The sequence below is a fragment of the Pararge aegeria genome, chromosome 5, assembly GCF_905163445.1.
Source record: "Pararge aegeria chromosome 5, ilParAegt1.1, whole genome shotgun sequence".
Lineage (NCBI taxonomy): Eukaryota > Metazoa > Arthropoda > Insecta > Lepidoptera > Nymphalidae > Pararge > Pararge aegeria.
In genome coordinates, this window is record NC_053184.1 from 13,964,234 (window position 1) to 14,108,412 (window position 144,179).

Genomic DNA, 144,179 nt, shown 5'->3' on the forward strand with positions numbered 1-144,179 from the left:
AAAAATCGCTGGTTAAAAAAAAAAAAGTTTTGTCGCGTGCCTTCAAAACAACCATTATTCACAGCCTATCATAATAATTATGTGCCATATGGCTGCAATTTAAGGCATGGGTTCTAAAGATAGGCCATTTTAGTTCCTTATAGAACGTTTCAGTCGTTTTTTTTAAGTAAATTATAAAAAAATGCTGTTTTATTTCACGTAATTGATAAATTTAACAATTGGAACGTGTTTACAATGTGTGTTAATTAAAAATTCCTACGCTGCACGTACCTATCGATTACCTACTAGCTACGGCCCTTTCACCAGAGGCAGTCGTTCATAACGGTACACCTGATATTAACAGACAAACACTGCCTATAAGTTACTGCCTACTTCGTATTTCTATCAATCTCATACAACGGTCAATCAACCAAACTCCTAATACTTGAACTAACATGATGTTTAGATTTTGCATAGTAGAAAATAAAATGTTGCTTGAATTTTTCTTATTTTAATTCTTATGATAAATTTGCTTCATAATATATACCTATATAGCATACTTTAAAAAAACTTATGTATACTTAAAAACATTCACGGAATCCCACTTTCGTGAAATTTAAATAAAGAATTGTAACATTTAAAAAAATAACAATAACGTGATTTAAAGTTATATCTATAACGCACTTTTTGTTCACTGTGTTTTATATTAAAAAAAATAATGACAGTATTTAAAAGAGGAACGCGGATTAATTATGAAAATATTAAAACTCTTTTGAATCAACATCCAAAACGTACAGAATTGTACTTTACACGTGGAACTTGAATGGACGAAAATCGATGGGAAATAGAGGGAAGCTATAGCTATACGGGAATTTTAGTTACGGGAGGAGGGTTCGCGTGTCTGGCTTCCACTGCACAAAGGACCCCATAGGCTTGTAGCTATAGATCCGTAGCAACAAACAACGAGAATCAACCGCGAGTTGGCTCCGAGCTTTGGTCTTGAACGCGCGCTAGCGCCACGAATTAGAGCGCGCATAAATAAAACAGCGAATTGAAAAATAAATTAAATATAAACGCGGCCATTAGCCGTCCGTCTATGATCTTTTGTTGAAAGTGTGTCAACCATTGACAGGCGGTTTCGAATTAGGAACGTTTTCGTGTAGGCAGTGAGTTCTTGGCTTTACAGCGTTGGATGGACAATGGGACTTTTCTATTAGTGAGTTTCGAGTCGGGAAAATGAAAACGTAAGCATTGTGTTTGATGTTTGTTTATTTTACCTTTTCATAGCTTACTTTCAAAGATGCAATGTTGAGATGCCATGTTTTGAGATGAAATACTTACTTTTTTTATTAATTATTAAATGTGATAAAATCACTGTTAAATAATCATTTATATTTGTTAAATTATTTTTATTAATATACCATTATTAATGTTGTATAGTATAAGACATCATAAAGCGGATCAAATATAAAACTTAAAAAAAAAGATTTTTAAGTGAGCGTAGTTCTTATCTTTGAGCTGAATATTCAAGTCTCAAACAAATAACGAATGCCTCTTGATTTATTAAAAACAATAAAATTAAAGAGAAGCAGAGGATCAGAAACATAAAATAAGAACTGCAACTGTGTTGAAATAAGTACCAAACACGGCTAGGCATCAGCTAGTAGTTCAACTCACCGGACCAGATTGTCTTAGCCAGTCTCTCCTAAATATGACATGCATCTAATGAGAAACTTTCAGAAAACAAATATATCAACCAACAGCTGATAGTCGAGTCTGATTGCAGGATATCACTGAAAAAAAAAAACAGTTATTTTTGTCATAGATCGACCACACACACAATTATTAATAACTATTGTAATAGAAGTCTTGGACCGGGTGTATATCATTTGCCCGATCTGATCACCTTATCCATATCGCTAACGTATATTATGATGGCGTAAAATGTGCAAGAGTGCAGTCCCAATGTGTGGTCTGGATACGCCGTTGTACTATACGCGATACGGCGCTTTCTGCATCGGGTTGGTTTTTCTGAATACCGAAGAAGAGCTGCGGCAGAACTGGACAATTTGACGGCATGGCTCTATAATGAGATACCTACGAAGCTTGAAATGGTTCGAAAAATGATACCGTGATCAGATTGGACCAATCTGGACCCGGTTTTATAAGTTGCGCTAACTTTCTCCACAACGTCCATTTCTGGCCGGTGCACTGCGCAGATCCCAGCAGTCTCCTTAGTTATAAGAAATATACGTTCGCGATCGCAGATACATTTTTGAGTATCGAAACACTATAGTGACACATTAAAATGGAACTTATTTACCTTTAATTTAGCTCAAATTCTTCCACGGTTCTTCAAGCAGTTCTCTGAGCTGAGCTTGCAAGATAAGCAATTCTATAGGAGGTCAATAAGGCTTACTTTGCTTTGACCTTATAGAGTTTTAGTACTCGAAAACGACATCAACATTGTGAGCTTGCAAAACTTATACTAAGGGTGCAGGCTGCTTGAGTCGCTTGTCCAATTGAACCCTCTTATGAGAAACTAGTAAAAGTACTTACGGATATCACTGATGTTGGTCTGTTCCTTTTTATTTAATTTTAGTTCCTCTTTTTTTGAATTAAAATTTGTAGTCTCTGTTAGGTAAAACTCGCAAAACCAGCCCAGGGTTAGAAAATGGGCGTTGTTCCCTTCTGAGCCTCTGAGAATTAGACCGTCATTGGTCCCCGACGAATAACTAAGTCAGAACAACTAAGAGATACACCCCCTTTTTCATATGTGGGAGAAAACCTATGCCCAGTTATGTGACCCTTTCCATTTTCCGACCAAGTTGATGATAATGACATTAAAGATGCAAAATAAGGTTTGATCAACATATAGCTACTAAGTATTAATAAATCTACGAAGTTTTTCACAGCGAAAAAAAGATATAAATAAATAAATATACTACGACAATACACACATCGCCATCTAGTCCCAAAGTAAGCGTAGCTTGTGTTATGGGTACTAAGATAAGCGGCCACGTAGCATTTTAGGTCGTGATTTAGTTTTGCGTTCTGAAATCGAATCCGGTTGTGATACGTACTGAAGCACAACAGTAGCATTTACAGTTTGATATGTTACTACATATATATAAACAGAAGTAAATATGTTTATTTCTGTATCAAGAATCTGCTCATCTGGGGGTCACTGTAACCGCAGACTGATATATAGTTACCTAACATACCATACTTGTAATAGCACCCTACCGCAGGGCAATCGATTTGTGATTATGATGTCAAAGTGAACATTTAATATAATACGCGTGTAAAATATAATATATATAAACATACACAGGCAAGTTACTGTACACAGGACATTACGATTTAATTGGCTATTAAACTTGACAATTTCTTAAATTTTTTACCTAAATACAAGGCTGTTTAGAAAGATCTTGAAGAAGTTTTCAAAAAACCTTATATAAAAACCTTATAGTAAAGAAATATATATTTTTCAAATTTGAATTCATCACTACTGCACTACACGTATATTTCAGTTGTTATGATATAAAGGTAACCTTAAAAAAAGTGTCAACCCTAAGTAACTGTAATGGAATGACGTCACATTTACACGTGTTTAATATTTTCTAGGACCTTATTTTGTTTTTTTCTGATTCCATACGATGATGTTTTGGTTTTCCACGCGTATTCATTTATGAGAACCGTTTAGATGACGATGTCTATAATAGCATTTAACGCTATTATATTAACGCTAAATCATGCAAAATAGTCGTCTTTGAAAGGATGACTAGATGTTGTTAAAAACAATAAATTAGGGCCAATAAACTTTGAAACTTCAAGGTCGGGCAAAGCGGGGTAGAATGAGCATGAAATTGGACCACACGCAGGAGTATAACACCAAAACAATCAAAATAAATAACGTAGCCCGACAAAAGATCTTCTCAATCGATACATGTAGACAAGTTTTAATTGACTCTTGACCGAATTGCCACTTCGCATTTAAATTGCGTATTGTTGTCTCTTACTCAAGGCCTTTGATGCAAGGTTGTTATCATAGATTTCGCCTTTTCATTTTTAATACCCATTTATTTTTAATATATTTTTCCATTACACTATTTAAATAGTCACAAATTAAAAAAAAAACTTTAAATTTTTCTAATATGTAATCTATATTATATTTCATACAGAATCAATCGTAATTATTTTATAATTTTAATACTAAGTACTATTTTTTATTATTTTATTATTATTTTTTATTATTTTAGCAAATTCGTACACACAAGAACATTACATATAATATGTGAAAAACATACCAACCGCATGCTACGAATATTATTTACGAAAATAACTAAATGTCGACAAAATTTTCACATAGCTGCATTTTACACGAAACACTGGAGTTATTTATCGTGCTATCTATAAATTTATAATAAAGTAGAGATTATTAAACATTATGTATTATTGAAACACATGAATGTATTATTAAACAAAATTAATATTGAAAAAATAACTTATTCGGACGTGTGATATCGCAACATCGTTTTGCATGCTTTTAAATTGTCTCAAATCCAAGGTCGCATGTAAGACTTTGACCCGCATTATCCAAAAGTTCCCACCGTTTGTTTTCTTTATTTTTTCTGACATAGTGAGACATGCATTCATTGTTTTATATGTAATCGTTCTACTTCATATGTGACACGCTATGTTGCGCTTGCATGTTCTTAATGATACACGATTATAAATAACTAGCCGTTAAGCGGCATTTAATTGCATGGTGTTTATATTATAGCTACTCGTTTATGGAAGCACATTACCTAATTCCGAATTTTAATAACAATTGCACCTAAACTATAATAACTATTGGGAAACCGACGTTTAAAAATATACACTCGTGTTATTAATCTTCAATATTATTGTAATTTTTCAACTTAATGTAACTTTAAAAACCGCGTTGTTATTTGCCTAGTTGATTTTGTACTATACACGTAAACGTGCTTAACGCTTACGTTTACATAAAAAAATTAAAATCACTATTGCAGAAGGTCCTATCGTCATTGTTCAATATAGCGATATTTAATTTTTATACAATTATATTAAACACATACAATAATGTGTTTTAAATATTAAAGTATTTTTAAATACAAAGATGTTTTTAAATTATACAGGAAGCCAAAAGCAATTATAAGCAGGTTCAGAGATAATCACTACATTAACTGTTTTAAACTTAGGTACATTTCTTACAGTGGGTATTACTGCTACTACTAGCTTCGTGATGTGGTTTCACCGGCGTTTAATTCAAAAATCATAAAATATACCACAAAAACAACAACATATACATAGACATTACATCGCGATTGATGAAGGCCATCATGGCCATCTGGTGGCAGAAGGAGTCTCTTATTTTTTGCGAAAAGAATCAGCCTGGCTGTTCAGCGCAAAAATGCAGCCAGCATTCTTGGCACAATTATACGCGGGCGTGACATTTACAGTAATTAGTTTAGTCACAAGTTTTATTGTAACATTATCAATAAACCTATTCACGCTTTCATATGGCTAAAACTAATATTAATTCCCTTTTCCATTGGAACTTAGAGATAATAAAAACACTTCTATAGAAATGCAAAGTTATGTTAAAATTTTATGTTGATCTACTGGATACTTTCGAGAAAAATGAGCTTCCATTTATGTGTATGCGTCCACACACAAGTGGAACCTAGTTTTTTTATATACACATATTTACTTATATCTATAAGTATGGATATAAAGTATAGATTTACGTTTCCTACCCACCAAGTCATGTTCAAGTGTATGTGGTTAATATGAAAATAATTGCGGATATAACTACCAAGTAGGACGTACGTAACACAACAAACGAGAAACTTGTAAAACCAGTATGCAAGAATTTGTGAATCTAATGCTAAATTATAGCCTGAGTTGACTGTTGACTGGTTTTGCATTTGCAACCAAGGCTAAGGTTCATGGTTTGCTTAATGATGTCAGTAGTCTGTATGTGACATAACAAACACTTTAACGTTTACATTGACTGATTGTTCATTCATTTTAGACGTGTTAAAAGGTTTTTTACAAGTTATCTCTTGATTGCAATTTCAAATGATTGTAAGTGAACATGCAGGCTAAGCTGTTAGAGTTATGATATTTATAGTAAACCCCTTTTCCTGCAGTACGGTATGCACCTCTAATTTTTGCATGCATTAGAAAAAAAAACATCACATCGGTTAAGGAATTCATCGTGAGAACAACTGCATGCCTGAAAGATTTTCATAATGCATGTGAAGTTTACCAAACCTTACTTGGCCAGCCTGGTGGACTACGCCCTAAACATTTCTAATTCTGAAAGGAGTAATGGCATATTAATATATAATTTATGGCATGGGGCTTTTTATCTCTGTTATGCGGGATTAATTTATTCTGGGTAGCAAAAATTGATTCTTACGCTTGATGACAATATTTAAGAGCGCTTGTCTAGAAGATCCGACATTTCATTTGAAGAGTTGAACGAGAGTCCCCCAAGAAGTTGATGGAGGGGCTATAGAGACCGAGGACGACCTAGAGGTCGATGGAGAAGAGAGTGACATGAAGGTTTTAGGATATCAAAGGGAAACTGATTTTGAATTGAAATTTGCTTGACAAAGTCGGTACCCATACTGGGCGGTAAACCTTTTGTAATCATGATGAATAATTTTAGGTTACTAAAGAAGAGAGTTAAAATAATAATAATGTTCAATGTGTAGTATAGTTGAAAGACTAAATTTACTTTTAGCAGCTGACTTTGAAATTTGATTAAGCATTAAAGTTTGTACCTACCTACTAACCTTGGTATTGCAATTTACATTTGAGGTCGATACAATGGCCTCTCTCTCGAGTGACATAACTATTAACCGATACTTGTAAGTTATAAACGCAACGTTACGCCTATTTAGTAATCAAAATATGGTCAATATTTTTATAATGTTTACGAACGTATTCATTGTGAGGAAGCAGGATATCTGCTTTTTACTTATTGGCTTACTAGAGAATGGGTACCTATTTGCAGTTGTACCTTTTTTTTTAAATCTTTATTTAAACAGCTTTGTCGCTAATGCCGCTCTATTAAATATGTTTAATTATACTTAATTCGTTGCTGTATATAAAATAATTAAAATTTTAGATTCTTGTGTCGATACCCTAGCTGCATCACACATCCAGGCTACCTCGTCAATGGTGGGTGCGGCTGCTACCAGTGCCGAGCAGGCCAAGAGGCGTAAATATGAACCTGGATAGCAGCTTCATTTTTGTGCCTTTTAGAGTAAAGACTTTGGGACAGTGGGGTTCGGAGGCACGAGCTGTTTTCAGTGAATTATCGAAAAGGGTTATCGCGGGCAGTTACCTTGGCCAACGAATTAGTTTGGCCATCCAAAGGGGCAATGCTGCCAGCATCTTAGGAACTGTGCCTCGCTGCGGTGGATTCGAAGATGTTTTAGATTTTATTTGGTTTTAGATAGTTTGGATAACACGTTTTCTAAAACAATATTTATACCGCCTTTACATTGAAAGCGGAACGTCTCATAGACTCAGTCCTTACTTTATTGACGAGGTTTTGAGTTCGATTTTAAAATATGATGTTGTTATTTCTGTGCGCATCCTCCATCCTCGGGTTTCGAATACGAAGAGCAGGTTTAGCCGTCGGTCCTGGTTTTTTTCACTGCATTAATAAACGTTAAAGCCCTCCACCACGTATTGGAGCAGACCCCCCCCATGTATTAAACCTTTACTGGAGAGGAAAAGCTTTAAATCCCTCTGTTTGATGATGAAGATGAAATAATTTAGATTTACAATGTATAGAAACGATTGTCTACAATCAATAAAGATGATGTCTTGGTAGAAGATGCCCAGAAGAACACCTCGACTAAACAAGCCAGCCCTGTGATGTTTGGACTTTTTGGATCAGCTGTCAAATATCCAAGGTACCATAAAAAAATCAAAAATTAGTAACGTAATTATGAAACGTCAAGTATGTTTGTAGTGACTCTACCACCGATTCGGAAAGCAGATTCTCAGTCAGATTCTGAGAAGAGACGGCAAGAAACCCAATAGTTGCTCTTTTCAACATAGTAAAAAACAATAGTAGCTACATTTTTAAAATGTTTTTGATTAAATTACTTTTAATAACTCCAAACTACATTTTTGTGAATGAAATAACGACTTACAAGAGCGCTGTGAATAGAAATTGTAGAATATGAAAATTATATAAAGTGGACGCTATATTTTTTACCTCATTAAACGAGAATACAAAATAGCTCGTGAACTTACATAAAAAATGTGCTGAAAAATATTTTTTATAATATTTCAACTGTTGTATTTGTAAAGTAAATATGGCCATTTGGCCTGAATAAAAAGTTCCTATTCATTACCACCGAGGTAAGTAAAAACCACTATTTCAATGGATTCGACAAATAATGTAAATGCTGCTTTAGCCACTTGAAGTACTGAATTCTTTATTGGAATATGAGCTCTATTGCATAAATTTCAGGGGTTTTATTGCTGTAAAGGGATGTGTTTAAATATTATATAATATAATCAGCCCCACGTTTATTGTACGAGAGCGACGTTGGCGTCTCACTGCATATATCGGAGGCGTCTAATTAATCGGGAACGGAATCCGGGGGGTACTTACTTCGGGGAGCGCTTTTTGTTCTTTCTATTTCGACTGCTCGTGTTGATAAATTAGTAAGTAACACGTAGGGGCAGGTCTTTTCGTATTTAATTGGGGATATTTTTATTTACACGCTTATACGCGGAGTGGTGATAACCTAGTGGTTAGGACTTTCGAATTCTTCATATTCGAATCCCAGTTCAAAACAAGAAAAGTAAGTTATTTAATCAATTGCTTCAACGGTGAAGGAAAACGAAACCTGCATACCTGAGAGTTCTCCTTAATGTTCTTAAATGTGTGTTGGAGTCCACAATGGCCAGCGTGGTGGACTACGGCTTTAACCATCTGTCATTGTAGGCGGACACCCATGCCCTATAGTGGGCCGGCAATGGGTTGATATGATGTGATGGTGTGACTGCTAGTGTGTGATTGCTGATGATGATCAAAATATCTCTTGCTTTAACGAATCCTTTTGAAGTAAAGTTTTCCATTCTTGTTTCCAAATAAAAAGATAAATTCGAGAACTGTTGTTTTAAATTAAGAGAAGTGCAACTTGATAACACAGAACGAGACAAGCTTAGTAGTTCTCCAATAATGGGTGCATGCAATATTGAACAGCATGTGTTACCTTCATAAGTAACCCTTTTTATTACTATGTGTATTTAATAAAACGTACGAGAAATGAAAAAATACGACTCTGAAGTAATATAAAAATCGCATAAAATAATAAAGCAAGCGTTGAATCCAAAAACGAATATTTAAAAAAGCTCCCATAAAAACTTCTCTCTCAACTCGCAGTAAAAGTCTTTTAGGTCATCTGTTATGTAATAAAATTTTGAATCCTGCTGCGCTTTTAACGCTTCCAAACTCTTGTAATGAATCCATAGGTATTAATAATAAAGCTGAAGAGTTTGTATTTTTGTATGAACGCACTAATCCCTGGAACTACTAGCAGTAATTGAACAATCTTTTTTTAATTAAGTAGGTCAATTCTTGTGAAAGTTTATAATATGTTTAACGAACCTTACGAGTCGAGCAACAGGCGATGCAACTTAGCCATCAGAACGGTGAAGGATGCACGGAGGACCGATAGACGCTGGGACGTGTAAAGGTACTAGAGTGGCACCCCGCGCAGTGTAGGTATTCTGCGATAAAAGCATTCCCTACCCATAAGTTTTTTATTATTCGTATTTTATGTAAGCGGAAAAACGTGACGGGGTCACTAAAAACACCTAATACCAATGTTGGTAAAATCCTACGTTGGTAAAATTACAAGGTGAGTCAATCAATAATGGAGTCACCTTTAGAAATTCGAAGTGGGTATTGACAAAAACGCGTAGGGCGCTTTGACAAGGGTCGAAAAAAAAAAGGCAGCGGTACTCACTTTAAAAATATTAAGATCAAACTGAAATGCTGCCTTTCATTTCTAACAGAGTAAATAATAATTACAATGAACATTTTTATGTAATCTCCTACACAGCGACAAATCTGTACGATTCAATTATAATCTTACGACCATAATCATTCGATTTCAAGTTATAAGCAGGTACTTTCTAAGCACATGATGATTTATGCGATACTAAATCAAGAATAGCGCAATTCATATATACATAGTGCTACCAACTATGTAGATGTACGTACCAATATCGGGGCTTTCATCTAGCAAATCACAAGTCCGATTGGCGCAGTGGTCAGCGACCCTGCTTTCTGAGTCCAAGGCAGTCTGTTTCAGTGTCTTGGTGTTTATCTTGGTGTTATTATAAGTATTTATGCATATTATTCCTAAAAATATTCATCAGTCATCTAAGTATCCACGACCTACGTTTACTTTAGGGTTAGATGGCGATGTGTGCATTGTCGTAGTATTGATTGAAACAAAAATAGTTTTCCGGTTTATTTGTGTTTTAAAGAAAAAGTTTGATCGAAATCGATTGAGCATAGACTGAGACACATATTGATCCGAAATTCACACGGGAAAGTACCAGCAATAGCTATTTATATTCATAATCTCGATGCAGGCGTTGTAAAGGCGGATAGATCGGCCATTAACACTTAAGAGGATAAGATTAAACACGACCCAAACGCGTGTAATGCTTTATTTTTCATATTCCATGCCATTATTGTTTCATACGATTTTTAATATTTGTTTGCGGAAATAATGTCCTAAGTGACGGGAAAAGCAACGCTTATGTTTTTATATGAGAGAAAAGGCTTAGTTTTGTTTACCGTGTTCGATCCGTGCTCTGTCATCATCATCATTATATCAACTGATAGAAGTCCTCTGCAGGACATAGGTCTTTTGAAGGGAGTTCCAAATTTCACGGTTTTGTTCCGCTTGTATCCAGCAGCTCCCTGCGGCCTGCTTTATGTCCTCGGTCCACCTCGTTGGGGGTCGGTCAACGCTGCGCTTACCAGTGTGGGGCTGCCATTCCAGCACCTTGGGACCCCAACGTCCATCCGTTCTCCGAGATATGTGCCCCGCCCATAGACACTTCAGCTTTGCGACTCGTTAAGCTATGTCGGTAACTCTGGTTCTTCTACGGATCTCCTCATTTCTGATTGATCACGCAAAGATACTCCGAGCATAGCTCTCTCCATCGCCCGCTGAGTGACTGACCCTTCTTATGAGGATCATATTCAGCGACCATGTTTCAGAAGCATAGGTCAGCACTGGCAACACGCCCTGTAGTGCGCCGGTAAAGGGTTGATATGATGATGTGTTTATTATTTAACACTGTAAGTATTATATATAATACTAGCTGTTGCCCGCGACTTCGTCTGCGTTTGATTTTGTTTTTAAAGTATTCAGTATCGCTTAGCGTTAAGTGAGTATTGTAGTATATAGTTTTTTAGTATATATATATATATATAACATGTGACAAATAATTTGCAATAAAATAAAATTGAGACTATAATTTAAGATCTAAGATATCCTATCTCTTAAGTTGTACCAGACTGCTCACGGTGAGCCAATTTTATTTAAAATCGGTTAAGTAGTTTAGGAGTCCATCGCGGACAAACATCGTGACAGGAGATTTATATATATTAAGATTATATATAAGTATTATATTATATTCTGTACCGTTACTTACCGTTTACTTTCTGTACCGATAACATTATTATATATAGTTTTAGTATTATTTATTTTACCATATAGTATTTTATTTTATTTTATATATGTTCTGTTTTTGTAATTTTTGTAATTATTAATATGTATGTATATTCTTAGAGTTTTGCGCACCGCTATAAGGATTCATATGTGAGCCAATTGCTCATAATGGTTGCTTGGAAGAACTCACTATAAGTGATAAGGCCTTATATTTGTTACACAAATTTAATGGTACCTTTGTTGTTTTTGTCTCTTTTATTTATTTTTTTCTTGTGTGCAATAAAGTATTTTTGATTGATTGATTGATGTGTATTCATCATACGTCTAAGCAATCTTCAAGCTATGTTCAGTCTTCGACGACCTCCTGGCGGAGTGGTGAGCGCTGTGGTCTTATGAGTGGGAGGTCTCGGTGTGGATCTGGATGAAATTTATCTGGTCATGTGCGAGGCTCCAGCTGTGGCTAGTTACCACCCTACCGACAAATATGAGCCGCAAAGCGATTTAGTATTCTGGTACGATACAGTGTAGAAATCATATGGAAATGAGTCTCTCATACCTTTGACGGGTTAGCATACTTCCATCTTAGATTGCATCATCATTTAACATAAAGTGAGATTGCAGTCAAGTTCCACTTGAAGTTAAATAAAAAAAATCTACTTTACTGTGAAAACTTCGAATAAGTTGAGAAAAAAGATCGAATAATTCGAATGCTTATTGCTCATGTAAATGTCAGAAACAGTGGTAGATAATATCGGCGCTTCACTCGCTCGTGTTTCATAATGCACATAATGAATTACTTAATGAATTGTTCTTTTATTTGCTCTTCTCAAAAATAGTTATAATAGTTCATATTTATTTTAATTGGAAACCATTCAGGCCGCGATAACCAGAATATGCGGGTTCAAATGCAACCGTTTATCAAACTTAGATACCTACGTGGATAACCACGTTAAAAAAAAATATATTTATATTATTAGTTTTTTAGTTATTATATATTATTAGTTTGCCCACGCATTCGTTCGATGTTGGGAGGGATTTGATGGTTTTCTAGGTTGCCAGTTATTTGTATACCCATAGTGCAGCGATTCGGCAAATATAAGTGTCAAACAATCAAACTATTAAATAACAAAACAAACTTCGCATTAATTTAACTCATAATATTATGATATTGTAATTTGTCTGTCATATCCCCCTAATTGGATTTGTCATGAAGCCATAATAGTCTATGAAATTTGTGATGGAGACCGCGCGATAGGGTGTCAACCTATTAAGCAAAATCAGCTCAATAGGGGCGACGCTACATTTGGAAATATACTTATATAGGTACCTATCTTCATCATATACGTCCACTTCGGGACGTGTGTGATGTATATATAGACGTCCTCTTCGGGACACAGGGTCAGCTGCTTCCAGCGACTCGCTTGATGTTGTCTTCCACCTGCCCCGTAAGTAAGGGCAGGAGACAATTATCTCCCCGGAGATGGATGGATGGATAAAAAATTATTTTCTGCTACAGCTTTATCAACACTCGGAGCATTGGCGTGCAAGTGGAAATAATATCCAAATAATATATGTGTAATTATAAACGGGGGTAAACTTCTAGTCCATGTTCCCGTGCTTTAGAAGAATATAATTAATTAATTTGTCAGGGGATATAATGGGGGGAAATAATTTTTGTTTTGCTAGCCCTGTAGGTTGCCATTCCAGCACCTTGGAACCCCAACCCCAGCTTAGTGACTCTTTGAGCTATATCGGTAGCTCTAGTCCTGCTACGGATCTCCTCATTTCTGATTTCACTTAGATAAACTCCGAGCATCGCTCTCTCCATCGCCCGGTGAGTGGCCCTGAGCCTTCTTGTGAGTCGAGTAGCGTACCAACAAACCATTATTATTACTACATTATTATATAACCCTTGCTTCGCTGTACTCACTTGCATTAGTCATCGATCGTTTTAAATCTCGGCAACTACCGCCATATCGGGCTACAGGTGGCGGCTTTGTTTTTGTTCGGTCGTTGACCTCGGGCGGTTTGCACCCTTGCACTTGCCATTTGCCGAGGGTGTGCGTTGGCCAGAATTTGATTAAGACGCCCTTATATTTTGGTATGAGCTATACGTAGGTATGGTGTAGGTATGCTCTGGACGTTTTTACGTAGCGGCGAACGACTATTTTCATACCCTATTCACCCTATTCATAAATATTTTCGTATATTACCCTTATGTATAGCTGCGGTCAGTGGCGTGCATAGAGGGTATGCACAGGGTATGCAGATCATATGAAATGAAGAAATTCTCCAGTACGAGTTATTAAAAACTTATAGGCATTGTAAGAGTTATAAAAAGCCTACCTTTAAGTATTTATAGGCTAGTACTGGAGATTTTCTTCATTTTATAACATCTGCATACCCTGCGCATACCCTCTAGGCACGCCACTGGCTGCGGTTTCACTCGCGTTAACTATGGGTAGTAAGGAAAAGCCGTCGTGCTGGTTTCGGTTCAAATCTCGCGTCACGCGAACTTTCGCACGATGTGAATTAATGTATGACTAGCTGAATCAAACGTCACAAACTATGTCAATAAAAAAGTTATAAAATCTGTTAAGTAGTGCAAAAGTTTATCGATTACAAAGAAACACATCTTTTTTTTATAATATTAAGATTAGCATACAAGTATAGATATAGACAAGTATCTACAATGTACAACGTACCAGGAGAATTATAGGTTACAAATCGATAGCACAGGCGAAACTACATAGTCTCCAGCACTTACGCAATGTTGCCTGTTTCGGTGAGTGTGCTCAGGAACTTCACAATCTTGTTCCTCCTTCCCCGTTCTACCACAGAACAGCGAGACACCGTGAGCGGTGGCATCCTTATGTGGTTGATATTCCATCAACACGCACGAAACGTTTTTTATCCACGTTTCTGATACGTACCGCTAAGATGTGGAACGCCCTCCCGGCAACTGTGTTTCCCTCCACGTATAATTTGGGCACCTTCAAGGCTAGAGTGAATAGGCATTTTCTAGGCAAGCGTGCTCCAACCTAGACTTCATCATTGCTTTCTAACGGGCATGAATGTCGTCAAGCGCTGGCCTATCGTTAATAAAAAAAAACCTACATACGCCATTATTCTCTGCGGTAGATGGATTCAAAGTTTTGTAAATTGATATATCATCGTAAGAAATGACCGCACTTATGCTTCTTTCAATAACATATGGTTTGTCAATAACGAGACAATCCTAACCACTCAGCTGTAATTTAAGATGATGAGAACATTAAAATATCGTTTGAAACTTGCGCAATATTCTTCTTTGTCTTTGGTTTATTGTTATTTATGCATTTTAAAGAATTCGTTTTAAAGTTAATTCTTTTTCCGCATGTTTCCAAACCCCCCCCCCCTTTTTTTTTTTCAAGAGGTCCAGCAGTGAACTTTTATAGATAACAAAGTTGATACGTTTACACTTTCAAACTGTAAAATATTCGTCCCAATTACGCACAAACAAATGGACAAACTATTACAATGTATCTAATCTTTTTTCGATATTTTATACTAAGTTAGTTTACAATTGATTCTTCCGGAATAAAATGGAGCCTATGTCATAATTTTGGGTATAAGATAGCTGTTTCTGTTCCAAATCTACATTGTTTCAGTCATTGTTCCGAGAAGTAATATGACTACTATAAACTTACATGATTAGAAAGAGTATTTTTAAATTGACTTGACTTGGGCGAATTCAATCTTCCGAAGTTGGTCACTCATCTAGTACAATCGAATATATGCAAAAAAAAAAAAAAACAATCCAAACCAAACAATTAACATAACGGATTATATTCAGTAATTTTATTGATATCCTTTTTTTTATTAACCCCTGTAAATTAAACAAGCCACTTCACCTAACTTAAATTTTGATTAAAACTCTTTAAAAATAAAGTTATATCTATATGCCAATAAAATTAGTAGTAAACTGTCAACAGAGCATCAATATGCGACCCGCCGGCACGCCCTACCGGATATTGCCTATACGTTGTAGCTTGTACGGTCCTAATCACACCTGTACTTCCATACTATACGCTCTATACGTATAAATCGTAATATTTATAAATGATATATCGTATGAATACTTTCTAGCTAGTGTGGCGAACGTTATACAAACTTTTTTTTGATACTGCTCTTAGGCCACTCACTCCCCTATTAATTAGTTATCAGGTGATATAGTAGTAGGTCCGCGGGACGGTTATTTACGAATGAAAACGTTTCTTGTGTGTGAATCTCTTTGTTCTTTTGTTTCCAAACTTTGGCTCAACGTGCACACATCTTGATGAAATTTTGCACAAGGATAGCTTGCATTCTGGAGAAGGTTTACTAGTAGTGAGGCAACATCCAGTTTCAAATAAAAATAAAGACCGTGACTTTATGTGCATTCAGGATCATTTGGTAGGGGAGGTAATTACCCACTAAAACGCCATTTATTAAAAGTATGAGACTGGGACGCTTCAGCCGTGGCTAGCGTGACAAAGTGAACGTGAAGTAATAATATAGGATAACTTTGTGCAATTATTACTCTAATAAAAAATTGTTTCCAGAAAAAGATGTTGAACAAAAGCTTTTATCATGAGTATCCGTCCGCGTTTGTTACGGTTTTTCACATAACGGTTTCGATATGTGAAACCGGATAAAAATAAGTATATTACTCTCAGTCCTTTTAACTAACTATATGCCAAAAATCAAGTTAATAGTTAGGGTAAGCACGTACTAACAAACACATTCGCATTTATAATTTAATTAATAAGGATTCCTTCCATCTTTTCTTTTCAACTAGTCTGGCATACATATATAATTGAAAGCCATATGCTTTAATAGAGATTTGTCTCGTCCAAAAATTTAACCAAACACGTTAGCATGTTATATAATTAACTGTGCATTCACCTTTTTGTTTAAACGGTACGGCACCCCAGCGTAACCCTAACAGCAGCGGTGAGGGGGCGAAGAGAACTTCGTTAGGCTTACATGCAGATATAACTATTAAGTATTTACAAAATTTGCATATCATGTGCACGTCATAATGATACGTAGTAGGTATGCAATTATTTTAAACCGACTTCCAATACGAACAGTTCATCTGTGGGTTGGTTATAAAACTTTTTGTTTTAATATCTTTATTCAAGTCGGCCCATAGGTGGCACTGTTGATGCGTACATTACATAAGAAGTACTCGGTAGTGAGATGTTGGCGATAACCATATTCGTAAACTTAAAACTAAAGCAACGAGTGTTGCAAACGCGTCCTGGTCTAAGAAGAAGCCCACAAAAAACTTAGCGGGGTGGCAATTTCTTTTGTTTATGTATCAATAGAGGGCGAACCTGATGTTAAGTTATTACTGCCACCCATGAAGATCTGCAGCACCAGAGGACGGAAAAAACATTATAAATACTTTAACTCCTCACTATGGGTCCACGGTTTGGTTTGGACCCACGGCGGTTGGGTCTTCTCTCTGTATGAGAAGGGTTCGAAGGCCACCAAACTGGCCAAGTGAGACTTCACACGTCTTCACATGCAGGTTTCCTTACAATGTTTTCCTCAACCTTCAAAGCAAATTTTCTTTATTTGCTTAAATTGGTGCGCGCGGAGGATTGAACTCGGTCCCCCGAAAAGAAAGTCGACGCCTTATTGGGTAGGCTTTTAAAAAAAATAGTAATCAGAAAAGTTAAAAATATCAACCAAATATTACAAGCGGACTAAGTCGCGGTCGAAATATATAAATAAACTTGAAAAAAATAATATATACCCAACTTATAAAGTGTCGCGTTGCCAGGGGCAGGGTATGTTTTATTTGGAGCAGTTTTCTTTTTAGTTAATTAAAGATGTTATCACATACACCCAGACGCATTTCATTATGATTACATGAAGCGGTCGTTGGACTTGCTTCCGGTGACGGATCGACTTATGTTTGTTCCCTTTGAAATACAGATAAAATAAATAAAAAACCGTTTTAGATAGTAAGGGCACATGAGGGCATGAATAAAATCTTTGTACCCGTTCAAATTATGGAGATACTATGATACCGTTTTACCTTTTTAATAAGTAATATAAAATAATTACGCTACCCACGTGTTAGTTTTTGTAAATTAAAATGTGAGTTTATAAATAATACGTTTTTGCAGATTTTTTAAAAGCAGCAGCAAATCATTTTTAAAACTAATGTATTTAACTTCTTTTTTATTCCACTATAAGTGGGCTAGCATGACTGGAATCTGATGGTTCAAAGTGATAGTGAAATCCAGGATGGAATCGATCTGACCTATTAAAGGTATGGCAGTTATATTTAACCCGAAAAAACGATCAAAGACTCACTAAACTTAACCAGAGCAAAGTAAAGAAATTATTAATTTTTAAATTGCTTCTGCCTGGAATTTATCCCAGCACAGAGCTCACCTGAAAAAAAAATTCGTATCCTAATTTTGACACCATATATATAATTTAAACGCTAAATAGTGTAGCTACATCATGCATCATAGTAAATGCTAACAACAAGCTCAGACCTTTTAGGCGCTTACATAATAAATTGACAGCCTGTCCGTATAACTTTGCTCCCCAAAGTGATAGAACAAAAGTACTCATGTTATAGCGCTACTGTTATGACAGCCAGTCACGTAAACTTAACGTGCACGCGCGAGAAACTGTTTGTTTGTATCTGCCGCCATCGGTCAATAGGTTTACACTGGAGGCCCTAAAACATAGATGTGAGGCAGCGAGATAATGCACCGCGATAAAAATGGATTCGTAATGTGTTTCTAGCTCAGATAAACATCTCGCCGTTTCCTGGTAGAAGACGTTTCACGATGGATTTAAATTTACTTACAAATTTTTGTCTCGCCGTCAGTAGAGTTTATTGTTTGACGCTGTTTGTAAAATAATTAAAGCTTTCTAGACACAACATAGTAGAATTTATACTTAAAAAAACTAGAACTTTTTATTATCTAATGTGTATTAATTAAGTACAACTTTAAATTTACAGGTCGCAAAACTTTTTACAATATTTTCCGCCAAGAAGATGAGAAAATTTGAGACCATCAATTTAGTTTAGTGTAGGGATAAATTGTGATGTGCAATAAATATGCACGATTGTATTTAATTAAAAAAAGTGATAATGTTTTAAGTATAAATTCTGCTTACTACTATTCTGGCAAAAAATTACCCACCCATAATTTGTTTTAAAAATGTTATTTAAATTGTTTTAGTAAAACCGAGACCAAATGAGCACAAACCGTATGAATAATGTAAATAGTATTTTTTTTTCATTTTTCTTCTATCCTTTTATACCAGTCTAGTCCACGATTTGGATTAATGTGTAGAGAACCTTTTTTTGGTATGGAACCCCCTAACGTTTTCTACGCGGCATCGTACCGGAACGCAAATCACTTAGCGGCACGTCTTTGTCTCACCGACCCGAGAAAACTCGGAAGTTATAAACCCCGAAGTGGCCCGCACTTTTAAGACCAGAGTGCTCGTCTAAACTGCGCCAGGGGTCGTCAAACGAGGTTTGGTTATTAGCCGAAAAAGACAACAATTTCCACAGCGATGTGCACCTGTTCAGGAGTTTTAATAAGGCAGGTGCGAATGCAGAAACTTCAAACGAAACAAAAACTCGCTTTACTTTTAAACGGTGTGTTGTGTTTCTGCGACTAATTTAGTATTGCTCGGGTGTACATTGCCAATAAAATAAATAGAGTATCTTATCCTTACTAATATGATAAATGCGAAAATGTGTTTGTCCTTACTAACTAAGCATCCAATCGACTTGATTTTTACTATACAGTTAGTTGAAAGGACGGTGAGTAAATTGATATGATATGAAAACACAATAAAAATTTTAAGGATTAAAACCTTAATCTAACTTGTAAGTAAACTTGTAAGATCTCAAAACTGTATGAAGATTATCTTTAAAGATGTCAGTTAATCTTTATAATTAAAGGTGTGATAGCAATAACAACAAAGTTTGATAACCAGAAAATACAAAAAAAAAATTATGACAAAAAATTGTATAATGATTAAAAAAAAATTGTATAGGTAGGTGGCACAATATACATATTTTACTATATAATACGATTCCGTGGATTCCTAAGTTTATCGGTATATCTTGATTCATAAGTGTCGCAGAATTAATGAAGACTTCTACAATAAGTAACCTACAAAGAGTTCCCTGCGATTTTGTCCTGGTACGTCTTCTTAACTTTCAAACAAAATAATTCTCTATAAGTACAAACTTTTCTCCGCTGATCTACACAGGGGCTGACCCATGTTGCATCTCCTGTACGCTCTAATAATTCGTTTTCTCGGTTAATAAAGGGTCAAAGCCTGTTGTTAAATAGCCCTGTTCCCTATTTAGATTGGATTTTTTCGCAAAAAATACTCATTTAGGTTTTAATTTTATTTGCGCGAAACCCTAATTCTCTCTCGAAAGGAAAAGTAACCTATCTCCTTATAACACTAGATATCCGAGTCAGCAGCCGTTTTGATGAATAGCTGGAACAAACAGACCGACAAACCGAGAAGATTTTTTAACCTCATATACAAACTTTCATTAGCATTTAGTCATCTTAAATTTAGTTAGTCCACTGCTGGGTCTAGCCCAGACTCTTCTAACGTGAAGGTATTTTGTTGATCGCAGTTCTTGGTAGTAGTAGCACACAGGATGCTACTGCCCGTTCACCGTTATATTAGTCGCCTCCCGCAGGAAAAGGAGTGGTGATAGCAGTATTCCGATCTGTCGTGGTGAAAAGAGTTTAATGAAAACGGTAAATTTAGTAAAAAGCTTTTATATTGACATTATAAACAGACAATTCAATTTATTTTTATGTATAACTGTTAACCATGTGAGTATGTGAGTACAGATTGGTTTGTGTGACTTGTATTAATTCATTGACGGCTGCGTATAACGTGAGCCATTACGAAACTATGGGACAATCGGACCCCTTACCCCACACACATACCGCCCCCATCTGTTTCCTAAAGCTCATTACATCTTATAACCGATGATGTTAATGTGGACAGACAATCAGAGCATCTTTATTGAGATAGTTTTTTATATTTGGAAGGGAAAATTAAAGGAAAATTGTTTGGGCGATCTGTAAGTGTAACACGTCACGGAAACTTGAAACGCTGAAACATAAAACCTCAATTCTGGTTCAGTAAATATTGATGCTATCTGGCAGGGGTCTGGCGACCTTAGCCGATTCAACTAGAATCTTTAGAAATACTTTTTGTGGTCCTACAGCGATGGTCTCATGAAAATGAACATAATGATATTTTGTTGAAGAAACTAACGCTAGTTTGATGGACAGACATTAAAATGTTAGATTTAGTAGGTACAACTACGTTTAACTTTTTATGTAATTCACATTCTATTGTCTATAATACACCAGATATACATACATATTATCTAATATAGAGTTGTTCACTATCAATTCCCAAGTGGGTTATTTATTTATGAAAATTATGCATATTACATTATCTAAATGAATATTTACCAATCCGTTAAATTGTGCCATTTGCGTTATGATAAGATCGCAATAATTGTAGTTCATTAACTTTAATCTTTTTTTAAATAAAATTCTCCTTGCTTCTGCTGGTTTCCACACTTGATAAGTAGTTAATTGATTGGCTTGAAATTTTTACGTTTTAGTTTTATAAAGGTTTGGGTATAAATAGTATTAGAATAAAAAGTACATTTTGCTTAGAGTCAACGATAACGATAAACGATAATCTTAACATGATTTGTGTCTACTGTCTGCGCTTTAAAGTTACATTATGCATTAGATGATGTAACATAGTAGTAGGTATATCCATGTTTTACTATCGTCTAGACTCAAAAGGCAACGCCTCACGGAAGGAGCCGAAGTCGTCCGAAAGTTTACGTTGTTTTTTTTCTCTGTCTCGCTTGCTCCAACAAAAACAGTAAGCTCAAAGCTCCGAGGCTCCCATAAAGCATAAACACCGTAGTAACACAACCGAGTTTTTACTCGTAGTTCATGTTTGTTATTAAATATCGTGAACATTGTTGCAATTTGTTATGAGTGAAAATATAACGTTCAGAACTATTTCTGTGATGACGTTAAACGTGTGAAATTCGTGTATTTTGTTTCCACGTTTTGTGAATAGGTACAGTTCGTACGGTCTTTGTAGATTTTAAAGGCTTTCGGGACTGTAAAGAGTTTAGTTACGGAGACACAATGTAAGTTTAATTAATAATTATTGAATTATTATTTATACTTAATTATAGCCTTTTTTTAAAACAACTAAGTATAGTAAAACAAATAATAAAAAATGTACGAGCAGATACCATTTTGAAGACGGCTGACATAAGTAAAATTAAAATATATTTCTTAATAACTGCTCGTATATTTTTTATAATTTGTTCTAATTCTATACTTACGACTTTTTGAATTTTTTTTTTTTTTTTGGTATTTTAAGTTAAAAAAAAATCGTTTATTTTGGAACAATTAGTTAACTAAGAAGTTCCCAATTATTCCTTTTAAAGGAACTTCAGTGAATCTAATGGAACCGATTAGGATGTCCAGTATAAATATGTACCTAACTACCTAGCAACAGGATTAGTGAGGGCTTTGTTTTTGCGGCGCTTGCGTAGAAATTGATCCACGTGTCTGGTAACCTAAGAGCTGGCTCTTATGTAGCCTAATAGCTTAGTCTAGAAATAGAAAGAAGCAATGGCGCAAACGTTTTGGGTTACCATTCCCGTCGGTTTTACCGGTCGGTTTGACGGTTTAATCAAAAGCGTGAAAACTAATGTTAGTGAAAATGCGAAGTAGGTTTGCGTAAACCAAAAATAAGATACTTAGGTATATTTGAACCTGTTTTATTAAAAAGTAGAGAGCCCCACAACACACCGCGTCCCATCAGCCGTCCGTTGCCTGACGAGGGTATTTTTGTCAATTGGTAACCTGACTGGCAGTTCCAGAGATTAGCGCGTTCTTACTTTAATTTTCATCCGCTAATTTTAATCTCTTTGGAGTTAGATTTTTTATAAATACGGAAACAAATATCATACCTATTTTATTGTCAATATAAATAACAATAGTCAACGAATTTTACTTGTAAACCGATTTATCAAGTTTTTACTTAACCCGAAAATCGTACCCAGGACCTAGTGATGCACAGATAGAAATAATAACCATAAAATAACTATTGTACCTTCCCCCGGGACAGTTTTAAAGCTTTTTACGATAATATTTATGTTAATTACACAAACTAGGTCACCCCACTTAGTCTCATGGAAGCCGCAGTAGAATGAACATTTCAAACGTGAAATGGCATCTAGGTTCAAAGCTTTCATAGAAGTCTTTGTTGACTCAAAAGAGCTTTTAGATTTTATTTAGATTTGATTTCAACTGAAACAAATCGAGAATATCAAGCTTTATTTGCTGTTAGCAGTAATTTAAAATTTCTTTATGCTTTAGCAACACGTTAGGTAGCAAGTTATAGGTACTTTCAGAAGTTAATAGACTAAAAGTTAATATTTAATAGACATTTTCTGACACCCGCGTAACCTGCGCTTCAATCCTCATCGTTGCTTTCCATTAGGCATATCAGTAAAAAAAAACATTTTCCACACGTTACGCCAAGAACTTGCGATTCGTTGTTTGTAAAACTGACATGTGAGGATGTCCGGTATCGAAGCAAAACGTGTAGATCTTATTTTGACTTTTTGACGCTCCGTGGACTCATTTTCATTTATTTCTTTATTCTTAGCTGTTCGATACACAAGAAACATAACGAAATAATGTTCTTTTTATTTAATTTAGTTCCAAGTTTTACTGTAGATTAGATCGACATTAGTGTAGATATGCTTTTAATTTTTTCTGTGCGATTTATTTAAGTTAGTAAAGATAACTATCTTTACTAACTTAAATAAATCGCACAGAATTTTTTGTCGGATTAACTAATCCGTCATATAAAAATATATATGAAAGATCCCTTACAAATCTATGTGCCTATTTGAAAAGAAATATTTGAGTTTGATTTTGATTAATCCGTCGCGATAAGAATAACATCTTTTTTTCATTGTGAAGAACTTCATAGATTTAATAATAGCATATACGTTTTTACTACAGAGTATCTTTAACTATCTAATATTCAATCAAAGCATTTAGACGATTCAAATCTTATTTGAAGTAGTATCATGTTCGTTGGTATTAAAATGTTTATTGTGGTTGTAATGCAGTCGGAGACACGTGTCACCATAATAGTTTGGATGGCGGCCAACGTTTATCCGGTGATACGGTATTAGCAAGTATAAATCTACTTTTACCGGAAATTCCTACTGCACTCTTTTAACTGACTTTAAAAAAGGAGTATGTTCAATATTGGAATGTATTTACTATTACTAATCTAGCGTTCAGTAACCATGCGGCATCATCATCATCATCATCATCTCAACCAATTGACGTCCACTGCTGGACATAGGTCTTTTGTAGGGAGTTCCACAATGCACGGTCCTGGGCCGCTTGCCTCCAACGGCTCCCAGCTACTCTCCTGATGTCATCTGTCCACCTCGTTTGGGGCCGACCTACGCTGCGTTTACCGGTGCGGGGTCGCCATTCCAGCACCTTAAGACCCCAACGTCCATCGGTTCTCCGAGCTATGTGCCCCGCCCATTGCCACTTCAGCTTCGCAACTCGCTGAGCTATGTCGGTAACTCTAGTTCTTCTACGGATCTCCTCATTTCTGATTTGATCACGTAGAGACACTCCTAACATAGCTCTCTCCATCGCCCGCTGAGTGACTCTGAGCCTTCTTATGAGGCCCATAGTTAGCGACCATGTCTCTGATCCGTAAGTCATCACTGGCAACACGCACTGTTCGAAGACTTTAGTCTTAAGGCACTGAGGGATTTTGGACGAGAAGATGTCACGAAGTTTCCCGAACGCTGCCCATCCGAGTTGGATTCGGCGGTTTACCTCTTTCTCGAAATTGGACCTACCTAACTGGATCGTGTGTCCTAGGTATATATACTCGTCAACAATTTCGAGTGCAGAGCTCCCAACAGTAATTGGGTGGAGCGGAACATGAGCGTTAGACATAATTTTCGTCTTGCTCATGTTCATACGAAGGCCCACCTGTTGAGAAACTCTGCTGAGGTCATTGAGCATCGCATTAAGGTCTTCCAGAGTCTCTGCCATTATGACTACATCGTCGGCAAACCGAAGTTGCGTGATGTACTCGCCGTTAATGTTGATGCCAAGCCCGTTCCAATCCAGAAGCTTAAAAACGTCCTCCAACGCAGCGGTAAACAGCTTCGGGGAGATAACATCTCCCTGTCGCACTCCTCGCTGCAGTTGGATCGGTTTCGTAGTCTGGTCCTGTATACGGACTGACATAGTGGCGTTTTTGTACAAACACTTCAAAACTTCGATGTACCGGTAGTCAATTCGGCATCTCTGCAGTGACCTTAACACAGCCCAGGTTTCCACCGAATCAAAGGCTTTCTCATAGTCCACAAACGCTAAGCAAAGTGGCCGGTTATACTCTTGAGTCTTCTGTATAACCTGCCGCAGCGTATGTATGTGGTCTATGGTACTGAAGCCCTTTCGGAAACCGGCTTGTTCAGGAGGCTGGAAGTCGTCGAACCTATTCGCGAGACGATTCGTAATGACTCTTGAGAACAACTTGTAGACATGGCTCAACAGCGAGATAGGTCTGTAGTTCTTCAGCAAGGTATTATCACCTTTTTTGAAGAACAGAACAACCACGCTCCTGTGCCATGCCTCTGGCGTTGTGACTTGATGAATGACGGAATTGAACAACCGCTGAAGGACTTTAAGTATCGGTTTTCCACCCGCTTTCAGGAGTTCTGCTGTGATTCCGTCATCACCCGGTGCCTTGTTGTTCTTAAGTTGTTTGAGAGCCATACTAATCTCGTAAAGGCTGACGTCCGGGATATCTTCAGTGAAGTGTCGGGTCAATTTGGCTCTAGGGTCTTTAGCCAAACTTTCAACAGGCTTTTGTGTTGAGGTGTATAACTGTCCATAGAATTTCTCAACCTCACTTAGGATCTCTGGTTTAGAAGAAATGAGACTACCATTGTCAGTCTTCAGGCGAGTCAACAGGCTCTGTCCGATAGACAGATCTCTTGCGAACACTTTCGAGCCTTTGTTGCGCTCAATGGCGACTTTAATTTTCTCAGTGTTAAAGTGTCGCAAGTCTTTCGTCTGCAACTTCGAGATCTGTCTATTAATACGCCGATATTCAGACGCATCTTTTGAAGACTCTAGTCTCATTTCTTGTCTCTTCTCCATAAGCCCGAGTGTATGGGCTGAGAACTTTTTGGTTCTATGTTTACGGTGGGTCTTAAAGAACTTGGACCCAAACGTATGGACAGTTTCCACAAGCCTGTTGTTAAGATCGTCCACAGAATCGCAGTCCAGGCAATCAAACCGGTTTTGCAGCTCCAGTTGAAAGCTCTCGGGGTTTTGGATATGAGCACGAGTAGGCCGGAGCGTAGACTTTACCAGTCTGACCCTTTCCAGCTTTACATTTATATTCAATGTGCCTCTTACCATACGGTGATCGCTCCCGGTTTTCACCCTGTTGATCACAGAGACATCATTGAATATATGCCGTTTGGTCGACATGATAAAGTCGATCTCATTTCTCGTCGAACCATCGGGGCTCAGCCAGGTCCATTTCCTGTGCGGCCGCTTTTCGAAGAAGGAGTTCATCATAAAGAGGCCCTCCTTCTCCATAAAGTCGGCCAGCATTTGGCCCCGTTCGTTCCGTTGCCCATATCCAAATTGCCCCACTCTCAGCTCTGCACCGCTTCGCTTGCCCAGCCTCGCGTTGAAATCCCCCATCACAACACTGTAGTAGGTTTTCGAGGCATGTATGGCTTTCGAAATATCCTCATACAATGCCTCTACTTCCTCGTCGGAGTGCGCAGTTGTGGGTGCGTAGACCTGTATAACCTTCAGGGAATACCGTTTGGTTATTCTGAGTACAAGGTACGCTACCCTGCTCGACACGCTTTCGACTCGAACAATGTTGTTGACAAGGGATTTGTGGACGATGAATCCGACACCACCTTGGGACTGTTGTTCGCCCTCCCGGTAGTAGAACAAGTTGCTGGATTTTAGGATTATCGTGTCCTCCCCCTCTCTACGGACTTCAGATAAACCCATGATACTCCAGCGCAACTTGCTCACTGCTTCTTCCAGCTCGACTAACTTCTCATCGGTCCTCAACGTGCGTGCGTTATACGTTGCCAGGTCCAGTCGTCGGGTTTGGCAGCGGAATCTCTTCCGGAGATTCTTGACACCCCTTGCCCCGCCGTTACCATAACCGCTGCCAGAGCCAGGAATAGCGGGGCTGCCGGGGACTAGGGGCTGTGGCTCTCTTTTCTCCATTTACAAAGATTTGCCCGGTAATGACCACGCTGGGCAGGCGGGTTGGTCATCGCAGGGCTAGACTGATCGCACCGGCGTCGCTGCTGCCCGGCACCGGTCTGTGCCATTTATTCAGTCTAGCCAATTTGAAGTAGTTATACCGCCACTTGTCGGTCGCCAGAGCCTCGTCGGTTAGACGGCAGGGTGCACCACGTGCAGGTGAGGTTGGCATTTTGGGAGGCTGACTGGTACTAGCCTCCCCCTTACACCCCCATGCGGCATAGTTCTTCATTATCATCAGCATCATACAAACCCATTAATGGCCGACTACAGGGCACGGGTTTCCTCCCACAATGAGAAGGGGTTAAAGCCGTAGTCCACCACAATGGCCCATTGCGGATAGGTAGACTTCCACACACCTTTATTTATTTATTTAACTCTTTATTTGTACACCACTATGAAGTTAGGAAAATAAAAAAAACAATAGAAATATAAAGACAGAAGTAGAATACAAAAGGCTTGAGAACATTATGTAGAACCCTAGCAGGTTTCATCACGATGTTTTCCTTTACCGTTGAAGCAAGTGATAGTTAAAAAAATGCACGTAACTTAGAAAGATAGAGGTGCGTGCTAGGATTCGAACTCGGCCTCCCGAAAGTGAAGTCGAAGTCCTTAACACTGGGCTATCACCGCGGCATTGTTACGGAACGCTAAATCGCTTGCCGGCACATCTTTGTTGATACGGTGGTAACTAGCTACAGCTGAAGCTTCCCACTAGATCGGCCATTACTTATAATTCAGAATTTATAAATTCCGAAATTACGCCGACCGGGAATCAAACCCGGGACCTCCACTTATAAGACCACTGTACCAGGGAGGCCATACACTACTCACTAAGTGCAGTCACATCAAAATACCAACTAAGTCTTGTAATATAACTAAGAATGTTGCGGTTTAAATGAATCTTACTATTCAATGCCATCAAAATTTGCCGCTCACGTCTTTCAGGAGTTTTATTTTCAAATACTTAACGGTAAAACTTACGACAGTGGTAACAAATATTTAATTGACAATTTGATCTAAAATTTGACTTGAACTCTTCTACTATTATAATTGGCCGAATTAATATCATTTTTTATTTTTTCAGTTTTTTATTCGAATGAGTTTGAATATTATATGTGATAGTACTAAACTGAAATAAAAATAGAATCAAAAAAGATTAGCACACTGTCGTAGGTTGTGTAGGAATGTATTTTAATTATTGTAAAATAACTTGTTATGACCTACAATTCTAGCAATCTATATCTATACAATAATATTATATGGAAGCCCTTGGCAACGTGCGTACTGCGTAGATATTAAAATAATGACGGGCATTATAGAGAAAAGTTGAGGCATGGAGAAAACTCAAGCCATAGTTAAATCAGAGGGGCAATTATGTTGTCTGCCTCGAAACTAGTTAAGTAAGATAGCCAAATCGTAAAAAATGTACTGCATTTTTTCTATTCTGTAGTTACTGACTGCTTCGTTGGTCTAGTGGTTAGCATTTTTGGATACGAAATTCTAGGTCCAAAGTCCCGGTTAGCCCATAAATTGTGAGTACGGAAATTTTCAATATTCTGCCCAAACTAACCAATCGAGCAGCATGGTGGGTCAATGCTCTTATTTACTCTCTCTTATGTGAGAGGAGGTGGTGCCTCGATGATGATGGTTCTGAGACTGACTTATGATGTTTTTTAACAAACTTTTTATTCCTCCATGATCCTGCATACGCGGTGATAGAATAGGGCGAGTTAGAATCCCGGCACGCACCTCTAACTTTTCTAAGTTACTCGTATGTGCGTTATAAGCAATTAAATATAACTTGCTTCAACGGTGAAGAAAAACATCGTGAGGAAACGTACATGCCTGGAGGGCTTTCATAATGTTCTCAAAGGCGTGTGGAGTCCAGTGGGCCAGCGTGGTGGTCTACGGTGTTAACCCTTCTCATTGTGGGAGGACACCCGTGGCCTGTAGTTATAATTTCAATCATAATAGCATATAAACATAATTTTCTCCTTGCGTTGTTGTAAACCGTTGACCTGTTAGTTTCAAGGCTTATCAACTTTAGAAGTCTGAACGTTTCATTAACCTCTCTTCCATGCGTCGAGAATTACGTTTAGCCGTTGTTCTCGAATAGAGATACTAATCGAATATCGCCAACCCGCTTTAGAGCAGTGTTTTGGATCTAATCTCGGTATCCTACACTCTTCTAGGTGAGGAGGAGTCATGTGCCCAGTAATGGGACAGTTAGGCATAGACTTATGAGTTTTTGGAGTAACGAGCAAGTCAATAAGGTTTTTAACGATTTCAAAAATAGAATCCGTAGGTTTCGTGGAAAAGTTACTCGAACGACATGGACTGGAGAATAGTTTTTCTTACATATGATATTTTCCTCATAGGTTAGGTGTAAAGTTGTAGGTTTCACCTCACTCTAGAGAGAAAAATGACAGATGTAAGAAAAACTATTATTCAGTCCGTGTCTTTAGAATAAATTTTCCACACTAGTAGATAAAATGGACTTTGCACGCGGATATTGAATTAAAGCTAGCGAGAGTAAAAATTACAAGATGGACAGACGTTGATGTCGTCTGTCAATCTTTCATCTGTCTGCGCATCGTAGGGAGAAGCTTGACATAAGCGGCACATTCTCGTGTTATGTGGATATGCTTACTAAAGACCTAGGTCCAGCAATATGCTTATTTTAATAGTAATTATTGACTGACCAAGCAGATGGGCCGTCTGATGAGCACCACTTTGCAGGGCATGCAAATAACACATCCTACAAATTGTCGACATGTGTCCATCAAACTGAGGCGAGGGTGTGCCTTTAATGATACCGACAACCACGACCTTTAGAACACAGCATTGCAACAATGCGGTGGTAGTACTACACTGAAAGAGTTCTGTCGAATAATAAAAAAATAATAACGATGAGAGAGAGTTACGGGTCTGCATTTAGCTATTTTATTTATAGAAAAGATTTAGGTTAGCGACTTTCATCTTTTTTGCACCACATCATATGATTTCCTGATATATTCGTACGCAACTAGGTCACCATTACTAGGAAACGAATTGTTTGCAGGCGATCGACATTTTGTTGATTGTTGTTTGTTGACTGTTTACAATTTACCTACCGCACTGTGGCCGACTGTACTCTTTATGCGTTCTTGAAATAGTTGGGGACAGTTTCTACTCGTAATAAGGTGGTACCCAGAACTGGGTCATATAATGTGTTTCTTATAAGTGATATTATCTCCAGTAACTGCCTCGTTTGTCCAATAGAAAGCGTTTTAATAGTTGTGAAGCTTTTTGTGACAGAGCTGGTCCGGGGAAGCTTATTTCTGCTGCTAAGCAGTATTGTTACAATGTTCTGGTCTGTCTGTAAATCTGGTCTGAAGGGCTTGGTTGCTGGTGTCATTACAAGCACATGAGACTTAACAACCACGCCTAAGTCCTCCGTGATGGACACAGGGTAGCACGACGCAGGACATGTTCAACAACCACGCCTCCGTCCTCCGTGATGGACACAGGGTAGCACGACGCAGGACATGTTCATTGCATGCCAGTGTTGCCATGTTCAGTGTTGCTCTGTTTATGGGCGATGTTTTTCAACATACCATCAGGTGGACCATCTGTTTGGTCCTTCAATTATTATTATCGATGAAAATAGCTACATACCACTAAATTACAAGTTCGATGGCCGTTAAGCTTTTTATGTACCTATTGGTTTTCGATCAATTAGTTTTTTAGTACATCTCTGTCGATAGGGTTGTAATTAGCCGTGGCCGTAGCCTCCCACCAGGCACGTCTTTGTCGACAGAGTGTGTTTAGTTTGTGCTGAAACAGATAAATCTACAGACAAACATAGACGGCCATATCATTAAGTTTAGGATGTCAATTTTAGATTACAATGACTAATAAATGATTTTGTTAGGTATCTAATTAGATCCTTTATTGATTAACAGATCCGGTGCCTAATAATAAAGGTAATTATCTCTGTACATATCAACAAGGATTTAAATAAATATCGACATTCGGCAGGATATCTTCGATTACGATTAGTGCACTTAGACAAATCAGCATCCTCGCAAAATTGGGTAACGTATCTGAATCCGGCGTATAGCCTGCGTTTGTGATTGTGCAACGCGGGGCTAAACTACTTTTTTGTAGTAAAGTTGCGCACATCTTTAGTGTCGTGAGGCAACAGTTCAGTGTATCGCTGGCGCTGAAAGGCGCACGGTTGAATAGTGGCCCAGCCCTCACCGCTATTTGCAGAACAATACAGGCTTGAGGTGCGCATGCCAGTGGGAAAGCGCGGGAGGGAAAACGCGCGAACAGTACGACCGTGCCAGTCTAGGCCCGCGAGCGCGATCGGCCGCGCGCAAGCCAGCCAGCCACGCTTGCGCCCTGGCGCTCGACGTACGCCGCGCTCGCCGCGGCGTAACGTTTTCTGAATCGACCGTAGATAACACAGCCACCGTGACTGAATTTCAGTGTCAAAAGGTTGGTGACCCACATAGTGCAACCCAAAATCGACCCAATACATGCGTGTACAAAGTCCCTTTTGTTATCCCCAGAGGACATAAAACTGCCATTTCCGGCGCTCGACAGCCTCAAACGTCAAAGTAATTTTATAGTTGAAACTCTATGAACCATACAAGACACAACCACATACACTTGCAGCATGTGATAATCAAGTGTTAAGGTATTTTAAATAACCACGTAAACTTCTGATAATATTGTAAGCAAATCTTTTTTCTTCCCCCTTTTTTAAGTAGGCGTGCCTGCCACTCAATATTCTAATACAGATCGTAACGAATACGACAATGAAACGAATATGGGATAACAACTCGGCGTGTACGTATCGTTTAGTTGCTATCGTACGCAGCTTTCTGGATGACCCAATTTTGCTTGAAGCTTCCGGTGGTTCTTGTAAACTTACATTTAAACGTATTTGGGCCATACAATTATATCATCGATTTCTCGGTTTTCATTTCTTGTTTTATATTCCAAACATTACAAATCTACATAAAATCGACATTCAGACTTATTAAACGCGATAGGCCGCGACCCAAATGTCAAGTCTTAAACTGAAATTAGACTTGGTACACACGAAATAGTAGAGTAAATAAACTGAGCAAGGGATATGTCACGTACTAAAAATGTAATGGTTGAATGCGAACTACGAATATATGAGATCACCACGTGTATCGGGGCTAAGGAAATATTGTCATCGATGTTTATTTAGATAATGCAGTCAGCTTCTTATATATCTAAAAATACATATTGCTATCTTAGCTTTAACATAAATATTTTATTTCGTATTATGTTTAAAAAAATAATGCGTTTTCGGATATGTACCTTGCACCCTTGCAGCACCCTATTCTATTCAGACGAGGGGACGAAGGTTCGAAATAGGAGTCCATTCCATAAAAATGTATCTAATAAGTGACTAAAAATTTTGTATGTCACTCCTTAACCATATAGGGATTTGTGAACATGGCTTCGATGTTGATATCCTTCGATCTGCGAATTTTTGTTACCCATTAGTCGAAAAAGTCAATACGGTCAATAAAATAAAAGGTAGAATGCATCATCTAAAATGTAAATTGGTTCGTTACCTTTTACTTATATCCATCGTGATATTGTCAAACAAGAAAAAATAGGTAGATATTTGTATTGTAAAATCGCAATTGTTGATTTCAGATGAACATTTACTACTCTTACTTATCATCGATCATCAATTACTCCTGTCGTTAGAGGCCTTTAGTCCAGCAGTGGGGACTGAAGGCTGCTGCCCTTTCGCTATTAAATTCCTTTAGTCTCCTAGTATTTAAGGCAATGGTGGAATAGTGTAAGCCAATCAGATAGCACTGCACTCGTCGCATCAATCTTTTATAATCGACCCCAGAAAGCCACGCACTCATACTCGCTGGTGGGAACTAATTGTATTTAGGAAAAGACTAGGAAATTTCTTACTTAATTGGATATATAAAAAGTTACACACACACACACACACATACACACACACACACAACGAAATAAATATTTTTTAATTTTGATTTTGAGTTTAGAGTATACGCAAATATCGTTTTTAACTGTAGTAGTAGCCAGAATTCAATAGTAGCCGAAAGTTAAAATATTAATAGTGCATATTCTGTACATTATTTTGTACATAATAGGTGCATGCTCGAATGTCCTGGAGAGCCAACTTCAGCAAATAAGATTGTGCGACTTGTATATGACAGTCGTTTCCAATCTTTTGGCCGCTCCGAACTACGTGGACCTTCCTTTAGATCAGCCAAAAAGTTTGTAGACTAGTGTTTTTAAATGTCCTGAATTACGCGTAAGTTTACTTACAGGCGTCTTAAAATAAAATTAAAATCAAAATAAATATATTACGACAGTACAGAGCGTAGCTTGTGTTATGGATACTGAGATAAGTAATGAATATTTTTATGAATAATATAATAAATACTTATAATATAAAGATATACATATGTTCATCACACAAACATTTTCCAGTTGTGGGAATCGAATCCACAGTTTTGGCCTTAAAAAGCAGGGTCGCTCCCTACCTGGCTAATCGACCGAAAAGTTTGAAAACTACTGTACCGAAGTCATAATGCAACTTTTGGCATAAAAAAAGGTATTTATGTTTTTCGGACCGACTTCACGACCTTGAAAACAAAGGCTCTTATAAAAAAGCATGTTCGGCGTCGTTTGGTAAAAAAGCCTTTTGCTTTTCCATTATTGTTTTCGTGCGTAGCTTCACTTATTTAACCAATTAGGTTGGTACCAACTCACTTGTTAACTTAAAAAGGTAATTATTTGTTACGTACGTATTGTTTGTTTCACTTATTTCTAATTCGTGATGTGATTAGGTAAGTTTATTTTTTATTAAACATCAACCTTTCTCCGGTTCAAGGTTCATTAAGTTCTCTACCACTTTAGTTATATCGCTTAAAGTTTTAACTTTACTTGTTTATGAATAGTTAAATTTTTTGTCACCTTCTTATTTATTTAGATATTATTTACCTTCTTATTTCAATCTCCCTATCTTTGAATTTCAGAGATCAAGTAATTAATTTGTAATAGCAAAATAAATTTATTAATTCTAAATGTTAAAAATACAACAATAAACTCAAGGAATTCTAAAACCCACCTAATACTGAGCAATATTTTAGAAATTGCTTCGTTTGAATTTATTACTTAACTGTATTGAAATAGAGTCTTTAATTATCTTAAAATGTGTTAAGTTGGTATTCATTATAGTCACGATGCAAATTGTAGTTTTAACAGCGGTAAGAGTTTAATAATTGCACAAGAGAAGGACTTCTACGCTTAAGGCTGCCAGTCCACCGTAGCGGAGCGAGGCAGCGGAGCCGAGAAACGGAGAAATATTAACAATTAGGATTGCACAAAATCTCCGCTGCTCTTAAGTGAACCAGACACAGTACGCAATTGCGCTCCGCATTAATTCGTTTCTCGGCTCCGCTGCCTCGCTCCGCTCCGGTGGACTATCCTTTTTTACGTTTGCACGAAAATGGCCATTATTTTACTGTTTTAGTCCCTATGGATTGCACAAATAACATGAACTAATGGATTGAACTTAGTGCGACAATATTTTTATTTTATAAATATTACATATTTTAAATTTTTACTTTTCGACTTAAATTATAATTTGAACAATAGGTAGTAGTTAATTGATTGCGCCACTATGCGATGTGAAAATAATGTTTTATTCAAGTTCACCTAGTTCTCACATGTTTATAGTGTCGTTATAACAAAAGAAGATCTGATGTAATTAGGATATACGAAATATTATAAGATGCAACGCCTTTGTAACTTTTTACATATAATTTTGTACAGTAAGCGAAGGCCATAACGCCGAGTCTAATTAGCGTTTCAGCGGCGTTTATGTTTGTGTCCTATGTGCGACCAATCAAAAGCGTCTTTGGTGTGTCGGAAGGCTTCGGCCATGGCTAATTGCCACCCTATCAACTAAGACGCGCATCTAAGCGATAAAGCGTTCCGGTATGATGTCGCGTAGAAACCTATTATGTGTATTTACGCCCTAGCATGTAAGCCATCTGAGGCTGCATTATCACTTGCCACTAGATTGCACTACGCGACGAATCGCTTAGCAGCATTTCTTTGTCGGTAACTAACCGCGGCCGAAGCCTCCCACTGGAACAAACCAGAGTAAATTTAAAAATAATAATTCCTGCATTGCCTCTGCTGGAAATCTAATTTAACTTCCGCTGCGAAAGGGAGGTTGTCGCAATGTTGTCGTATTTATAATATTAGTATGGTTTCTTTATAATAAAACTCACCTAAGACCCTAACCTTGCTATACAGTGGATACCATCAATGTAAGCCTAATTCTTGCGTCAATTAGATTACAACGTAACCTGTGTCTAACGGTAATAAAAACTTTATCAGTATCACGTAGTAGTGCATCTAGATATTTAAATATGCGAATAGTTTTTCTTTTTTACATTTTGTGTAGAAAGCTTTTGTCGAGCTGTGCTAGTACATCAACGAAAACTTCACGCAAAAGCGTGTTTTAGGTTTTAAACAAAAAAAAAATTTAAAATACATAGGTAGGCAGTCGCTTTGATACACCACTTATTGTTGGAAGCCTATACAAAATGCATCTTTCGCTTAAATACGTACTCGTACGTCTCTTTGTTTATTTGTCTTATAACTTTTCCAACGAATATCTAAGATGTTTCACTATTGTTTCGCGTTTAATTATGCGGCTCACATTAAAAGAAAAATGACAACATAAAATAAATAATGCTTTTAAATTTAAAACTTAAATAACTTTTTATATATTATAATACAGTCCTAAATGTCCTTTATCTTATTTAAATTCTATTTTATTATTATGCACAATTTTTTTATTAATTTTTTAAACAAACGTCCATACAAACTGTCGCCGCATTTATAATAATAGTATAGATTATTCTTGTAAATCTTTGTGAAAATACTTCGGATGTTTGAAACCACATGAAGAAGCCTTGCATTTTAAATTAATTTAGATACCGAACAAAGGGCTAAGGTTCCCAGTTAAGTAAGTTTTACTGTGCTATGACCACACCGTCGTATCAACCCATTACCAGCCCTCTACAGGGCACGGGTATCTTCCAACAATAATTAGAAGGGGCTGAGGCCGACATCCACCACGCTAGTACAGTGCGGATTGGTGGACTCCAAACAGCTTTGAAAACATTATGCAGAACTCCGAGGCATGCAGGTTTCCTCACGATTTTTTCCTTCACCGTTGAAGCAAGTAATTAACTTAGAACAGTTAGAGGTGCGTGCTAAGATTGGAACCCCCCGAAAATGAAGTTGAAGTTATACCCACTGGGCTGTCACCGCGTGCTATAACATAATAATAACCTATTGTTGCCTGTTGGCGATCGATGTTCCAAGCGTAACTGAGGATTAGCAAGCGGAAAATTGAGGCGTAAACATATTACGACGCTCTAATGAGCAAAGCTTGGCTTTGGCCCGCATAAAATTGTTGGCTACCAACATCTTATATATATATCTATATATATTTTATTTATATTTATATATTTGTATAATTTTTAAATCTTATTTATTGCACCACCTACCTCTTTTCTATGTTTTTTCCTTTTACGCCATTGGTTGCCTGGAAGAAATCGCTATGTAGCGATAAGGCCACCAAATTGTACTCTCTTGATTGTATTTATATCTTTGTAACTACTTTTTGTTTCTTTGGTGTACAATAAAAGTGTATTCATTCATTCATTCATTCATCTTATATGATTCATATTTAAAAAGTCACTTTTCCTTCAGTAGGAGAAGGGTATTCAGAAGAAAAACAAACATTAAAAAGACTCCAGTACCTAACACTTATATCATTTTCAATTAAAGCCAAATTTTTTAACGCACACGATCAAAAAAATTTTCTGAAATAAATCATAACATTTTTACGTAAAACGGAATTAAAATATCACGAACTCGGCCGTGAAATTAAAGCTACGGGAACATAATGAATACAGAAGTTCTGCAAGCAACAGGCAGTTTTAAGAGCCAGGCATCAAACAAAACTTATAAATTAGAGGCAGATTTACAGTTGCCAAAGTGACTTTGAAATTCGCCTTTAACTGCAGTTTTGCGTGGAGCTCAAATTCAATCGTCGTTAAAAATGTTTGATTTCTGAAGTAGTCTAGACCGGAACGATTTAAGAATTTTCCAGGTTGAAAAGTTAGAATCATCAATCAGTCAAAAAAATTATTGAAAAAAAACTTTTTTGTCTTCATGGATAGTTATATATTAATAGTTAATACCTACAATGACGGACGAAGGCTTTTGTAAGATTGTTTTTATTCTACTAAAAGCATCTTTGACAGCTATCTTTGATTGCAATCTCACCGGGTGGTAGCGGGCTTGCCTACTTAGAATATCGCAGTTTTATGAAATCCACACCCCTAAGAAGTTTCTAGTACGCGACATCGCGATACTAAATACAGTATACGGTGATAGCCCAGTGGGTAGGACGTCTCCTTCCCTTTTGAGTGGCCGAGTTTGAAACCCAGCGCGCACCTCTAACTTTTCTGAGTTATGTGCGTTTTTAGCAATTAACATATCACTTGCTTCAACGGTGAAGGAAAACATCGTGAGGAAACCTGCCCGCCTGAGAGTTCTCCATAATATTCGCAAAAGAGTGTGAGAGATCTGCACTGGGCCAGCGTAGTGGACCACTGGTCATTGTGCGAGGAGACCCGGGCCGGTAATAGGTTGATTTAACCATAACCATTTATGGTGATGATGACACGACATCGTACCGGAACGCTTAATCACTTAGCGGCACGGCTCTAAAGGTGAATAGCCACGGTCGAAGCCTCCCACGATCCAGACCAGATAAGGGATGGATTAAAGAAATCCCAAATTGTCTCCGTACGAACTCGCATCTCCCCGTTATAAGGCCAGCGCCGAAAACTTTTGACAAAACCTCTCAGTCGTCAAAAATTAGAAAATGAAAATACCTTTTTTTCTAAAAAGGTTGCTAAGAGACTAGATTTCTCTTAGTAACCTTTTCTCTTTGCCCGATTGAATAGGTACTAATTATAACGGGGCGTTAAAAGTGGCGTGAACATTTCGAAGGACAGCCATAATGAGCTGTTTAAAAGACACCACATCATCGTCGTTAATGGAAGATAACGTTAATGAAATAAAGTAATAAAAACCGTATTTTTGTTAAATTAAACATAATTCTGTTTCGTTTGAATTTTTTGCGATTCAAGGAGTTAATTATGTAAATTTATATATAACATTCATTTGCTTTATTAGCAGTTATGAAAATTGGTAGACAATGCTTTTGCTAAAATAATAAATTCTGTTGTTTTATTTAACTTTAACTCAGCCTGGAATCAGTTTACTATTTACGTTTACCATACATTTCAAACATGAATCACTGTCATGCATCGTGATTCAGGTATATAATTTATGCACCCAATTTCGTTATGCAATGCATTCAGAAATTCGATAGAGAAGGTTTTAAATTGCGCCATACGTTATTGTTTGGTTAATCATAAAAAGTTCCCAGTAAAAAAAACACACGCTACTTTGCTTTAGTTTACAGTTCATAAATAAAGAGACAAATCAGTTAAATTCTTGCAAATGATATAAAATAACTAAGATGTGCTAAGTGAAATATTAGTGAGATCGTGCAAAAATACTCAACAAGCATCATTTTATCACATATGTGCCCTCTTTTATTTTTCAACTTTTTATTTTTAATTAGTGTTATAGCGTCAATGGAAATACACATTGTGGTTAACTTCAATTCTGTACCTACTACGGTTCATAAGGTACAGACTAAGTGCATAAGGTACTGGCATACCTACAGGTGGGCGGACGGACGGACAAACGGCCGGCAGAGGCTTTTTCTTCTGCCCCATTAGCACCCATTCGTAACCCTAAAAATTACGTTTAATTAAAACAAAATTCATTGTATGTATATCCAGGCAAAATAAAAACGGCTGTTATGATTTTAAATTAATTTTAATGTATAGATGGGAAAAAGAAAACCATTTTATTCAGACAGTGACCACACATCCAAGAAAAAGACAAGCTTTAATATTTTTAGTCGTTTCATATGGTAGACCTTGGATAAAGGAATTTGGTTATAGCACAATCATATTGATGGTGACGGCAATGTACATAAGTCATGATTTCATATGCTACTATCGTAACTTTAAATCGAAGAGATTTGTGAAAGATCAAAATATTTTATTACGACCTCCTTGGCGCAACGGTGACCGCTGTGAATTTAAGAAGGAGGCCCCTAGGTTCGATTACCGGCAAGGGCAATTTGGGAACTAACTTTCTCTGTTCTGGTCTGGTGGGAAGCTTTAGCCGTGGTTAGTTACCACCCTACCGTTAAAGACGTGCCGCTAAGATTTAGTGATAAGAATAATTAAAAAAGAAGATTTCGTGTTCCGGTGCGATGTCACGTAGAAACCGATGAGGATATGACTACCATACTACCTAATAGGTTAGCCCGCTACGATCTTAGACTGCATCATCAGTCACCACCAGGCGAGATTGCAGCCGAGGGCTAATTTGTTGTGGAATAAAAAAAAATTAATCTAGGTCCATCCTAAAATAGCGATGAAATTAAAAATATTTTTACTATCCGCTTTATAAATGAAAGAACTAATTCCTTTGCACACAATTTACCGGAAAATACCAATATTTTAAATAAAGTTCGTGTTTATAATAACCTAGTTATGTATCCGATCTTTGTATCTACGCGGCTGATATTTCCGTCGATTTAAAGTTCGGAAAAGTGTATTTTCTACACAAAGGTTTAACGTTTATAGCAAGCCTTTGATTTTAAATACCAGTTATTAATAAATAACACATCAATAGGCTATTTGTGTAATGTTGAATTTCCAACTATGAAGAGTAGGTAAAGTAAAGATACATATCGGCGTGAACACTTTTCTGCCAAATTCCGTTGACGACTTTTTTGGTATATATTGTATTGTGTCAAATATAAAAGTAATAAATATATCAGAAGTAGAAGATCCCGGTTTACTTCAATTTGATTTATTATTTCTGAATTTTCTCTGGTCTGGTCTGGACTCAGGATGTAGGTATAGGGGCGTCAGCGCACATCAGGTTTACCTAATGGATACCGTAATCGGAGTTATTTTTATAAAAGATGCGTCAAGGTTCAATATTTTAAAAGGTTCAAGGTACAATTCCCACTCTTCTAGGGAGGGAGACCTTAACCCAGTAGTAAGACAGTTGAGAATTTTCGTTTTGTAGTAGGTATCAAAGTGCTTAAGTATATTAATAATATCCTTGGACAAAGTCTCAGACATTTGCTATTTTGCTATTTTTGTTTCAACATTGCATTAAAACTCATAACAAAGTTATATCACCTTCCTGCAGCGCTATTTCCGATATTTTTCCACGCTTCGTATAATTTGTTATATCATGGAATTTTATTGTGCATAGTTGCAGTATATTGAACTCGAATTGGAATACCTGTTGATACTCAGTCATCGGCCGATCAACAAGATATTGAACTGTGGGCGTTTGTGTTTACAATGCGCTATTAATGGCCGTTACTTCACACCTGACCCAATTTCTTTATAGCTCTTTATATTTTTATTGGTTAATACATGAGCCATAAAAAATACGGAAATATTTTAACAACTCTATCAATAACTACAACATCTTTCGATCTATTTTTTGATCGATGAAAAAATATTTTCTCATAAGAACTTTAACAGGTGGTGCGGTTGTTGTGGAACGTAGAAAAAGCTGATCTAAAACTTTTTAACGATGTTTGTTAATTTAATGGGCTTGTGTAAAAAGCTATCAGTAACACTAAGTAGGTCTACCCAAGGCTTTGTCCGAGTGTTCCTACTATTTAAGTGAAAGAACGGCCCCTACTTTTTCTATTATGTTGTTGCATTAAACAATAACGCAATATAGGTCTATCCTATACAAATTGAAAATTATTAACCCGTGACGCAAAAACGACGGGGTCCTAAAAGTTTGACGTGTCTGCGTGTGGCATAGAAGAGACCGAGCGCATCGCCAGGTTTTGATTTTGTTTGTTTTCTTTGGAAGGGGAGTAAGTCGGGAGTGTTCCTAGTAGCTATGTTCGATGAAAATCGGTCTATGATGTCCATTACCACATAATGGCGAGTTCTTTATTTCACACCTCTTTAAATATGGGAATCAAATGAATGGATGTGACTAGTAGAATAATGTACACAGTATTCAAAGTCGAGGGTTTTTGTTAAAATTCAGAACATATATTTCATTGTTTCTGAATAAAAAGAGCATATATGCCCTAGCTCATAATCTATTTATAATAAACTCACTTCACTTAATGATTATGCGAAAATTATTTGTCATAAAAATAACACAACACAGTTTTGCACTGAATGGCCCATAATCTCTGTGCAGAAAACTCACTTCAATTCAAATGATCAAAGGACAAACTATCAAATACACTTCCAATATTAGTAGGCTTAAGGGGACTTGTTACATATTTATCGAACTAAAATGGGTTAGAAAATGGATTCTCTTGTTAATAGTTTTGAAAATACCTATTGCCGAGTTTCTTGAACAAATAGAAAATAAATATAAAGCCTAAAGACCCCGTTAAAACCATTGCAAATACAGGAAGATATATTTAATAAGAAAATCGATATCATCTCAGTTTTATAAAGGCGTAACAATGACTTAAAATTTTGATACATTCAAAACAATTATGCAGGATAAATTTGGCACCGAATGTACTTGATAATAAAAACTAATGGACATAGAAAAAGTAAAAGTGTCAGATACGAAAAAACGAAGGCCACCGCAAATAAGTAAATAGGATTAAGCAATATACTACCCACTAATCGGCTTCGCTCTACGCAGTTGATTTTCGGAAGTAATTTATATGCGTTTTAAGTAATTAAAATATCACTTGCTTCAACGGTGAAGAAAAACATCGTGAGTAAACCCGCAAGCCCAAGAATTCTACATAATGTTCTCAAAGGTGTATTGAGTCCACCAATCCGCACTGGGCCAGCGTGGTGGAATACTTCCTTAACCCCTTCTCATTTTGGGAGGAGACCCAGACCCGTGCCCTATAAATAAATAAATATACTACGACAATACACACATCGCCACCCAAAGTAAGCGTAGCTTGCGTTATGGGTACTAAGATGACTGATGAATAATTTTATGAATAATATTCATAACTAAATAGCAATATACATATAAACACTCAGACAATGAAATACATTCATGCTCATCACACACACATTTTCCATTAGTGAGAATCGAACCCACGGCCTTGGACTCAGCAGGGTCGCTGCAAACTGCGCTCGGCCGTGTAGTTGTGGGCCGGTAACGGGTTGATAAGATTGTCCATTGTACATTGGGGCTTTGTGGCTTATTGTCCGATCGCGTTTGCTAATCAAGCACCTGTTGCGTTTGAACAGCGGTTTCAAGCGTCGAAGCCTACTTCAGAGCTTAGGCCTTGAAAAAGAATGTCAAGATGTCCATAAGTAGTTCGTCTCTGTTCACGAGATACTTTTATACCAAGAGCGCGTCTTAAAGTATTATTTCCTTTCAATACGCTTCCTTTTATGGAGGCTGAACCAAAAAGATTACGACGTGATTTAGCACATAGGGCTTTTATATAAGGCATATTTTACTAGCAGATGCTAGCAACTTTGTCTGCGAATAATTTCCGATATCCAGTGAGTTTAAGAAATTTTCTCGCGTTGTCTACCTATACTCGTCCGTAGAAAGCAAGTTTCTAAACGCAAATCTAAAACTCAAATAAAAATCAAATTACCAAAATTGATAAGACTTTAATCGTCTGGCTTTCTGCCTCTATTTAACTCTATAATAGGGATGAAATCTAACTACCCTCTAGGGTGCTCAACGAGTGTTCTCTCAAAATTTCAAATTTCTACGTTTAGTTATTCGGGTTGTGGGTTGTCATTAAGATATTAACCTTTTATAGTTATAGAGAGAAGATGAACTTCGCAAAAAAATAAAGTTCTCTATCTGTGTCTCATATTTTATCGATCCATTTCCTTGTAACTATTTCAAAAGGAGAATCATAACTGCCTTCTGGTCTTTCGGATATAATGTCATTGGGCTGTCCTTTAAAAAAATAGTGCGGACTTGTAATTTCTCTACTGCTCGTCAATAAAAAAATCGCATTCGATTTCGATAACTTTAAGTAGCATATTTAAAGTCAAAGTCAAATATTTCTTTATTCAAAAAGGCACATAGATGACACATTTGATGCGTATATTACATTTTAAATATGATAAAGAAGTGAGTTGATGGCTATAACTAAATTCATCAACTTAAAACTAAGGTTCCAAACGCGCCCTAGTCTAAGAAGAAGCCCACCACAAACTGATTCTGTTGTTTTTTTTTTCACCATTGTTATTTAAAACTATTTAAGAACCAACCTGGTTAGAGTAATAATTTACACCCAAGCATTTTTATGAACTAGTAGTTTATTGTAAAATTGTATACAATTTCCTTTAAATGAATTACTTATGTTATGTATTTTATGTGTCTGAGGTACGTTCTCAGTGTTTATTGCTTATTTTTCGCTTGAATGCCCAGCAATCTCACATTATTTACTATCGTATTTAGTACCTACTATAGTATCCATATACATACGTTTACCGCTTATGAACCATATCGAATTAGTGAAGATGAACTGGATGTTTGTATTTTTAATGCCTCTCAGATTAATTAACAACTCAATTGAGTTCTTTGTGTTCGGCGTCACTAGATCGAATTTCATTTGCCTTGGCTGCAAATTAGAAACTGTCAGCACAAATGATCATGTTTCGTTTAGATATGTAGGACACCAAAGCCTTTGGACATCGCTCTAACTTCATACAATGTTTAGAGATAGATAATGCTTGCCCAAAAAGTTGAAAAGTTTCTGCTGAGTTTCTTGCCGGCTTCTTCTCGGTAGAATCTGACTTCAGAACCGGTGGTAGAGTCACTACACACAGACAGACTTGACGTTTCAAAAGTGCTTATATTAGGCCTACTTGAAATAAATGAATTTTTAATTTTGAATTTTGAATTTTTTGAATTTTTGAAACATTTGGAAACAGTTAGCTTTGTTTTTGGAGATCTCACCAGGACCACGATCTTCAGTTATGAAGGAACGACCATAGAGAGAGAGCTTTGTGGAGAATAGCAAATGATCATTATCATAACAATCAACCTATTACCGACCCACTATAAGGCACGGATCTCTAAACAGAATGAGAAGGGCTATGGTCGTAGTTCACCACTTTAGGAACAGTATGGAGAACTTTCGGGCTGTCATCACGATGTTCCCTTCACCGTTGAAGCAAGTGATATTTAATTGATTATTTTTAGAAAAATGCACATAATTCTGATCTTGGTCACCACGAAGGCCGCTTTAGCAAATATTTAAATACGAAAACTTGACCAATAATGACTGGCGTCTGCATTTTTTGGTATTCAAACAACATTGGCCCAATAATTGGTTCCAACATGTGGAGCCGTGTTGAGTTTCTGTCACTGTGCAGTCCAGTGGCACATTGCCCTCATTTAACTGAATCGATTGTGTGGCCTACAACTAGTGTGGTAGCAAAAAGCCAGTATGCGGTACCAATATTTCGCAGAAATATTTTTTAATCAATTATTATGTCGATAGTTTCTAGGTATGAGTATAAAATGTCATTTGTTAAAATGTTTTGTTGGTAGCGACTTTTAATGTAAGATATATTATGTCGCTAAACATTGTACAAGTCATTATCATCCATATCCGTATAGTAATAGATGTGATGTGTGTGTTTATGTTTTTTTATTTTTTACTTATGTTCGGCTCAACCACTCTACCGATGTTAAATTTGGCACAGAGCTCGCACCCTCAAAACAGGCAAAGGATACTTTTTAACCCAGGAAAATATCCCGACGTATTCATAATATTAACCTTTGTTTTATAAAACCTAACCGTCACATAATTTCGTTCAGAATTAGATTGTATCCTGGAGACAAACAAAGAATACTTTAAAATCAAAAGCTTAAAAAAAGAAAAAAACGTTCAACGCGGGCGCAGCAACAGGCACAGGCTAATGTTCGATAAAATATCGACCTTATATCTGTTGCTATCTTACTGTCCATACTGGTAAACATATTTGACTACCCCCAGGTCTTAGGTTCGATTCCAGAATCGTTGCACAAATTATAAGGGCGATCCCGGAGTTAGTATTGGTCTTGAATGCCGTCGATTCTGGTAACTGTTATAACATAGGCTTATAATATTTAAAGCTAAATTGCATTGGAGCAACTTGAAGGCAGACACTCCTCGCGGCTCCAAATCCTTATCCTATGAAAGAAGAGGATTTTTTAATATCTAATAATTGACGGAGCAAGCCACCAAGCCGCCAAGTCCACCTTGATGGTCAGCGGAAAACCGAAAAGCACGAAAGTTTCTTTGGAAACGAATTCCAGTGCTCCAATTAAACTGAAATTTCAGAGCCACGAACTCTTGATGACAAATCGGTACAGTATCACGGACGGTCTAATAATAAAGATGAAAAGCTGGCACTAGCTCACAGTAAACAGATTCTCACACCCATAATAATAATTGTATCATTAATAAGTTTCATATTGTAATTGAATGGTTGGTGCAATAAAATTGCCGCAATCCTGCCTGTAATACAGGTTTTTACCTAAATCAGGGACAGTAGATTTAGTCAATAGTCAATAGTCAATAGAAAATTTAAAACATTCTTGTGAATAAATTATTTTTATTTTTGTTTAATCCTCTTACAATAAAGAATATTTCTACTATGGCACACTTTTAGCAGTATTATAAGCCTAGATGTTACGGCTTCCCTTTCGGAGAGACCGTGTTGGCATCACGGTCTCATCCCCTGTAACTTTTTGGAGTTAATGTGAGTTTTTAAGCGATTTTAATTTAAGCAATTCAAATATCACGAGCTTTAGCAGTGAGCGTTTTGAGGGAACCTGCTTGTCCAAGAGTTCTCCATAACGTTCTCAATAGTGTGAAGTCGACCGTTCCGCACTTGGCCAGCGTTGGGTTGATAACGATGAATGAAGAGATACAGTAGTTTAATTTTACTCACTGTAAATGCTTACTAAGCTATTCCTTTACTGCTTAAGCCAGAAAGGCCCGGTTGAAAGGCGTTAGACATATTACGGTGTTATAACTTCACAATGTTTTCATAAAAAAGTACGCAGAAACAACCATAATATTGACTGTGTTATGGTCCTATGTAATATTTAAACAATAATAAAAACACTTTCATACGCACGGTACAAATGCGGTAAATGCAATTTCAAGCCATTAAAATAATTACGTTTGGTTTTACATTACTTTCATATTAAAACTAAAATGTAGGTAGACCCACATAATTTCAGTTTATAAACATTTCTGTAAATTTAACTGTGATACTTTTAATGAGAGTGCTCTCCTAGAAAGGAGTACTCTTTTTCAACTAACTTAAAATAACAGTATAAAGAGGAGGGGGAAGTTGGCGTCTTTGATCCCGAGGTAAATGCCGACATCGTTTAAAAAGTGTAGACAGTGTCATAGTCATTGACAGTGTACATAGGCTAAAAACCTTTTGTCACAAAGCTTTTCGGGGGAAGTACGACCAAGCAGCATTGCTGTCTTCTAGTCTGAAGGACGTAGTTGGTGGTTTCTAGCACGTGAGGCATAACACACACGCCTGAGGTAAATGGACAGAAGGCAGCACTTTGTAGGACTTGTTTCTGGCATGCCTTGCGAAGTGTTGCTTTTTTTTTTAAGGGTCTTCCATTTAGCCCAGGTAAGCCAACTAAGTCTTTTAACGATCACCTAAAAAAACACACAACTTTTCCACAATTGTTCCTACTACACTACTACTACACTACCTTAAATTGCAGCTACTTATTCGAGTAAATTAAAAGTATCGTAAGTAAACTCTCTCTTTACAAATGTACTTTATGGCCAGCAACAAAAACATTAACAGCATTTTGATGCACATATTTTAGACTTGGCAATAAAGTTATCATGAAATTAATGTGCCTTAATACCAGCGACAATTATGCCATGTACGGTAAGAGTGCCACCCACATGCCGGCGGATGGGACTGTCCTAGTATTTCATTTAGTAAGGTTTTGTTCACACCCACAGTCAAAGACATAAGATGTCGTGATAACTACAGTGACAGTGTAACTTGTATAATCTGTATACTTACCAATCGAATCTTAAATTTTTATATAAAATCTTCAGAACACCGTTTATAGAGCTGTGCTTGTCAACGCGATAGAGTTATTAATCTTCAATCCGATGATGGCAGTTCAGATTATTTATTAATTTCTGGAGCTTGTTTTTGCCTAAATATAAACGTAACTAAGCACAAACACACAGCGAATATTTTTTATTAGGGAAAATTGTACAGAATTCAGAAAACAACCTATGTAAAACTGCAAACCACTCGAAAACTAAATTCGACAGAGGATAGGTCGCAACCTAGATATAGTCTTATGCCCATATTCGCTAAACCTAGGAATCGCTTAAATCGAATGCCTAATGATTTAGGCGATGTCTATCGATAAAAAACGTTTCAACAACTCTTATATGAATGATAACTATTGGTGTAAAATTTGATGTATGCCCGGGAATCTTCTTAGATTAGGCGTTACTTATTAATGTCTTGTCTTGTTCGTTATTAGTGAAAACGGGACCGAGACCGATATGGCGGGGTTCGTTTGGATTAGTTTGATTAAGATATATTAAAAAAAAACAAATATATCTTAAACAAGGTTTTTAAAAACCAATCAAAAAGTATTATTTGTTGATCTTCTCACACAAATTAAGTAGTTTAAATAATTGCGTATAAGGTTCAAACTTCTCTTTGGATTTCCAACTGATGGTTATCGTGTTTTCGGAGGCACGCACATAAATGAAGTTACCGAACTCCCGGCTGGCTCTGGCAGGACTATCAGCCAAGAGGCGAATCAGAAAAGAGGAAGTCAAGATTTTAATCAGTGCGCACGTCGCTAAAGCTTCGAATTTGTCACATGTGGATAAATCTTTACGTAAAGCGTTTCACTCAGCAAAAACAGCCGCTGTCCGCTTTTCTGTTCAAAACATTTATACCCTCCTCGGTGGAATTAGAAACGTGTTGTTTTTTAATCAACCTCAATCTTGTTCATGCTTTTGTTGCTTCCCTGTTTCATCAAGAGAAAAATGTAACTGTTTCCCCATGATATATTCCTTTTATTGTTTGTTAGAACCTACCTACTCTTTTTTGCTTACGAAGCTGTGAAATAAAGAGTAATGTCTGCGACTCCTGCGTTTTGTTATATTCACGTTACGAAGGCTACATGAAGTTACATGAATTTTTGTCGTTAGCTTGCTCCGCGTCGCGCAATAAAGCTTATCATTATGATCCCTGAACGGGTTCTAACTTAATCGGACAAATTTTAAAGCGAATTCTCGAGAGTTCCACCTTTTGTATCCCTACTACTATTTCTCTATATTCCTAGGTTTTCATTCAAAAGTGTAGGAGTAGCAGAGCTTTAAGTTCGTGCGGGGAAGTAGGTACTACCGCCATGCTTTTGGTCTTTCTATGTTCCGGTCTTGCCAGTAGACTAACAGGTAACTTGGCGCAGTCCGACCATCGTACCTACTAAGCTAGACTAATCAACTAAGAAGTCAATAAAAAAAAACACAAACTCGTACACTGAAGATCTCTTTCTTTGGAAAGAAATATATAATTACATATTATTAAATCCGATTAAATTATAATTAACAAAAATCGCGCACAGGACTCCTCTCAAAGGACTGAGATACTAAGAGTATAAACCACCATGCTGCTCTAATGCCGCCTAGCGGGCTGTAACTATATTTGCATTCTCTACAAAATTCTAGTTAGTTAAAAATTTATTTTATAATGTTTACATGAAAGCAATTTTATATTCTTCGTTGTATTAACACAAAGGTTAAGCAATGAGTGGGGAGAAAATAGTCTTTTTTTCCATTTGTTATGACAATTATAAACCCATAATAGAATTAGTGCTTAAAAAATTTCTACCATTTTATTGAATTGCTTGAAATAATTTTCAAGTATATAAAAAGTTGAGAGTTGACGACCGATTGTCGCAGTGGCAGCGACCCTGCTTTCTGAGATCCAAGGAAAATGTCTGGGTGGTTTATCAGTATATTATAAGTTTTTATGTATATTATTAATAAAAATATTCATCAGTTATCTTAGTATCCATAACACAAGCTACGCTTACTATGGGGCTAGATAGCGATGTGCGTTTTGTTCTGGGATATTTATTTATTTTATTTTGTATAATTTACTAGCGTTTCGTTAAACTTATTATACCTTCGCGGTAATTACAAGTTACTTTACACTATTCTAGTGTCGCTCAACAGGTTGTCAGCTTATCTAAGCCCGAAATGAGCAGCTATTTGCATTTGTATACCGTTAGGTCATTAACTTAGGTATTTACTTAGCTTAATGATAGTCAAACATCTACTTAGCTACCTACATTGCGAATTTTTGTGAAAGGTAAATATCAAAACGCAAATTAGGTATTTAAGATAGATGTCGATTTTTAGTGTCAGCATTATTAGGTACTCCGTCTGCAGGAATTGGTTATCACGGGATACAAAGTACCATATGTCATTTTTTTTTTAATCATTTTTTGAAGGCCGAAAACTCAGATAGTAGGGTCGCTGGCCGGTGTGTCAATACACACTGGCCAGCGACCCTACTATCTGAGTCCAAGGCCATGGGTTTGATTCCCACAACTGCAAAAATGTTTGTGTGTTGATAATAAATGTTCTTCAGTGCATGGGTGTTTATGTATATTATTCATTAAAATATTCATCAGTCATCTTAGTAGGGGAGGCCGGGGCTGAAAGTTCCGATTTTCAAATAACATGTAATTTTATGATAAAAAAATAAGATTTTAATTTTTAATATTTGATTTTATTAAAAAGTCTTAATCGGTCTCTGTAATAGTGAAGTCATTTCTGCTAGTTTCTCAATATATTTTTTTGTACAGGCATATTTTTGCATAATTTTGGAAAGGAACATTTAACCCCACTTTGGGGCGAGTTGTTCCATGTGTGGGGCAAATTGTTCCACTTGGATAATTTAAATAAAGTAAAAGGATAATATAAGGTTTCTTTGAAATAAAACAATAATTTCTATAGTTACGTTCATTACGTTGTTATGAAATAGTATAAACTTTAAAAAAACAATAAAAAAAAATTACTAGCTACATCTAGATTAACATTTTGAAATGTTGACACTTCCATAACTGAACTTAAAAAAAGATAACAGAATATAACTGGCAATCTTCAGATAAATATTTCTTTTAATTCAACTGTAATAGAGATTCATCAAGTTAAAAACCTTACAAACATAACTGCACTTATTTTAACTACATAACAAAATAGGTAACCTTCTTGCAAACGCTTCAATAATAAATTTAATGGAAAGTGAGATCAAAACTTACAATTATAATAACTAAACAAATAACGTCAAATTATTTATCACCTTGAGGTTATCAAATTATTTTTATTAAGTGAAATAAAATTACAATGAAGACAAGTCATCAGTCTTGTTTTAATCAGTCGTAATCAACTTTGGTAACTTTTATTCTTATTCATCGTTAAATTCTTCATCTGACTCACAGTTGGGACACATATAAGTAATGTTATCAGTTTCATTTATACATTTAACATGTGCCCAATTTTTACACAAGCTACATTCTATCCACTTTTCTCTTGGTAGTGAATTTGAATATGAATCACAACAAATTATGCAGTACCATTCCAGAACCTCATCATCACTATCACTCTCGCTTTCTTGTAATACTCTTCGTTTAGCTTTTTTTGAGCTTTTCCCCTGCCTTTACCTTTTTCTTTATTATTGTTGTTTTCTTTCCCCTTGTTTCTAATTGCTTCGTCTTTCCTTGATTTCTTCTTTACCTGTTCTTCAGCTAATGCATTTTTTCTGGCGTGTCGGTCAAAACAGCTGTCTTTCTAATACGGCGTTTTGTAGCCATCTGCAATCTTGGGGATGCCTTTGGTAAAGGCTTTACAATTTCAGGATTAAACACAGCTGAAGCATTCATCTTTACTGGTGTAAATTGAAGTTCTTGGGCACTATTAATGGTTAAATCGATGTAATGTCATGTGGCAAATTTCCAGTTGTATGACAGCATTGGCAGCTTGACGTAATAACGTTTCGGATATTTTCCCTCTCTCAGTTTTCCGTTTGTAGGTACGTACCATCCTAAAAAAATGAAAAATATACTGTAAAAATGTATAGAAAATTTAAGGATCGATTGGGGTAAGTTGTTCCGGGGAACAACTAGCCCCTTTGGGAGGGAACTTGTAGCCCCAAATTATATTTTTGGATAAAAACTGTCATGCTAGCAACTTAACAAATTCAATTGAAAAAAACATTCAAGCTATAAAATACCTCACAAATGCCACTCTAAAATTGGAAAGATGCACATAAATCGGTCAATAATAAAGAAAAATAGACCAAAAAGTTTAATTACGAAAAAATTTACTCACGTGGTGTTCTAATAGCACAGTGCACACAGCCACTCTTTCGCCGCCGTCGAAGCAACTAAGATGGCCGCCAAAGTGGCGCGCCGCCTGATGCTTCAACGACGCACTTCACGTGTATTGCTATCTCTTTTCTTTACAAAGTTATTACTGTCGGAACAACGTGCCCCGGGAACTTCCAGCCCCGGCCTCCCCTACCCATAACACAAGCTACACTTATTTTGCGGCTAGATGGCGATGTTTGTATTGTCGTAGTATATTTGCTATTTATAGTATATTTACTTCTAACCAAGAAGATGGCGCACTGATGGGTAATGGAAAATCCTCGTCTATAAACAGAGACATTTCGCAGGGTATGCAAGGAAGACATCCCTCCAACTTCCTCCATGAGTCCATCAACCTGAGGTGTAGGCGTTACGTTAAACTTCATTTGCCTATAATTACTCCCGCAACCACGACCTTGAGACCGTAACGCACTCAATCACTTTTTAATTATCTCTATGCAATATTCCTGTCGATTTGCCCAATAGCTGCATAAACCTACAGTGTTAGTACCTACTGTCACTTTCATAAAATCTATCTGGCAGATTAAAAATTACAATAAAATCATCTTACAACTTGAATATTTTCCTCCCTGGTGCAGCGGTAAATGCGGTTTTTTAAGTTGAAGGCCCCGGGTTCGCTTCCGGCAGCGGCAAATTGGTAATTTATAATTTCTGATTTTTCTCTGGTCTGGTTTGGTCGGAGGCATCTGTCGTTCCGGTATGATGTCGTATAGAAACCGATTAAGGAAATGGATTTTACCTAACCTGGGTCTAAAAAACATTGATGTTCATTGCACAAGCATTTTCCAGTTGTGGGAATCGAACGTATAGCCTTCGATTGGCGAAAGCGGGGTCACCACCCACTGCGCCAATCGACCGTCAATATTACATGTTAGTAGAAAAACAAAAACAAAGAAAAGTTTATTTTTATAAAGAAAAGGAAAAACATTTTTACTTAAGTAGTAACCGGTAAATAGCATTTTCGCATATATAACAGATAAGTGTTTTTCGTTTGTGGTTACTGATATTTCATTAATTTTGTAAAACTACTCTCCTTTTTAAGTAATAAACAGTTTTAAGAGCTAGACTCCTGGGAAGTTTTAAGTTAATTTATTCGTTAAGTAACCAGATCGTTACCCAGATTTCGAGAAGGTACTCGAAATCTAGGTTAAAAGTTAAAGCTAGGCCAATTCAGCTAGTAAATTATACAGGCCATTACAGGTTTCAGCTTTTGATTTTTCTGGAATGAAATTTTAGTCCCATCACAGAGTTAGGAAATTGGCAGTGTTAACCTCTCTGCCTCCCGGTTATTATCACTAACTTATGATAATGGTCGTTAAACCCACCAACCCATATTGGAGCAGCGTGGTAGGTCTATGCAATAAAACCTTCTTTCCTATGTTAGAGACGGCTGATAATGTTGAGACAGATACACAAATAAAATTAGCTTCACCACATTGTCGATACGTACTCATTATTATGAGACAATTAGGTAATTAAATTGCTGAATCAGTAACGAATTCATGTAAACTGAAGTCCACAAACATGGTTTAAAGTAGAATCTATATAATAATTAAATTTGACTTTCTTGTCTTGTTGAAGTATAGTCTAGTTGGACACTAAGTTGGGTGCTTGTCTGTTTACCAAAATTTAATAACTTACCAACATTTCATTTATGAAAAATTTCAACCATTTATTACCACCATACATAATAATTGCATTGCAAGATAAGTAAGTATCTTGCAATGCAATTATTAATTAATGTCTGGACTTGAGTGTGTTTATGTGTGGGTGGCGGTATTAGTGTGTGCGAGAACTCAGTGCAACTGCAAATGTTATCTGCAGGGGCAGGTGGTAACTCGTAATAGTGCTTCTGTTTCACAGTAAGCTTTGTTTGGGATCCAGTAATAGTAATAGGGCGACCAGAGCGAAGTGCATCTTTGACATCAAAATTTTCGCATTGAAAACGCTTAAACCAAATTTTTGCTACTCTCATACCCCGCACTAGGTCCATAGACATCGCAATTTTTTTTCGCGGCTTGCGTTGCATTTTTACCTTTTTCGTAGTATAATTTTAAAAGTATCGAATTTCTTCTAATGAAGAATTTCGTACTGTGAAGATGAGTGAATCTAATGATTCACTCATCTTCACAGTACGAAATACAAATAAAAATGACACATTTTCCTAATCTGAATTTGGAATTATCTTCTTTTAATGATACCAAAACCAGCCAGATACAAATAGTATAGCCAAAGAGATTTTACTACAGGTTTATACATACTAGAATGCGAAAAGACTTTTTCCCCAACCTATTAAGACAATCATATTGATTGTTAGTATAAAAATATTCAGCCTAATGTAGCTTCTATCCGACACAAAACATAAAAGTGTCTCTATGTGCGCACTGCCTTATATCATATCGTCGCCTTATTCAGGCGGGTAAGAACCAATGCCACGTTTGTGTGTTTGTATAATCAGGTCTCCATCATAATAATAGCTGTTTTGCCTTGTAAACAAATGCCCTAGAGACTGCACTGTTAACGTTTGAATGGTGAGCATAACTCAGTCGTGCGTTGGAAATCACTTTTTGATGGAATGAAATCGACGTGTTGGTTTCAATTGGAGCTGACGTTTATTTCGAGATACGTTTAACTGATGATCAGTAATGGTTCGCAAAATGATCTCTGTTGATTTAGTATTTATCTAGCTAGTCATATGCGAATAATTTTGATGACCTTTCTGGCACAGTAATATGCTCATCAACTATATGTTCATTTGTTTTAAATTTAAGCTCTGGAGGGAAATAACGGTTATGGAACATACTAAAGCATACTATTTATACAAACTCAGAACTTTTTAATGTGCCTTATTATTTTTTAGTGGTCCCTTGCGACTTCGCGTATAAGTCAACCTTATAAGATAGATGTATGCTACTGTGGATTTTCTTTTAGAACTTTTAAAGGGGAACAATTTTAACAGTTCTTAACATTTTGTTACGAGTACGTACATGATTTTGTCGAAACTTTAATAAACCTATGACATCTGAAATAAATAAGTTTATTAACTATTTCAGTTAGATGTAAGTTTTTCATGTATACATTTAATTATACATTGCTTTGCATATAAAAGCTGATATATGGGTTTATATGACTCTAATAAAAAACTTTATTATTATTTAATCGTTTATGTAGCGGAAGCAATCAATAGGAAAAAACCCCGATTTTAATACATTTTTCTTTGGTGCTTTGCTCCTATTGGTCTTAGCCTAAAGCCTTAAGAATTCTTAAATAAATGGGCTCTCCAACACTAAAATATTTTTTTCAAATAAGACCAGTAGTTTCTGGGTTTAAGTAAACAAACAAAAAAACTCTTCAGCTTTAAATGTTAGTATAAGATTACTTCAGATTTTAAATCGTTTCTATCCAGCAGTGCCGAATATCAGAAGTGCCAAAACTAATGTTGGGTAGGTATGTGAATATTTTTGAAATTGATTATCATCATCTTACATAGGATATAGGTCTTTTGTAGAGAGTTCCAAATTCCATGGTTTTGTGCCGCTTGAATCCAGCGGCTACCTAAACTAAATGATGTTGGAAAAGAGCAATCTGCTGAGTTTCTTGCCGGCTCTTCTCAGTGGAATCTGCCTTCCGAACCGGTGGTAGAGTCACTACAAACAGACTTGACGTTTCATAAGTGCTTATTAATTAGGCCTACTTGAAATAAATGAATTTTGAATTTGAATTTGAATTACCTCCGACGCGCCTAATGTCGTCCGTCCACTTTGTCGGGGGTCGGCCAACGCTGCGTTTACCACTGCGGGGCTGCCATTCCAGCACCTGAAATTGATTAGGTATATTTGAAATTGATATACGAGTATGACTAACTACAAACTTTTACGGCAATCTTTTTCCGTTGTTTGTGACAGTTACATATTTTTGGGTTTCAATTTAGTAAATTACATCCAGTACATGAATGCGAATCCAGTTATTCTGCTAATTCGCAAAAGAGTACTATGGTCTAAGTTTCAAAACATTTTCTCTTATATGAGTTAGGAGGCCTGTATACACTGTGTTGGTGATAATGGTGATACAATAAGAGTATGATGAGATCTTTGAGCTACAGTTTACAGCACAGGTTTATGTATGGTATAAAATATTTTGTGTATGCAAGTGATATCTTACATTTGTTTTCGGTTCGTACCTACAATTTAAATAATAGATCTGTTAAAACTCTACCCATACCTCCTATTATAATCTTGATATTAAAGATCCTGCATTTGACGTGTGGTCTACGGTTGATTAAATGAGGTATTCTTGAGAAATGATATTTTAAACAAATATATTCTTCTTATTCAACTACATTATTACATGTTAGTCCTTGACTGCCATCTTAACTGGTGGTAATTGACGGAACTTGTTACGGGTGTGACGGAAGTTTTTAACGGTAGGGTGGTAACTAGTCAGGGCCAAAGCCTTTCACCAGACCAGATTACAGTAATGATAAAGTTTCAAAATTCCCCTGCCGAGGATGGAATCCGGGACCTCTCACCGCTGCAGTCCTTTTCTTTGGAGAACATAGTTAAGAAGAGTGACTAACTAGGTCAAATGCCTCAGACTGTTATAGATTTTCCTTTGTCTACTGATTGTAATATTATTTCATCTTACTCGAGCGTAGTAGTTGTAAATTGATTGTTTTTTTTAAATCCAAGATGTGCGTTAATAAAGAAATTTAAAAGGTTGAGAAAATTTGTTTTCGCTTGTAAATAAACTTCTCCTCCTGTGGCTCAAAATTAAATAAAAGTCGATGAATCATTCAATAGTTGTGTCTGGTGTTCCAAACAGCAAAAGTTTCCTGTTCCTGGTGACCATAACGGGACACGGTAATCAGTTAGTGCAGAAACGCTGCTTAAATAATAAACAGGGTCTAGTTCAAACAGGTCTCAATTTTAAACACATTAATTGGAACAAATGAAAAATTTATTTCATGATTAATGGCTCCTTACCATTATTACTGTTGGAAATAAAAATTAAAAGGAAATAGTATAACTTCGTTCTCGCTATATAAATATACATTTTAAATAGTTTCTCATAAATTGGGATATTAAATGCGAAAAAAAATATTTTTCTTATTCCTCTGATAGATATGATTACCGTGTTCAAACAAAAAAAACTGAGAGATTTTTTAGGCTAACAACCCACCACTCTCCTAATCAATATAGTGCATTGACAGATCTCATTTAGACTATAACATAGTCGTGTTGTTTTAGTCTGACTAAGGATCAATTACATCGCTGTGTAGTGACGGCAGCTCAGAATACAGTTGCAACCACTTTCTCTTCCCGTGGGTGTCGTACGAGGTGACTAATGGAATATGACGGAGAATAGGTAGCATCGTTCTCTGCAAATACTACCATCTACTACGATCACAAACCCCTGTTCCCAGCGTGGTGATTATGGGTAAACCATGTGATTGTGACTATGGGTGAACGCGAGCGTTCGGAGATGCAATTTGTCCAGCAGTGGCCTGTTACAGGCTATTGGTTGATCGATGATCAATGATAATTGTATTGTCATCAGAACTAAAGGGATATACCCAACTTCAGATCAATCCCCACTAGCTAGTTACAAGGCATTAGCCTGCCTTGTAACTCAACCCAAAACCGTGAAAAACATACAATCTCCACAGCTTTGTTTCTAAAGTATAGTATTATGGATACCTGACTTTGGTTATCTGTGTAAAGCCAGAAGGGGAATAAAAAAAATAAAAAAAGTTATTATGGTTTCCTCATTGCAGGTGCGCGTCCGCGAGTTCTACATCGCGATGCAGCGTTGCCCTTACATCCACGAGATGAAGGAGCGGCTGCTGGGCGCACCAGTCGACGGAGTGGAGCGCGATCAACGCACACAGCCTGAGCCCATCCCCGACCCACAGGTCGGCACTATCGTCAAAGTTGGTATCATGTATAAGTACACTTCACAATTTTCAACACTGTAATAACACAGAAGAGATGCAGTAGTTCGACGCCTTTGATCCCGTGGTAAACGCAGACATCGACTAGCTAGGTTCCTCACATTGTATCGGCGCCTAGAACTGATTCTAAAGCGAGGCCAAACCACGTCTAACCTGCATCCTTAGCGGCGTCCAAGATTGCGCCCAGCGAACGACCATCAAGAAAAAAGTAATGCAGCAAGTCTCTTGAGTAGTTGAATCGGGACCTTGAATGCCGGTAAGGATGCATGTTACCATGGCGGTCTGGCTCTCACTTTACTGTCTTCCGTAGTAAGGTCCTTTCATCCCGCATCTACCCGCACGTACTGCACGATTGCCCATTCAATGGCTAAACGGCTTCGTCGGACCTCTATGACTCTCATTACTCTGTGGAAACAAAAACACGGTGTTAGACAAATAAATATCTTTCATACGGTAACCCACTTAATATGGTAAGCAATCTCCCACTTCGGCATGTTTTCTAATTTTTTCCTAGTTAGAGAAATAGCTGTATTTTCCAGTAATAAAATATATTTTTTATTTAACTTTGTAAATAAATCCCCGATTTTTTTATTTGATATGAACATTCAAACATGGATGCAATCTAACCCCTAGAAACCAGCAATTTGTTTTTATAAAAAAATTGGGTTTGGTTCTAGGATTGTTTAAAAAAAAAATTAAAATGAGTTTTTTTTATGTCGGTAAAATGGTGAACAAAAGAGGAACAAGGTCTGAAAGATAACTAAATTAAGTGTTACACTTGGAATATTGACCCATTTATTTTGCCTATATCACCGTAATCCATATTCATCGCTCCACGTTATATTAATTAATACTAGCATGCGAGGTCGTTCAGAAACATGAGAATTTTCATCTCTGAAGAATAAATAATTTTCAGCAGTACTTAACCCATTTTACACTTCGGTGAGTGGTAGTAGTACTAAGTCACTGAGTTCATGTAAAAATTTTGGCCTAATATTTTAGTGGGAAGACAAATTTATTTCGTTACGTTCAATCTGGTATTTTCAGCTGTTACGTTTTTGTTTTATTGGGCTTGATATATTTTCTTGTCGTAAAATATAATATTTCTGCAGCTTTTAATGCATTGTCGAATTGGTTGAAGCTTTGATTCTGTTGGCATATACATTTTAACCATTGCTGATTTTTGTAGTGTAACTTAAAGCAGCTAGACCATAATAGCTTTGTTTGTCTATTTGGCTCGAGGACGTTCGACGAGATCACGAAGACCTGGGCTGGATTCCCTTGTTGGGCTAAAAGTTGTTAGGTGGGACTGTCAAGAAGTTCACAGTACAAGTAAAGATCTAGTCAGGCTTTGGAGAAGTTAAGCCTTCAATCCTGGTTACAATAACATGTGCCAGTTATTGTTGCAGCCAATATCTAATAATTATGGGTGGGTCGGAATCTTATTCATCTATGAATGAGAATATACATGAGATGGGATGGTACCACGAAAAGCAGCAATAGTTATGCCGGACTCTTATTAGATAAGACCCACCTTCCAAATATGTTTCACCTGCCGTCACCGCGAGCCACGGGAGTGCTTTCGCTTACCGAAGCAATTCCAGCAGCGTACGTTAGAAGCCTTTTTTAGCGTGCGAAAATCCTAATGGATTCCCGACAGGAGGTGCAGAGGACCAACTCTTTACTGATCATCTATACTCACCACCTAACAACACAACCAAAGCACCAGTTTCGCGGACAATCGTAACAAGTCAAGGGCCTGTGTCAAACAGTGGGACTTTATTAGTCTAAGGATGATGATGATGATGTTGATGAAGGTATGAAGTGAACTAGATTATACTAAGTTTGCAATTTGTCCTTCTAGCTGAATTCCGACGGGTACGGGTCCCATACGTCGCCGGCGCGTGCTCCTCTCGTCACGGACGAGTGCGAAGTGCCGGCGGACGAGACGGACGCCCTCACTCCCACCGAAGCAGTGCTGCGGTACCGCGCCTGCTGTCAACCTAACACCAAACCTAAAAATGCCAAGTGAGTTATCCATATATCGGTTTTTTGCTCATGAATAGTTACCAGAAAAATATCTTGGTGTTAAATAAGGAATGTTCATCATTATCCATGCCAACCAACCAATGGACATACACTGCTGGATAATTGAGACAGTTGACTTGGAGGTTTTTCCAAAATTCACAACCCTATAAATTTTGGGTTTTCCATAATTTATAGGGTTGTGAATTTTGGAACCTGTGTTCATTGGTTATTGATATAGATATTGTTGGAGGAGGGGTAGTTTTTCTAATGTCAGACCTTCCGGCCCAATAACTCGGTGGCACTCGCGATTTTGTGCCGCGGGGTTGTTAAGATTTACTATTACATTTGGATAAACAAACGTACGTTTTCTTTTTGACGAAGAGGCACTTGAAAAAGTAGTAGTCGATGCTGATTTTTACCAAGAAAATACATACTATCCCCTCATATCTTCTTTATCTATATTACGCTCATCTTCTAAATACTTAACAGTTAAAATGATAAACCAAGATATTATTATTGGGACTTATTTACTTAATATTTTAAAGTTTATATATAGAGCAGTGGTCAAGCATGTCATAAATTGACCTATTAAGCCATAGGGGACAAATAAAACCAGTACAAAAAAATCTTCAATAGACAATTTAAAAATAAATAAAGGGGAGGAAGTTGTAATCAAAGCACATCCACGTAGAATGGATGGTCAATCGATTTAATGGTTCCTACAGTCCTACATGAAAAGAACACGTGCGATGGGAAAAGGTAATTCTGAAATGTGTTCAATTGTGTAGTAGTAGAGCCCATTTTGCAAAATGTATTTATTAATAGTTGAGGTGTAATCTTGAAATGGATGTCCCATGATAATAGGGGATTGGTTCCAACGTCATAACTAAGGTTGAAGTTTACCTTTGTATACCAAACAATAAAAGCCAGTGTATGGCATAACAGCAGCACAATACAATACGAATTCTACTTCACCAGTTTTTCTGACTGTTTACGACGTTCATTTCAAGTCCCATTCGATCATATGCTCAATAAAAACAAATTTCCGTTCTTCCGCCTAGTTCTATCGACTTCTTTAAAATGATTTATAATGTGTATATTTTGATGATATCAGAATATTAGAATTCGTAACATCAACACACTATTGACGTCAGTATTTCTCATGTTTCATTAATGTTACGTTACGTACTCATACATAGTAATGACAGATGCGAAATGTCTATCACTCAATATTTTTATACTCGGATTATAACTATTCTGATCGGAGTAAATGTTCTTCAATCTCTATTAGATTACATTTTTATCCATGAAGAAGGTCGCCTTCTTGTCGCCGATAAGAAAGATAGGGAGAGAATATATAATAAGAATATATGATAAGCATGATGTAAATATAGAAGACCAGTTAATATGTCCTTCAAAATTATTGTCTACTGTGAACTGTGTGATGAAGCTTAAGAAAAGAATTAAATAATTTGACGGCTGATTGGCGCAGTTTGCACCGACCCTGCTTTCTGAGCCCAAGGCCGTAGGTTCGATTCCCAATAATGGAAAATGTTTGTGTGATGAGCATGAATGTTTTCCAGTGTTTGGGTGTTTATATATATTTTCTAGGGATTTATGTATAGGTATAATTCATAAAAATATTCATCAGGCATCTTAGTACCCATAACACAAGCTACGCTTACTTTAGGGCTGGAAGGCGATGTGTGTATTGTCTTAGTATATTTATTTATTAAAAAAAAAAAAACAAAATGGGATAGCTACGAACTTCAGTGTCTTCACTGTGTGTTTAAAAGCGGTGATAGTCCAGTAGGACTACAGCTTCACTTTTTGGAAGCCGAGTTTAAATCCAAGCACGACCCACTATCTTTGGTAAGTTATGTGCCAAAGTTAAGTCAAAATAAATATCATTTGCTTTAACGGGAACTTGGAAAAAATCGTGAGAAAACCTGCATGCTTGAGAGTTCTTTGTAATATTCTGAAAGGCGACTCAAGCGCAGTAATCCGCACTGGGCTAGAGGTAGACTACGGCCTAAAACCTTCTCATTGTGGGAGGAGATCCGTGCCCTGCAATAGAGTGATATGAAGATGATGATGATGATGATGAAAATGATGATGATGACTGTGTTAAAGACACAGTCATCATCATCATTTTCATCTTAAGAACTAATAACCTACTTAGAAGCCATGACAAGCCTCGATGTTATGAAGAATAAATACGTGATGCCTAATTTTGTTTCACCAGTCTGCATACGGATTTAGTACCAGACACTATAAAGCATTGTAATGATGCATTGTATGCAAGAAACCACAAGGTTACCGGTATTATGTCATTGTTAGGATTAAACCTAATTAAAATGGCTACAACGTTTTAAAAGCAATTACAATTACTACAAGCGTAGGTATTTTTATTGATTAGACGGTGTTTAATTGTTGTCACATTGCTTAGTTACGTGTTAAGTTTTTTTTATTTTTATACTTACCTATATATGACTTAACGCTGCTCGTTCGTAATCGAATCACTTAAGTAACTTGGCTATTTTTATCCTAGTAAGCGGTAGCTAGATTAAGGTTTGTAGCGAAAGAAAAATAACACAGTTACCTGGGAAAATAAAAGATATGGGAAAAACTGAACTGCATATGTTTTCCGTATGAATTCAAGATCAATAATTAAATTATTAAATATTACGAACGGATATGCCTGATATGATATTTTTACTTTTGTTAGTTTTACCCAAAGGTATTGGTATGATTAAACGCGCATATCTCAGGTCTCAATGGATTTCCTTTTCTTCCTCTTCTTGTCCTTACATTACCTGGGGTCCGCACATATCTTTTTTTTTTAATTTACAGCCCTTGACTGCAATCTCACCTGTAAGGGGTACCGCAGTTATACGAAACCTATGCCTCTAATTGGTTTTTACGAGACATCGCCTCTCAGCAGATCAGAAAAGAGAAAATTCAGAAATTATAAATTCCCACAGCCCATCCCGGGGATTGAACCCCGAACTTCTAAGTTAAAACCACAGCGCCAGGGAGGTCGTCAATAATCTTCTTTAAACTCAAAAACAGTCCTTAGTCAGACATACCTGAGTTTTTGATATCCTGTGCGAAAATCATTAAGATGTATCTTAAAATCTTCTCCTTTCTTCCAAAACTAAGAAATTATGCTCTATCTCGTTTACATCTACGTTAAGCATTTTTATTACCTATTTTATCAGTGCTGACCCGCCCAAGTCATAAGTATTACAATCAAGTTTATCAAAGTACCTACGTCAAAAGACCTTTTTGATCTTCCAAGCTCAGCGATTTTATACTTAGTTTGATGGACTTATACTTACTTTAACTTTATGTACAAATGCTATTCACATATTTGACTCGTTGGTTTAGTGGTTATCTTCAAATTCAAATTCAAATTCAAAATTTCTTTATTCATGTACGCCTATCACAGGCACTTATGAAGCGTTCATACATATTTGTTTACATAATTGTAACGGGATGGTGATAACTTCGTTCGCCAACTTAAATCTAAAGCTACGAGGGTTCCAAACGCGCCCTGGTCTAAGAAGAGCCCACAACAAACTTAGCCGGGTAAATTTATTTTTTTGTTATCACCATCTTCGAGTAAATTTAAATTAAGCTATGAAGCTAGAGCAATTCACAACAAGCTTTTTTATCGTTTAATTAATCCTTAATGTTATAATAGGATTTTTCTGTAAGCTTACGTTTTATATAAACTTTGAACTTATAGAGACATCTCAAAGATTTCATTTGGTAATTTGTTATAAAATAATATACAATTGCCCTTGAATGAATTTGCAATTTTGTGTAGCCTAGTAAACTGCACAACGAGTTTATTTTTGCTTCTAATATTTATATTGTTACAGTGCATTTTCTTTTTAAATTTTGATATATTTTTATGAACATAAATTATTTTAACTTCTTTAAATTTATCCCTTAATTATTATTACTGAATGCGATAATTATCTTTATGAAAGCCCACAAAACCGTATCGGGGTAACAAGGAGCGTCTTAATTCTAGATCGCTCGGGAATTACAATGATAATGTAGTCAAACCCTCAGTTTTAAAGTTAACAAATTAGTATGTATAAAAGCTCACAATAGTATTTGAAAAAAAAGCGGTGTCAGTTCTGATTATACTTGTATAAGGGTTAAAGAGAACTCAATAAAATAATGCATAATAGAGAAAATAACAAACAATTACTTATAACTAATCCTTTGACTATTAAACAACCTGCTATGTGCATTGTTTTATACAGCATATAACTTGTTTCGATCTTCGATCACATCAAGTTAAACAGGTTTCACAAGTTGCTGTTTAGAAGACATGTGACGATATTAACGTATCGACTGAAGAAGTGGAGCACCGCTAATTAAACTAATGCCCGCTTGTAACTAAATACCTACGTCATGTTGCACAAGAGTTAACAACTATTTTGTCGGCTTAAAAAACGATTTTGGTTAGCTATGTCTACTTTTCTGGTATCTTCGTCCGTATATGTTGAAACTCAGTTGATGAATGATGGAAAGCGTTAACCTGCGAGAGTTATAAGAATTATATGTACCCCAGAAATTACATATTGTGCAGTTCGCATAATCTAACATGTGTGAAGTTGGCTCTCGGAGAAGTTAGGTAGGTACTACCTAGGGCTTGTGCGAATAGCAAATTTATACATGACATACGAGTACTTCAGTGTTAGGACAACTTAGATCGCGCATACTACTCATACTCTACTTCAATGCTAAAATCTTTTTTAATCATCAGACCACCAATATGTAGTAAATATCAATTACTATACTGGTAAAGGAAAACATCATGGTGAAACCTCTTTGCTTAAGAGTTCTCCATAATGTTCTCGTGGCACTTCCCAAGGCGTGTGAGGTTTACCAATCCGATTTAGTTCGAAATCCGAAAATGGTTCGATAATGATGATGATGGCTGACATATTGTAGACACGAAAAGTAAATTATTTTTATTGACAGCCGGTTGGCGCAGTGGGCAGCGGCCCTGCATTCTGAATCTAAGGCCGTGGATTCGATTCCTACAACTGGAAAAATGTTCGTGAGATGAACATGATGGTTTTTCAGTGTCCTGGGTGTTTATCAGTATATTATAAGTATTTATTTGTATTATATTCATAAAAATATTCATCAACTACCTCAGTACTCATAACACAACCAACGCTTACTTTGGGGCTAGATGGCGATGTTTGTCAATACACACATTGCCATCTAGCCGTAGTATATTTATTTATTATTGTTTGGACCTCAAAGTAGGTATAATGCTTATTTTCTTTTTCCCGTGCCATTTGAGTTTGGAAGCCAATGAACATTGTTCTCCGGGTAGCGACAGTCTGTTAATGGACTGACGGACAAAAGCTCTTACAATTACAGAGATAGGGTACAATTATAACGTTTACTCTGCGAAAGGTTTTGCACAGCATCACTTAATCAAAGTGAAAAGGTTCTCGGGAAAGTATTCGTTAGTTAGTTATTGTTAGGTTAGTTTTACAATATGTTTGTATTTACGAGTCTGCAGAATCCTGGTACATCATCAGGTTCATATTATTGGCTCTTTTCAGCACTCCTTTGCGGCCTTAAACCCGCCTTAAAAAACCGCTCTTTACCTGCATACTGCAAATAAACGTCAAATTGTATAGGTTTTTTAGGATAACGTCTCTATGGCTATTTTGGTATAGTTGTTTGTGTTTCGTCCATTCGTTTGAGTGTACTACACTGATAGGCGTAAAAAGACAGACCAGGCTGTAGCTTTTATAACACTCCTCTTTTTGCGTCGGAGTTAATAAAACCAGTAATCAAAGGAAAAATTACTATCTAGTATTGACCTACCAAGTAATTTATGTGCCCATTTCGAAAAGATACGTGACTTAAGTCATTTCGATGCTGACCGCTGGCTATTTAAAGTGGGTGAGAATTCTAAGTGTGTTGTGCCTGGGATCGAGTTCAGCGACCCGTTACGGTCACTATTCAATCTGAATCGAGCATGCGCGACGCTTTCATCCTTTGAGACGTCCTATTATGTGGCTTTAGTCGTATTATGCTACTAATACTTGGACATTGAACCATGCGCATACATTTTATGAGATATCAAGGGTTGGCACGCCTTTGGCTGTTGATAAAGAACTGAGGGTGTTTCGGGTGTTTTCAACTTGGCCCGGGTCAGTGGGTCGCGCAGCCTCCCGTAGCGACTGGGAGAGACGCGTCTGTATCGACCGCTTGCCGCGAGATTTAGGGCTGACAGTTTTTGGCTTCCGCGTTTATCTGATAAATATTAGAACCTACGCCTCATGTTGATAGACTAATTAGGATTTGTTCCTTGCAACATGCGATTGAGCGACTCACTCCGGCTCGTTTGATGTCGTATTTCCTTACTTTACTTTGTTTTCTTCACTTTGTTTTTTGGTCAGTTGTAGCGTTGTATTCTAGCATTTACCCCCATATCCATCGGTCCATCGAGCTTTATCCTACCTATTACCACTTCAATTAGGCATGTAGATATCGGTAGCTATGGTTGTTTTTGGTCTCTTAAATTATAATATGATGCTAATCATATTAAGCAAATAAAAATAAGTAAAACGTACATATATTCAAAAATTTGGTCATCAAATTAGCAGTTTCATGGAGTGTTAAACTCATGTCATTATACAAAATTATAGTGTCATTTTGCACCACTACCGTTAGGCAATTTAAAAAAGATCGATACAATTTTAAATGACGCAGTCTTTCTTTAAGTATTCGTGCCTTTTAGAATCATACACAATGCACTTTCTACGCATTGTCCAAATGATCCCCTCATGGCCACCCCATGGCTATACAATAAAAATCCCTCTTACTATTAGGAGTGCAATTTACAATATAGGGGCGTCGTTGCCGCCCCTGATTTTGGTGATCTTGTGCGCAGCATCCATTTCTGCGCAACTCCCGGCGCAATCCAGCCGCGGGTACAGATCAAAGCCGCACCTTCGTACTTCCGGAGTCTATTGCATAGAAAACGCTCTCTTAGCAAACCCTTCTTATCCTGTTCCTGATCCCCAACCCACTGCCCTGTGCAATGTCTTCCTTTTTGTAAAGTGCCGCGAGTTTTTGTGAAGTGCCATGGGCAAGGATAAATACCAGCCCACTGATGCTGAAGTGAAGGTGGCCACCGTAGAGCTGGACGTGGTGGATAACATGGCAACGCTGCCAGTTGGTCAACATCGGCAACAAGGCAGTGATATCGCCATCGCCGAAAAGCATAATAACGCTAACAAAGAGATGGAGTTGAAATGCGTTCAACCGAAGCCGTCTAAGAAGTAGGTCTTGTTAATAGAAAGTTTTATTTCTAATCGAAAGTCATTTTCCACTTTAGTAATTATTATCGGTTTTGGTTGATTATTTTTTGCATTACTAATCGTTAATTATTTTTACTTTGTTAAAGCTCAAAAAATCTTTGATAAAAATGATTAAACTTATAATTACACACCTATATAATAATTTAATGATAAGCTAAAGTTCCAGTGTGATTAAAAATGGTAATTAACGTTTCTATGGCGGTTTCTCATCTCGCGCTCTCACCTTCTTTTGTCCATGACCTACTATTATAACTACCGCGAATTTAGTTCTCACAGTGACTATTTTAATGTAAAAAAAATCACCTTTATGTTTCTTTTTTATATGTTGTGTAACAATAAATATTAAAATATTTATTATCTAATAAAAAAAGTTTTCGTTTTCCTAGGTATTTAGTAATAGGTACACCTGAAGTTTTCAGCCATTGTATACCTACTGTACTTTATTTGTTACAGAACTTCGCTGTTCATCATTTCGAGTTTCATCTATGCGAAACTTCTGGTGGTCGTATGCATTGCATACGTTATCAGTGACGTGATCACTCACAACCTACCGCTTTACTACTATGAAGGATTTTTCACATATTTATATGGCATGAGCATACTGTTCTTGCTGTATGTCTTCTGCTTTCTTTTACAAGGTATTTATTTAAAAATATTATCATCGACTTAACATTAAATTTATTAGTTATTTCTATACTAATTTAAATGTATTTCGATATTTCTGTTTCTAGAAAGCGCATGCTGCAACGGAAGTCCACCGAAACCCAAACCTCCACCAAAAGAAAAGAAGCAGAAAAAAGAAAAAGAAAAGAAGACCAAAGACAAAGAAGGCAAAGACGGTAAAGATGGAAAGGATGGAAAGAAAGATGGCAAGAAAGACGGAAAAAACAAAGATAAAGACAAGAAGGAAGATGCCGGAAAAGACAAGACCAAAGAAAACAAAAAGCAAAGTCAATTTCAGGTACGCCATCTTCTTACCAATTGTGGTCAACAGCACATCATCAGCACATCCAATACATTGTTTATAACATTTTTGTCACATCCATTATATTTTCTTAATGTCGTTTTGTGTTGAATAACTAATTTATTTACATTATTATTGTAAAATTACGTGAATTTAGTCAGTTTTGTGACTTATTTTATCAGCACACTATTGCAATTTTTTTATTGGCTTTCCACTGAATCCACGTTTTTGTAAATGCTTTGTTAGGAAGTTACTGGCGCATGACCCCTTTTTGTTTATGCTGCCTACTTTTTGTTTTTTCCATATCATTTGGGCAGGAGGTGTATCCCCGTAAGATGCGTGATAAAGTTCGACAACAACAATTGCAAATGCAAATGGCGCAATATTATGCCTCCGAACAGGTGAGGTATACTTAGAAGAATCCCGCTTTATCATTTGCGTATTTTATCACCACCGACTGCTTTGGATGTGCTGTTGTACTTTAATTGTTTGCAAACTATTTATCCATTGCTTATAATGTACTTGCCAGTTATACTATCTTTGCCGGGAGCCCAACGCTAAACTAAATATCCAGGATCTGTTCGTCCTGTTAAATTTAGTATAGTTATACTGTGTGTACTCACCTCAGGATTGGTGTTCACTTAAAAAAATCTTAAATTGTTTTTAATTTATACGCACGCCATAATAACAATTATTTACTGTTACAAACAAATACATCTAATAATTTAATAGCACTAGAACCATCTGCAGAACCGAATTACGAGACAAGCTGATCACTGAACAAATCTTATTTGTATTTCCCAATGCCTATAAAATATTTTTTTATAAGAATATTAATATATTATTTGAATACATTACCGTTCTGTAGCAACAAGATGTGGTGGAGCTTGAAGCAGGTCCTGTGGCACGACCTATGCGCCGTCGCAAGACTTCCCAGAATGAACATAGTCATGGAAGCTTTTTCCTTCGAATTGGTGCTATTGGTAAAATTGTTTTTCACATAAAAATTATGCTGTAACAATGCATAATAAAACTCGTAATTAATATTATTATTAATTTTATTTACAGCGTTTGGGCTCGGTACTATGATTTATAATGGACTGGAGTTCGGGACTTTCTTTGAGTTGCCACTTGAATCACCGTGCTACCTTATTCTGAAAGGCGTGAATCCAGTTCTACAAATGGTTTTTACCTTCATGCAAATGTATTTTATATTCATGAATTCCCGAGTGAGTAGTTTTTTCTTTCTATAGTAAGCCTTACAGAACAAAACTACTTTGCTACAAGAACTGTTTTAATATTTTGCAGAGATTTATTTAAAATGTTACACTTTCCCTTACATAATGAACATATAAAACTTTTTTGTTATAGTTAAATATCCATCGATTCAAAGTTATCGCTCGTTTTGGATTAATGCATGTAGTTGCTACTAACATTTGCGTGTGGATACGGACACTGGTGCTAGAATCTCTTAAGGAAATTACTGATTATCACGTGAAGAATCCACAAGGTGTTCCCGGAGAAGGTGTTCTTGGCAGTATGTATTTTTTTATTATTATTTTTGATTACATATATATTTTTTGTAATTAATGATACTAATTTCGTGCACAGAAGTTATCCGAAAGCATACCTTAAGGCATTCTGGGAAAGTTTTTGGGTCTGTAGCTACTGTAACAACAACATTAGCTACAACAGCTGCTACATTTGCCAAATCTACTGGAGAGCAGATATTAAATGCTGTAACTTCGACAGCAGTGCCTGCAACTACTCCAACGACCAGTAAGCATTGTTTTTAAGAAGTCCTTTTCGTTGTTAGATTCGAAAAAAATGTCCATACGATACTCATACTTACCCTTCAAATAACTTGCATGTATGTTATTAAAAAAAACCTTGGACTAACTTTTCAGCGACTACTTCCTCATCATATCATAATATCGGTGGTGGTTCCGTTACTAAATCTAAAATAATCGAATCAATAAAAGGTACTATAGGGTATGATACTGGAATACCCTATGGTGGGAATTTGCAAGGTGCATGGCCAAATGATAACCCATTTACAACTACCTCTACAATTTCACCAATTACGGTCGAAGCCGACAAAGCAACAACAACTCAAACAGCTATGTTGGAAGTATTCCAATGGCTGTATTCATCGACTATGAAACCGATTATAAGCACGATGTCCACTTTGGTGGCATCAAACTCTTCTGGATCACTGTCTGACAAAGATGAATGGGGCAATAGTATCGGAACATATCGTGTAGATGAACCACCACATTTAACAGGTTTGTCGACGGTGTATCAACTATCACCTTCACATTTGGTTCCCCGCCGTAGAAATTTTGTTTTGCGTATTCTGTCATTTGTGTTTGTCACCAGTAGGTATAGGTGCACTTTACATAATTTAAACGATTGGATTTTTGTAAGAGCATGTTTGTGTTTTTTTGTTTGCACAAAATTGTTTTAATATATTTAAATTTTTGATAAATAGTAATATTAATATAGAAATGCTTAGTCAATATATAGTAGTTATAAATATGGCTCATTTGTATTTACAGTTAACAACTCAACAGAAATTTTTGAATCCTATGATGCTCTGAATCCTGCTGCACTGATTGCAAATATCGATAACACTACTGTCTGTGGAAGAAATCCGATAATGGGCACAATCGTTTCCGATTCGGCTCCTTATCTCTATCCGTTTATAATTGAATATTCACTGATTGGAGCTGCTGTAATATACGTCATGTGGAAGCACATTGGAAGATATCCTAGGTAATTGTTGTCATATCTTATAATGTATGTAGTTGCAACCAATTAACTTTAGATTAATAAAATTCCATTATAAATAATTCAACGATACCTTCGCATACGTTAATAACGTGTGCGTTCGCGATTGGTTGCAGCGTGGCCAACGATGAAGATCTGGAAAGACGTCTGGAGGCTGTTCTGTCCCGCAGGGCAGCAGCATTGGCGGCGGCTCAGCGCGGTAATCGAGTTGACTGCGCTGGTGCTTCAAAGGGTCTCTTCTGCGGACTTCTACTACTCGTCGCGTCTCTCATCTGCTTGATCCTCTTCTTCGTCCTGATAAGACATCAAGAGCTAAAACGTCTATCTATTTACCTAGCTGATGTTTCACATTGTGCTCTGATGGTGTTGTCCATTTTGGCTATACTAATTGGATTTATTCGGTAAGATTGAAAAACAATATTTCCAGAAAAATAAAATGTCGCTTTAGGATATAAAAACCATTGCTATTATAACTATTTCCTCCATTCTGTGTTAAGAATGATAAAATTGCTTAACTAGAGTAGTTTAGACTTATTTAACAAACAATTTAATTTTTCATGCTTAAATTTTTGCACTTTCATTTATTTTTGTTTCGCATTTTGTACGTTAATTTATTTGTTTAGTTTCATTTTCATAAAATGATTTTTTTTCCCCTTCCCTCCATTCCTTTGGCTCTGAATTTCCTGGTTTCCTTTAAAAAATATAAATACTCCATCAACATCCTGCATACTTCATGGTATTTCACACGTATAAATATTATACAAAAATTGTGATTAACTTTATTATAATATATACCTTTCAACGTAATTATTGTTCCCCAACCTGTATGTTCACCATTTTTGGTTTTTTTCTTTTATTGCCGAGTAGTGGTAGAAAAATGAAATGGAGCTCAAACCCTTCCTCCTTTACCGAACCTCTTCACAGGGTGCAATCATTGAAGTTCCGCTCAGAAGAACAGTCTGATCTGAATGATATACTGCTACGCGTCTCTGCATTTGGACTATTCGTGTATGCTGTATTCAGTGTGATCGCTGGTGGAATGGGAGCTTTTACTCACGAGCCTAACCTCTTAGTCATGATTACTGGATGCTTGAGCGTTCTTCAGGTTCGTATTTATTATTTAATTTAGACAAGAAGTTTGTTTACTATAAAATCTTTAGACTCAGGTATTACAAGTTTTTTTAAGTTCAGATTAGTTCAGACTTGTCTGCTACATTTCAACGCTAGCTAGTTTACACTAGCTTTTCTGTCACCCAGTTTAGGAGCACTCATAAATACTCATAATCATCACTTCAACCGATTGCGTCCACTGCTGAACAGTGGTCTTTTGTAGGGCGTTCCAAACTCCACGATTCTGGGCCACTTGTTTGTTTCCAGTACTTTGAGTACTACAATAATTATATGATCTGATCACCGCCGTTTTTTAAATATATTGCTTTCGATTGCAGGTAGTTCTGCAGCTGTTATTTATTGCCGATGTATCACGTCGTCGCGTCCATCTTCCTGAACAGGAACGCAGCAAGCCCGCTCGTCAGGCCGTTACCTTCTTGCTGATTTGCAACGTCACTATGTGGTTGATTTACACATTTGAGGCTCAAAAAGTGCTTGCCAATCCGGTAATATTTCTTTGCATACACGAATAAGTAAACAAAAAAATCACGGGAGGAATCCCGTGATTTTTTTCATAAGATATTGAACTAATTAAAAAAAGAGAATCTAATCTTGCTTAATTAATGAATAAATGTTTCAGGTTCAACTTGATTTCTACGGGTTCGTTGCCTGGTCACTCGTCCAACGCTTCACTCTCCCGCTTTGCATTTTCCATCGTTTCCACTCAGCTGTTACCCTCGCTGAGATATGGAAAACTAGCTACAAAGCGCGTCTTGAGTGAATAATGTCGACTACTGGATGTTAAAAATTTTAGTCCAAAATCGATCACCCTAAACTGGGGAGTAAAACTTGATTTCGTCCTGGTCCGGGACAGCAATTTTAAAGTAAGCATAGATATTTTGATGCGAGTTTCAAGTTTGCGGTAGCTGGTTTCCCATTAATAGTTCTTAAGTAACGATAGGAAGATATAAACAGATTGATTTATATTTTACGGTAGAGACAAACTTGTCCTCAATTGCTCTCCCGGAAAGTCGTAGTTGACAACTGCTAAAAGTGAAATATCGCGAAATGAACCTGGTAATCGAACTGTTAAACGAGATTTGTATTTTGATTTTTTTTACTTTGTATCACATTCCACAATACAATAGTTTTGGTTTACATTTAGTTATTTTGAAGACTGAATGAGCAGATCGTCACGAAAACTATTAAATACGTATTAAATAATTGCTCACGGTATAACATACACACAAATTTTATCTCCAGTTGTGAAAAGATCCCTCCTTTTTTAGACATAATTTGAGTGCCATGGTTATAGAATTTAAGATCTTTTAAAAATTGACAATATTTTACAATTTCATTTACTCGTCAGTTAGGTTCACGAATACAACATGAAAGCAATAGATTTTATCTAGGAAGCCTTATTTTAATATCATCTTAGTGTAGACGGAATTAATTTCCACAACTATACTTAAACATTTTCCGTATTTGAGAAGCTTAGAATATTTTTAAAATTAGGAATAATATTGCTATGAAAGTATCAAAAGATTTATTAGAGCTACGTAATTATTCGAGATAGAAAAGTAGGGTAATTAAATACGAATATTATAAATAGTGGACGTGTCGAAAATTAATATCTTATTAATGTACTTAAAGTTACAGAAACACCAGATCGAATGATAATATATGGATAGCAGTAAACTGCTTGATAAGGATAAGTTGGGTATTTGATTTTATTGCCAGGGGCCATGAAAAGTCTAAACATTTATCACTGTCGCACTCTTCTGCATTGCGTGTATTTTTAGCGTTTTTGGAATAAAATTTATTATTCTAGATATTAAAAACTTTTTGGAATGAATGAATGTTAGTTGAGATTATTACGTGTGAAGTTTAGCTTCTAATTTCTTACAAGATGTTTTCTCTGTAATAATTGGTGTCTTATACTACTTTCGATTAATTTTCGTTAATATCTCAATGCAAATATTTTCGTAACGAATATTATGTGCAATCTATTTTTATAGGCTGACTTATTTTACATTCTAGGTGAATAACCTAAGTGTATCGAACGCGTTATGCGCAATATCATTTCTATTTTACAGATTTTGTATAAATAGGTCATATAAAATTATTTATAAAATATTTATTAATTTTGTAATTAACTTTAAGGTTTAATCGTATCTGATTGCTCTGAAATCGGAGTGTGATGTGTGCTCACTTTGTGAGGTTTCGAGTGAATGTAGTGCGGAAGTCTTAACTGTGTATGATATTATTGTATTGTTGAAATTTCGTAATTTATCAAAATTAAATAACTGTTTGGTGTTCGCTACAATTTTTAGTGGTACATTTTAAAAGCGCAAGTCGTTTACATCAAACAACATTACAAAAAATTAAAAATCCCAGATATTAATCGGAGAGACAAAATAGACAGGGTGACTTTATAGAGACAACACTAAGTAAGTTAAGGTTACGTTAGCAGTTTTACTTGCCTTTGTCTGAATCAGCATCCGTTGTTTATAAAAACGCGCTTCCAAACCAAACGGTTTACAATGTCAAATTGAACTTATTTCCGAGTTCCGAGTTCGGCGAAATTCCAAACAGTATGTATGTTTGGCTTGTTCAGTCACTGCCGTATTTAAAACACTTTTAATTGTAAGACTTTGATAAATCTATACTATTTCTAACTTGTTCAATTTTGTAGTGATATTTACTGTGTACCTAAATGTTTGGAACAAAGTGTACCGATGTTTGTATCTTTAGGTTTAAACATTATTATGTGGATACTCAGTCAGTGTTATAGATACTTACCAAAAATTAAAAATTTGGAATCTCTACATACTTTAAATATATAATTAATATAAATGTCTATTTGAATAAATTAAATATCTAATACTTATGTGATTGTGACTTTTATTTGTCTATCAGTACTAATAATTTTTTGGAAATGTTTTAAATGTGATCAGAATTAAAACATTTTCAAAAAATGTGTTAAAATGTAAGACTCGTTCTTTTATTAAGTGCTCCACAACTTGTACCTGAGATCGATTTTATTACAGAGCTTTTTACACGTTCTTTATATACAACATACTCAGTAGATCACCTTTTGGAAAAGTGCTGTTAGGAGCTTTTCTATTAGTAAGTTTTACAGCTACTGTTCCCAATGTCTCACAAACAATTATTAATGAAATATGTGGATGAGACTTTTATAGGTCCATATCTAAGAGCTCAGATTCTATATCTGAATAATTATTCGGACCGAAGAATGATCGTAGATTGCCCGTAAATGTTTTCCTCGTAGGGTGGTAACAAGCTATAGCGAAAGCCTTACACTAAACAGACCATGAGTTAATTTAACATCGACCAAGTAATTTAAGCCGAAAATAGGAAAAGTTATTATTATACGAGGTTTATGTCAAGTAGTGTAGGCAATATTGGCTGATGATGATGATGTTGATAATAAAGCAATTTTCGTTAACTATGAATTATTAAATCTAGAGTTTCTGGCGAATGAATGTCCTGTTCTTTTTTGAATATGGAAAATTTACATTTCGAACCTCAAGAACTTATAAAATATGGTACCTACATACATCATTGGGTAGTCTTCCCCTTCATAGAGTTCTTGAACGCCGCCGTAGATATTTTATAACCTGTGGCAAATATCTTTCGTTAGTGCTCGTCAATGTCAAATTGAAGTTGTCATTTGCCGTCGTTGTCAAAGTTTTAATAACATTGCACAGGTATCTTATTTTCTAATTAATTGGTTATTTTTGTAGTTGTCAGCTATTATTTTAAAATAAATTTGTTACTAACTAGCCATTTGTATATTTTAATACAAATAACAGTGTAACTTACACAGGTTTTCGAAGTAATTCATTCTAGTAGTCGTGGAGTGAAGTGATAACATCCCGGAAAAATACCGAATTATACAGTGTGCATGTTAGCAGGATAAAGCGGGATTTTTATTTCTGTTAAAATATATAAGATAAATTTTCCCAGAATAAGAGAAATATTAAATTGTTGCATCGAAGAGACAATCACACAACATGATTATACGTATTGGATTTTTGTTGCTTGTCCTCACCTATGTAAAAACAACTGATTTTTATAAAGATCCAAATTATAGTGCGTATGCGGAAAATAATGAGCAATCAATCGTTAATGAACATGTGAAATTTCGAAAACGCGAAGCAGTTGTGCCACCTGCTCAAACAAATGTCAACAAAAACGACACAATTATAAACAAAGTTGAACTAGAAAACCAAAAGCCTGCAAACATACTAAGCCCCAAACCAGGGCCGAGCGAAGGTGAAGGTGCTTTTCCACCGTCTAAACAGCCAGAAGTAAATACAGCTAAAGATACCACAGTTAAAGTTGATAAATTAGATACTCATAATGGTAAGTATTTTAGCATTATTACAGCTTTTTGTGACAAACGTGTCTGGGGAAGTATTATCTCCATTCTTATTCCTGCCGCAAAACATCATTGCTGTGTTCGGGTCTGAAGTGTAATTACAGGCAGATGAGGTTTATCACCTATGTTTAAGGTTGATAGACACATGGTGGCACTTTCTAGAATGTTTTTCTTGCATGCCTTTCAAACTGTTGCTCAGTTTATACACAACAGATTTTGAATTACCATAGGGAGGCTTGACACTTTGTGATAGTACTGGGAAGAAGCAGGTGTTACTTTGCAGAATTCCATGATATATTATGAAAATAAAGTTTAATTATTAATTAACTTAATGAATACTCTGAGAAAAGTAGGAAAATCTGTATAATATATATGATACACAGATTCTCTTATAGCTATTCTCCTTGCATATAGCAAATTAAACTTAGTTTTCATAACTTTGTGATAGTTGCTAACAGGTAACTTTACAAGTCCATATAAAATTCTGAATCAAATTGTTTGAAAAGTTACTGAATTTGTAAGTGATGAATTAATATAGAAGTTTACAATTTATTTTATTTATTTATTTATTAAGGACACTAACAATATATACTATATGCATTTGCATAAAGCATGGGCATTTGTTTTGAGTCATAAAGACATTTTTATTTCATTTTTTTGTATAGCTGAGAAAGTGTGTTATTTTTTTTGATTGATAATTTATCTTTCCACCAACTGCACTGCCTCATCAAATTAATTGGAGATCTAATGTTTTTGTGAATCAGTAATAGCTACAGGTTTATTTATCTTACAATGAATTGCATATTATGTTCATACCCACACTTCATTGTTCATATACTGAGTCACAGTTATTAACATCTGGTGAGGTAACTTTACAAAAATTTAACTAACATTTCAAATGAAATTTGAGCTAACTTAAAACATGCATGATTGAGAGACTGTTTAAACAAAAAAAATGTTGTCATAACTGGAACCTATTTAAAGGGCAAAATTTAAAACGGTTACAAAAAATGTGACTATTCACTGAATGTTTATGAATCAGAAATCCTTATTCAGTACCATAAACATAACAGTAGTAACGGACATATAAAAAAAAAATATTATTTTCGAATAATCGATAACATTTATTAAAGAATGTCCTTAAACATTTTCAACTCATATAAAGTCTAGTAACTAAAACATAACTCATATGAAAGGATGTTATGGATGTGAAATTTCATATTTTGATAAAGATATGAAATAGTTTTTTTTGGAATCCGGATTTTTCACAAATTCCTACTTTTCTGAAACCCATAAATATTGTTTTGTAGTAACAGCTACATGAAGTACTAGGCTGTTGTAGACAAATTTGTCTTTATTTTGTGTTTTAAAAGTCAAGTTTTAAAAGTTAGTTGTTTAATAAAGGGTATTTTCTGGGATAAAATCTATCCTATGGTCCCAGGCTTCAAACTCTTCTGTGCAAAATTTCATCAAGATAAGTTTGGAGAAGAGCCATGCTTAGGTAACAAATGTCATTTTTAAATATCCTGCAGGTAGCTTTTAATAGCCGCTTTTCTGGGAAAAATATTAGACTATGTCCATCTCCAGGATGCAAGCGACATGTGTGCCAAATTTTATCATCATCGGCCCAATGGTTCGGCATCGGCCAAACAGATAACAAACAAAGAATCACACAGACACGTTTTTGCATTTATAATATTTTTATGGATTACATCTTCTTGAATAAGAAAAACTTGTTTTAATGGATGCATTTTTCTAAATGACCAACTTGATGAAAATTTACATTTCATCTACTTGATGTATATTTACATTTCACTAGTATAGTTTGTCAAATAGTTGGAATATTTTAATTTAATTTTTCTATTTCAGGAAAAAACATCACAACAAATAGCACTGCCAATGCATTAAAAAGCAATGAGACAATATCTTTAACAACTAAGCAGAATGATACTGCCACTTCTACCGACTTCACCAGTGCTCTCCAGAATCCTGGTGTTGTGAAAAGAGGTCTTATTGTTTTTGGCGGTTTTGCCCTTCTTGCTGTTGCCTACTTTGTGTTTTATAGGTATGGCATTTACATAATTTTTACTTACCCCATCATTAAAAATAAAAATAAATAAATAAATATCCTACGACAATATATACACATCGCCACCTAGCCCCAAAGTAAGCGAAGCTTGTGTTATGGGTACTAAAGATGACTGATGAATATTTTAATGAATTATATATACATAAATACTTAGAAAATACATATAAACACCCAGACACTGAAAAACACTTATGCTCATCACACAAACATTTTCCAGTTGTGGGAATCGAACCCACGGCCTTGGACTCAGAAAGCAGGGTCGCTGCCCACTGCGCCAGTCGGCCGACACGTTCACAACCGTTTATTTTTAATTGTAAAACCAAACATTATTATAGCTATTATTACAAAAGACAAAGAGAAAAACATAGATAAACCAATATAAGTTAAACTAGTAAACATCATAGACCATAAATTGGAATGATTATGAACAAAGATGTAATTCGTTGGATTGATACTTAAATGTTTTATTGTTCTAGTACTAAACGGCTCCCAATTTGTGAGTGAAAAACTTATTTTTCAATGTTTGATGAATTCAACTCTTATCCGATTTTTATAAAATAAGCTTAAAAAAAGTATAACTTCAGAAAATAATTTAAATATTACATATTTTCAGGAGGAAGGGCAAGAAGTATGATGCTAATAATACGCACAACACCAACGATGCTAATCAGTTTAGGTATGGTGTGCTAGAATCGGAAGATCGGAGAGACAACTTGGAACTCTCTCGAATACCTCTAACAATGGAATCTGATGAGGATGATGAAGAAGACTTGGAGATTTTTGACTTAGAGCAGAAGAGGAAATCACTGTCCTACGTCAATCTCCAGACAAATGACGAAGATATTGTATTACGCAGCTCGAAAGATGAATCAAAGAATAACCTCCTATTGGACATAGAAGATGGGCCTTCAGACACTTTAATTAACTGGTCGAATACGGGTAGCAATTCAATATTATAATTGTGTTTCCCAGTGCTATAGGGGCTCGTACAAAATTAAACAGCATGCGCTATAAAAGTTGAGACTGCACCATAGTAAGAAGCGATTTAACTCAAATGTAGACTAGTGGAGTGGACCGAAAGACACAGGAATAACCCAATGAAATTAATGTGACATGTACAGCCTTATTTGCCTGTTCATCTCATAGAAATGCATATATAAGTACCGTTAGTTTAAGATTTGTATGGTCGTAGTCATTTTTAAATATCGAAACATTACTTAATAGTTAAATGGAATTTAATATCATCTTTCTAAAGCTCTAAATTTGTGCACAATCAGCAATCCACAGAACTTTTAAAAAAAGTTATATAGAATTTGCGAGTGAAATGAAGTCCACTTTACTTTAACTTTGTGTGCAAACTTTAAAAAAGGAATAAGGTGCAGTGAATGCTTTGATTTCAACTTTTGTTACGCATACTGTATTCACAGGGCCATGACTTTGTCATTGCTATAAGCGATACCAAATCAAATTTGTGTCTGTACATTTCATTCGTGCACACAGTGTTATAACTCACCTTATATACGTAACAATGCAATATAAAATGAGAGAACGCTGAGCTGGGGTATGACAGTTTTATTAGCGTGCTGTGTCGTGACCAGGTCAGGCATTACGAAGCAGGTAGACTATACAAAATGAAAGGAAGTTTTGAAATTCATAAGCTAATAGCATTCTTGGATTAAAGGTGGATTTTTTCACTTTATATAATCTGCCTTCCTTAAGCGTTTTCTAAGGATAGTTTACCAGTCGGTTTTACGCTGTATCGCTACAAATCCGTATCGGCTAGCGATACATCTTTGCCGATAGACTCACTTATAAGATGCCATAATGTTTTCGCTTTTGTGACAGAGCCGTGGCCCTGTGGTAACTAAGTTGTGAAATGCAAACTTAATTTCGTTTACTTATTGAAAAGTTCGTGTGTAATATGACAAATCGTATTCTATAAGACAGAAATTATTTTTGCGTTACATTTTTTTAAAGATATAAATTAGGTTAAGTGGTGGTTATACACATATGCGGATCGGCATATTCGATTTAGCGTGCTTAACATTCTTTAAACCGCCCGTCGTCGTTGAAGCTCCACTCCGGCTTCTAACATTTACTCGTCCTCGTAGAGCGGCAGGTCGAGTTTCTTTCTTCTTTCTATTAACCTCGAATATTCAGTATTATGAAAATTAAGCTTAATTTTCTATACTCCGCGGATAGCAGGAGAATCTATATGGTGTAATTTATAATTTCTTCAATCTGTATACTCCACACCAAACAGATCCTCGGCAATGTACCCTCTATGCACGTTTCGCTCCGAAACCTGAGCATCCTCAGGAGATGTTGACTTTACAATGAATAATTGTTAAGTCAACATCTGAGGATGAGGAATGTTAAGTTGTTTACAAGTAATAATTGTTAAGTATCTTAACAATTATTACTTGTAAACAACTTACAAGTAATAATTGTTAAGTATCTTTTAATTGTTAAGTATCTTAACAATTATTCATTTTAAAGTCAACATCTCCTAAGGATGCTCCGGTTTCGGAGCGAAACGTGCATAGATGGTATGTTGCCGAGGATTTGTTTGGTGTGGAGTATACGGATTAAAGAAATTATAAATTACACCATACAGATTCTCCTGCTGTTCGCGAAGGATAGAAAATTAAGCTTAATTTTCATAATATTTTATGGATTTCCGCAAAGTAAAAACGCCTGCTTCTATCGAATATTTCGAATATTCAGTTTGTGCTGGTGCGTACACGCATATGGTTATAGCACCTTTTAGTTGATGGTATTAATTAGGGTTGTAACAAAAAGTTAACAAATGTAATCTTTGTAACATTTGCGTTCATTGTTATTAGCACAATAATGTCCAACTTCTAAGCAAAAGCCTCCTTATTTATAGGATAGAGAGATATAAAGCTACTATGCTTTTGGGCTACTATAATGTACACTTAAATAAATAATTCCATGCATAGTATTCGAATCAAAACTCAAATGCGGCAATGAATTTTATATTTTTTGTATCTTTAATTTATATTTTTGTGAAGTACAGAAAGCAGTGGCGTTTAAATGATATATATATATATAAAATGGAAAAAAAACCTTAACTCAAGAGTAGGGATTGTACGAGTTTTAAAAGATTAAGTTTTTATAACTTGTACTGGAGATTTTCTTCATTTTATATTATCTGCCCGTTTCTTGCATACCCTATATGCGTGCCACTGACAGTAAGCAAGTTTATATTTATTCTATACTATATTTCATAGAATGATATGTGTTAAATATTTAATACTATTGTTACAACCCTATAAAATTCTTGAGTTGATTCTTAATTTTTTTACTTAATCTTGTGAATTAATTGACGATCACAAGTTAATTCTAGATTCTTCCTAATTGCTTAAGTTGTGTAATATTAAGATTATCTAATAATATGTAATAATAAACCGAGTATTTTATTTAACTGCGACAGTGTTATGAAATCAGACAAAGAAACACCCAAACTATTGATATTTGCTTTTTGTATTCGAACAAGTATGAACTAGTCATGTATGACGGCCGAGTGGCGCAGTGGGCAGCGACCCTCCTTTCTGAGTCCAAGGTCGTGGGTTCGATTCCCACAACTGGAAAATGTTTGTGTGATGAACATCAATGTTTTTCAGTGTCTGGGTGTTTATCTGTATATTATAAGTATTTATGTGTATTATATTCATAAAAAAATATTCATCAGCTATCTTAGTACCCATAACACAAGCTAAGCTTACTTTGGGGCTAGATGGCGATGTGTGTATTGTCGTAGTATATTTATTTATTTTATTTATTCTAATAAACAGTACAAATTTTATGAGTAAATTGTTACTGAATTTGGAAATGTTACTTAAATATATGAATTTTTATTGAGGCTGTTTGAAATCAGGCTTCTCTAATTGCAACCACGCCATTATGTTTGTATCTCAAGAGAGCCAAATATATATCCTAAGACTGTTAATTTGTAACTCCTGTCCCAGATAAATAAAACACTCGTGATTCGTCTGTAACAACATCTCAATAAGTTAAAAAATGATCCTAATTTTTTTATGTAGTACATACATTAATGATGAAATAAAAATTATCAATGCCAAACTAATAAGGACAATACTAAAAGTATTTCTATTAACAATAGTTTATGCTAAAGTAAAAAGGGGACTTTTTATTCTCACAATATATTATATGTTACTTTTCGTTTAGTAGACCGCAATCGAAAAACTTAAATATATTTTCACTAATAAGAAAAAGCATTTACTCAAAATTGGATAAATTAAGTTAAAGCGGGTGATTTGAAGATAAACTAAATATTTATTCGCATTTTTTAATATATTTTATTTATATTTATAATGCGGTTACTTATGCGATTGCTGTCGTCGCCGATATATGCCGACCTATGGATGCGTACATCACAAACAATGTATAGTAAACTGAGTGCATGAAATGTAACCAATTCATTTGAATTAATATACACTTATTAAATATAAAGAAACACGCAATAATACTACTGTTTAAAAATAACGAATCGATTATAATTGTAGGAAAAATTATAATTATTTTAATACTGTAAAATTTTTACGTTTCAAAATGAAAACATATATAGTTAAAGCTCAACGAAATTTTTGGTACGTATTTTGTAAAACTTCGGTTCTTCTCGTAATGTGCGATAAAATTCGAAATTACTCTCCCGTTTGTAACAAATGTATAAAAACATATCAATAAAAACAGTTTATTTATGTCAGGTCCAAAAAGAGGTTATAGTATAATTATATAATGGCAATAGTTCAGAAAGTTTTAAAAAAGTTGTAATAATTGGATAATCTATAAATATAATCGTTACTTTGAAGTGTAGTTCGCGCGCGAGTTGAGATCCTAACCTATTTATTACTTTGTTTGAGTTTAGAGTTAAAATTAATATGAAATATTGTTGATAAATTAATAATTGCTTAATAATAGAACTGCTGTTGGTATTATTGATTGGATATCTGTTTCATCATTATCAACAGCAGACCGGGCCACTGGAGAGCGCAGGTCTCTAAGAATAGGGTTCAGAATTTCTCGGGTTTAGGCCGTTGTCGACCACGCTGGCCAAACGCGGATTCGTAGACTTCATACCGCACACGCCTCTGAGAACACTATAGAAAACTTCCAGACATGCTTGTTTCCTCACGTTTTTTCCTTCACATTTGAATTGTGCTTTTAATTGTTTAAATTAAAAACGGTGACAAGAGGTGCGTGCCGGGGATCAAAATCGCCCCACCTTAAAGGAAAGAGGAATCCCAACCTACTAGGCAATCATCACTCTAGGAGGAGGATCTGTTTACTTGGCTGAAGTAATAATCATCATCATCTCAAAAACTTGAAAAAAGTTTTGCTTTCGATCGCCGGCACGTACCTCTAGCTGTTATGTAAGTTACAAGCTCGCTTTAAGAGTGAAGAGACACATCGTAAGGAAACCTGCATGCCTGAGAGTTCTCCATAAAGTTCCCAAGGGCTTCTAAAGTATTCCAATCCCCTATAACTTCTTAAAAGTAAATCCGTGGTCTTTAGTAACCAGTAGGCCGGTAATGCGTTGATAATGACGATTATCCAAACGTATCGATATCTCGCCATTTTTATCAATACTTAGTAGGTAACTTAAGTAATTGGCTATGTCAAAGCCGCTATCTCTTTTAAAATCACTATTCTTGCAATATCGATATCATAACTAATGAATATAGTTCACAACCAAGGCTGTTGATTGAAAATTTCCACGTAAACTTGTACGATAAGGAATGACGTCAGTAGCCTTTGAGTATAATTTGTACAGTTGGTTTCTACTATCAATACTCTGTAACGTCAGAATTAAATGAAACTTATGATCGCTGCTTTAAAGCTCAAATTCGGCTACAGTTTTACAGTAATAGCTTTTGGATAAATCAAAAAAGCATTACAGAATTAGTTACTCTAATGCTAGCAATATTAGGTCCATTTTACTTTGATGTAACCATGTTTCGATACTCGAAGACGATTTCACATTGCGAGCGTGCAAATTTTATACTAAACGTACAGAGTGCCAAGTGTGAGATCTTCTACCTAAGTTAACTTACTCGATCGCGTGAAAGTTAAATACGATTTATATGGTATCAAAACAGCGCCATCTAGTGACAATACGGTTTCCCAGTATTATAACTAGGTGGCGCTCCTACGATACCATACAAATCGTAGTTCACTTACACGCGATCAAATACGTGCAAAATTTCACACTTAGCGCTCTGTACATTTTTGAGGTATCGAAATACTTGAACATCAGAGTAAAATGGATATTAGTCATGTTTCTTAAAGATTAAAGCAGTGCTTTTAAACCAGAACATAAAATAAAACTTTAGAAGTACAGGATTTGCGCCTTTAAAAGCAGTGTTTCTAAGTCCATTTTACTTTGATGGTATAGAGTTTTTTTATGATCCAATGAGCAAGCTAATTGTTTACTAAAGCTAAGGCCTGCCTGGCATTCAACTCGTGAGCGAACTATATTTACCTCATTTTATAAATTACTATAACATTGTATAAGGTAAGGTATTAAGGTATTTTATAAAGCCTAATAAACTAAAGAGCTTTTTAATGTTCTACTATGTTGTGATAAAATAGCGTTCTTCATGTTATTGGCTGTTTTCTTACTATATATATATATATATGGTGTAAAGTATAGTTAGCATAGAGATATTGTATACTTGGGAATTAATACTGAAAAACTTCTCGTACGAATACTATTTTTCCCGTTACAACTAAGCCACTATTATTGTAATTTTTTTGTTGTTGCATTTATGACTTGTTCGCTGATTCTATAAAATTTTGACAGCTCTTTTAGATTGCGACCTGTCATACAAAAGTATAATATTTGGCAAAGTACATTGTGCTGTTTTGGCACTACGAAAAGCTATAAATCAAAAGAAGAAGAAGTATCATATTGACAGCGCCAATTATCTGATAACTATGCTTTGTCTAATTAATTTGTTATCTCTACGACAAATACCGTTGTTTAACAGTTTTCACGCGCGAATGAACTGTGTTTACAGCTAAACTACTTTATGTAATAAATGTATATTATTTTTATTGACGAAACTCTGATTCCGCTGTTTAGCAAGAAATGTAAAGCCCACAAACACAGATAAACAGAATGAGGTTTCTCTGTAAAAATAAATAACTAAATAAATCTGTTTGTCTGATATCTGATATACTCGTTTCAACCGTTAACATCGTTTTTTTTGGTTTAAATTGACTCTTACTTAATTTTATTATTATAGTAAGGAAAAGGTTCTCAAACTAGCAGTGGCAGACTAAAACCAGGTAGAGGGCCCATGTTGAAAAAAAAAGTAGAGGCCTGCAGTTTTCTCCGCATTTAATTAATTAAAAAAATGATAAGCCAGTACAAAGAAAAAAACATTCGTTTCTACAAATATTTTTATGTCGGGCGGTGCATATTGACGAAGAGACGTTCGCCGGACTTCGAAATTCATACCTGTAAGGGAGGCAGACCGTAGGTGCCGTAGTTTGTCATTTTCTTTCATACAGGAGCTCTTAATCTGCTTTTAATTAACATAGAATTTGATTGAAAATTCTTGATTAGACTTTCGAGATTTGTACCAAAGTTCCGCCTCTTAGTCCGTCACTGCAAACGTTTAGTATTGTTTGAAATCTTTTGTGTTCTCGATCTGTATGTCTTCATCATTAAGCTTCGGACTGTGATAGTAAAAGAGAGACTAGATGTATCGTACAAAATATATTTTTTCATGATTCAACACTATTTGTTTGCGTATCGTGATTGCGATTATATGTTTAAGTGAGTTCGCTTCTATTTCTTACGTCTAACTGTTAATTACTTCTAGGATATAAGAGCTTGTTTACAATTGCTTTGTTATTTATCGATTTGTCTGTGAAACCTAAACGTCGTAAATTATTTATACTGTGGCCCTACTATCATCGCTTAAAACAGTATTATCTTAAACATACAGTTTATTTCGCATTCCTCGACTTCCTAAACATAAGGTAGAGGAAGATGGTCTCAAACTTAGTCTAAAGCAGTAGTTTAGAAAAGTCTGTAACAAAACGTCAACAATATTGTAATAATACTGCAATAAGCGATGGTAGTAAGTTTCCTGTTTAAGCTAATTTTCTACATGCCAGTTATTTATCTTATCCTGTGAATTATTTATGTATATATCTATGGAAAACAACTTAAGGTAAATCACATTGTTTAACGATTCGCATTTTATCTATTTAAATCCGAAAAGTCAGCCGGGGCTCGAACTCTGTCTCCACGAAAGGAAAGCTGAAACCTTTCCCACTAGGCTATCGCCGCTAAGCCTCATTATATCTATTATTAACAGTACAGACAAGTTGTTTTATCCTGTACTTATATAATTCAGTATCATCCTTATTGATTTTTTTTCTAAAGACACGACACAGACAAAATGTTATATAATAAGGCAAGTGTAACTAAGCCATAAGACTTTCATACAGAATAAAGGGATGTCTAATATTTTAATAAGTGTTTATTTACCAACTCACTTAGTTTCTTTAAGGTTAAAAATAACATCCTTTTCATATTTTATAATTTTAAATGGCCTGCATCGTTGTTCTAGTGCTTATCCACAGAATTAAGAACATACAGAATCCTCATTCAGCCATTATTGTATGCAGTGCGTTGTGTCCAAAACCAGTGAACAGTTACACCCGCTAAATGATGCTAGCTCAGAAACGTTTCCTATCTTCCCCATATTACGGTAAACGTTTAGAACATTAGGGGTAAAATAATTATTTTACCTCTAATGTTTACTGCTAAATGGAATACAGTGACTAACCGCCTGTTCGGTCCTGCGCCTGATCTCTTTCGGTCGGAGCTGCCGTCCAATCGGACTATGAGAGTACTTAAGAGTTGCCACATTTATGGGGACTTCAGTGCTCGGACTAAATAAGGATTTATAAAGTATAATATAGAAATTTTCATGGTCAAACTTGGTATGCTTTAGTTTAACCATGAAAATTTCCAACCAACAAGGCAGTTCCGATTCCTTGTTGAACGTTTACTATTATTTGTTAGTTATACGAGCTGAGACTGATGGATACCACATTATCACACAAATTCCCACCGACGGACACCCATCTATTTACTGTCTTGGGTCAACGTTGCTTACCTTATCGACTAATACGTAGTGCTTCTATTATGCAACACGTTATTTGCAGTCATTTCTTACAGGGAATTAAAAATAGTTAAAATAAGGCAAAACGTGAATAGTTTATTAGTTTTTATTTAAAACAACGATTCATTCAATTAGACACCGAATTATGGCATGCATGCTTCATTTTGATACTTTGGTGGCACATGCATCCAATGACCATAGCTGAAATTCTAGGCATTGCATCCACTTTTTATTGGTTCTGCTGTTAGAAAAAGCGTCTATCTGCGTCTATATACTTATTCTTATAATCCTATTGTCAAAATACATTAGCCTGATAAGATCACTTTGTTACCTGTTTGTCCGTCCGTCCATATCACCGCTATATTTCTCAGTAACAGGCGAAACGTAAATGTAACCTGTATAAAAACGTAAACATTTTCAATCCATTTCGTAATTCCCCTGTGCTAAAGGGGCCATGTTTAAAATTGATTGATAACGTTCCCCTTATAAAGGTAGGTAGCATACATTTGTAGGTATAGGTGCTATAGGTAAACACCCCATGGAGGACTTCGTGTGATGAAAACAAAAACAGGCTGCGTACACAGTTGATTTGGTAAGTGTTAAATGACATAGAACATGATTTCGATAGGGAATGGGAAAATTTATGCGTTTTACGATTCAGTGATTTTTTTGCTACCGATGTCTATCAAGTATGTAGGGTAGGTTATTACATATCTTATAATGTATGGGATCCTAGTAGACATCTATTTAAGGATGCATACCAAAGTATATTTAATAAGGAATTCAAAGCATTCTAAGTGTTTACTTATGACAACCCTATTGAAGGTAAAAGACCGACACACGCATAGTACCTACGCAACGCGACGCATACCTAATAAAGTGACCGGAGTCATGATTTTAATTTTGGGCTGTATCTCATTTCTTTCAGTAAAAACTGGCAGTGGATTACTCAAAAACTATACTCAAAAACAATACTGGCAGTGGATTTTCGGTTTCACAGATATGACTCAGAGAGAGTAAATGATTTATTTCGGTATCCATTTACACGTTGTATATAAGGTATACTCTATGTACTTTAATATAAAGTACTTAACAGTATATATTTAGGTCATCATCTTCAGCGAAATTGTCTTTGTCGACCTCGCTAGCGGAGCTTTGAGTGCTGTAGTTTGATATCTAAGTGGGATATCCCTGTTTCGATGCCCCCGCGCAATTGGGGAATTTATATTTCTGAATTTTCTCTTGTCTGGTCTGTTGAGAGGCCTAGACCGTGGCTAGTTACCACAATATGGAAAAAGACCGTCGTTTCCGTACGATGTTGCGTAGAAATCAATTAGGAATAAGCTTTAACATACTCGTAACTGCAATCCCCTAACAGGTTAACTCGCTACCATCTTAGCGTCATCACGTACAGCAGGTGCGATTGCAGTCAGGGGCTGATTTGTAGTGGAATAACAAAAGTGTTTATCTGCCATAGGTTTGAAGAGAGATGGGTACCGACCTCCAAGGCTCTCCACGCTGCTCGATTGCGAGTGTCATAATTCATGTGTTATGTGACTGTAAAAAACGGTATGTTCAACTGCTGATCACGAGGTGTTTGGTTCGACTTAAAGAATTGATAGGTTGGCAAATATTTATTGATCTGATGTTAGAAAATCTAATAGAACAGGTAGTAGGTACCAATCTGCATTGCGACAGAATGCTCTTAACAAGCAGTCCTGTAGGGACAGACGTTTTCATGCTGGTGACGATGTACGATTATGTGGTTATGATAACAATTACTGGCATTAACGGGTTAACCTAAGGTTAATCCGGCTAAGTTTGATTTACCTGGCTAAGTTTATTGTGGGCTCTTCTTAGACCAGGGCGCGTTTGGAACCCTCGTAGCTTTAGGTTTAAGTTGGCGAACGAAGTTATCACTATCCTTTTACAATGACGTAAACATATATGTATGAACTTCATAAGTGACTGCGATAGGCATACATGAATAAAGAAATGTTAAATTGGATTTTTGAAAACGTTTTCAGACATTTTTAGGTCGGAAGTACCAACCAGCTTTCATAGTCAGAATGTAATGCAACTGCACTGAATCTATAAATTAACGCTTGTTAAATTGACCAACCTACCTACCTAAGTTTTCCTTTTTTCCCCACCCGGTCTTTTACTACATCTTTAACTGTTGGCCTGTGCCCTAAGTAGGAAAACTTAGCGGTAAGGTATTTAGCACAGAAGTAAGAACATAAAGAATCCATTTTCAGCCATTATTGTATGTAGTAGATTGTGTCCAAAAAAAGAGAAGAAGCCCCGAGTACGTCTCACTTCACACCCATGGAATGATACTATTTTTTGGTAAACGTTTATGACGTTACAGGCAAAATAGTTACTGTCAACTGCTAAATGAGTCTAGTGTTCCTGTTCGAGAAACACTACTAAAGTTATGTGGTTATTGATGCTTCAATTAGTCGTGTAAACAGATTTTGTATGTTCTCAATTAATATAATATGTTCTGTAATATTTAGGTACATACCAATTTTTGGTACATGCCTAGGTATTGCCTAGGTATTGTTTCAAACAAATTTGCTTTTTAAAAACATGGAGCTTACAAACACTTTTTTTTTTTTTTTTTTTTATTCTTATTGATTAAAGGGCTTTTATTTTACAAAAATATGTCAGCCCTATCGTAACTTATTCTATTCTTGTACAACTTATAAATAACTACTTCTATAAAAATCATATATCATTTTGGCTTCCCCAGAAGTTGGGGAAGACAAGATGGTATGAAACACACCTATATCACTAAGGTTTAATTTTAAATCCCTTATTAATGTCCTTCTACCTTGACCATTACGGGCACATTCGATCAACAAATGGTGTACATCTTCCACTACCCCACATACATCACAATTTGGAGAATCCGATTTCCGCATTAAAAATGAAAATTTATTGGATGGAACGTGCCCAGAACGCAACCTATGCGCTATCTTGATCATAGACCTATTTAACTTACCAACTTCGAACCAAGGCTTTCGAGGAGGCTGACTCTGTATGGTTCGATACCAAATTCCCTTTTCTTTAGAACGTCTATCAAAATATTCTTTCCACATATCATAAATTTTACTTTTATATTTCACGGTTACCTCTGCGTAGTTTGGCATTACAAAAACCTCACTTCCCTCCAAACATGCAGTTTTTGCTAACAGGTCAGCCTTCTCGTTTCCTCTTAAACCTATATGCGATGGTATCCATTGCAGTCTCAGTTCGACAAAACTTTCCAAAACGTTATTAATCCTTGCCAAAATGGCATATGCTACCGGAACACCTCTGAGCCCAGAGGCGCACCGAGCTAAATGCTGCAAGGCACTTTTACTGTCAGTAAATATCACAACCTTTTTGTATCTCGATGCTTCCACATATGCCAAAGCCTCTGAGATTGCAAATAATTCCACAGACATAATACAAACATTTGAAGTTATTTTAAATAAAATGTTATTAGAGCCGGAGTCATGAAACGCTGCTCCCGAAATTTCGTCTGATTTAGAACCATCCGTATATAATATATGATAATCACCATATTTGCTATTCAATTCCTGTACAATACAATTTCTTAACGAATTTATTTCATAAAACCTTTTAGCCTGTTTAATACTATCCAAGTCTGTACTTATGACATTATTAATGTCAATATTTGTGACCCAAGTATTCAATGTGAACATTTGCAGAGGACTACATGAATGTAACTTCTCATGCTTAATTTCATTATAAATTATAGGCACTAATGGAGTCTTTCTTCTCCGCCAGTACCTACTATTTTGACAGAGTGTATAACAGTTATTTAACAGTTCAATAGTCGTATTTTTAGAAAAGCTTAGAGTTCTAAAGCAGTACTTAGTTGCTAAATAATATCTTCTCAGATACAGCGGCGGTAGGCATAACTCCGACTCCATTACATGAATGGGTGTGGTCTTAATAAAACCCCCAATTATTCGCAATGCCTGGTTTTGTATTCTGTCTAACTTTTGTATGTGACTTTTTGCACTATTGTCATATAAAAAACACCCGTAGTCAAGTCTACTACGGAGCAAAGATATATAAAGTTTTCTTAAATGCTTGGGGTGGACCCCCCAAGACGGACCAGTTAAAATTTTTAGTAAATTCAAAATTTTCATTGTTTTTTGACTTAACTCATTAATATGTTTGCTCCACAATAACGACCGATCCAACCATATACCTAAGTACTTAACATTACAAGTGGAAGCAATTGCCTTGTTATTAACATGAAGTCTAACCGAGTCATTACGCTGTCGTTTACTGAATATACAAAAACTTGTTTTACTAACTGATATCTCCAACCCTAATTCTTCCAAAACTGACTTAAATATATCTAATGAGTCTTGAACTTTATAAGTGCTTTCTCTAAGACTATTGCCTTGTGAATAAACTACAAAATCATCGGCGTACTGACAAATGAATGCATTTTGAATCAATTTACTAACTTCACATGTTGTTATATTAAATAGGAGAGGAGATATTGGATCTCCCTGTGCCAAACCTTTATTCGTCCATCTAACCATTTCCGAACTATTATGCGTATTTTTAAATATGAGGTGCCTTTCACTCAAAAACTGCCATAAATAATTACATATTTTACTTCCTATGTTAAGATTATCCAATAAACACACCATTTTATGTATAAAAACATTATTGTACGCATTTTCAACATCAAGAAAACAGGCTAAGGTTGGCTTATTTTCTGAGAAACCTATTTGTATCTGCGTAATTAACTTAATCAAACAATCTAGGCTGGATTGCGCTCTTCTGAAACCATTGGTGCTTTCCGCCAAAATTTTATTTTTTTCTATAAACCACTCTATTCTTCGGGCGAGCATAATATGGAAAATTTTGCACAAACATGATATAAGCGAAATAGGTCTAAATTTATTCGAGTTTCCCGCTTTAGGGATAGCAACCACCTGTATTCTACGCCACTGGCTAGGAATATAACCTGTCCGGAAGATGAAATTATACACTTTAAGTAAATATTCTTTAGCACATACAGGAAGATTATAAATCATAGAATATGTAACCCCATCGTCCCCTGGTGCAGTGTCCTTCTTTTTTAAACAGTTTATTAGTTCCTGCATACTAAAATTGTTTTCAAGGCATTGATTATTAGATAAAAATATAGGCTGTGGTAAATTAACAGAGTCAGGCGCCAGACTACAAAGAAGTTCCTCACACTGTTCCTCCGATGCATAGCTTCGATTATTTGGAATGCCCTTGATCCAACGCATTTTACGCAACATATCTGAAGATGTTGTTGTCTGATCAATTGTGTCACAAAAGTTTTCCCAGGACTTTGACTTAGCCTCACATGCTTTACGCTGTACCTCTAATATTTAAGACTCCAGTAGCTGTAAGTTATGGGGTGTAGGATTACGTCGCAAATTCTTTAAAGCAAGTCGTCTTTGTGCTATGAGTTTGGATAAACTGGGATTCCAATAGTGTTTTGGCACAAATTTTTGACTAGGGTTGGTACAAATTTTATATTTAGGTATATTTATATCGGCCGCATTATTTATAATATCTAAAAATAAATCATACATACTCTGTATATCATTCTGGGATCTACTAATTAAGGATTCAGCTATACACTTTCTATAACAATCCCAGTTTGCTAATTTGAAATTTCTTTTGGATGTTAACTGCAATTTATCCTTATATACTAACAAACATTTAATTACTACGTGATCGCTACCCAAATTATCATTACTTACCCCCCAATTACAATTTATGGCAATATCGGTAGTGGCAAACGTAATATCTGGAGAAGTTTCTTGTAAAGTACTATTTACTAGTTTAACTCTAGTTGCATCACCATTATTTAGTGAAATAAAGTTATTTTCAATGGAAGACTCAAACAAATAAATACCCCGAGTATCGCTTTTATAGGACCAGTTAGTGTGGTGGCCGTTAAAATCCCCTGCTACCAAAGATGACTTAGAAAATGTGGAAAATACTTCATCCCAATCATTCTTTGTTGTATAAACAGATGATGGACAGTAAATTGATACAATATTCTTTAAAAGTTTACAGTTAAATATCTTAACATGAATACTTTCTATGCCTGCATTACTAAAACTTGTATGACACACTTGAGCTTTAATTGACCTGTGAACAATAATTGCCACACCCCCGTATGCATCCAATCGATCCTTTCTAAAAATATTATAACCATTAAAACTAATATTGGAATCCGGCTCGAGCCACGTTTCACTTACCAATGCAATATGAATTCGTTCCCTGTTTAACAAAATTTCGAATGGTAACCTTTTCGGCCTCAGACTTTGGGAGTTCCATTGGACTATTCTTAAATTAAAGTGCTTATCCATTAAAAATATACTTTAAAATATTTTGCAAAAAACCTTCCCCCACTAATTTAATTAACACCGATGACAACTCTTCCCACACAATATTCATAACATTTTTGATTTTTTCTTCAAAAGAAATGTCTGCTAAAAAAACCGCCTTCAATTTCAGCCAGCATCGCTTAAAAGAAAAGGCAGTAGACTCTCTCTTTCGTTTGCCCATCTCCTCCTCCTGACTATTCTCCTGCTCCGATTGGGTTTCTTCACTATCCAACGTCCACTCTTTACTCATTTGCCGTCTCTTCTTTTTCTTTTTACGTCTTGTAGGTCCAGGAACAGTCATTTCTTGTATCCTTTCAGTATCAAATTCACTTTTGGCATCATTAGCTTCTTTATTAGCTTTCCCCCTATAAATTTGACTTACTAGAATATCCCTGTATGATAACTTATGAGTTGTGATGTCTGCTGTTTGGCTCTTGGCTGTAGTTTCATAATAGTTCTTCTGAACCTGATTTTGATCCTTCTCTTTTTCCAAATAATACTCTAGTGCTTTTCGGTATGTCACTCCTTCTTCACTCATAACATGACGAATTTCCTTTTCTTTTTTAAATACTGGACAAGATTTATCCAAGGATATATGTGGTCCTTTACAATTAACACATCTAAATTATTTTGTTTCACAATTAACATGATTTTCCCCACATTTAGGACAAATTATCTTCCTTGTAGGGCATGCCCGCATTAAATGTCCAAAATGCCAGCATCTGGAACATTGGGTTACTGGAAATATGAACCGTTCCACTTTGAGCCTGCAACCATAAGCATAGACATAGCTAGGTAATGTAGAACTTCTAAAACTAAGTCGCACAGTTTCACTATCTATCCATTTTCCGTCTTCTGTTAGCCTCTTTAATCTTTTTACAGAAACGATCTCACAGTCACAAACAAATATTTTCTGTAATTCTTCGTCATTAACTTCTAGCTCAACCTGCTTTACTATGCCGTAAGCTAAATTAATTTCATGCGTAAATTGACATCTGTATCCCAAATCGACCAGTTTAGGACAGTTTAATAGGATATCTGCATCATTTTTCGATGCGAATGTCACTATTACTTTGTAGGGGCTTTTATATTTAACTTTCAATATGCTAGGTATACTTAGTGATCGAAGGAACTTCGCAAGGCTAATCTGTTTAGGTAATATCTCCAAAGATGTTATAGAAATTTCATACAAATTCTCGCTTACATTTATTTGTGTACTACTACGAGCGAGGCGTTTTCGTCTTCTCTCCACCGTCGTAAAGCCCTCATCACCGTCTACATCATCCTTTCCGCTATCACTCCTACCTCGCTTGTCCGGTCTCATTAATATAGGTGAGTCTATTCTTTCCGCGTTCTCATTAAATTGTTGCTCATTTAATATATTAATGTTTATACCGTCACTTTCACTCATGTCACTACCGCCAATAATTGCGTCTCCCTTACTTTTCTCACTCATTTTATTTTATTTTCGAATGCGGGTAGTTATATAAAAATATCACCACCGAGGAATAGAACGCGCGCTCGCTACCGCGCACTGCACGCAACTGTACAAACACTTAGTAACGTATTAGGTAGGTACATGAATGTTTAGAAATAAAAAATACAAGTGCGTTCCATTTTCAAATGAAATGAAATGAATGTTTAAATGAAATGAAAATGGAATGCAGGAGCACGTAACGTAAATCACGTTTGTTGTATGGGACTTAAATATTCTATTCTGATTTTTACCTGTCACGAATGATGAAAAAGCGTAATTGTCGTACACGAAAATCGAGGTGTATCTAGCCCGCAAGTTGTGGACATTAAAACCTGTGCAATATTTATATTGTAATCGATCAAATATTTTAAACGATAGGCAATCTAATCGGTTTCTAGTCATTTTTGTATTAAGCGGTTAGGTACATATTATTTGTCATGTTTTTATTACACCTATTTTATTTAAGCGTATAGATACCTACTTTCGATTCAACTGCGGTCCTTTCCTTTTTTATAAAATCATTTGGTAAACATTTTTGACATGTTAGGCCTGCTGGTAATTCTGATAGGTAGAAATACTACTTAAATATCAAACTCCGCTTAAAACTTGTACCTTTTGACATACAGTTCTTATTTTATAACTTGCGCCAACTAGGGATGGAGGCCCGCGGGCCGAAGGGTTCGCCGGACCATGCCGGCGGAAATGAAAAATAAACACGTCCGGACGTCGCATGGCGCCGGCCGCGGAAAATGGAGGGGCGTCGTGACTATCACTATGGGGTGGTAACTGGTATGAACTCTAAATATAACTTATAGGCTGTCACTCACAGAATTCCTACCTATTTTGTAAGAGGGTAGTTCAATAAATGCATAGGTATGGTAAAATACCTACTCCTTGGAATTTGTTGAATAAACTTTTAATTTAAGTAATTAAATAACAATTGTTTTAAAGGTGAAGAAAATATCGTGAGGAAACCGGCATGACGGAGAGCTTAACATAATTTTTTCTCTTGGAAGACTTCACCAAACAGCACTTGAGCAGAGCAGGTGGAGCAGGCCAAATCCCATTTCATTCATTCTGAAGAGAATGCTGTAGTGTGCCAGTTATGGTATGATGATGATGTTAGAATACGTAAATATACTTGTAAGTTAATAGTCATAACTTTTACATACAACATAGAAGTTAAACTTTCTAAAACCATGCATATTCACGTAAAGCTCAAACGACAATCGTCACATCGTCGGTGATTAAAGTTTGATATCATAAATTTTATAAGTTATGGTTACTCATTAGGTATATCTACCTACTTATTTTAAAATACGTTCGTGTAAGTTAAAGCTCATAACAAAACAGTAGAGTGGTCTAACAATACTTGAATGATTAAAATAACATTGTGTATTGCCATTTTTAATTAATATCTATTGTTATTTTTAGACAAGGCATTAATTCAGTCAACTTAACAATACTAGACTGTGTTCCGTTGAAGCCAATTAATTGTTGTGATTATTCAATTGATCGCCGCCGATATTGCTGTGTTTGTTACTGACTGAATTAATTATGCAATTTAATGAGACACAGGCAGAAGGTAATTATTATTATTAATAATAATAAAGGATTTATATCAGACCTGGTCATAATTGATAATGAAAAAAATGAAGATGAAAAATTATTTATTTGTTATCTAAATTTCATTACATAACAATATTGTTAGTAACAATTTACTTATTAAATTATGAAGGGCGGCACTTTGTAATTAGGAAGTTTTCGTTGCATGCCTTTCGAAGCGTTACTTTGCTTTTATGGTTTTTCCCACTAACCATCAGGTGGGTCCGTCTATTATAACTATAAAAAAAATACAGGGATACACGCTGCTCCCATGCGAGTTGGCGAGCTATTTGATTGTTATTGTAAGTGTGAATATTAACCTAAAAACGGATTTACGTGCTTTCCAGGACACGGAAGTTATACAACGCCGTTAACTCCGGACTATTATCGACAATTTCTTGAGTTTTTACTCAACATATTACATAACATATTTAACTACGGCTTCCGAGATTCTTTCTATTATGAAAATTAAGCTTTATTTACTATACTACGCGAACAGCAGGAGAATCCGTATAATCCATACCAAACAGATCCTCGTCAATGTACCCTCTACGCACGTTTCTCTTTGAATCCGGAGCATCCTCAGGAGATGTTGACTTTGACAATGAATAATTGCTAAGCATTTGAAAAGTCATTCAAAGCCAAGGCAGTCAAGTCAAAGCCAAGGTCAGACCAAACGTTTTTAGATATTGGGTTTTTCTGTTAAATAATTGTCAGTATCTTTCAGTTAAGAAATTTCCGATGTCAACCCCCGTGTCTCGGAGAGCACGTTAAGCTGTCAGGCCTTATTGGGAAAATAGAGAAGTGCACACACTTGTGCACTTTAATAACTCTTGATAAACGACTAAGACACCGGGAGGTATCTGCATCGTTCGAGTCCATGTAGGACTGAAATGTATCGAAAATACACCCGTATTTATATCAAAATACCCACCAATTCAATGTCATGAACATTGGTTATTACTCAAATATCCTAACTTTAACTGTTTCTTGAATACTATCTATTAATTAATTAATAATCAATTTAATAAAATATCTGGCAAACATGGTTTTATAGTTATCAAGACGTTGTATATTTATCCACTTAATAAAATTACTGTAACACTCCTTTAGTTTAATTTAATTCACGGACCAAGCAGATTGACCAGCGGATTGTAAATGGATCGTGGACGATCGCTCATAAACTAAGCAACACTCGCAGTGCATGCAAGCAACCCGTCCTGCAACGTGCCGTCCTGTGTCCATCGACCTCAGGCGTAGGTCGATGGACACGGGACGTAAGGTTGTGACACCGGCACCCACGCCCTACAAACCGGAACGCAGCAATGCAAAAATGCTGTTTAGTAGCAGAAAAAGCAAGGTGGTTGTCTGAGAGGGCCGAGCTGATAGTTACCAGGGTAAGTGGTTCCCACAGCAATAAATTTGTAAGGGAAAGTGATAGATAACATTTTATTTAAAGAGCGCCGTTAAAGCATCAGGTGATGCGCCGCGACGGCAGCCATTTTACTAACTTCTATTTTCATTTTAGGTATTTTTATAGTAAAACTTAATGTTAGTAGAAAATCGGAACTTCCACTCCCCTTTACTTCCCCGGACCAACGAGATCTGCCACAAAAAGTTTTACAAACTTCTACTACTAAAACTTGACGAGGACAAATAATGTATAGATCACCGATGTGGATGAAATGCTATTTAATTTAATATTACCACTGTAACGGTGAGTTGGTTATAGCTACGTTTGCTCTACTCCAATTTCATACCCTATATTGAAGTAGCGCTGTTTGTTGAAGGTGTACGCCGCAGCCCGCAACTCGCTCAGTTTGTGTTGCCAGCAACTTTGATTGAAACTCTCTTTATTCTGGGAAATTGGTAAAACTTCCCCAATTGCTTTTCTCTTTATATTTTACGAGTAGGTAGAAAAAGTCTTGTATTAGCAGGCCTTTTTATTTTTTGTTTGGTAAATCTGGCACGGTCCATCCAACCATTTATCTGTGATAATTCACTTACCACCAAGGGCTTATTAGTACCGCAGAAAAATAAAACAGACGATATTGTAATCGTTGCTTAAAAGATGTCAAACTTATAAGCAGATTCTGGAAATAACATCATACCAGCTATGGGTAAATAGGATCGGTATGGTTTTATTATTATGTAACTAGCTGATGCCAGCGTACTTCGTCTGCGTTTATAATGGGTTTTTACAAATCCCGTCGGAATAACATATTTTAATAATCCCACGGGATAAAAAGTAGCCAATGTTATTATCCGTCCTTTAAACTCACTCTATGCCAAAAAACAAGTTGATTGGATGCTTAGTTCGTGGTTAAAGGAAGGACAAACAAACAAACAAACAAAAACAATCGCGTTTACTATCCCATCAGTAAGGATTAGGTAAGTACATAATATCTTTTAGAAATCAATCTTGCTGCACCAATACTTCAAAATGTAATTGAAATCTGATGCAAGGGACGAAAGACTGGGAAAATAAATTAAAAAAATATATAAACAAACAACGGGCTTTTTGCATGGCTGGCTCTCGGCTGCGATTGCAAGCATTTTAATTATCTTTCGATATACGAGCCTCGGAGAAGAAATGTGCAAAAACGACTCACAATGAGAAAATAATAGCGGGCCGATTAGCATTGCGTACTTCGTCGCTCGAGAAACTATAGGAATTGTATTCTGCTTTTATTGAGCAATACCAACTCAAGCATTTGTTGAATTCGCTTACACATTTTGCTAGAACTTAGAATTTATTTTATGCAAGTACCTTAACGATTATGGTCGTATATAACAAAATTATAATAAATAACTATAATAAAATATCGTATCGTAGCAAAATTGTGTCCGGAAACACATTAAAATTAACTTTTCCACTCTCCCGGCCTCTTCAAAGCCTACATTACCTCTGAATAAGGCAAGTTTAAACGTCGCTTAACATTGCTTTGTTCGGATTTGAAATGAAAGTTATTTAGGCTGTTGTTCATTTAAAATTTTGATCGCAAAATTTCGTAGTTGGATTTATTGTTTCTAAACTGGTTCACATCGCTACGCAAAAGGTAACTTTGCGATATAGTGCTAAAGTGAAACAACAAAACAGTAAAATGTTTTCCGATTTGCAAGTCATTGTTAGGAATATATTATAATGCACAAAACTACTTAAGTGGCTAGGTAACCATTCTTACTCGATTAGATCAATGAATAACTACATTAGGTAAGTACATAATAAGAACGAAAGAACGAAAGAAGGCAAACGTCCCCGTGGCAGATCTCCAACCCCGTCGTCAAATCAACTAAGAGAAACTGGTGCCCGTACCTTCGATAAGGCAATACAAATGGTCAAAGACAGGACCCGATGGAGAAAGATCATTACTCGCCATAGCAGTGATCACGATCCTCAGTCAGAGGGACCGACTAAAGAGAGAGATAATAAGAACTTTATTCATGAGTAGGTAAATCGCTAATGAAAACAATAAAAAAGTAAACTTCTCATATCTTGCTTAAGCAACCGTGTTCCATCGTTGCCTATAATATAATCGCATTGTAATAGATCAAGATTTCTAAAATTAACCCTTCCTTTCATGAAAATTCATTTACTTCCACTACTTTACTTATTGCAATATCTAATGTATATAAAGGCATTATAATATGTCATAGCTGGAACAAAAATGGCCCATAAACAGAAGACAGCGTCGGTAGTTCCCGACTAAGTGGGTATACGACATCAAAGGAGTCGCAGGGAGCCGCTGGACGCAAGCGGCATAAGAACTTGGATTTTTGAACCCCCTATAAAGTATATGTGTAAAATTCAAATTAAAACTAAATTTATTTCAAATTTGCTTACTCTATAAGCACTTTTGAAACGTCAAATCTGTCCGAATGAAGCATTGATTTAATATGGTTTTGAAGTAACTTTACCCCCGAAGAGAAGTAGAGAACAAGCTGGAATAAAACGCATTTAGCAATGTACCTGGATCAGTTTATATAATGGTATGTGACATATTAAGGACTGTTTCTATATTTGAAAAAGATAAGAAACGAAATTGAAGACATAATAAGATTTAATGAAAAACGTCCAATGGTCCTCGGGGAGATTCAACGTCGATTACGTCGAAAGGACACACAATTTTTACTGCGGCCGATAAGTTAAATGTTCAATTATCCGGAAGAAAGTGGTCAGCTTTTCAAAATGGCCCGGATCCAACCAATAATAATAAAATTGAGGAAAAATAACAATCAAATATATTACATCGTATAGATTTATTATCTCTGAAGATTGATAATTAAATGTTTTACGTGTTTTCCAGTAACTGCATATAATAATAATTATTATTATTTTTTTTTTTTAAATATGTCGTAAGTAATGTCGTAGTACGACAATACACACATCGACATCTAGCCCCAAAGTAAGCGTAGCTTGTGTTATGGGTACTAAGATGACTGTTGAATATTTTTATGAATTATATATACATAAATACTTAGAAAATACATATAACCCAGACACTGTAAAACACTTATTGCTCATCACACAAACATTTTCCAGTTGTGGGAATCGAACCCACGGCCTTAAACTCAGAGAGCAGGGTCGCTGCCCACTGCACCAGTCGGCCGTCAATAGAATTATGAATAGAAAGTTTAGTTTGTGTTGTTGTTTTCTCATATTCTCTCATAGGAAATAAAAAGTTTAATAGTTTTCCATGTATTTTTTGGACATAGATTATGTTAACAAAATTTGACCTGTGCCCAGCAGTCTAGTATTAGGTTGTGGGTGATGATGATATAGTGTACTAAGCGGTAAGATGAGCGAGAAGATGAGAGAGAGAAGCGGCCCCCAACGAGGTGGACAGACGACATCGAACGATTCGCTGGGAGCCGCTGGTAATAAGCGGCGCAGGACCGTGGATTTTGGAACTCTCTACAAAAGACCATCTTTACAAACAAAAAGCTGAAATTTACAATCGACTTAACAGAAACGGACATAAATAAGTATACCGTCTGCGGATATCTGCATATCGTCTGCGAAAGGTGCAGAACTCCTTTGTGGGGTTGAGTATACGCTTTTACAACATGATTCCTAAGGAAATTCTTGACCTACATACATTTAAAAAATGTGTAAAAACGCATCTTGTACCTATACATACTATACATTTGATGAATTCCTCAATGACAAGGTAGATTGGAAGCAGCCAGCCTCGCTCTCATCTCCCGCAAGATAGAAAAATGATTGTAAATGTTGGAAAAGAGCAACTACTGAGTTTCTTGCCGGCAAGCACTTTTGAAACGTCAAGTCTGTCTGTTGATAGTGACTCTACCACCGGGTTCGGAAAGCAGGAGAAACTGTATGGTGTATTTTTATTTATCAATACAGATAAATTCATAATTTTATTTTATTTTAATAAACATTTCTACAATAACAGTTTGCCATTAAAATATACATAAACAAATGTAGCCTAAAATAGTCTATGTACTAAAATAAAATCTAAAACATCGAAACCACCGCAGCGAGCCATTGTGCCTAAGAATGTGGCCGCATTGCCCCTTTAATTGGCCAAACGAATTGTTTGGACAACGTAAGTGCCAGCTCTACGAATATCGATACAGTTATACACCATTTTTGACAATTCTTCCGGTCATCAAGGTATTTGCGCTTCTTAGGCTACTCAGCACTGGTAACAGCCGACAAGGTATCGACAAACGTAACATCCAAAACAAGCTACCTTCCCAGCCTCCAATGAACTAGCGTCATACTATCACGTCTCTTGCCATAGCTCCGTGCCAAATCAATACAGTTTAATAAATAAGACCCAATATGAAACTACAACTCTACATATACAGCTGTGGTCTCGTTGAAATACCGAGCAGATTGTCGAACGTCCAAGAAAAACTTAAACTATTATATTATCGGACAAAAAAGTTATCCGAAGTTTGCCGACTCGGGAACTAACGCTCCTCGTTATTGCCTTTGGACAATATTTTTGTTGCGGATAGAGACGGGGGAAATATTGTTACAAAAACCTATTATATAGCTGACAAATTAGTTGAACTATTAAGAACGTTATTCGATTTTCTTTGTCCTTTGAATAGGGTCCGGTAGTTGGGATTTTGTAAGGATTTAACGACATATATAACTGGAGCTATTCTTTCTTGCTGTAAACCTAATAATTTAGTCGTGTTAACAAATATTATATATTTTCTATAAATACTATTTCAACATTTACCATCAAATTTTAGCACTTTTTACGGCCGATTGGCGCAGTGGGCAGCGACTCTTTCTGGGTCTTTTGGCAGGAGTGGTTGTTTCATCTACGTCACGTAACATACATGTATTATGCATAAAATAACCAATACATATTAAAACCTACAGTCTCTTGTACGTTTTAATATGTATGTATATTGGTTTTTAACCAATTCACCTTGCAAAACGTGTTCCTTGCATACACTGCGAAGTGTTGATCTGTTTATAGGCGATGGTTTTCCACTTACCATCACGTGGACAATCTGCTTGAACCGTAAATTTTTACTCTACAGAGAATATAGTTATATTCATGTTTTATTTATTACTTTACAGATTGTTCGAGCTCAATACATCGTGAGGTACAAAAAAGTTAGGCAAAGTTTGCGAACTAATGACGGTAGTTATTGCTTTAGTTGGACAATATTAATTTTGTTATTTTTAATCGTCTCTACGAGCAGGGTCTGCGGAGCGCAACAGGTAGGTAATTTATATACATTGCAGCAGTGAGACATAGATCAAAATGGCGTTGCACTTTGCAGTTTGAAAATTAAGTAGGGCTAGGGTAGTTTTATTTCATAAATGGCGCCATGGGATGACAGGTGACTTGATAAAAGATTATTGAATGGGTGACCTGTCATCCCATCCCATAATTCCCCTTTTATCATTGACGGTGATAAATGATTATTGACAATTTTAAACTTAAGTTTTACGCGAATCACCATGTGTTTATGAACTCAAACCTATCTAGATATACCTTGTATTGGAGTGTTGTATTCTAGCTTCCCCAGAGGCAGAATATCCTTTATTCGTTTCGCGCATGCAAGCAAACTCAGAGCTAAATTTCGTCAAGATCAGTAAAGTAGCTGCCGCAATTAGAGTTAAAAAAACAATAAACAAATAATGTTTTTGTAAATTCCGATTCTTTCAAAACAAAATTATTATGTGTGTCTGAAGGATTCATCTAACATTGTATCGAATTAAATTCTCAAGATCGTTACACTGGTTGTTTGAATATAAGTAACAAATAAACAATTAAACGGACGCACTATTGCATTAGTAATATTTTGAAGAACAAATACTATTTTAAGTTTAAAGTCCCTTCGGATTCTCATTCTTGAATTTCTCATTGAATGATCCAATATCCAAGCAAAACTTGAGTTTTTATGACAGACACAAAAAGTTGGTAAAAGTTTGTCAACTTGGGAACTAACGGGTCTTGTTATTGCTTTACTTGGACAGTATTTTTGCAACGGCTGGAGTTACGGAAATCTATATTTAAAAAAACTTAATCTTTATTCGAGACAAATAAGCTGTGCTTAAGGAATTAGCTTCGAGTGTATTGTTATAATCTTAACTCTATTTATTGGAAGCTTTATATTCATTTAAATTGCATGATCCGATCACCATATCATTCGTAGTACCGAATCAAGTTACTTATCTCATTTTTCCTCTTAGTTTACCTCTGATTATATTACAATCACTTATAAAGTTATCCAGTTCTCTGTCAGTTCTCCTTTAAGTATCGGCATTGCTTGTCTTACCTGAGCGACGTATTGTTACGCGTTCACATACATGACGTAACCATGTCGGTGATAACCTCAGGCAAATGAAATATTAGTCGTAGTTCATGAGTAAACTCTATTATAGCATAGTAAGCATATTGTCTTTCATGCCAGTTTAAACATATTAGTTAAACCCAATAATAAGAACACAATGAACCATTTTTTATGGTATTATAAACTCACGCATTGACAAATAAATATAATAATTAAAACCTAAGGGTATGTCCCGATACCTCGTAAGGTCTTGAAAGTGACATCTTGTAGCTATTTGATATGAAATAATTAATTTTAAATTACATTACAGACTACTAAAATAAATTATTATTAATTCCATTTGAATTTATTAATGACTCCATACGAATATTATAAATTTATTATTTTTAATAATACATATTACAATACAAAAGTACTGAACCGATTGTTTATAGCTAGCATAGTGTTGTGGTTGTCACAGCGTACTTTTATATTAAAACTTTGTACGGTTATTTCTCTTACAGTATTTAACTCTTGTTTTGTATTAAACGTTTTTCATTGTCACGAATAATATAAATGCAGGTACTGTAATATCCCATCCGTATAGCAAACCCTTTTCAACTAGCCTTGTATAAATCCTTGATTAAAATTCTCTACCTTTTAGTCTTTTACGTGACTAATTAGTGCTTTCCGAATAGTCTTTTTCCTCTAATCGTCAGGTCTTTCCCATATAATAACGCAGAGCTCGTCCTAGGACGCCACAAAGGCTGTCAGAGGCAGGTTTAATCTAGCAGGTAAATTAATCATCTAAGCTCTAGAGTAGAAATGCATGCTAATAATCTTTCCATAGAATCTCGGATTGGAAATCCTTACTAATATTATAAATGAGAAAGCGTTTATTTGTTTGTTTGTCCTTCCTTCATGCGTTAAGTAAGTAACAAATCAACTTGATTTTTGGCAAGTAGTTAGTTAAAAGGACGGAAAGTAATAGGCTACTTTTTATCCCAGAAAAAAAAATGGTTCACACGGTATTTATAAAAAAAGTAATATTGTCATCATCATCATAACCCAAGGACAGGGCACTGGTGTCCTCAAACAAAGAGAAGGGGTTAAGGAGTCCGTCACGCTTCCGGTGGACTCCAGGCATCTTTCAGAATATTATGGAGAACTCTCTCACATGCAGGTTTCCTCAGGATGTTTTCCTTCACCGTTTAAGCAAGTGATATTTTAATTGATAAAAACGAATATTTTCTATAATACTTTCTAAAAGCCTTCATGCGCTTACTTACCTTTTTATTTATTATCTAATTATTGCTTTCGATTAATTGTTTGCGATATAGAAAATATAATAGGTCACTCTTCGGTTAATTTACTTTATCAATACAATCACGTCAGTCCGTTGTATCTTTGCTACTTGAAGTAGAGTAAACGATCAACCCACTCATGCATTTATAACAAAACTAGTTGTGCTCCGCGGTTTCATGTAGCGTGCGCAGATGACATGAAGTTTAATTTACAGCGTTACATACCGAACTAGCATTTTTATACATTTTAAAACACATAAAAATTTTCGGAGCCTATAGGATTTGAACCTGCGACTCTCTGGCAATCGCGGCCTGAGCGATTTAATCAATTAAGCTACGGCTCTGCTACCGTCGATGCCGAAATTATTATATGCCTTTTACATCAGTCTTATAGCGACTGTAGCGCCATCTAGTAGGAAAAAACTAATATTCTAAAGGAACTAGGCATTATTCTATAAGCTTTCGTTTGACAAAACTTTGGTACTTATTCAGACATATTCCTAAGATTGTTATTGTGATACGGATAATGTTTTTATCAAATAAACATTGTATGCTTAGCGAAAGTGAAAAGTGGGTTCCGGATTTCCCCATGTATCACATTGGTCAGGGTTGGAAAGTGAGTCTTTGTAAAGAAAAACAAGGGTTGTATCTCCTCATTGACTCTCGCCTCACGAACTCACTTTGTTAAGAAAACACCGCCCGCCCTTTGATGTGCCGGGTGGGCGATTTTTTAATGCATATCTTGTTGGGAATTATTGATTACGGTTGAATAATCGATTTACGTCCTTGACTTTTATCCGCCAACACTTGTTATGTTAATTCTTTCGGTTCCTTTTCATATTTTGTTAATAATTTATGTTTTGTCGCAATAATATAATACCATCAACTTATTAACATGGGCTTGTAATTGCTTGCAGCAATAAGGCCGCCTTTGCATGTCTACATTGTTGACTGTATACTCCTTAATGTTTCTTACCCTTGTGCAATAAATTGTTTCTTCTTCTTATTCTTAAGATATTCAATGTCCATAATTATTTCCTGCTGTCTTGTACTTTATTAAAAATATAATTTATATATTATATATGCCATAAGTATTAAACCTGACCGCATTTCCCTGTACCTGCTTCTGATATTCAAGGTATAGAAATATAATGTTGTGTGGGCATCTACAGGCATCGATTCCTATTTGAAAACACTAGCGACCGCAAAACTGTGAATTCAGAAACTAAATTTATGTTATATCACAAATATTCTAGATTTAACATTTAGAACAAAATAATACCATACACTTAAAGGTTTTCAAATTATGCTTAATAATCTGATCGTTCCGGGGCAAGTCACTGTCGATGGGTCTATTCTCGAAACTGTTAAAGAATATACATATCTTGGACAAATCGTTCAGTTGGATAGAAACAGTTTCGAGAAGGAGATCGATAGAAGAATACAGCTGGGCTGGGGAGCGTTCGGCAAACTCCGCCGAGTCTTCTCGTCACCCATACCGCAATGCCTGAAGACAAAAGTTTTCGATCAGTGCGTCCTGCCGGTCATGACTTACGGTGCCGAAACGTGGACACTGACAGCGAGGCTAATTCACAAACTTCAAGTCGCTCAGCGTGCTATGGAAAGAGCTATGCTTGGTATTTCTTTGAGGGATAAGATCCGTAACGAAGTGATTCGCCAAAGAACTAAAGTAACTGACATAGCCTTTCGTGTTAGCGTACTAAAGTGGCAGTGGGCTGGTCACGTTTGTCGGAGGACCGATGGACGTTGGAGTCGAAAGGTTCTCGAGTGGAGACCGCGTGTCGGTAAACGGAGTGTCGGACGCCCCCCTACTAGATGGAGCGACGACCTCCGAAAAGTGGCAGGCATCGACTGGATGAGGAAAGCCGAAAATAGGAAAAGTTGGCGCTGCTTGAAAGAGGCCTATGTTCAGCAGTGGACGCACAATGGCTGATGATGATGATGATGATGATGATGAAAGGTTTTCAAAGACATCAAGCTCGTGCAAATACAGAATGTATTTGAGTTAATTTTTGAGGTTACTATTCCCATTATTTATTATGGCACAAAATAAAATTAAGTCACATATGGAAATTGCATTCGAATATATCAGAGAACCTTAACAAAGAGAACAATATCTGACTGATAAATAAATAATTTATTCCAATTTTTTTTTTTTTCATAAAATAATTAAATGCTTTCAATAAAGAAATTGATCATAAAATTCTTTATACAAAATGTTCACGAGTTTCAAAAAAGTTTACGTAAGCGAGAAAAATAATTTTCGGAACGCTCTGAATCTTAAGGGATCGCATTTGAATATCCGCACCTTTGTTTAGCTAATTCAAAAGTTGCAGATTTATTCAAATAATTTAAAAGGAGCAATTCTTTCTATAGTAGCTTTCGGTAACGGGGAAACTTAACTCATTTTTCAGAAAGTAGGTAGCAGCCCTCGTTGGATGTATGGAGGAAGTTCGATTCAAATAATTATTCTTCATTCATTAGCAAGTTCAACGAGAAAGTTACAGCCTATGGATATTTATTACCTTACATTGGTCCTAACAATTACAAGACAACACGATATTTAAAGGAGCGCTTTTTAAATGTAGACATTAAAAGATATTGATGAGTTAAATATTTACGAGTATGTAGGGCATTCAAAATAAGTAAGTAACAATATCAGTGAAGAACACGAACTGTAAATGCACAAGCGCATACTCGTATAGTAATAGAACTAAGCCCGTTTTCACTAACGTCGAACAAGGCTATGTCTCAATAAGTGACGCCTAATCTAAAAAGGGTTGTAGGCACAAATCAAATACTATCCCCATACCAAGGTACAGCATACGTCGTACAGGGTGAAACTATAAAGGTTTTATCGTTGTAAAAAGTAAAAACTATCTGCATACTGGCCCTTCGGAAGACTTTCATACAAAAACGAAATTGTACACGTTTCCGAGGGCCACGTAATGGATTCATTCGTGATTTCTATTTCGCCTGTAATCGATAACAGCCACAGCGAAATATATTCATTGAATTTTGAACATTAGACGTACATATTTTACATAACTAGTTTTTTACAATATAACAATAGACTTCCAAAGTCAAACAAATAGTTTTTGTACTTCTTTTCTAATTGAAGTTTTTTGCATTGTAGGTAAGTACAAAGTTGATTTTTTAAGTTGTTACCTATTTCGTAAAAGGCAGGTTTTCAATATTGTTCAAAACGTGTGTTTTTGACAATGATTTTAAGTAGAGTTTTTTCAAAATGTTCTATCTTGTTAAGGGTGTTGGAAGGGCAATTTTGTGTTTATTTCATATATATAGGTATTTTTCCTTTTAGTAGGTATTTATTTAATAAATGAATTCTACATTTTAAAAGATAAGAACATCGTTTGGATTCCCTCGGAGCGGATAATCACGTACCTACTTTATTTCGCGCAGAAATTCTCTCCAAGCAATTTTACACAACTGTAGGTATTTCGTATTACTTCACTAATGTAGTCGGTACATCTGCGGTGTTTCAGCCTCAGGCGCGGTAGGAGTCGAAAATTCAAGGGTTGTAGGGCACCTGCGTAATGTTATCATCTTATTAAAGGCCTTTGTCGTTGTAATATTTACCACAAACATGTATTTATATAAACTGTAGGTTTGTTTTTTTTTTAACTTGATTCTATAACCTCTTATCGAACAGGAGCTTAATATAGTTTAGAGCTTAGGATAGTTTGGTAATTTCCAAGTTGACAGAATGGAAAATAAGTGTTAAAAATTAATGAAACACCTATTCTATTGGTTTGCAGTGACTCCACCATCGCTTCTTTACAAACTCACATTGATGTATTTTATCCTCTGAATTTAGGATTTGTTACATAAAGATCACAGCAGATAATATAGAGTTACCAGGCAGTCCTATATATAAGTTATTGATTTTAATGATCGTAATATTTGCCGATGATTATTTGTAACGATTATAAAATCACAGGTGACGAAATATGAAAATATGCAAAATAAAAACCCTAAGAAAAAAATAAGCCAATTAAATAAAACAACAGTGGCGTATTATTGTAAGGGTCGATATTGCTAAGTTAGACAGTTAAAATTGTTGGCTTAAACTCGTTTATGCCTACCAATTCGAGAGAGGGTGGGGCTCCATTGCTCCCATGACGATCTGAGTTTCAGGTTAACCTTTATACCTACAGTTAACAATTGAGAAAATAAAGACAGTGTATGCTGATTAAAATACCAACGGAGATTTTCTCCAGATATGAGCCCTGAAAATTTATGTAGTTTTTATTTGTTGAATAAGCTGCGTTACCTCCAAAGTCTCAACTGCATTTATAACGGTATCGGCATTTGTTTACTCTGGTGGTATTAAAAAGTTCTTAAGATTCCTTAGGGTGCCATCTATACCCTATCATTAAGCTTCCGCGGTTCGTCCGTCCGTCTGTCTGTCCGTAGACTAAATCACATGAGCCTTATTACGGTGAGAGTAGAAATGTTCGCAGAACGTGTTTTTTAATAGTTATAATGGATGTGCCAAGTAAACGGCTCATCAGATGATAAGTGTCTAAGTATATGCAAGGGACACGTGCTCCAAAGTGTGCCCACCGAGGCCATGTGCCTCTAATTAGATTGGCAACCACGCCATTCAGAGACAGAAGCTTTGCGGTAGAAATAAGCATCGTGTACTTCCCCAGATCAACTCAATCGCGAAAGTTATACAACTACTAATGTGTATTGTATTTCTATTGTCGTTAAAAGCCATAGGATTCCTTCATAAAAATTATATATTAATCAATTCGATCGCATTTAACTTGAAAAGGTTATGGTTACATGCCATGCTAATTTGTAGAAGCAATGATGTGCCTCATTTGATCTTTGATATACACAGCAGATGTTTTGGTTGTCACTGTGTATTTTTTATTGCAACTTTGTCTCGTTATTCCTTTAAAATCTTATTGATGCCGGGAAGTTGTTGAACAAAAGCTTTCATTAATATGAATATATAATAAAGACGGTATGACGCGTTTTGTGTGGATTTTTAAAACTCCGCACTCTACCAAAAACTTGAGATCGTCTATTAATCTTTACGAGCCGTCGTGCCGGTAAACTTTTTAATAAATTCATCCATCCGAACTCAACGACATTATCTACAGGCACAGAACGACAAAGCTGACGCCATTTCAAAGCTATTCCTTCATTTATTAGAGTGACACACAATCAAACAACACAATAAAACCTCTCCACCAAAAATACTTGAAAATAATTCTTCATTTAAATTCAGGAGGGATGGAGGCTGCTAGTGTGTTAACAAAGACTCCGGAGGTAATAACTGCTGGCTTCCTGTATAGCGCACGTTTCGAAAAAGGTTAGAATAGCGGAATGAAACAGTTAAATGCATCGAAAGCACTTTAGAGAAAGATTTATTTCTGGAACTCACGGGATGTTTTATTGTGAACCTGCTATAATGGAGGTCCAGAAATCAGGTTTCGGCCAAACGATGATGAGATGCTAGTAACTGAATCAAGATATTTCTTGATCTACATTTTAGTATATTTCTAAATTCCTACTTTTATAACAATTATTTAACACTAAATTTCAAATTATCATAAAATAGAAATGTAAAAATTGAAACTGAAAAATTAACTTTCAAATTCGTGTATATTTTGTTATTGCGGCAATGTTTTTTCATCAAACTTGGCTAAGAACACTAAGAAGAAGAAGACTAATTAAGAAGACTAATTCACCTTTTAAACAAATAAACTAAATGAAAATTCGTTCGGGCGCTACGATGCCACATACAGAATTGTGTTGTGAACACACACACACACACACACACACAGGCAGACACGTCAAACTTAAAACACCACGTATTTTTTCGTCAGGGGTTAAAAATACCGGTGGGTACATTAACGGAACCGGGAGCTTACTACCATTCTCGCCTAAACGAGTTATTATTTTTAAAATGATAGTTTTATATGTTCAAAATAAAACTGCTTCAGCATCTGTAATGTATCCGATAACTTAAACATTGTAGAACTTTACACGCCCCATACTATGTAATGGGTTCTACCTATGATTGTGCTTTACCATCGATTATTTAGTTTAACTTTAGTAGTAGTAAACCTTTTTGTGACAGAGCTCGTCTTGTGTAGTACTACCGCGATGCTTATTTCTGCCGCAGCATTGCTGTGTTCTGGTCTCTATCTGGAGAACGGGGTCGTCTGTGTAATTACAGGCACAGCAATTTAGGCCTACGCCTGGACATATTCCTTGCTTGCTTAAGTGTTGCTCTGTTTATAGGCGATGTGTTTCTACTTACCATCCATCCATCCATCTGATTGGTCCATCGATTAGGTATTACTATAAAAAAATGGCTGAAAGGAATATGAGGTACTTATACATAAGTCGGCAAGGCTTACGATAGGCAAGGATACAAAGTATCGGTATTTCATGAGAGGTTTTTAATTAAAATCAAAGCAGCTATAATTGTTTTCTCTATATATATCACTGTCTGGTCTTAAGGCAAGCGCTTACGTAAGGTAAAATGTAGAAGCACAAGAGCCCCAGTCGCAGATGTCGGCGTCGTTACACTTCGGAACTCATAACGATAATTGAACTCATCATCACAGTCATTATTGTGATCACTCTTGGTTTACTCCACTTGAGATTGTAATTTAAATCGGTAAAAAAAAATGATAGGTACTAAGTAAACTAATTACTAAATTTAGGTTTAGGTTTAAAGACATTTATTCCCATAAAAAGACCTAAGTCACTTACAACTTATTTTTCTATAATAAATTAATACACTTCGCCATTAGACTAAACTAAATTCAATTTTACTATTATCTAATCATTCAATGTATTATGTCTTTAAATTTATTGGTATTACTTAATATATAAGAAGATAATTTAGTTTTGAATACATTGAATGAGTTTACATTTTTTATAAGTATAGGTATTTTATTATAAAATTTGGCGCCTTCAAAGGTTTTATTATTGTATAAAACTTATTAAATAATTTCATTTAGTGCATTACTTCATCGAGTGACAGAAGGCTGGCTCATATTTTGCACAAAGAAGAAGTCTGGCTGTTCAACGCGGAATTCATGTTACCATTAATTATAAGCTTTTCTGTAACATAACATTATCCATATAATTATCCAATAAACAATGTAGCATATTTACAAAAAAAAGTGTAATATTAAGGTATAGCTATGATTTAATGTTAAATCAGCATATAAAATACCATGATAGAAGAACATAACATTATGAATATTAAAAATCGTGCGAGTAAAAATTAAAGCTGGCGAATTTTATTCGAAGTGAAGGACACTTGTGAAACACACGCACACTAAGGTACTACTAGTACTAAATTCAAAGCGAATAAATGAAAGTGATTCAAAAAAGTGTTGGCTCTTAGTCATAAGTAATTAATTATTTGCTCTCCTAGTATTTTAGTAAGACATGCGATAGGTAGCTTTAGCGCACTTTCATTTTCACTCGTATAAGGAAGCTTACCAATCGCTGTAGTGTTGCGTGGACAAAATGTAAACGCTTGTTCTCTAAGAAAAATCATCAATTAACTCAGAAAATTACCTCTAAACATTAACTTTGATGCAGAAAATCGACCATTAGACATTCAAAATAAAAATCTCCACTAGTTTGTTTAGTTAAATAAAAAAAAATGATTCATTTGCTTCTCTTATTATGTTGCAATTATTTTATTACATAAAATGTTATTTAAGGCTTGGGTCACAGATACATAAATTATTTGATGTTTGAGTATTAAAAGTTATTTGTTCCTTAACTTAGAAGTTAAATTATATCTCTGACAGACGGATAAAATGCAATTTCATCCAAGTAAACTCCAATACCTCGCTTCGCTGGCTCAATAAGAGTTCTTAATTATGTCCCGCACTATCGTATCATTCTTTCCATCCAACAATGTCATTATGCCAGTGGGTCGAGTCCCGTTCCATATTAATGCCAGTTCCGGTACCAAGTGGAACAATCCCTTGTGATTCATACCCAGCGCCGCTGTGTTCCGGCGATGGCGATGATAATCGCCAGCGTATGCAGATTACTACGATTGTTCTGGGAATTATGTACGTGGATCATCTACCTACATGCAAATTGCTACTTATATATTCTGAGCCGACATATTTGGTGAGAGATTTAAAGTCGCGTCACTGGCGGCTTGCTCCACTTTTCTGGATCTTTATCAGAGTCATTGCTGCTCATTTTGAAGTACACGAATCTCTAAGCTAACCTATATTGACATATCTATAAGTAGTGTTGTTCTTTTGCACTGTGTCCAACAGTCCATTGACAAGGAGAGTATTGTTATGAGACTCATTAATTTCGCTAAGAGATTTACGTCAGAAAAGAACAAATCATTTGTTCAGAGTGAAGTAGCTTTTGTTTCGAAAAACTTACTGAGTGGTTGCATAAATTCAACTATTATGTTACGAAGGATTTTATGCAACAAATGTACATATGAATTTTGAATCGGATAAAACCCAATGAACACAATTTCGCAATTAAAAAACTGAAATTTGCATTTATAATAAGTATTTAGATACTAGCAATATATATATTTTTTAAATTGACTATCTTAATTTCTTTCTTATAAACGGCGTATTACTTGTATATGTCTTTTATGTGATACCGATACTTGATAGTGTGTGAAAAGGTACCTAGCCTTCTAGGTGTTCTTGTTTCACCTTGAGAGTTGAAACTACGTTCAAGATTGTAAGAGCTCTTAGTTTCACGTCGAACAAAAGCTTCCACCACTCACCTAGCGTTGATAAAACTGCGCTCAAAAAAAAAGTTATATAATCACACTAAAAGCATGCCAATAAAGTATTATAAGTGGATATCTATAGAATGTCTAATTTATGTCTCACTATGTAGTCGTGTAACCCTTAATATATTTTTTAATACCACGTATTTAATAAATACGTGCTGGCGTTTATTTATTTAATTATGTCTTAATTATGAGACGATTCAGAATAGGGTCTCAAACGATATTAATCTCTCTTGGGAATTTGTAGAAATTAGACGGGAGTACCTATAACTTTTGGTACACGCCATATAAACTATTGTTACAATGCTAGTTCTTAATATCGTTGCAATAGAGTTCAAGGTTAGCGAAATATACAGACCTTAAAAGAAGGATGGATATTCTTGAAATAATAATATTGAAAAGGCGATTACACGTAATGAAATCGATTTGATCGTTGGTAACTTTCTGGCGAGCTTAATTGTCTATTATACATTGAGAAAGTAAGGGTAGTTTTATTATAAGGCGATGGTTTTTCTCTTCGCGCAATCTGCTTGCTCTATCTATTATTACTATAAAAAAAAATAGCGGTAGAACGTAATACAATCTATACAAAACACTTTATATTGATATTTATACTAAAAAGTATAGTAATTACGAAGTAAAGATTTTAAAATTTAAATATTAAACAATTTATGTATTAAAAATGTTAACTAAAACTTTATGAAATATGGTTTATTCGTAAAGTACAGAAATAATAATTTCATTATATTATGGTTATATTACGGAGTTCATTACAAAAGAACTTTGCTACTAGAATTCCTAAAATTATACTAGTTTTAAATCTCTTTACAACGTTGAGAGACGGTTTTATTTTAATAATGCATCTGACTTTTATAAATTGAAATATCATTTACTTTTTATTCTGTTTTGTTTAGTTTTACAATTCCTAACGCTAAGATTTTATGTCGATTCACTAACTAGAATGTTACATCGGGTAATTTGTCCCCAACAAAAATAATAATTTAAGTTTTAAATTTTAATTTATTTGTAAAATAAATTAAAAATTAAAACGGACTAAACGATATATCAGAACTGCAAAACAACTGCTAAAAGTATATATATTCATTGAAGAAATAAGTATTCGCTTTAATGACATAACTCAACAGAAATTTTTGTACCTTTAAATTTATAAGTGTGAACAATGCTCTAAAATATCGATTTTACTGTGGGTACAATGAATGTTATAATGACAAGGTTTCTTGTCCGATTATAGTATATTATCTACGTAGCAGTCGGCACTGCTGTTATCTCACACAAGATAGAAATGTTGATGTTCTTGACATCAACTGTTAAATTTTTTACCAGTATCAGGTATTAGGTACATTCCAGTATTTTGGGATATAGCATTTCTTAATTATGCTCTGATTGAAGGCTTTCACAAAGGCACGGCCTAACTTGTTGTCGACTAAAAAGAAGTGCCTTCAAAACCAGCTGAGTGCCTACAAACAAGCAAACAAACAGAAAGACACATAAAATAAATAAATCAAATAAGAATTTGGACTTACATCAATGTCAAAAGAAATAAACATTGCTAAATATAATATGCAATATATATAACAATATAGCTGCACAAAAAAAAACGTTTTTCGTTTTCAGGTTGTTACGCGTACATGTCGACGTAAAAATACAAACCAACAGAAATGCCTATGTATGAGGAACACATAAAATAAGTAAACGAAATAAGAATTACGATTTGCAGTAGTGTCAAAAAAAAACTAAACATTGCTCAAGATAATAATAACATTTATAGCTGCACAAAAAAAAGTGTTTTCCGTTCACAGGCTGTTACGCGTACATGTCGACGTCAAAATATTATATTTCATGGTTCTTCCCCTCTGTAGTGCATATTGAATCTGAAATAAACCGCTCGAAGGGGAAACGGGAGCCTACAATGGTGAAAATGACAGCGTGGGCCCAAACCAACCTCTCAGGTGGGAAGGCCTTTTTATTATTTACATCGCATTTTCAACGAGTGTTTGCCGTGAGCTTTACTTTGATTTTGGGAAAGTGGTGAAATGTAAACGTGTGATCTGAATACGTAGGGACGCTATTATATTCCGTTTTTATGGTAAGTGCTTGCGTTGCGGGCTTCTGGTTTGTTTTACTGCTGGAATAAGGTGCTTGTGGTAATGTCCACTTTCAGAGCGGTGATTGTTGTCTAGTCAGGTAGGCTTTCTTTTGTATAACTGTGAGCTCATTACCGAGATTATATTGGGCAGGTTTGTCAAGTAAGGTATTAATTCCGCATAAAAACGTTTGCATTTATGAAGTAAACATCCGAGATGATTATGGGGACAGATTTCTGTCTCCCCTCCCACAGCTCCCCTCTCATAGTAAAGATGGACACACACTAAATGATGGAGCATACCAATTTTATAACTACAATCTAAGATTCTATGGATTTTCCGTGAATTTCTGAATAACCATTCTTAACCGAAACCAGGAACATGTAATACTTAGTCCAAGATGCTAATAACTAGACCTTTAGTCGTTTACTTGCTTCGATAAAATGGTTTCCTTATTCAACCCCTGTTCCTTGTTTTGCTGCGACAGGTTTAGCTGCCATGTTTGCCGACATAAATGTCGTTCGCACGTCGGCTTATTTAGCCGTAAGAAAATAATATATTAGTAAAGTGCATGAACCATCTTCTAAGAGTTGTATATTCTTATTTCTACACTAGGAAACACTTTTTTCTGAAACTTTGGAATATTTTTCTTTCCAGCTAGTGCTCGACTGTATCTACTGATAGCAAGTTAAAATTAAGACTTCGATGGATGGATTAATTTTTCCACAAAATTTTATTGGAGCAGCACAGAACTAAAATCGTAGCGTGGCTACACTTTTAGGCCGTTATTGATAAGCAGATATCAAGTTAAGAAGTTGAGAAGAATTATCAAGTCTTAATTATTAATTGTCAGGAACTTGTTGTTAGCTCGATGTAGGCTTATAAATATAACCTAACCTCCATAATGAGAGAGAGTCATCAGAGAAATGGGAATGTATAAGAAAATACATGGAAGAGATAATAAAAGTAAAGGAAAGTGACGAAAGAGAGGCAATGTAAAAGGACACCGACGTAAGTGGTAGGCCAAAAGGCAGGTACACGTACGTGTAGAAGGCAGGAGGGGTTTTTAGTCGGAAGAAGTCCGAAACTATCCATAGGGATGTCCATGAAGATTATCCCCTCCTAATTACAAAAAACAGGCTTATAAATATGGACTTGCTTAGCTGTGACACATTAACAAGCTGCAGAGAATAAGGATCATCTAAAGCACTACGTTTTGCTTTTGATTTGCTTCTGCGCGTCTTGAACAAAGCCTTAATAATAATAATAATAATAAAAATCCTTTATTGCCATACACTATTGTTAATACAAGATTAATAACTAAAAGAAACATCAATAAATATTAACAATATGGCAAATGGCCGCAAACTCAGCCTTATGCTGTGCATTAGCAACAATGCTCAGCGCTGATTTTCAGTCTGCACCAGTATCAGACTGAGCAAACAACCGCGACGCCCGACTAAATTTTCGAAAGAAATTTAAATAATAAAAAAAAAAAACCAAATAAACTGTAAAAGAGAGCCAATAAAACTAAAAACTAACACAAACTTAAATTAAACAAGTAGGTAAATAAAAGTAATTAAAGAAAATAAAATTAAATTGTAGAAAAAACAAAAACTAAATACATAATTATTCCAAACCTTATTAATAAGGTTTGCAAATTGATTCCACAACTTCAACAAGTTTACCTAGAAAAATGTTTAGAAGATTAGGAATAGCAGTCTTTCAAGTAGTTGAGCTAAATTGGTATCTGGAATGCATGATAGGTACACTCGGTTAAAACAAGGAAGTACTTACCTATTGTTTATTATTTATTGTTTATTGTTATTAGGTACACAAAACAGGTAATAACTAAAAGTAGATCTAAATATAAGTAATAACAAGTTTTGTTCTAAGCTACAACCCAAAGTATGTGTACACAACTTGGAATTAAATTAAACAGAAAGTAAAGATAAAATTAAAGTTGAAACAAAAAAGAAACACTTAAATAATAATATATATATTATTTCCCTAAAGATTATGTGGAATAGTGCTTAATAATTTGATTTTTAAAAATATTTATCCTTTTGTTAAAAATGTCAATATTATGATTACTTGATACTAAATCATTATAAAGGCGGCACATGCGAACGATGGGATTGTTTATATTTTAGTTTTAGTTTTATTCTATTAGTTTAACATCTGTTTAAATAGGTACAGATTACCCAGCTGAGTTTGTCATGGGCTTCTTATTAGACGGTATGTTTGAAAACCTCTTATAGAGTATATAAGCCTTTAGTTGAAAGTTTCATCATATCGCTACCGTGGACAAATTATGTATGTATATTATAATAATAATATACTAAAAAAAAAAATATACTACGACACATCGCCATCCAGTCCCAAAGTAAGCGTAGCTTGTGTTATGAGTAACACGATGACTGATGAATATTTTTTATAAATAATATACATAAATAATTATAAGATACAGATAAACACCACGACATTGAAAAACATTCACATTCACCCCGACATCACACAAACATTTTCCAGTTGTGGAAATCGAACCCATGGATTTGGACTCGGAAAGCAAGGTCGCTGCCCACTGCGCCAATCGGCCGTCTAATATTGCATATTAGCGCCTTCCAAAGACGTATTTGAATTTGATTACACTTTCCATATAGCGATAGAAAGCATCCCTTGAAAACTTGTTTTCAATAATTGGCTTAAGGGAGTCAAAAAGTTTTATGAGTAGGTAATTTCCCATGGTCTTCAGAAACGAAACATTTAATCCATATCGTGCCCCAATTCATTACCCAGTTGGGAAGACCCAAGAACTTGCACTTATCTAGCCCAACAGCTAAGAAGTAACGGTTAACTTTTTTAAAAATATTAATGTTAGTTGTAGGTTAGTTTTTTGTAAATATTTTTATTTGTCTGTAATTATTAATAAAGCTTATAAAGACATGCCCCAACTATTAGCCATATTGTTAAACAAATTAGGAACATAAGTGAAACCGATCTTTGTGAAAGTCATACAACACGGTCGTCCCCACAAACTCACTGAACATATTCAGGAGAAATCGAATTAGAGAACGCGCGAAATCATGCAGTTATTTATCTCGGCAACTTTGCTGGAACACGATGTTAAATTCCAAATGAATAGGCAAAGTAAGAGAGCTATAAGGCTATGTGCTGACGGTAATACTTTCTTGTATAAAAAGCTAGACTTACAATAGTATAAATTGTTCAAATCGTGTAAACTCGTTATTTAAATTTCATTTCCTGTATCTTTATGTGGTGTGCAATAAAAGTGTATTCATTTATTCATTCACTACAAAAAGAAAAGATTTGTGTATTTGTAGTCGATAAACGAAGTACTCGTAACTAGAGTAATTTCATTAATAACAAGATTTAAGTACAAAATAATGATTATTAATAAATTAATTAGTAGATTAACTGGTTATCAGTAGATTAAAAAAGATGTGCAGGAAGCCATTTATCTATCTCTTCTGAACAAGTTACAAAAACAAATCTGATTTACAATCGTCTTTATGAGGCATATAATCCTTACAAAAAAGAGTCATCAAGGCACGTATCACCAAGACAATCTTATCCACATACACTGCATTTTGGAGCAAATTAATATTACGGGACAGGGGTCTACGAGTAAGGTATCGTGGCCCAACGACATTCTAATTCTTATGAGTTCTTTCAACAACAACTAGTTTGGGAATACAGTCCAGTAAATGAGCTATTGTATATCCTTGAAATTATGCTAACATGACTCGTGAGATATTGAAGCGAATAAATTTATGCGCGGCGTCGGTACGCGGCGTCTGGATGGAGCCTTATTCGGCGCCGCATGAAGTACGGAAACGCGCTTCAACGCGCCGCAATTATCGTCGGGAGATTAATGAATTTTGCCTTTTCGGTTTATTATTTGGTGTTATTAGTAATAATTTATTTTGTCACTTGGTGACATTTGTGCTTGCATTCATGACTGTATTCAAAATTATATTACCTAGCACCTATAGTTTATTTACCCCCGACGCAAAAACTAAGGGGCGTTATAAGTTAGACGTGTCTGCTTGTGTTTTTGTGTCTTGCTATGGCATCGTAGTTCCCGAACGAATCCACAGGCACAACGTGTTTTCCAAAAATGATATTTTTGGAAAATACGATTAATAAAATAAAAAATAATTAATTAGAGCTGTGTTTTATATACATTACATTATTACAAACTTATCTAATTTACGTCATGTCCGTGTCTTGAAATGGTTTTATTGAGTTTTGCTGTACAAATCGAGTACAATTTACTTCGCCAAAGTCACGTGGGATGGAGGATACTATACAATCTATAATTATAATAAAACTGTAACTGGACGATTTCTGTAAATTTATTATTATATTTAAAAAAAAATTATTACCCTTCGTGTGTCTGCTGTTTTATGGTTAACAATAAAATATAAGCTCTCTTGTTTTGTATTTATATCTCTGTAACTACTTTTTTTTTCCTTCTGTGTACAATAAAAGTGTATTCATTCATTCATTCATATAAGGTTAGTTTAAAATAGGATAATATGCCGATTACCTAATTCATCATACGCTTGTTTACCTGAAACATTTACATGGGATCTTTTTGACTCATAAAAATACTCGGTGACAACAATAACATCAGCAGTTCACATAAAGTTAACTAGAGTAACAGATTATTTATTTAAACATCTATTATAATCGGATAAATTAAGAATATGCATTAAAAAAATTAGAGGCAAAAGAGGACCATATCACTAAAGTTATCTCTTCCAGGTTACCTAAACGATAGGAATTATTGAAGGGACTATTCTAGCACCAGAAAAAATATTGCTAAAAACTCACATACTCACAACTATGTGTATACATACAAACAAATATAAATCCAAGTCATTAAAATAATATTTATGATTGACAATTTCCAAGTTAGATTACGTTTAGTAGCATTTTTTTTTTTTTTACTAAATTGACTATTAGTGATATTTTCCGTCGTTCCCCTATTCAGTCCTCCTTTCCAAGTGAACTTGTATAGGTAGCCATAAAATTTCAAGAAGAAATTTCGTCATTACAATCAACTTTCAAGGGATTGAAGTTGTTTTTTTTACGATTGAAAGTTGCAAAAAACATCAAATAATGAAACCACAAGTTGCGAGTTAAATATCTCCAGAATACAACTGCATAAGCTGTTCGTTTAACGCTAAAATTACAAAATGCTTGCGGTCGGTCGAAGCGCTGCTGCCGTGATGCTTTCTGAAAGCATTATTCAGAAAATTGTTCCCTGCAATTAATGTTGAAAGTTTCATCGTCTATGAAGTGCTAAAACGTTTAAACGTTATTGGGATTTTTCAAATTATTTTACTTTATTTCACATTAAAAAAAGTGAAAATATTTAATCTAACCCAAGAACACGATTGCGTAAAATATTCTCGGTAGAAAAAAATGACGAAACGAAAATAAAGTTTCTTAGATATCCAAAAAGAAGAAATTAAAAATATTTTTTGTTATTAGCACCTAAAAATTTAATTATATAAATTTAATTTATACTGAACTAGAACGAATCCGCTCGTCTCACGCTAAAATAAACATAAATGCAATGACTTATTTCAAGAACTAATAGAGGACACACTTGTATGAAAAGTTTTCCAGGAACACGTTGTAGTGGAAGTTAATTTTACAAATACGGTATCCCCAAGGTAAAGGAAAATACGATTATAGTATGATGTTTTAATATAATAGACGATAATAATATAAAAGCATTATAATAATGGGAAGCTGGCGCCAACAAGGTATATCAGAATTGGTCTCGTCAACGTTATAATAAATATTTATAAGAAAATTATTATGTTGTTAAGGCCTTTGGATAAATATGTTTGTGAATAGCATGGTCTGATTGCTTATTGATTGGATAAATGTTTTAATATTATGATTGATACATTAATAAATTATTGTTTGGTTTCTGAATTATTTCATCCGGAAAATAGCAGTGTTTTAAGTTGTGTTCGCAGTAGATTGCAGTATGCATACACTTATTACACAGTCATCTAGCCCCAACGTAAGCGTAGCTCGTGTTATGGTACTAAGATATAAATAAATAAATAAATAAATAAATATAGTAAGACAATACACACATCGCCACCTAGCCCCAAAGTAAGCGTAGCTTGTGTTATGGGTACTAAGATGACTGATGAATATTTTTAGGAATTATATATAAATAAATACTTAGAAAATACATATAAACACCCAGACACTGAAAAACACTTATGCTCATCACACAAACATTTTCCAGTTGTGGGAATCGAACCCACGGCCTTGGACTCAGAAAGCAGGGTCGCTGCCCACTGCGCCAGTCAGCCGTCAAATATGATTGGTGTATATGTTTATAAAGCCTTGTCAATAGTTTGTGAGTGTGTTATGTTTAAAAACGTGTACAATGCATGTTGTTAGTGCTCTTAATAAATAAATAAATAAACATTTATAATAATATACAGATTTTCTAGTTGTGGGAATCCAGCCTTGGACTTCGAAAGCAGGGCCTACTGCGTCGATCAGCCCTCGTTAAATTCTCTTAGTACGGCTAACTTATAGTGGTATAAAAATCACGCAAGCGTGTTTTTTTGGTAGCTTATAGGTACTAATTAAAGTATCTACTCGCGGACATGGTTTATGAATAGGATCTGTAATGAGAAAATGGGATTTGCTTGCCTCAGGGCGTGCGGCTGTGCATTGCGTTGCTACATTTACAGACGAAATGATTATTCGATTCATGTTTATTTGAATAATGCAGTAAAACTATTTGCTCTGCGAATAAATTCACAGTAGATTTAATTAAATAGTTTAACGGACAAAAATAAATTCAGTTTCCATATTTAATTTTAGTAGTGAGTTTTCCTGGTTCCGCAGTCAAATAAGGATTCCATTGTAAAATAATCTTAATGTGACATACAGAAAAACAAAATTATCGTTATAGTTGTTCGAATTCTTCTGGTGGCTACTTGGACTCAATCTTAAGTTAACAGCAAAAACCACTTTTTCTAATATCCTGTATATAATATATAATATCCTGTATAGTATATAACTTATATAGTCATAAAAATTGACGGACCAAGCAGATTCCCACCGTATGGTAAGTGAAAAACCATTACTTATAAATATTACGTAACAACACTTAATGCCAAATTTGCTTGTACTCTCAGGGGCAATCACATCTGTCAGACCGGAACAGCAATGCTACTTGGCGGCAGAAAAAGCAAGGCTACAGCCACTGTCGAGCTCTGTCACAAAAATCCACAACCATTAAAATGGCTAAAAAACCCAAACTTGCGACTCTTTTATGGGAATTAGTATAAAGGAATTCTAATTTTATGTTCATCTCTAGAACAGAGGAGGAAAACTTCATTTCATAATGATTAGTACATTGGTTCAAACGAAGATACGTAACAGACAAACAAATAAACACACAGAAAAACTTTCTCTTTTCCAATATGGGATCGATGTAAAACCCACGACTTGAATTCGTACAACGTCATCATGGGGTGACATGAATCAACCTATTACCGGCCCACTACAGGGTACGGGTTTCCTCGCACAATGAGAAGGGGATAAGGCCGTAGTCCACTACGGCCCAGTGCGGTGGACTCCACACACCTTTGAAAACATTATGGAGAACTCTCAGGCATGCAGGTTGCATTACGATGTTTTCCTTCATCTTCGAGGTGTGAGGATTCGAACTCGGCCCCCGAAAGTGTAGCTGAAGTCCTTCCTACTGGGCTAAACTGCTCCAACGTACATATCAGTCTATGAAATTAATTTTATAGTTCATTTTAATCTTGCACTGAACTAGGATATAAACTAGTATACCACGTAGATACGAAAATTAATTTTCACTGTCCGAATAACTACTATATACAGCTGTGCTAAATTGTCGGACAATTCTTGGCACTAACCGGAAAGGGTGCCGACAATTTCAGCAATTTCAAAATATCCGTCCCGTATGGTAATTTTCCGGCAGGCGTCAATTTATTGTCGCTCTAAAACAAGCAATTCGTCCCTTCACATCTCCCTCCAATTAGCGGCCGGGTCTAACTGCTTTTATGTCTCAATACAACCTTTATATCTGATAAGCACCGCATTCAAACCATTTCATACGGATAATGGGTGCTATTGATTGTAATTGATTGTATTGAAACGTCTGTTTAAAAATAAAATGCCTTTAAATTAAGGTTGCAGACATAAATGGTTTTGATAGGTTCTGCAAATTGAACATCAGTGATTAAATATTGGTTTACGGAGGGGGACTTTTTTGTTGTAAGATAGAAGCCTGTGTGCCTAAAATGTTTCCTATTTCATTAATCAAGTATAAAATAAAAATGTACTGTTAAAAAACGCAAAATAATATACTTAATAAGCAAGTGTTAGGATTTAAATTTAACAAGCATTATAATTTCCACTTCGTTGTTATTTTTTTAATTTAATCTTATTTTTGAACGAGACTATCGGTTGTCATTCTCCGATCAAATCAAATTGCTTGGATCCTACCTGGACGGCTATGAGTTTTGGCGGGAGATTGGGTTTTCTTCTTGGCGGGTTGGGTCGTTCTCTGGAGAGTTATGAAGTGAATTTCGAGGTTTTAAAACAATAAGTTCATATTGTCATAGTTTATAAAGTAAATTAATAAAGTGATATTTGTATGATATGTTTATAAAATACCCTGTAACAAATGACTGCATTAATAATGTGTGGCTTAGCAGCAGCACTACATATTAGTCGATAGTGCTGGGGGGGCAAGGTTGACCCAAGTCAGTAAATGGGTGAGTAACCGTCTTTGGCAGTTTGAAAGATAATTTGGTATTCATCAGTCTATCGAAATGTAGAATCGTCATCGCAATGTTTCTTGATTTATATTCTAAAGGTTATCGAGCAAATTTCTAACATTTTTTATTAGGTCTTAACACTAGGGTCCTTATAAACTGGTAACACTTTATGTATTCAGTATCGATAAGCCTCAAGTGAGGGGTTTACTGCTGCCCGCTGAGGAGTTAAGAGGTCTTTCTCCAATCTTATTTATCAGATCTTCACGAAATTGGAGCAAAACTAAACTGATAGTATAACCTATCCAGTAACAAAAGAATTATTTGAATCGGCTGAAATTTGACGGTATTATAGTGTAAAATCTTTAAGCACTGTGATCCCCTCTCCCAAAAGAAATGAACTGTCCTACTTCGTAGTATGGACTCAAATCGTGTAGTTTCATTTGATTTCATTCAGTGGTTACAGCGTGATGCGCGGTCACGATACAGACTGACAGCAGAAATGTTAAACATACTGTTTTGGCTTCAGTATCGATTAAAGAGTACCCTCGAAAGTACCTCGTTACAATTTCGATATAAGTACTTCCCTTTATATGTTGTAATACAATATATTTCGTAATATACAAAAACGTTTATTGATATTATTTAATTAATAAATAGTTTCCAAGAAATAATTAAAATTATATTTGATTAACAAACAAAGTTCGTGACATTATGTTGGTGGGTATTTTGATATAAATACGAGTGCATTTTCAATACGCTCTAGTCCTACATGAACTAGAACGATGCAAAGATACCTCCCGGTGTCTTGGTCGTTTATCAAATGTTAATTTATATTCATGTGATAGGGCAAATGTGTAGAGAAGACCTAATAAGATATGTGTGTAAAAGGAGTGGATGATAAGGTGAAGGCTGATAGTAGTAAATAGAACAGAAACAAATTTGTACCGTTCGCATGCTACGAGTATGTGCGATAAGGACAAGAAAAAGAAGAAGTTTTTATTTTGTAATATAGTAGTCAATAAACTTAATCATCAGACCCTAGAACCAGATACCTGCAACAAAAACCTAAGTCCAAACTTGATGGGTTTGCGTATTTAATTATATCTCATAATAATATAAAATTATCGTGCGATTCACAAAAATATGCAAACATCTCATTCGGAAACAGGGCAGGTCAAAGTTAACTGCTATTTGATTACAGACAGAAAGATACCGGGACCGGGGTAACTAAATAAAAGCTTGTAAAAATACAAGAAAAGTGAATTATAATTTTTATACCAATTTCAGGAGAATCTTCTCTACATGCACAACGGGACACTGGAATTCTTTTAAGATATTAAATTATTCAAGCAAGTTCAAAGGAGATGCTCTATCACAAGTAAAATTAACTAACTTAGCGAAAAAAGCTAAAGCTGCTCGCTTAAAAGTGTTTTAGCTCTTGGGTTTATGTTTTGGTGTTCACTTCTACATAGCCTAAGTATTGTAACAACAGGGTGTTACGTACGTAACGACGTGTACGTGTTCGACTGTTTACCGCAAATATAGCGGCATACAAGACGAAACTTTATGGTATATTTGGCTAAAAAGTTCCGAATTATCCATGGTGCCGATTATGAGCCTATTTAACCCTTAACTTTATACGGAGAAATATCAAGTTGCTTACTTTTGCCCGGCAGTGAGTTTAGCCATAAAGATCTGAGTCGATATTTATAAGTCGATCTTTTGTCTGGTCTTGTAGAGTAAAAAATATACTACAACAACAATGCTCACATCGCCATCTAGCCCCAAAGTAAGCTACGCTTACTTATGTGGAAAAGTGTAAATCGTCTCTGGCACTTTCTTATTGTTCTGTGTGTACTTTATAATAAAAATAAACCGATTTCATGGTTACCCAATGTTTTGTCTTCTTCTTTCAAATATTAAATTATTGATACATTGAAAGAAAACATAGCTTGCCAAACAACGTTTATAAGTAAAGGTTAGTCCAATAAATTAATGTATATTATTAATGTTATGCATCTTATAATGTCTCAAAAACTTATTTTTATTATTGAATAAATAAATAAAAACACTTAAATAAAATAAAATCCGACAAAATCCGAAAAAAAAAACTGTACAAGTAAAAAGGCCGTCAGGAAATAAGATGCACAAATTAGAGCAATTTAACTTCAGAACGTGTCTCATCCCGAAATCATACAACTTATGCAGAATGTAGAGAAGTTTAACGGGTAATTTAATAATACGAATTACTTTTGAAAAGGTTTCTCATTCAAGTACGTACGTGGATTTTTAAATGAATAACTTTTACGAGCAAACGAAGAAATAAAATTCTAAATGATAAGCAAAAAACCATTAAGAATATTTATCTTATACCAATGAATATTTGTAATTTTAAAGTAACACATTTTACTAACACAATGTTGCAATATCTATTGTATACAATAAAACGGATTACTAAATATTGGATAGAAGCACGCGTATATTTTGCGGAATTACATTATATACTAGGAAAATTAAGCTTAATTTGTTACACTTTACGAAAACTTACTAAATTTGCATGTCTTAAAGTTGTCCTTTTCGCATCGTTCTCTGTTGAAAACTATAGAACCTTATTGATATAGAATTAGGTTTCGTTGATAGGTTTGTGTACAATAGAAGAATTGGCATTAATATTTTTAAAAATAGCAGTACACAAAGACAATTTAAAAGTAACTTTTACACAATTATTCATATTATTCAAACTGGATTCAAAGTTAATTAGATTTTTGTTGAACTTCACAGACGGCCTGAGCTTTTTTAGATTCAGCGTTTCAACTTTCAATGGCACTTTTATCTTTGTTAAGAGTTCGCTTCGTAAGTCAATTAGGTTTTGTATCTTGTAATCACGTCTTTCGAAGCAGAATCTTTTAATCATTGATTTAAACTACATCATTTGTTTTAAAAACGCATACCCAAACTGATTTATTATATTTATATTAAGTTAATTAAAAATAATAAATCAAAGCAAAATGTTCAGTAACTTTAAGCTTAACAATATTCGAATGAAATAACCGGGGATAGCGCATTGGGTAGGAGGTCGACTTCAATTTCGGGGGGCCGAGTTCGAATCCCAGCTCCCAGCTTTTTAAGTTATTAAAATATAACTTGGTTCAACGGTCAAGGAAAACATCGTGAGGAAACCTGAATGCCTGAGAGTTCTTTCCCTGCTAACCTTTACCCTTCTTTCTGTGTCCAAGGCCCTGGGTTCACAACTGGATAAAATTTGTGTGATGAACATGAATGTTTTTCAGTGTCTGGGTGTTAATCTATATATTATAAGTATTTAAGTATATTATTAATAAAAAATATTCATCAGTTACTTTGGGACTAGATGGCGACGTGTGTACTGTCGTAGTATATTTATTAATTTATTTATTCTTTATAATGTTCTCAAAAGTGTGTGGATTCCACCTATCTGCACTGGGCTTGGTGGACTACGGTCTTAGCCCCTTCTCATTGTAGGAGGAAACCTGTGCTCAGTAGTGGGCCGTGGGATGTGATGATGGGATGATATTTGAATGAAATAACATCAATTATACATTTTTTTTTAATTTTACTTTCTGATAAGGAATTTTAATATTGATTATTTAAAATTATTATGAATGAAGCAAAATTTTGATCGTAAAATTATGGCTAGAAGTACAAAATGTATGGCGTGCATTTTATTAAAGACATCACTTACTTGGATATCATTTAAAAAATTACGACTGTTTTACTTGTCTTCTTTTTCTTTCACCAACTTATTGTATCTTTTTCAGCATAATACTATGGAGTCAAACTTTACAAGTAGATGGATAGAAATAAAAGCAATTTGAGCGGATTTTGCACGGCCCGAGAAGTTTTATAATGTTTCTGAAATTTGCCCCGAAAATATGTACGAATTCTCGATAACAGCATTTAAAGGAAAAGTAGCTTGACCTCATTTTTTAAAAGTTTCCTTTTCTCAAAAGATTGATGTTCGTGGAAATGGTTTAGGGAAAAAAAGTTTTAATTCTTGTTGCGGTTCAAATCTTTCAACTTAATATATCAAGCTCAAAGCGGTTTCAAACTGGCTGTAAAAGTGAAATTTTTTGGTCGGTATTTTAAGAAAAAGTTTTTTTTTAAATTAAATAGAACAGGTACTTTATTTAAATCATGTTAAATATACAATTTTTTAATTTATTTTTTCCACTGCAAGTTAGCCCTTTGCTGCAATCTCACTGGTGGTAAGTAATGACACAGGCTAATATGGTATGGTATGAAGTCTCAGAAGAACTTGAAATTTTTTTTTTGACGACATACCGTAGTGCTGCGGTGAGCGGTTTTAAGTATGAGTTTCCGGGATCGATTCCCAGCAGGAAATTTGGAAATTTATAATTTCTGAATTTTCTCTGGTCTGGTAGGAACGTTCCGCCGTGGCTTGTTACCACTTGACCGACAAAGACGTGCTACTAAGCGATTTAGCGTTCCGGTACGATATCGCTAAAAACCGATTAGCGGTATGGGTTTAATGAAACTGACTTGGACGTATGCTGATCGTAATGTAGTGGAATAAAAAAAAAAAAAATTTAATAGCGCAATGGTTTATTCTGTATTGGATACAATAATTAGCTTACAATGAGAATACATCACGCATGACTAAGCAAGAGCTAAAACATTAGTGACTCATTAATGAAACAGCTAATAACGAATTCAGTTTATTTTATTGTATTTGAAATATGCCAACTCGTCAATAATTAATTTTCATATTTCAAATTTGCAAACCAAAGCATTTATATAAATTCTCTTCAATTTTGATAATTCATAACAGTTTATCGAAAATAATTAAATACGTACGCGGATAAATTTGCAAGTTATACAATTATAGTATATTAAAATGAATGCAATTCAAAATACTGATGAATTACCAAAAATCGGGTATTATTGAAAACCTTTTGAAAGATCCTAAGAAATGCATGCACCTAGTAAATTATTGTGTTATTTATGACATAAACTGGCGTTTTTAAATACCTTTTTAAAGAGGCTTTTGAGTGAATATATATTAAATATTTGTAGATATAATACCTAAATTAGATTGAGTATACGTTTTTCAGCTCACGAAATAAATTCCAAAGTACTACAGCTTATAGGATAGCCAATAATTGTCTTCGAAAGCGTACGGTGCAAAAGCAAAGGTAGAGAGAAAAGAGTACATCGACAAAAAAGGAAATAAACATTAAATCTCAATGGATTTGTTCGCCGTTCGCAAACAGTAAAAAAAAATGCACAAAGAAAGAATCCAATTAAACAAATTGATAGATCGCAGAGTTCGGGACGCGATTCCCATTCTTCGATACGCTTTGTGATCGCCACATCTTCAGCTATCGTTCGGTACAAAGGCTCTCAGAGAACTTCCTGATTGTATCGGTAAATTCGCATTACCATTATTTTTTTAAGTTTCGTATTGTAGCTGTAAAATGAAAATAGCTTGTGATTCTGCGACATTGTAAATTCATTGTTTGGAACGGGGGCTTCGTTTTTCCTTCGAGTGGCTATCTATATCTATAGGGCTACTGACCTTAGTAGTATGTTGATCTGCTGTGATCGCTACTAGGGGCTGTGTATTTGCACTGCTTGTACAATACAGACTACGCTGGGCAGAAGGGTTGGTCACGCAGGGCTAGACTGATTGCACAGGCATCGCTGCTAAACGACACCGCGAGTCAAGTCAATTTCAAGTGGTTACACCGCCCCACTCTACCAGGCCCTAGTTAAAGCTACAGTTCCAATGTACGTTATACGTGACATATAGCCAGTTACATTACCCAGAAAGTATTTAGGCCGCAGTCCACCTCGCTTCCCCTGTGTGGATTGGTGGACTCCACACGGCTTTGAGAAAATAATATAGAATTCTCTGGTATGCAGCAAGTGTTATTTTAATTGCTTATAAGGCACTTAACTTAAGTCAGAGGTGCGTGGTGGGATTAATTTTTTTAAATAATTTTTAGTCGACTACAAGTTAGCCCTTAACTGCAATCTCACCTGGTGGTAAATGATGATGCAGTCTAAGATGTTAGCGGGCCAACCTTTTAGGGAGTATGGTAGTCATACCCCTAATCGGTTTTTACGCGACATCGCACCGGAACACTAAATCGTTTAGCGGCACGTCTTTGTCGGTTGTCATAATCGCCCCCCCCCGAAGTGAAGTCGAAGTCCTAACCATTATCGTTACTATAGTCTATCATCGTTAAAAAAAAATCGAAACCTTCCAAATTTTACGTTCGTTTTAGTTGCTAGACAGTTAGTACGGCGTGAGCCACAAAGAAGATACATCCATATTCCTGTCTCAAATTTCCCAGGCACGCTCTCCTATTATGCCAGATGCTAACCGTCTGTATTGCCATTTCCGTTTAAAATTTTCTCTGTGTCTCTCACTCAATACCATAGTTGTAGCATCATAGCTGTGATTGCGTTTGAACCAACAATTTACTCAACACGGCCGCTGATTAATTTGTACTCAATACAGGCTGCCAGGAAGCGGTGATAGCTCAGTGGTTAAGGCTTTGGCTTAGAATTTCGTGGAGACCGAGTTCGACCATTGACTTTTCGGAGTTATGTGCGTTTTTAATTTAAGCTATTTAAATATCAATTGCATAAACGGTGAAGGAAAACATCGTGATGAAACCTGAATGCCTGGGAGTTCTCTTCATAACGTTCTCAAGGGCGTGTGAAGTCTACCAATCCGCATTTGTCCAGCGTGGTAGACTACGGCCTAAACCCTTCTTATTCTGAAAGGAGACCCGTGCCAGGCTATGACAGGCTACTAATGGGTACAGGCCTCCTCTATCTGGAAGGATGTTGAGCTGTGATTGTACACGTCTTTGATAGACCGAGGGCTTTATTTTCATAATATGGTAAAGATCTTGGACTTAACGTTAACCGTTTTAGTACGTTAACGAACCCAGACTCCAGACCATGGGGTTGATACTAATTGTTGGATATTTTGTGATTAGTGAGGAGAGTTGAGCAATGGTATTGCCACCACGCTGGTATTGGCTTAGGGGTTCGCGGCCTAGGATGAGGTCACCTCTTGAAATGAACTTCTCTGCCCCGGAGCTTACGCTGATATGCTGTGTGATGATGCTTACGACGCCGTGTCGGTGATATTTCGTGGAGTTCAGTTATAATATTCAATCTCTAAGCAACCGTTTGCGACCGTTTTCAATGTTAAGAACTAGCCATACACCGACCCAGACAATAGAAAATCTGCCAAAAAATCTTCATTATAACGTGAAGTCTGTATTCAAGGAACCTCTATGTATTAACGGAATAATGAATGTGACGTGTGTTAAATGACATTGACGTACCGTTCTCTTTGGAGGCCGGATAGTTAAAAGATGTCAATCAGGGAAAGGTTTCGTTTGTTAATCAATGAATGACACAAATAATATGAACTATTTTTGACCCACTCCAGATTTTGAACTCAAGATCTCGTGACCAAGCTAAAACATGGCCAAAACATGCTAAACCCTAGAAAATTTGAAAAATTTAAATTTCTTTATTGATAATATTACAATAAAACATTACTAAACTATTTACTGAAAAAGTCATGCCCACGTGGAATGGTGCCACGAATGCTGGCCAAATCTGACAAACGTTGACAGCCAGGCTGATTCTTTGAAAAATGACGCAGCCATTCTGTCACCAGATTTTGGACAAACTTCTTGAAGATTTTGAACCTTAACTCTATGTAAAAATAAATAACAATATGTAACATGTGTTGCAGATTATATCAAAATTGCTCGAGCAGACGCGTCGTAGGTAGGAACGTGATCTTTGAAAATGGCTGAACTGCAAAACGTTTCAGCATTTACTATAGATAAAACCCATTGTGTGGAATGCAATTCCCGTATTTTTTTAAATTCAGTGTTGTAAATAGTTGAAAATTTATTTATCACTTTAAGACTTTAATCAATTTTTTATTTTATAAATCGTGTTTATTGAATAATATTTTTAGGAACGTCAATTTTTAAGGTGCTGGAATGGCCCCCAACAAGGAGGACACATGACATCAGGTGAGTCGCTGGGAGCCGCTAGATGCAAGCGGCCTAGGAACATGGATTGTGGAACTCCCTACTAAAGACTTATGTCCGGCGATTGTTGGTTGAATTGATGATGATGATGAAAATTTCGAAAGCTGTTGCCCGCGTTCTTCACCCGCATTATCCCGGTTTTTACAAACCCCGTGGGAGACGTGTGTTCATTTAAAAAGTAAGCCTATATCTATAGGCTTACTTTTTGATGGATAAAATCTAACTAACCTACCCTCCAAATATTCCAAAATAAAAATACATACCTGAAACAAGGAAAAACCCAACTCGTGATCGAAATTATGAAGCTCATATTATTACGTCGAAAATATTTTGTAAACAAGCGGGTTCAACTCACGCATGATTGAAAAATGGGTAAAACCTTGCGATGTTACCGCTTCGCCTATCCATATCCATTCGATTATTTTTCACCATAAATCTAGAGCCGATATATAGTTTCTACCCCAAACTTTCCAATGATTTTTTATTTTAATAAATTCCCTTTAAGATACTATGTACCAGGTATTTAAAATAAAAAAAATACATTTCAAGGAGGCAGGCTTACTTTATAAGCACTTTTGAAACGCCAAGTATTGTCTGATGAATACTATGCTATTTTTTAGAATCTGTGTACCTTATGTTTAGTTTTAATTTATTCATAACTAGCCTTTGTCCATGGCTTCGCTCACGTTAAGTTCAATTTTTGATGTGGTAAAATTTAACTTCAATGAAAAATGTGGAAAAACGAAAACTTAAAATCAAAGTTTCATGGATGTAACTTAAAAAATAAATTGATTAATGAAGAATTTTATACAAACTTTCATCCCCCATTGAATCCTCTTCGGTTGGAATTTTCAAAAATCCATTCTTAGCCTACGTTGTAATAACTTCAGCTCGATCCGTCAAGTGGCTAGAGCTGTGCGTTGATAGATAAGTCAGTCATTCAGTCAGTCAGTCACCTTTGCCTTTTATATATATAGATAAAAGATCTAATATGCTTAAATAATCAGAGTTTAATTATTATTATTATTACTATTTTGAGGTCGGCTATAAACAAAGCACACAACGTTTACTGTGACCGAGGCAAATTACGAGACCTTTTAACGGGAAGCCGACGAAAACAGCGTAACAAGTTCTTAGCCAGCGGCGGGACGTGCTGGGAGAACTTGAGGTTTTAGGGCTAATTAACCGCACATAACTTTTACAAAGGTAACATTTACGTGTTTGTCATGTACAAATATACCGAAAGAAAAGAAAAGTAGTTTTATCTATATGTAAAGATATATCTTGTTTTTTATCTGAGGTCACATTATCTGAAGCAAATAATTCTAATGCTTTCTTTCTACAATTCGAGTTTGGACTCCTGGCAGGAATCTACTTGAGTTTATGTTCTGAATACTCTCGAGTAAATATAATTAGTTCTTCCATTAAACAGGCTTATTAAAGTAGGTAGTAATGTTCTGAATTTAAGACTATTTATTTGATTTTTGCTGGACTTGAATCAAATGCTCGCGCCTTTTTCGATGACGATAACTTCGTGCGTGAGTAAACTATTGATGAAACATAAAAGTTCTGTCCTGCATGATTAAAGTACTTATTATTACTGACAAAAAAGTTCGCAAGGAAATGTATCTATCTATCATAGTTAGCATCATAGTTGCAATAGAAGCTTTTGTGTTTTATTAGAGCGCCGGTAGAAATTAAAGTGCGTAACATTAGTATCGCAGTATTATTTTTTATTTAAATAAATAGCTTTATAATCATATGTATTATATTATTTCTATATAAGCAAAATACTCTTAAATTCATTCCAATCTGATATTTCATGTAGATAACTTATCGCTACACAACTTAAAAATACTTTTTAAAATTAAAATAATAAATACGCGGACGACGTCGCAGGCAACAACCAGTATCCAATATTTAAAAAACTTGCATAAAGTTATTTATACATAATCTGATGTAAGCTTTTAATCGAGTAATAAAATAAATTGTCCCATATGACTCCCACGGCGACACGCGGGCGTGCTCGTTGTGAACAAAACGTCAATTTTAATTTGCGAAGCTACTGCCAACAATATGTTTACGAGGAAAAGCTTTAAAACTAATTGACAAAATATATCGTCATTTTTCTATTTAAACCGTGAATAAAATCAATTGAAGTGAAGTGAAAAACGTATAAATCTGTACATTGCATTGATTGGTTATTTTAACAAAAATGAAACCGACAATTGTTATTATTTGATATGTTATGCTTAATACCCATAATAACCTTTATTTATATATTTCTTGTGTGCGTGTGTATGTCACTGAACTCCTCCTACACGGCTGGACCGATTTGAATGAATTTTTTGGAATACGTTTGGGTGGCACCCTGGATGGTTTAGATTTACAAATCAGCCCGACAGATGGCGATGGGTCCGCTAGTATTATTATAAATGTGGAGTGTTTTTGTATGTTTGTCATATCTTTACGCCCTAACTAAGCAACCAATCGACTTGGTAGTTGGCATAGAGTTAGGTCAAAGAACGGAGAGTAACATATGCTACTTTTGCATCTTACGAAAACAAACTGTTCCGAAACCATAGCCAGCCGACTGCAGGACACGGGGCTGCTCCCAGATTGGGGACGGTTTCGGCCGAAGTCCATTACGTTGGCCAAGTACGGATTGGTAGACTTCACACACCGTTGAGAACATTAGATAACTCTCCGGCATGCATTTTTCTTCAAGATGTTTTCCTAAGCCGATAAAGCAAGTTTCTTTATTGGTTTAAAATTTTAATTAAATTCCTGTATTAATAGAAAATGAACTCATATTTCATTCATTTATTAGTGCACGTAATTCACGTTGAGTATATCGGGAATTTTTTAATCTATTATTACAAAACCTACCTTCAAAGTGCTATACTAGGTGGGACCCAGTTCCTGATTAAGCAAACGCGGGGCCCGTAGCAAATTCTTTAAAAGAGCCCTTGATCTGCTATGGGTTCTTAAGTATAAAGTAGTGAAAATACAATTCAATACTCAATACGTATCTTAAATACGTATAAACGTATCTTAAATACGTATAAACGTATCTTAAATACAATACGTATTTGCTATCTATAGGTTACAATTTTGTGGGTATATATAGTGTAGTAAATTATTATAGGCGATGTTTGTGTACGTGGGCGTGTGCGTGTGCGTGTGTATGTGCGTGTCTGTCAGTCAGTCAGTCCGTCAGTCAGTTAGAGATGAGTGGTATTAAATATACGGGGTCACTCTTGCTACGTTGTTAATCCGGCACTGGTCCAACCAGTGCCCCATCAACTTTGGGCTAGTACTGAAAATATTAAATAGAAAATTGCATATCTAACAAAAAAACTCGTGAAAAAATCTTTTTTTTTGTAAACCTTACACAGGCACTTATGAAACGGTATTTATGCATATGTTTCCATTATTGTAATGTGATGATGATAACTGCATTCGTTAACTTAAACCTAAAGCTTAAAGTATCCATTTTGAATATGATGATTATAGACCGACTAAGTAGTTATATAACAGTGAAGAATAATAATTCGGCAGTACGTTTACCTATTTTTAATCATAATTAAACGTAAGTACTTAGTTAAAATTTTATTGAAGGTACTCATATCCCAGGAATTATTTTACAAATTGATTTCAATTGGAACTTAACAGAAATATTCCAATATGTAATTGGGCAATTTTAATTGGATTAACAATTAATTGAGTTACTAGTTACGTAGTACTTACATATTACAAACACATACAACGTCAATTACAATTTATCGATACTTCAAAATAATATTGAATGTTTTATTATTTGCTGCATGTTGGAAAGTACCAACGTTGAATTTAAATACACTTTCGTGCATTTCGTGTATTTTATATTTTAAATTTAAGCGGGAAGAATGAAGTTCTTAAGATAGAGTTCTCAATGTCTGCTAACGTATTTGTCTTGCTATCGATGCCGTTGATTTTAATAAAAAAAATTATAGCCGTTAATATTAAAGAATGCAAAGGGATTAAGGAGCTTACTTCTCTTTCTTAAAGCAGTATTATTTTAATATTGAAGATTATTCTATTTCAAAATATTTCAAAATTCAAAATATTTCTTTGATAGGGATTTTAATGTATCTATACTGAAATTATAAATGCGTAAGCGTGTCTGTTTGTTGTTTGTTTGTTACTTAAGCACTGCTCAAGCTCTGCACTAATTAGCGAATATTACCGAACTAGATGGCGCCACAAAAAATCCTGCATCGCGCTAGCGAAGTGTTCACAAAAATTAACCATAACTACAATACAACAATTATATATACAACTTCCAAAGATGAATGTTCGGACCTCTCGGATGAAGATCTTCCTATTGTTACGGTCGAGTGTATCACCATAGCTCCCGTACATGTAGCTTGCATCCTGAAGGTGGACATTGTGGATTCCTAATAATTTGGATGGTCTTATAAATTGGATCTAAGTATGTTCCTTATATTTCTCTATGTGCGTCGGACATGGCTGAGAATGATAAGGTTTTAAAAGACCTTGAAAACTTTACCAAGAAACGCTCCGCTGTGTATAATGTACGAGGATTATTTTCTGACACATACATCTACTGTACAAAAGCATGTTATTAAACGAGCAAGGTTGGCATATCGTATTCAATAAAGCCCCCTTAGCAGTGTCAATCAAGTGAACAGTCGATGAAAGACAGCATACATAATGTTCGGGAAAGTAACAAGAACTATGAACAAAGAAAACTGATGTATAAATATTACTACTTTGTAGAGGAAACGATACTGCCTTTATGCCAGAGCTGACGTTTTTAATTTTTTTCACTGATTAAATTTACAGTATTTTCAGTTCAGTTGTGTAAAAAGTAGCTGTGATTATACAGAGAATTTGTTTAGCTACAGTTTTAGAACTTATAATTTAAATATCATCATTCAAAAATGTGCCTGGAAATACAATGTGTTTGGCACCAATTAGAATCTTACAGTAAAAATGGGTGGAACTTAAACTGTGCGGATGCGAGGTGACACTTTATAGCCACATTTTAAATGCATCGCTTTATATAATACCTCAAATCAATAGTAACATATAAATCAACGCCAACAGATCATTTTCGTCGTTAGTAAAAATTTCGATTGATTTTCTAAACAAGAAAGGCGAAATTAAGATGGATAAGTTATTTGGTAGTCAAGTTATTAAATACGCAAAAATATATATAGGCCAATTTTATGACAATTTTATTTTTAACGGGGGGGGAAATCTTATTTGAAATGGGATTTCTACAAGTTGTGGGGATCCTACCGGGGCTTTTCCTGACAAACTTGACTTTACGGGTTTGGCCGCCAAAACTGGAAAAGGCATCACTGGTGAACTCCTAACGCTGCGATGACGGTGACGCTCCTTGGCGTTGCGTCGGCTGACTACATCATGCATGAAACTATAGATGCGGCTTGCACGTGCACTTCATACATATACAAAAGCACTGCCTACCCTAAATTTTTTATATAACTTGGTCATGAGGAGGATTTTATAATTTTATGCTGTCTTCTTGCATTATGCCAACCCTAGTTGCAAGACCTGTGCATGCCACTGATACCTATGTTTTTGAAAAAAGAACTGGAACGATCTTAATTCACCCCGAGAAGCACCAAGGGACCGTACACGCTTAATTAAAAAAAAAATGTTAACTATAATGAAAGATCAGATCTTGATCAAAAATTTGTACAGGTATAATAGCTTAAACCCTTGAATAAGATATAAGATGCTTTTCACAAAAAATTAATGTTTCCCGCGGGATTTTTAGACAGCAAGTTTGTTTTAATCTTAAAAACCTTCCTTGAAATGTTCAAGGTGGGCATATTACCTAAATTTTGTTATAGCTCTACATACCCTCGCGTGTCATAAATCCACGCGTATTTAATGAGTTTCCTCTGTCGTTAAGCGTCCGTCCCCTGGCAATAATGCAGCGCTATCATCGCTCGGCATTATCTAAAACGACGCCTGGAATCAACCTGAAACACATGTGACGTGATGCCGTTGCTTTTATTAATTTGGTTTTCAGAAAGTGTCTTCTGAAAACGTATAATAAATTTTAAATAAGATGGTAAGTTTTTTAAATTTAGTTTTCACCAACATACTTATTCCATAATTAATATCAAGACCGTAACAGCAAAAAAAATATACTATTATATTTTTGGGTAAATGCTTCTCCGCTGTCTACGCTTAAGTAAAATTTCTCGACCTAAAAAAGACAGAGTAACCTGTAACGCACATTAATGTTATAAAAAAAATTGGGAATAATGGAAAAATACGTTTTTATTTTTGGTGTTTATTTTAATTATGTTTAATTTTATTGTGCCAAATTGAATATGGTAGATAGATACAAATGGAAATGTGCAAGGAGCGGCCACTCAGCAGCCGTGTCAAACTCGGAAAATATGTAAACAATAATATCATAACAGATTTTTAATACAGAACTTTAACTACAAGACAATATAAAAGTGAGATCGTAAGAGAAGAACATAGTACATTTCAAAGATGGGATGATGACCTGAGTCTAAGAGCTACAGCAGGAGTACTTTCGAGAAAGATAACTCATTATTGAGATTCATAAAGAAGAACCTGGAAAGCCTACGGTAAGCAATACAATTTAGTAGCAAAGAACTGTCTAAATATTTAAATATCTTGTTAAATGTAAGATTGCTGCTATTATTAATAGCTCTATTAAATAGTATTTAATAGGCTCTGATTAAATAGTCGTTCCTAGGATACCGTGTAATATTGTACCAGTAGTAAAACTCTTTGTGACAGAGCTCGTTCGGGGAATTACTACTGCCACGGCAGAAATAAGTTCTGCCGCCAAGTAGCATTGCTATGTTTCGGCCTCACGATCGTGTAATTACAGGCACAAAAGGCCTAGGAGGGAAATTAAATGAAATTGTGAACATACTAATCTGGTTCAAATGCGGAAGTTTACACATATTATCATAGACTATTTATCATCAATAAAACAATAATCCGGGGTACATTGTATAGGAGGGTCTTCACAGTCTTTTCAGTCTTGACAGACTGGTCGTGGTCGTCATCTGGGTGTTGTGGCTCGCTTGACAATACTTCGCCACTCTTCTCTAACGGTTGCGTTTCTTGCGCATTCATGTAGAGGAGCCTCGATTGTGGCGTTCACTTGGTCCGTCCATCTCATCGGTGATCTTCCGCGTAGGAGGGTATGCATAGGAAAAAGTCGCGGAGTAAGACTAATTAAAAAACATTATGGCCCATGTTTACTTATCTTATTACTCTTAACACAAATTCCAACTCACGATAACAAAATATCTATTAAATACACAATTAGATTCATTAAAAAGAAATAAAAATGTCTTCTACACAAACAGATAATGAGTTCCCCTTTATTAACCAATTAAACTTACCTCCAGTAACAAATCTCGATAGCAATTTTCTTTTACAAAAACCTAAAAGAAATGAGTCCGTTATTTACATCAACGATCGGTGAGCCGAAGATAAAATCTTTTATCTGCCTCTGAATGGGATGTTTTTACCATAATTTCAAGGAAAATTTCACCTAATTACTGGAAATCATCCGGAGCTCGAGTTTTCCTTTGAAAGAGAAACATTTTTGAACATCGGAGCTTTTACAACTTCGTCTTTAGAATTAGGGTTTGTCTTAGATGGGATTTATAAAGTGAGTCGCAAATGATACCGTAGCCTGTAGGTATCCTAAAGCATAAACTAAAAAACAAATGGTTATTTCACTATTTATTATCTAAATATCCCACAGTGCATGAGGACCAATCGTAAAATGTTGCCAGTAATAACTTATAGCTGCAAAACGTGGTCGCCTACTATGTGTCTTATAAAAAGGCTCAACGGAAAAGTCAAAGCGGGCTATGCTCGGAGTATCTGTTATTTATAAAATCAGAAATAAGAACATCCTTAAAAGAACCAGAGTTACCGACATAGCTGGAAGAGTAGGTAGGGGCACGGTGCGTAGCTTGGAGGACCTGTGGGCGTTGGGGTCCTAATGTGCAGCAGCCACGCACTGTAAACCGCAGTGTTGGTTAGACCGTTTACTAGGTAATCAGACAGAGACCGTCCTTGTAAAATACAGCGATAAAACCATCCATAATAAATACCAGCTACCTCTTCTACTTATTTCTAGTAGATACAGTTTGACTCAGAAGAATTTGGTCATTCACTTGGTGGCGCAATTTCTTCTTCTAGGCGCATTATGGGATGTTAAATGAGACACGTTCAAAAGTTAAATTGCTCTAATTTGTGCAACTTATTGCACACAGCCTCTTCGCCTGAAAGCGCGAGAGCGATTTGCTTGAGGGATGTACATTCGCTACACCCGATTAACTACCTTTACTAGATAAACCGTTAAGGCATGTTGCCCGCAATACAATTAAATTGACTTCTTTGTATGAAGTAAGTACCTAAAACAACTTCTCAATTCTTAAATTCTGAAGATGTTGCGTATAATACATAGTTATGTAAATTCCAAACTAAGTGCATAATTATGCACTGAATAACTGCTGAGAATATGAAAAAAAAGCATTATTTATTTTAAATGCACGACGACGTAAAAAGTTTCTCAATTTATAAACGTAATATATTATTGTTGTTGTTAATATTTCAGCAATATTCACTCAAAACTTTTTATTGGTTCAACCACTTTTAAGGATTTTTGATCGTAGAATACCTACCTATCTCCCTGTTATAGTTGGTATCAGAAAGGCCGAAAACATCTAGGCTGTAATCTACAAACTCACAATAACACAATTATCTTGACAGCATTTGTTGTAACGACTTATTCCATAAAAATAGGAGTATTTATATCATCGATATTATATTTTTTTAGTCATTCGCATCCCTTAACCACGGTTAAGCGAATGCGTTTAGGTCTCCCTTTTTTGCGGGGCGGTTTGATTCATTTTACTTGTGAAAGCGCATCTCCTTTGAACTTGCTTGAATTATTTAATCTTTTAATAGAATAACAGCGTTCCGTAGCAGGTCCCCTATCTGATGCGCATTTAGATACATTTCCCCCTGTGATTACCTTTAAAAATATTAAGCCTTGTAGCAATTTTGAATATAATTTTTGGCTTTAAAGTGATTTTAAAAGCTTTTATTATATGCATCTTTAATGTTTCTATGTTCAAAATGTTATTATTTATCTTTCTTTGGGTGTACCAAATGGGTGCTAACGAAAGGTCCAACTGTCTAGTTTTTTTTATCTTCTTTTCCGTATCGTCCGGAAATCGTTCCGGATCGTAAGACTAAAGTATCTAAGTATCTTACGGCCGCCTCCAGGATGAATGCTAAACTATCTATCTTAAAGTCGTGCACAAGTTGATAAAGGTTATAGCTTTTTTTATTATGTTCTGCTTTTCCGTGATACAATGTATCTTATATTCATCTCCAGAATGCAAGTTATATATGTTTGCCAAATTTAATTATGAAGATGCAGGGTTGACTCAAACATAGGAAATAAACAGACACATTGTTCATTTATAATATTAGTAGTGATAGGTTAGATTAAGTACAGATTGATCCAATCATATCAATTAAGGATATTTTAGCTGCCGTTATCCATATTTAATGGCTTAAATGGTGGCTTATTAATCACAAAGGTTTTCCGACTTAAAGCAGTTAAAGGCGGCCACTAATTGGAGGGTGTTGTGAAGGGATTAATTGGTTGCCATATGATGACATCATATTGACACCAATTGGAAGGTTAAAGGGGTGCTAATTAAAGAAAATCCAGGCATCTATGTTGGAAACTCAATTTTTCTCACACTTTTATCCTGATTTATAGTATTTAAACCCAATTAGGTTGGAAGGTTGTATAATAATCCTTAATTTATAACAATAAAATCTACAGTTTGGTTAATAATTTTTGCGTAGAATGGTCTTCTTCAAAATAATGTTTCATGAACTTTTCAGTGATTATGGTGGATGATGAATTGGTAAAATTTTTACATCATCATCATCATCACATC

At 35.5% G+C, this 144,179-nt stretch overlaps 3 protein-coding genes and 1 long non-coding RNA gene across 14 annotated transcripts; 2 read left to right on the forward strand and 2 right to left on the reverse strand.

The window, feature by feature from the left end:
- The first annotated feature begins 971 nt into the window (after positions 1 to 971).
- LOC120623646 (proton channel OtopLc) lies at positions 972 to 74,917 on the forward strand. 11 transcript variants are annotated; one of them, XM_039889767.1, is made up of 16 exons: positions 972 to 1,223; positions 57,639 to 57,794; positions 59,680 to 59,843; positions 67,670 to 67,854; positions 67,948 to 68,177; positions 68,498 to 68,581; positions 69,049 to 69,163; positions 69,249 to 69,409; positions 69,552 to 69,717; positions 69,792 to 69,959; positions 70,088 to 70,465; positions 70,739 to 70,955; positions 71,087 to 71,371; positions 71,838 to 72,075; positions 72,419 to 72,586; positions 72,721 to 74,917. In XM_039889767.1, exons 2-16 carry the CDS (start codon positions 57,666 to 57,668, stop codon positions 72,859 to 72,861), a joined length of 2,829 nt encoding a protein of 942 aa, XP_039745701.1. In that variant the 5' UTR covers positions 972 to 1,223; positions 57,639 to 57,665; the 3' UTR covers positions 72,862 to 74,917. The 11 variants fall into 11 exon arrangements, with proteins under 11 accessions (XP_039745701.1, XP_039745709.1, XP_039745711.1 ...); XM_039889775.1 differs by lacking the exon at positions 972 to 1,223 and adding an exon at positions 31,492 to 31,678; XM_039889770.1 differs by lacking the exon at positions 972 to 1,223 and adding an exon at positions 31,553 to 31,678 and having other exon boundaries at positions 71,895 to 72,075.
- Positions 51,447 to 51,981, reverse strand: LOC120623647. Its single transcript, XR_005658728.1, has 2 exons — positions 51,807 to 51,981; positions 51,447 to 51,519 (listed from the first exon to the last, which is right to left on the reverse strand). It is a non-coding gene; the product is annotated as an uncharacterized LOC120623647 (long non-coding RNA).
- An 885-nt stretch (positions 74,918 to 75,802) lies between the features above and the next one.
- Positions 75,803 to 80,721, forward strand: LOC120624141. The gene is made up of 3 exons (XM_039890505.1): positions 75,803 to 76,469; positions 78,355 to 78,550; positions 79,188 to 80,721. The coding sequence occupies exons 1-3, from the start codon at positions 76,118 to 76,120 to the stop codon at positions 79,531 to 79,533; spliced, it is 894 nt and encodes a 297-aa protein (XP_039746439.1). The 5' UTR covers positions 75,803 to 76,117; the 3' UTR covers positions 79,534 to 80,721.
- A 13,422-nt stretch (positions 80,722 to 94,143) lies between these two features.
- LOC120623956 lies at positions 94,144 to 95,625 on the reverse strand. The gene is made up of 2 exons (XM_039890249.1): positions 94,922 to 95,625; positions 94,144 to 94,789 (listed from the first exon to the last, which is right to left on the reverse strand). Exons 1-2 carry the CDS (start codon positions 95,623 to 95,625, stop codon positions 94,144 to 94,146), a joined length of 1,350 nt encoding a protein of 449 aa, XP_039746183.1.
- Positions 95,626 to 144,179: the final 48,554 nt, after the last annotated feature.

Excerpts from the sequence above, each read along its gene's own strand:
- LOC120624141 (XM_039890505.1), top strand. The coding sequence starts at position 76,118 with ATGATTATACGTATTGGATTTTTGTTGCTTGTCCTCACCTATGTAAAA. Across the intron at positions 76,470-78,354 it reads TAAATTAGATACTCATAATG|GAAAAAACATCACAACAAAT; the intron begins GTAAGTATTTTA and ends TTTCTATTTCAG. Across the intron at positions 78,551-79,187 it reads GCCTACTTTGTGTTTTATAG|GAGGAAGGGCAAGAAGTATG; the intron begins GTATGGCATTTA and ends ACATATTTTCAG.
- LOC120623956 (XM_039890249.1), bottom strand. The coding sequence starts at position 95,625 with ATGAGTGAGAAAAGTAAGGGAGACGCAATTATTGGCGGTAGTGACATG. Across the intron at positions 94,790-94,921 it reads TGCAGGCTCAAAGTGGAACG|ATGTGTTAATTGTAAAGGAC; the intron begins GTTCATATTTCC and ends AAAATAATTTAG.
- LOC120623646 (XM_039889767.1), top strand. The coding sequence starts at position 57,666 with ATGCAGCGTTGCCCTTACATCCACGAGATGAAGGAGCGGCTGCTGGGC. Across the intron at positions 57,795-59,679 it reads AGGTCGGCACTATCGTCAAA|CTGAATTCCGACGGGTACGG; the intron begins GTTGGTATCATG and ends TTGTCCTTCTAG. Across the intron at positions 71,372-71,837 it reads ATACTAATTGGATTTATTCG|TGGTAGAAAAATGAAATGGA; the intron begins GTAAGATTGAAA and ends ATTGCCGAGTAG.